The 144,179-nt window shown below is 42.0% G+C and overlaps 6 protein-coding genes across 12 annotated transcripts in view; 1 reads left to right on the top strand and 5 right to left on the bottom strand.

Moving 5' to 3' along the window:
- The window catches only part of LOC115572814 (adenylate cyclase type 1-like), a 41,882-nt gene extending 13,150 nt beyond the window's left edge, over positions 1–28,732 (bottom strand). For both annotated transcript variants that reach the window (XM_030403274.1, XM_030403275.1), the window contains exons 1-7: positions 28,124–28,732; positions 23,338–23,487; positions 22,897–23,015; positions 14,376–14,487; positions 3,618–3,745; positions 2,649–2,807; positions 1,126–1,267 (exon numbers count right to left, since the gene is read on the bottom strand). In XM_030403274.1, coding sequence (XP_030259134.1) covers positions 1,126–1,267; positions 2,649–2,807; positions 3,618–3,745; positions 14,376–14,487; positions 22,897–23,015; positions 23,338–23,487; positions 28,124–28,732 — 1,419 coding nt within the window. The remainder of the gene's footprint in view (positions 1–1,125; positions 1,268–2,648; positions 2,808–3,617; positions 3,746–14,375; positions 14,488–22,896; positions 23,016–23,337; positions 23,488–28,123) is intronic.
- A 12,797-nt stretch (positions 28,733–41,529) lies between these two features.
- Positions 41,530–48,843, bottom strand: LOC115573075 (NAD-dependent protein deacylase sirtuin-5, mitochondrial-like). 2 transcript variants are annotated; one of them, XM_030403696.1, is made up of 9 exons: positions 48,293–48,843; positions 46,474–46,578; positions 46,166–46,299; positions 45,499–45,724; positions 44,613–44,700; positions 44,433–44,486; positions 43,164–43,287; positions 42,889–43,004; positions 41,530–42,532 (listed from the first exon to the last, which is right to left on the bottom strand). In XM_030403696.1, the coding sequence occupies exons 1-9, from the start codon at positions 48,369–48,371 to the stop codon at positions 42,460–42,462; spliced, it is 999 nt and encodes a 332-aa protein (XP_030259556.1). In that variant the 5' UTR covers positions 48,372–48,843; the 3' UTR covers positions 41,530–42,459. The 2 variants fall into 2 exon arrangements, with proteins under 2 accessions (XP_030259556.1, XP_030259557.1); XM_030403697.1 differs by having other exon boundaries at positions 48,222–48,362.
- A 1,486-nt stretch (positions 48,844–50,329) lies between these two features.
- On the top strand, positions 50,330–141,848 carry LOC115573074 (phosphatase and actin regulator 1-like). Of its 2 annotated transcripts, none has more exons than XM_030403695.1 (12): positions 50,330–50,495; positions 112,961–113,125; positions 121,820–121,900; positions 123,518–123,721; positions 125,405–125,744; positions 127,831–128,033; positions 129,633–129,789; positions 133,756–133,811; positions 135,666–135,727; positions 136,617–136,757; positions 139,190–139,266; positions 139,452–141,848. In XM_030403695.1, exons 1-12 carry the CDS (start codon positions 50,384–50,386, stop codon positions 139,465–139,467), a joined length of 1,614 nt encoding a protein of 537 aa, XP_030259555.1. In that variant the 5' UTR covers positions 50,330–50,383; the 3' UTR covers positions 139,468–141,848. The 2 variants fall into 2 exon arrangements, with proteins under 2 accessions (XP_030259555.1, XP_030259554.1); XM_030403694.1 differs by lacking the exon at positions 50,330–50,495 and adding an exon at positions 107,754–108,392.
- On the bottom strand, positions 69,316–75,460 carry LOC115573073 (zinc finger protein 184-like). The gene is made up of 7 exons (XM_030403693.1): positions 75,105–75,460; positions 74,706–74,905; positions 73,922–74,023; positions 73,741–73,836; positions 73,446–73,556; positions 72,577–72,697; positions 69,316–72,468 (listed from the first exon to the last, which is right to left on the bottom strand). The coding sequence occupies exons 1-7, from the start codon at positions 75,127–75,129 to the stop codon at positions 70,748–70,750; spliced, it is 2,376 nt and encodes a 791-aa protein (XP_030259553.1). The 5' UTR covers positions 75,130–75,460; the 3' UTR covers positions 69,316–70,747.
- LOC115573071 (zinc finger protein 665-like) lies at positions 76,226–83,486 on the bottom strand. Of its 3 annotated transcripts, none has more exons than XM_030403687.1 (9): positions 83,283–83,486; positions 82,872–83,136; positions 82,209–82,442; positions 81,238–81,437; positions 80,018–80,119; positions 79,844–79,939; positions 79,552–79,662; positions 79,151–79,274; positions 76,226–79,046 (listed from the first exon to the last, which is right to left on the bottom strand). In XM_030403687.1, the coding sequence occupies exons 2-9, from the start codon at positions 82,981–82,983 to the stop codon at positions 76,810–76,812; spliced, it is 3,216 nt and encodes a 1,071-aa protein (XP_030259547.1). In that variant the 5' UTR covers positions 82,984–83,136; positions 83,283–83,486; the 3' UTR covers positions 76,226–76,809. The 3 variants fall into 3 exon arrangements, with proteins under 3 accessions (XP_030259547.1, XP_030259548.1, XP_030259549.1); XM_030403688.1 differs by having other exon boundaries at positions 82,884–83,136; positions 83,283–83,485; XM_030403689.1 differs by having other exon boundaries at positions 81,238–81,390; positions 82,884–83,136; positions 83,283–83,484.
- Positions 88,716–101,104, bottom strand: LOC115573072 (zinc finger protein 665-like). 2 transcript variants are annotated; one of them, XM_030403692.1, is made up of 7 exons: positions 100,820–101,104; positions 95,551–95,750; positions 92,818–92,919; positions 92,644–92,739; positions 92,352–92,462; positions 91,579–91,702; positions 88,716–91,489 (listed from the first exon to the last, which is right to left on the bottom strand). In XM_030403692.1, exons 1-7 carry the CDS (start codon positions 101,061–101,063, stop codon positions 89,259–89,261), a joined length of 3,108 nt encoding a protein of 1,035 aa, XP_030259552.1. In that variant the 5' UTR covers positions 101,064–101,104; the 3' UTR covers positions 88,716–89,258. The 2 variants fall into 2 exon arrangements, with proteins under 2 accessions (XP_030259552.1, XP_030259550.1); XM_030403690.1 differs by lacking the exon at positions 95,551–95,750 and having other exon boundaries at positions 100,820–101,085.
- Positions 141,849–144,179: the final 2,331 nt, after the last annotated feature.

Raw genomic sequence — 144,179 nt, 5'->3', positions numbered from 1 at the left:
TCACTATTACCAGGCTCAGGAATTTAACTGAAGTGGTTAAAATAAGGTCAATCCCTTAGGTGATTTTAATAGTTTCAGGACTTTGCTGCCCTCATTTCTCTTTCTTAAAACCATTTTAGAAAGACTGATGTAGATTAAGCAGAGAGTTTGGAGAAATGTAGGAAATATATGCTTTGTTCGATACACAAGGTTGGAGGTTGGTCCATAAGTAGGAGAAATAAATGGTACAATAGAGAAAATGGGTAAAAACCTATCCAACACAGCTTAGTTAGGGCACATCTTTCTATGAACCGTGTCTTTGATGAAGTCTAACCATCAGCTCCATTAAGAGGATTAGCAAAGTCTCCTGCATATCAAAGAAAAATTTTAAAACGCACGCAACCGGGATGTCACAGGTCACATAATGACTCATGTAACCTCTGTGGAAGTCTTAACTTGCATAACATGAAACCTACTGCTAGACATTATGAGGAGAGGGAGAGAGGAGAGGAGGGGAGAGGAGAGGAGAGGAAAGAAAAGGAAAGGAAAGGAAAGGAAAGGAAAGGCAAGGAGAGGAAAGGAACGGAAAGGAAAGGCAAGGAGAGGAAAGGAAAGGAAACAAGACTGAAATTCCCTCTCCAGCTGCTTGTGGCACATCTGTTGGAGATGTCCATGTTATTAATGTGTATGCACTGACATGCACACACACACACACATCTCTGTTAGTTTGTCAGACTGTGCAGATTTAAGATGCCACGGGCTGTTTTTCTTATATTTTATAGCTCCAGTCCAATCCATTACAGGTGGACATGAGTTTGGCTCAACAACAAATGTGTGACAGCTCCATCATATGATGGACGCTATATTTCTATTTAAAGGATGGTGTTATTGTAGATCTTGGCATACACTGGTCCAGATAAGCCTGCTTTGTCAACCTACGCTGACTTACCACGTGCAGTAGTTCAGGTTAATATGGATTAGCATACGACCTGCAGAAGCTTTGCTAATGTGTACAGTACACTGTCTAGCTGATAAAAAGTTCGGCTAAGGCCAACATCTAATAGGAAGGGTTACCTGAAGATAAAACTGTCTGCGAAAGGCTCATAGAAATAGACATTTTCTGAGCACAGAATTACAATACGATACCTTCCGTCGGTGAGATGGCACTATAAAGAAGGTTTCAATTTCATGTTTTTGGAGGAAGGCGTTCCTTTCGTGTCCGTTTCCAGGTTCCACCTCATAATCTCCATTTAGGCACTCCAGCGTGGATCTGGTGATGTGGACTTTCCTGCAGAGCACAGAGACAGGCAGGACAGGATAATATACACAAGAGAAGCAGACTCATAGCAACTGCAACTGCAGCTGCAGCGGTTAGGTGCATTTTGGCACAAACTGTCCAGGGCAGGTCATCTGCAAAAGAGTTATACAGGAGACATAAGGCCGACATCTTGCTCCTGTAGGCATTTTGCAAAAATTAAGACTTACTTTAGGATGGTGGTTTAAAGAGGGGTTTGTTCATACAGTACATCATTCAGAGCCTCATTGATTTAACATTTTATACTAAAAACATGGTGAAAAAGTTTTGTGATAAAAAGAGATTTTATAAGAGAAAACTTAATCTTGTCTTGTCTTTAATATCTATCATTAAAGCGAAACTCTCGCCAAAAAGCAACTGAGGCTTTATTTGGGATTGAATATGAGTCAAACCTTCGTGTGAAAGCATAATTACGACGAAAGAGGCACTTCTAAGATTTACCGTAGTTTCGGTTTTTGGCACGTTAATTTGGAACGGGAGTGCATGGGGCAAGACATGCTAGCATCAAAATCGCTATTTTTAGAACACTAAGAAGGCTCGACACAACATGAAACTTTGCTCGTAGCATCACTAGGGTCTCTACTCATGAACAAGAGCATTGAGAACATTGTTTGTGTACACAGAGTTTATGAAAACGAAGGTTTTTGAACTACTCACGTTAGCTGCTGCGCTCCTGCGCGTTGCCGTCATGCCAGACAAAAAGTGTTGATCCCCGAGTGCGACCTGACAGGCAGGAGAGTAATGGTGAACCGCTCCTCAAGCGTGCCTGTCAGGTCGCACTCGGGGATCGACACTTTTTGCCTGCCATGACAGCAAAGCGCAGGAGGTGCAGCAGCTAACGTGAGTAGTTCAAAAACCTTCTTTTTCATAAACTGTTTCATAAACAGAGACCCTAGTGATGCTACGAGCAAAGTTTCATGTTGTGTCGAGCCTTCTTAGTGTTCTAAAAATAGCTATTTTGATGCTAGCATGTCTTGCCCCATGCACTCCCGTTCAAAATTAACGTGCCAAAAACCGAAACTACGGTAAATCTTAAAAGTGCCTCTTTCGTCGTAATTATGCTTTCACACGAAGGTTTGACTCATATTCAATCCCAAATAAAGCCTCGGTTGCTTTTTGGCGAGAGTTTCGCTTTAAAGTTTTTACTCTATTTCACCTGTAGCGTCTCCCCGTACAAACATTAATACCTACACTTGACCGAAAATTAAACAGGCCAATATTAGTAGAAGTATTCACACTTCACTCTACAGATTTCTATAGTTGCTTCATAATCAGTTAAAATCCCTTTTTCCAGAGCACCACAAACAAAAATTATGTGGTCATCGGCGTAGAGGCATAGAAGTTCAGAACTTACCCAGGTAGTCCTCCAGCCTCCATCACATTGGCTAGGGTCACATCATTGGACCACACATCGTATTGCCATTTCCTGAGGCCCAGCACTCCACACAGCACCCGACCCGTATGCAAGCCCACGCGCATGTTTAGATTGACTTCAGTGGCCTCGGCTACTGACCTGCAGGGGGCAGAACACATGGAGGGTTGGAGTGAGGTTGTAGGATCAAATCTATATCTGTAATCAGGCAATTCAAATAAAGCAGTATATATGTATGACAGTTGAGGTCAGACACAGGTGACCAACACACAACCTGAACTAAGAATCTAATAAAATGGATTACTACAAGCTTTCTTTGTAAATGCTGTATGTCACTTTGTCAAAAACGAGAAAATCTTCAACATTTTCTCCACCTTGCTCTGACATCCCAAAATAGACTCGAAGAACAAAACAGACTGCTAAGTTGAGCATTTCTATTTAATCAGCGTTGTGGAAAAAGTCTAATCTTAATTAGCAGGCTTCCAGTCAAGTCATGAAAGTATCTGATATTATCTTCTGCTGCATCTCAATCTCTCACTTTCTTTTTGTTCCTTTTTTTTCACACTCCCAAACAACACAGGCTATGCAGAGAGAGAGCAGAAACACTTTCAAGCTCAGTAAAATTGCTTATTTTCTTCCTCCGGTAAAGCCTTTTTCTCCCACCCGACCGTGGTTCTGCTCGCTCAGATGTTCAGTGTTAGAATTCAATCGCAGCACACATGGCTGACCAGGCTGCAGTTTGCTCTACTTGAAGGAAAATCTCTCAACATGGACTCAGTTAAACAACTCAGTGTTTGGATAGAAAATAAAAAATGTTAGTGCAAAAACATATTCTATCAAACAGATGGACAGATAAAGATTCCAACAATAAAACAATTCTATATAATGTCACAGAACAAAAAAACCCAAAACATTATGAGTTGAAACACCCAAACAAATATGAACACTCACGTTATGGTGTCGATCATGTCCAAACCCATCTCGACGCAGCAGTGGGCGTGGTCAGTCTTGGGTTGGGTCAGTCCGGACACACAGTAGTAACAATCCCCCAGGATTTTAATCCTGCGACAGTGGTTCTCCTGCCAAACCAAACATAAATATATACATTGTGATTCCATGCAGGGCTGCACAGTAAATTGAAACATTATCAAAATCAAATTAAAGAAGGTGCAATTTTTTGATAAAGGTAAAACAGCGTTATGATGAAGTACTGTGGTGCTGCAGGGATGGCCTGGCCTCTAAATCCTGCAAGAAAACATGTTCTTTACATCAAATAAATGTTACATCATCATGATTTTGCCATTGTGATGCAAAAATGGTCATTCCGACTCATCTTTAAACATATCACAATAATAATCTCTACTTGCATTTCATTGATGCATGGGTGGCTTTGACACTTGTTTATATATGACTCTTCATTTGGTCAATGTGGTGCTGCAGCATACACCGTCAAAGTTATGCAGTTGACATTTCAGGGGTGGTATAGAACCCTGCACAAGCCTAAGACACCAAAAAACACACACAGATGCATTTTGGCCAGTAACTCTCACATGTACATCGCACATTTAAAGATCATACATGTGGTTTAATGTCTTCCTCAAGACAGTAATACGAGCCACTCAGTAACAAGATCAACTTCACAAAACAAGTCTTGGTACAGCACTTCTGGCCTTTCACATGACTCAAAATGAACCTTTAATCATCATAGTCAGCTCATTTATTGTTGAAAAACCTTTTTAACAGGACCAAAAGGCATCATTCTTCCAGCTCAATCAAAATTGCAGCCACAGTGTTGTTTGTGTTAAAGAATTCTGACATTTAATTATAGCTTATCCATTACAGTGATTCCCCGATCCATATCCATCAGTGTAATTAATAAAGTATCGCTTCAAGCTACCCAATGCTGCAAGTAACAAGGTCGATTGAGTTTGTGGTGCAGTGGAGTTATAGCCCTTCAAAATTAGAAGGTTTTTACCTTAAAGTGTAACATCATCATCATCATTAATACTGTGATGTTTATAATTTGTAAAAAAAAAAAAAAAAAAAAAAAAAAAGTGTCATCCCCAAACATTTCAAGCTAATTACGCTTGGAATGTAGGAATTTAGTGATCCATACTTTCTTAAAAGTTGCACAATTAATTCTACAGGCTACAACAGATATTTTGTAATGATAGCTTAACAATGATGGCAGGTTTCTGAACATATGTTTTTTACGGACAATAATGGCATCATTTTAGGGATTATGCATACTTTGAAACACTAGAATAAAGTGATATATTTCTAATACAAGGATCCACACGGAACGCATTGAAATGAGTTAAAACAAGGGTGTTCAGGTGACTGCAAAAATCCTCCATCACAAAAACCCTAATTTATACTCAGGGCAGCAACGGTTCAGCTAACTGTTCCAATAAACACAAATATCCCTGTTCATGAGTCTAGGCCATGTTGACCTGGATTGAACAACGAAACACCAACACAGCAATAAACTTATTAAAGGAGTAGTTCAGTATTTAGGGGAATACACTTTCATTCTCTTGCCGAGAGTTAGATCAATACCGCTCTCATGTCTTAATGCTAATTATGAAGCTACAACCATCAGGTTAGCTTAGCTTTGCTCAACGATTAGAGACGCAGATAGTTCCCTGGTCTTCATTTCATTTTTGGTCATTTTTCAACAGTGGGAGCACCACCATCCACCATATCAGAAATATTACTGGAATTTGATCGGAATACCTATGATGAATGATCCTTTTGCTCCTTCACATCTACATGTTGTGGATTATATAGGCTACAACATTGTACAGAGATGAGTATTGATAAGATACAGTTTAGAGCACATTAGAGATCCACAACAACGCTGACAGAAGGGCACGAAAAAAGCCTGGAACTCATAAATAACCTTGGAATAAATAAGTGTTTATGCCAGCACGGTAGTAGAAAGCATGCTGGCGACACCTGCTGTGTGGTCCAAAATGAGCAATCACAAAAAAATGTTGGTGGCAACAGAGTAACAGTACCCAACCAAAGACTCCATGTATGGATAAAATATAAATATAGATACATACATTTATAGGTATACATATTTGCACAAAATACTTAGAGACAGTGGCAGTCAAAGTAAAAGGCCCTTAGAACGCAACAGCCATGACGCACGGACTGATCACATGTTCATTATCCCATGCAAACTCTCGAGACGTTGAACTTGAACACACGACACTGAATTGGTTCCCACGCCCGCGGTGCCAAATCAACGGCTCAGCCTCACTTTGGGGAATAAGGTGAGTCACCCTCTCACTCTAAGCAGCGGCATGAAAAGGCGGCACACAAACGTAACCCATTATTAGAGGATATGAGCAACAGATGCTCATTTTACCAGGGAGACCAGGTTTACCGTGGACGCCTCCTCATAACCCTTTATTGTTTCCATGGAGGTAATGGGATCGCTGGCAATGCATGTGACGAGCACAAAGACTCATGATTATGCGCAATGATGGGCACAAGACGAGAAAGATGCTCTATTTTTAACACGCGAGCCATGTGAGTTTCAGGACAGAGAGACAGAGCGGGATCGGCGGCGCCGGTCATGCGTTTGGGGCATGGAGGCCCACCATGTGCTGGTCATATAAAATATATTGTTGGACACAAAGGCATAAAGTAAAAAAAGCACTCAGCAGCGGTATTGTAGACTGTTGAGCAGCTGTTTGTAGTTCTGCTCTGACAAAGGCAGCTTCTGTCAAAATATTTTAGGGAATATTGAATCCCAAAATTGAAAAATAACTACTGATCTCATTCACAAAGGATTCAACATGATTTGCGATATAATAATTGGACACTTAGATTAACATCATGCTGATTAAAGTTAAGGAACACATATTAAACATTAATCAGTTACCTATTGGCATGCGTATTAGAAGCATATTGGCCCTTTATCAGTCATTATAAAACACTTATGGATGACTTATCCTGCAGGACCATAATCTACAGCTACAAGGCCATCACCTCAGGGTTTTCTCTCAATGACCTTCTTATTACCGCGTATTGATCGTAAAATAAGGAAGTTGTTGTACATAAATAAAGATCTTAATATGCCTTGCTCAGTATGGGCCCTTAATAACATTTGATAAATATGTTCATGCAGAATTAGTGTTGTTAAGATAATGGAATGTCTAACTACAATATAATATCTTCAAAAATATCAATGTTTTATAGCATTTTTGAGAAATAAAACAATGCTGGGCATTGCAGATATGACACTTCTTTATTACTTATAATAGAAAATCCTTGTTTGAAGTCTTCCACATCTTTATTCGACCATATAAACTTTTTCAACCAAAGAGCCAAAGAGGTCTATATATCACGTCACTATTGATAATATTTTAACATAATGAAATGTGGATATCAGTGGGACATACCTGACTAGATAAATAAAGGTTACTCAGGTCTCTTCGTGGTAACTAACGTCACAGTGGAGCAGTAGCAGATGGCGCTACAGTGAGGCACGGTTGAAGCTACAGGAAGCAGGGAAAGCCCTGGTACTTATAGAGTCTCCTACTCTGTACTTTTCCTGTGCTAATCTGCACTGTGAGGGCTTAGGAGCTGATTCAGTCACAAGCTGGATTACCACCGTCATGTGACTGAAGCATTGTGGGCAATCTGGGTGGTCATCAGCGGAGAAGACAGATGAGTAGAGTGTATTAAGCCCAGGTAGAGTCCGACACCTACTTCCGCTAGAAAGGAAGCACAGAGGCAATATATTTTGGATGTTTTGTTTTCATTTTCACCGAGGTCAGACTATATTTAGAGTAGGTGTAGCTGCATTACCAGACACCTTGCATACAGTAAACCCATATCCTCGCAGAGATGCAAATAAGCAAACACTTCAGTGCTTGCATACAAAGGGAGGGAGACAAAGAGGGACGCAGAGACAGGGAAGTGGAATATTCATTGAATGATGATGAAGGAAGAGATGAGCCAGCTGAGAGAGGCAGCAGTTCATTTCCTATGAGGCCCCAAAGGAGAGAGCAGTACACACCGTGCTTTGTCTGTCATACAAAGACAAAGATCAGTGCTGTGTACACATTATTGATGAAGCCAAAGATTAGGGTTTCCACTCCTGTAGCTCCGGCTGTAGGACAGGCTGTCTGCCTCCAGCTGTTTGACAATGTAGTTTTTTTTTTAACACTGTTCTCACACAGTCACACTATTTTATGCATATTATATCAGAACATTACACAGATTTGATAGAGAAATGAGTCCGCCTCGGGTTTGTTGAATTATTTCAAGTCAACATTTCATCAATGTCGGCAGACGGTGATTCATTGCAAGGCGTCTCTTGTCGGGCAAAATCTTTAAAAAAAGAAAATTCTGATTGGATATTTTCCTTTTTGGCCACCAGCTCTCTTATTGATTTTAATTCATATGCGATCATTTATGTGCAACAACAAAATGAATAATATATCAACACTTCCTCCTCCCACCACAGCCTGGTGGGTTGGAGTGAGCAGCTGCTGGAGATCTGTGAAGTAAACCTACGAAGATATATTTAACAGATATGGCGGATATGACAAATAACGGCCACTCAGCGTTCAAATACTTGCTGTTCAAAGATAGCATTGAAAAGTAAGGAACACTGTTTTCTTGGAATGATATGAAAAAGACACAATTAAGCTTTGATATATATGAGAAATACTCTGCACACATAGTTTAATTAATTCTATGCAGCAGATATGACAATCTAACAATAACCGACACTATATGAAATACAAAGGTAAGTGAAAAGTGATAATTCTGCCGCGACTGCTTCAGTTTAGACCCCGGCTTATAGAAATGCAAGATGCTTTATGGTCACAGAAATGTCAGCCATCATCTTGATTCTTGAAAAACAGAAACATTTTTCCTCTCCTACTCCTCCCTCAAGAACTCGAGCTTGCTTGTTTGGTTTGGGTTTTGCTTCAGTCCACAGTTTTTCTCACTCGCAGGCGCCTGAGGGGGGAAACTGCAGGACTCGACAGTGATCCTTGCACCTGCTCGTGAGAGAAACCCAAACAGGGTTATTTGAGTTGTGTTTACACCCAGACTTTGGTTTTTCCAGCAGGCAGCTGTCACAGTGTGGGCAGTGAGCAGCCTATGTGCTCAATTTAAAAATATCACAAATTTTTATTAGCCTCCTAACCACTTGTATTTGTTCTATTTTTCTTGGCATAGGATTTTAAATTACATAAACCTGCAGATGTACAAATGATCACGTCTAGATTTGGAACAGGTTTCCTGAAGTTAACTTTTCTTTGAGGTACAGTTGAGTGTAGTTCAATTCCTTTGACAGTCTAAATCAATCTTAGCTCGGTCAGTTCTCACAGTAAATAAAGACACATAGTTTAATGTCTAAACAGGAAATGATAGTTCTCACTATCAAATGTCAGATATGCCTCTTGGGTTGAGTGTTTTTTGCTTGAAAATAGTTGTAAAGCGTGACTCACACTACAAAGAGCTCTGTATTTTCTTTGATTTAAAATAATGTTATTAATCATCTTGTTTTAAACATTATTTACTCATGTCTATCTTTGAACTCATGTATAGTCTTAAATAGATCATGAATATGTCTTTTAGGCCTCAAATTAGTCAGGAAACCTTTAAATTTAGTTAGCACTGGCTAAAGAGGCTACATATATACCATTCTTGCTAACTCGGTAGCACTTAGCATGCGGCCCCTGACCCAAAGAACAAGTGAGTGGCAGGGGCAGTGGCATTGCCGTTGTTAAGCTGCTAACAGGGAACCAGAAAGCACACAGACCCTGAGCCCAATAAAAAGTACCGCTGTGGCGGCAACACATGCCTGTAGATGCTAACATTAGCACAAAGCACACAGCCCCTGAGTCCAATAAACAGTGCCGCTGTGGCAGCAACACATGCCTGTAGATGCTAACATTAGCACAAAGCACACAGCCCCTGAGTCCAATAAACAGTAAAGCTGTGGCAGCAACACATGCCTGTAGATGCTAACATTAGCACAAAGCACACAGCCCCTGAGTCCAATAAACAGTACCGCTGTGGAAGCAAAACACGCCTGTAGTTTTTTATTGGACTATAGCTAGTCTTATAATTTGATTATTAGACTATTTCAAGATGTCTTGTCAAGTAAACTTCTCCCACCACATGGACAGACACTTTCACGAGTATTACGTCATTTTCTCCCCAAACTCAGTGTTTCTCTCTCGTGTTCAGCATTCATATTCTGCGGTGCAAGAATGCAAATATGGCACGTTTTGCGTAAACTGAAGCACGCATTCACGCACAGCACATGCGGCGCGGGCCTTTATCTGTAAGCTCTCGCAGTCATACATATATGTGAATGAAAGAGGGAACTCTGACTTGTCGAGGGAAGTAAGAGGCAGCGGATAGATACATCACTGAGCTGTCCTAAAAATGGAAACATGAGAGAGGAAGAGAGTGCAGAGAACCACGGGGCATAAAAGACACAGTTGAGGGAAGTAGGCTGCTGCATGTCAATCAAGGAGCCGAGAAACAAGGAGCGGAGGAGTCTTAGAGCTGTGATGCAGGGAGGTGTTGCGAGAGGAGAGAAAAGAAAGAAGAAGAGAGACAAGAATGAGAAAGCTTTGTGAAAGTCTGCCATGGAAACAGCGATGGCACACACACACATATACACACATGCTTACAGACACAGAAGCACATCCAGTCCAGAGCTATTAATGTTATATAGCATCACGGCAACCATAAATTAATCACAGAGTCCCTCTCGCAACAGAAACTGTGGGAAACTCAGCCAGGGAGAGGAAGTGTTTATCGCGTGATAAAAATATAAATTAACACGCCAACTGGGGGCGACCAGTTGGCGTGTTAATTTATATTTTCTTTATCACCCCTTAATAAATCCATTCCTTCTATTCCTAAAAAGCAAACAGTGTCACTAATATTGGGACGGCTGTGTTAATCTTTAACGCTACCTGTATTTAGCCTCACACAGAAAAGTTCCCATGCTATGTACGACATAAGAACGTGTCTATTCTGTGTGCCAGTCTTCAGCGTTACATTTTCCACTCCTTCAACACGGACCAAGTTTGGATAGTGATAAGGTTTCAAAGCTTCCCTGAGATGTTTGCGCCCCTTGTCTTGGATCTCAGCGGTAGCCGGCAGATTCTCAGCCCGGTGGTGAAGAGTTATAATTACTCCCAGCTTGTGTTCTTGTGGGTGGTGGGAATCAAACAGCAAATACTTATCAATGTGAGTGGGTTCCCTGTAAACTTCAATTTTCGAGCTACGCTCCCAACTGAATACGACAGAGTGCAAGCAAGAAATTGCGTTGTTTTTTGTTGTTTTTCTCCCTCCTGATGTGAAATGTCCACTTCGGAAAAGGCTCTTAAGTCTACATATCTCATCAGGCGTTTTAAATCGATAGCAAGATGAAATCGTTTCAAGCTCGACTCTCTACTACCGTATATACATTTGCAACAAAGGTTGATAAAGGAAAAGACCTCGCTCTGTCGTCTGGCCGCACATGTTCTCATTCTGGTAAAGGGAAAGAAAACACTTTAAACCAATCGCAGTTGTCTTGGGCAGCACTAAACCCAGGATGCAGTGAAAGTGTGTGATGGCGCCCCTGCCCACAATATAGCGTTGAGGGGGATCTTAAAATGGTAAAATTCCAGCAAAAGAAAAAGATAACATCTTCGAACTAGTTGAGATTCGCCTCGCTAAGAATATCTTATTAGAAATGGAGTAGAGAGTTTTGTTGCCTCAAAGATGGCTGCACAATTAACGATAAAGTTGGTGACTAGCTAGTGAACATAGTGGAATGGAACTGAAGAGCCCCGTGTTTCCCTCAGGAATCCATAGAGAATAGGAATATTTAACTTATATTTGCCAAGGGGCTAAGAACGCAACACTGAGTGAATACAAATGCAGTATGTATGTATTGGCAACATATATCATGTTTGTAGGGAGATAACATAGTCAGTGTTTTTGTTTTGTTTTTAGCTGCATTCAGCCCGGAAGAGAAAAAAATGAGTTTCAAATTCTCACCAGTACACTTCTGAAGTAAATCAAAGCCTCTTTGACACAGCCAAACAGAAATAGTGCATTAGTAATAATTGATATGGAGATGAGGCTGAAAACAAAGTGACAAACTGCTCCTAAATGCTCAATCACAAAAAATGTCTATTTTTATCTGATGCTTGTGAAATTAGTGCACGTGTTTGAAAAGCTACCTGGGGTTTAAAACGATATGAGACTGTGATATGATTGGAAGCTTTTCTGATAAAGCTTGGGTCATTTTTGCAGCCCGATCTTCGTTTATGTTAAAAAAGAGATTCCCGGAAGAGGAGAGGAGAGGAGAGGAGAGGAGAGGAGAGGAGAGGAGACTTGGTTTACTACACCAACAGCACTTTAGGAGAACACTGAGTTCCTGGCCCACTTCCCATGCTGCTTGACAAGTCCAAAGAGTGGACAGGTGGTGTGGGGATGGTGCTGGAATGGTATTATGAGACGATGCCCAGTGGCCATGTGGCATCGCCCGCTCTTCGTATGGAACAAGAAGCGTCTGAGTGCCCACAGTGACCACGGCTATGAGTCACTGGCACTGCCACTTCCTGCCAAAGTGGATCAGAATGAGTGGGGCTTTGGGTCAGGGCGAGGCCAGAACATTTGAAGACAGTTTTGGCGGCTGCGGACAGCCTTTCAGCGTAACACGAGGATCCCAACTAGGAGCCACTCAGGTCGATGTATTCAGTTGTAACCAAAGGAACGAGACGGGTCGAATCAAAACAGCCAGACGTAATGGACATGCCTCAAGATAGCCTTGTCATCTTTGAAGCTAAATTCATTGTACATGAATTTACATGCTTATGACCTGATTTTTATGCCTGGATGTGGAGGGGATGGTGTTGGGGTTACAGGAGACGAGGCTGGCAAAACAGTGAGCATAGTTCAAGACTGTGCATCAACATTTGTTCAACAAGTGTGAAACCATTGGATGCCGTATATTTGAAGAGGGACCGCCCCTTTTGTGGCGTCAAAACAGGTATTTTAAGCCAAAGCAAGTGCTTTCTGTGCCCAGACCTAACCACACTATAACTACAGCATTTATCACAAGATAGAATTGTCATGGTTTGAGTTTTTGGTGGAGTTATATCCTGTTTGATTCTGTAGTTCTCTCCTCATGTGCCATGTTTTGCTTTTTCCCCTGTCTATTTCAGCCTGTGTTTTTCTCTCACTCTTTGTCAGATTGTCTCTTCTGTTTCCTCGTGTCAGCCCTGTATTCTCCTCGAGTTCCCAGCGCTTCATCGGTTTGTACTCTAGCTAGTTTTACATCTTTTCTTACTGCATCCTGTGCCTTTGCCACATGCCTTTTGCTTCTTGCATTGTGGATTTTCAGGACTTTTTGGATTATAGCCCTCTCTGTTAAAGCTTGTCTTTTGTACTGTTACCTGCCTGACTTTGTGTTTTTGCAGGCACATTTTCAAATGAGCTTTTCGGACTTCATCAAGGCCCTCATGTGCATAAAGGGAGGAAGTACGAAGCAAAACATGACATACGAGGAGAGAATACAAAATAAAACAGGAAATAACTAAACCCACACACAAAGTAAAACAAATATAAAGTTTGAACACCTCGGCTGTCATACATCGCCAACATTTATTCTGGTGTCTGGTTTGCAACCTCTCTGGAAATGCAATGACAGTTATTTGACGAGTGACGAGCGCGGCCACTCTCTTTTTTAGTCAGTTCTAATTTTGTGCCTCTAAACAAAAAAAGCTAAAAATAGACGCTCCCGACAACAGCCAAACAAAACCTTCTATGAAAGCAAAAAAGGGTTAGTTGTAATCCTGTGGATTAATGGATTTGACAAGGACATGTGCCTAGTGTAAGTAATAGAGGCCAGATTACATGTAGATAAGGCTGTGGCAGGGTGATCTGCAGGGGCTCAACCTTCTCACCAAACAGAGATACTGTACGTGTCAGCCGAACTGAAAGTGTTGCAGGCAGAGGGATATCGTACCCCTGTCTGGAGATGTGCTCTGATTGTGATTAACTTAAGGCAGAAGCACGTCACAGTACCTGCTGTGTTTTGATTAAAAGTTTTTTTTTTTGGCGGGCGTGCCCACTGACGGCGTTGCATTTGGAAAGCGACTAGATTAACCGCCGGCGGTCGAATTCACTGGGAAAGTTGAGAGGACTTTCAGCAAACGAAATCACAAAGGGAGAAATATAGACAGATGGGAAGGCTGAAAATCGTTTACACATGCGAACCGAGAGAGAGAGAGAGAGAGAGAGAGAGCGGGAGATTGGGACTAGTACAACTCAGTGGCCCCCTTCGCCGAGTTCATTCACACCACCCGAGTGGACGCGAGGTTTTAGCCCTGGGTAAATCTGGCCTAGATTAAAAAGGTCTGTCAACTCCTCCTCAAATGAAGTACTGGATAATCATATTAAGCATCATATGGGCTTCCATTATTCAGTGTGACATCATGCTAAGCTGGTACGATAGTGGCATGTGCCAACAGCCTGTGGCCTGAGCAGTGCATGCACAGACACACACACACACACACACACACACACACACACACACACACAAACATCCTTACCGCGTCAAAGTTTGGACAAAACATAGACACTGAGAAAAAGAGCAGCTTTCCATGCCAACAGTGCGTCTAATTGAGGGATATGTGTTCAAGGAAGGGGAAACAGACTCACCGTGGCGAGCTCATCAAACTTTCCAAACAGCTCATTCAGCAGTTTTACCAGTTCCTGGGCTGTGCACTGGGAGGCCAGGCTGGTGAAACCGACTATATCTGCAAACAGGATGCTGCAACAGAGAGACAGAGAGAGAGAGAGAGAGAGAGAGAGAGAGAGAGAGAGAGAGAGAGAGAAAAGAAGGAGAATTACTGGAGGCCTGATCACATTAGCTCCTAGGAATTTGTTCAAGATGACATTAAGGAAGCCTGAGACAAAGTCAATTTTGAACACTCTCCTCGGATGATTAAAGAGAGACGAGTCAAACTTTCAAATTAACGACCTGCAGCAGCAAAAAAAAAATAAGAAATAAAAACAGAGAGAGATAGAGAGAGGGAGAGTCTGCTCCATTCTCCAGCTGACTGGCAGCGCAGTCAAGCAGAGCGACTCAAAATAGAAGCGAGAGCATTCTCATGGGGATCAAGGAGGGGAGACATGTCCTGTTTGGAGCCGGTGAGGAGCTGTTCTGGGATATAATGCAACCAACGAGGCTCTGTCACCGTCTCCAGGTGAACTTGTATTCCCTTCTGACAGCTGGTGTACCGGACTGAAAGTGCTTTAGGTTTAAAGATGAACTGAAAGTAAAATTATTTTCTTCTTTGTACAGAAGTAAACAATCAGGGCTTCCAGACTCTGAGTTGCAATGTTTGTGTTTTTTTTCCCAGGGTGCAAAGTCATGACCTGCCCTACTCTGCTTGCCTGTGATTGGCTTATGCTTGTTGCCTTTGTTGGTTAAGGTTTAGCCATGATGAGTGAGATTGGTTAAGCTGAAGGAAAGAATATCAGGGTAAGCCAATCAGAGGCCTGGGAAAAAAATTTAAAAATTGCACCAGAGTGGAAGCTAGTTAGCCTAGCATTTCGAACAGGAAAGTCCAAAAGCTGTCCGTCTGCTTTATCTCTTTTTTTCTATGGAAAAAACACATCTGCCAATCGCGTTTGTTAGACTGACAGTTGGGGTTTACAACAGTTTCAACTGACTCGGAGTGACTGCAGATGGACTTCTTATTGGCACGGGAGAGGAGGATGGCGTGCAAATACTCGGAGAAATACAAACACACCAAGAGAGGTGAGGTGAATCAAACATTCAGGTGCTGTGGTGGGAACAATTCTTTTCATACTGTGTGTCTGAGGTCTGGTGTGCCTGTAGTCGTTGACATGTAAAGTCTTAAACTGCTAAAAGTACAAATCCAGCGCCTTGTTGCAAAAAAGCGAGAGAAGACATCGTTGTATTCTAAGGCTTGGCCCTGATTATTTTCAGTATTACGCATTTTTGTGAGTTATTTTGTGATTTTTATGCTGCTAATCTCATTTGCCATGTTTCATTAAACGGGGCCTCGAAGGAAAGGTTACCTGTGCTGAAAACCTCCGGTGTCTTAATAAGGCCCCGCTGCCCCTGAGAGACGACTCACTATCAATCTACATCAGAGCGGGAGCAGGAACTTTCACCATGAGGGATTCGCCCTGAGTGCTAGGTGGCGACGGAGGGTGTGAAAGGGGATTAGTCATCAAACTCTAGCTTGTCCTGAACAACTCGCGTGTCTGCGGCACTGTCTGCATGTGGGCTGGAGTTGTTTTTTTTTTCGCAGTGTGACAGAGTGCTGGATCTCGAAGAAGGAGCCGCTAAATGTCATTTTGTTGTCTCGCAGATGTCACGGCAACGATGGGGGAACGGATTCAATTTGTGTGAATGTTTTAATTGGTGACCATCTGCGGCTGACAAATATTTGAAACGTTAAATACTGCGCCGGAGTAAACACTCAGAGTTCCAGTCCCTGAGACTCTGACAAGGACTGAAAAGATGCTGTAACATAATTCATATCGGTGGACAAAAGAAAAGATCTGATGTCTCTAATCTCTTTCTCTGATGCGATATTAAACACCGAGATGGTTGGCTTTCACACACACCCTCCTGCAAAGTGCCACATGTCTCAGTTGTGTGCTCTTGTTGTAAGATAAATTGTCTCCCATAATTTCACGTCCCTGTTTGCTCAGCCAACACTGGACCGGAAGCTGATACATTTGTTACTTATCAAGAGTTAAACGTTCGTACAACTACAGGCTGCATGAAGTTTCTGTAGGAAGATTTGGGCTGAAGTTTGAGGGTTTGCATTTGTTTTTTGTATTTTTCTGTAAAGAATGGAAGACTGAGACTCCTGCTGTATGTTGAACTGGTAACATGCTGCAGAGAGCCTCCCGTTGAGCGACACATGCTGTGTTGCTGCATGTTCAGCTCATAGAAATGTCCACGATTAAGTACCTTGAACATGAGCAGCTTGTCCTTAGCACAGTAAGGCTGAATCCCATTTCACCCCTTGGCCCTACCACTTGGCCCTACCCCTCCGTTTTGCGCGTTCACGTGTAGGGGTAGGGGTGTCCCAATTCCCATTAGGACGGAGGGTAAGGGGGAAGTGGTAGGGCTATATACCCCTTCAAACGGAGATATTCCAGAGGCACACTACGACAGATTTCCTAGAATGCACTGCGAATCACCGGCAAGATGGCTGCTACCGCGAAAGAAGTTCACAAATGTAAGTATTTTCTCCATTAATAAAGTTTTAAAATTTACGAAAACCGTTGTATTGTCTAGTTTAACATTGTTTCAATGTGTAATGGTCATTTTCTTCATAAAATGCACACGAAAAAAAAATCGCTAGTAGTTGAGGCTTCAGGTTAACGTTACCAGGTTGAACGCTACTAGCGGTGCTCTGTGGGCAGCCCTGATAATCTACAGTGATAACGTTATCAATAAAAACTTCGGCAACCTCGCTGCTGGTATTCCGTTACATTGATAGCGTTATGGGATACTCAGGAATGTCATGCACAAATCGGATGTAACGTTAACCCTAACCCCTATGCAGTGTATGCATGAATTTGAAGTTGTGAACGAATTGCGAGTGACTACTGATGACGTACGCGATTGTCGAAGGGGTGTCCCAATTCGGAGGGGTTGACTTTCAGCCCTACCCCTTGGCACTCCGTTTCAAGGGGCAAGGGGCAAGGGGTAAGGACAAGGGGTAGGGGTAGAAAAGAGAAATGGGATTGGGCCTAAATATACATTATACTTGGTAATTAGTAACCAGATCCCCGTGTGCTCCCTCAGGGGACATAAAATCAAAATAAGCGTGTATCGTGTATTGCAGGTTAAAATCACATACATCTGGGGTTTATTTTAATTTAGGATTATTATTTAAGATTTAGTGGCATTTAGCGGTGAGGTTGGAGATTGCAACCAACTAAATACCCCCTGTCTCACCCTCCCCTAAAGTGGGCACTGAAATCACGTAAAAAAAAACAAAAAGCCATTGTTTGGTGATACAACATGCTGCTCTCCATGGAGGCGGACCCCCTCTTGTCACAACCTCCGCCACCATCGGTTGTGTACAAGTGGGCATGGTTTTGCACAGCTTCAGATATAAAGGGCTCATTCTAAAGTAACGAAACACCAAGATTCTTATTTTCAGATGAATGAATACTATATTCTATTTTTCACAATCGATCCCCTCAATCCACAGTGGACCTTCAACATATGCCTGCATAACATGATTACAATCTTTTCTAAGACCTTTTTGCTAAACGCAGGGGTAAGTTGCATTTATAGCCAATAGACTAGTCGACTCGCTGTACGTTGCCAAAGATATTTGAGATAGACTCCGTTTTAATGAGTTGGAGCACTGAAAGGCGCGGAGAGCGCCGGCTGTGGACTCCTGTATCTGATGTTGAATATCCTCCAGCAAAAAACTTCAAAACAAACACCGCAGCACTCTTGGCAGCAGCAGCTATAAGTTTCGCCTTCGCCTCCCACCGAACCTACTGCACTGGGCCGTACCGCGTTCACTGCTCAAGGTCAAAACCACATCCCCAATGCAAGCGTCTGGCTCCGTAAAACTCTATCCCCTACAGCAGGCAAGGCACTGCAATTCAAATGATTAAGCCATGTAATACAAACACGATTTTCCCTGCGGTAACTTCTCTCGTGTCTAATATCGTCTAATTCGACCTCCCTCACACCCTCATCCATTATTTCCTCTCCACTGGCACGTATTTGAGCAACGTTATTCCCCTAATTATGTATGTTAATCTCCCTTTTCCCTGTGTGGAAGGCATTACTGGAGTTATTTTGGCTGACGTTATTTCAATTAGTGGAAGGCACGCCGCATGCCAACTCAAGGGTTAAGTTTGGAACGGCCCCTCCAGAGCCCCCAGTGTGTGCTGATGTCGGGCCAATAAAAGGGGGCCAGCACAGAATGAGTGTGGGAGAGATACTAACTACACACTTTAGAAGGGGAAACTGTAACTTGTCTGTGATAGTGATGTATGAGTGAGCTTCTGGAGAGGTCAGTGACCCAAGTAGGTCAGATTTAAAAATTGAATGACATACTTTAGATTTTTCTGATGTCTCTCACGGTGAACTTGTTTGTTTTCAGGCATTTTCGAGTGCTGCAAGGATTTTATTTTAGCATTTTTGCACTTCCTGGTCTCAAAGTAAGTGGTTTTTTGATAGAACTCAGATAAAACTTTATTTAGATGCTTGAAATAAGATCTAACAGATTTTCATGATTTGTCCTACGACATAAAATATGTCAGTAAATACCCCACATGTGAATTGTAAAGCTTGGAGAAGGCAGTTGCTAAAAAGTGGCTAAATGAGACTCATCTGCTTCATGTCTTCTGGCGGCTGCATTAACAGCCTTAAAAATAATCAGAGTGGCGCTTGTTTTCAAAGGTTATCTTGCTGAACAAACCATCTAAGTATCATTTTTTACGAGGGCGACGCTTACTCCCCGGTTCGCCTACAAAATACATCATCCCTGTGGCACTCTGTTTGATGCAAACTTGAAAAAGTGTTATATAAAGCTTCCTTCAATCTGAGCAACATTACATTTATTTTGTCATGTGAATATTTTCATCAGCAGGAATTTGTCTTGTAAAATCGTCATAAATACACATGCAGAAAGTGCTTGTTGATTCAGAGGGTTCTTCCATTGAAACAGTGGTGTGATATTAAACAGTGCATGCTCATAATTCATCACCATCATTAATTGTGTAAATCCTAAAATGCTATTTAGATTAATTAAGAAACAATTTAGAATGAATTACAGGTTCAAAAAGTGCTAATTTCATCTCAAGAGCATTTTTTGAAAAATATGAGTTCCTGTATTACCACCACTAATAATAATGACATTGTTGAGTCAATATTTCACATATCTTGTTTGTTACTTTGGAGTCATATTCTTTTTGCTGTTTAGTGAGTGATTACTACAATATCCCCCTGGCTGGATTTTTAATCAGATCAAACACTGCCCACGGTCTCAGAAAGTAATGAAGAAAACTCGCAGTACGTTGTGCTGCACACTGTTTACTTTCTAATTACAGTCTGCCCAAATCACATAAATCATGTCTGCATCCAGTCTAGATCGCTCTCAAAGGGTGGTGCTATCTGAAGGAGTTCAAGGCACGAAAGTAATCATCAGAGCTCCACTGAGATGTGTCCATATTTAACTGCCTTGTGCGCGCGCGCACACACGTGCACAACATGCACAGGCAAACACACGGCGTTATGCAACAAGAATTTAGTCTCCATTGCATTTAATCCCCTGTAGCAACTTAATCCTGAGGCTAAGCAAACCCTTCTCCTCAAGCCTCCCTGCTGCTCCGAGAATACAGAGGGAGAGGAGGAAGAGAAGATAAGGAAAGGAAATGAGGAAATGTTGTAGCATGATAAAGGAGCTCTAACAGTACAGTAAGAAGTGCAGATTAAAGTAGATGATGAAGAGAAGAGAATTCATAGATTGCAGGGATTGGAGTGGTGAGCGTTGCGCTTTCTGACATGCTGTTTACATGTGAAGAGTTAAAAGGTCATTCACAGCCACAGATGTCAGAAGAGTGAAGAGCAAGAGTCTGTGGATCTGCAGTTTTGGATTGTAACTAAGTGCATTTACTTAAGTACTTTACCAAGTAAGATTAGCAGCTACTTGTACTTTACTGCGAATGTATCTTACACAGTATTTACATGCAAAACCTATAATCAGTTTAGAAAATGTGATTTAAGGCTTACAGTTAAACCAAACTAAAGTAGTCAAATTAACACCAACATTGAAATGCTGCTTACATGTGAATGAATCATTAACAATTATACATAACAATAAAAATAATATAACACAAGACCAAAATGAATAAGCAATAATGAGACATCAAATGTGCTCAAACCAGCCCAATCAGGAGACTATCTGTTGGCAATACTTCCACAATACGTGTCTTATCGGGTTCAGATCACATCAATATGAGCTGAATTTCATGTCAGGAAGAGGAGGGGGTAGTGGCAGTGTGAGACATGAAGGAGACGGCAGCCAAGCCAGAGACCATTGTATGAGACGCACAATCTGATATGGCCGTGTTGTTCCTGGAATATCATAATTAATGTTGATCCAGGAGCATCTTTGAGGCCGACCAATCATAGGTTTGCAATTCATCACTTAGCGACCTGGTCAAAAAGACCAGAACATTTCAAACGTGGGAGAAGATATCCTTCCAGACACGTGTTTAATTATGTGAAAAGGTGAACTTTGACCCAAAGCATAGTTTCCTAAACTTAATGGAGTATTGAAGTTCCCTAAACCAAACCAAGTATTTAAGTTCCCTTAATTTAAGAAAGTATTTTAGTTCCCTAAACCCAACCAAGCATTCAAGTTCCCTAAATGTAACCAAACAGCGACAGAAAACTAAAAAGAAACCAAGAAGAAAATAACAGTAAACCACACAGCAACGACAGCTTGTTTCAGTTTCCTGGAGTGACATTAGTTGTGATGTTCCAGGAGCAACACCAACATGAGTCACAAAGCTACTGCGTGACATCACAACAGTGTGATTGGTCACTTGCAGTGGTGGCCATGGAACAACATTAATTATAATATTCTAGGAACAACGATAACACAACAATATCAGATACAGCTGTTTGAAAGAGCACTCAACAATAATAAGCGCCACTAGATATTTTTAACGACATGTGAGGAACTATTTCCAGCTGTGCTTGCGGTGTCACAACCAGGTACGCCAATACACAGTCTCCTCTTAACCCTGACCAAGTGGTTTTTGCAATCAAAGTTAAAAAAAACAAAAAAAAAACAGGCTGGGATGGAGGAACGATGATGAAGGCAAGAAGTTGGAGATTTACTGAGCAATCACTCAGTACGTCTACATGCACAGCTTAGTCGGATTGCAGCCATAGTTCGATTATGCTACTCAATCAGACAACTGCAATTGTCCAAGTATACGTGCCAGTGAGAAAATCAAATTATTGGCCGGAGCATGTCGGTACGATAGGTAGCGCTGTACCCATTTCAACTAGTGGTAATAGAGCCACCTCCAGCTGACCTCTTTACGTCACCAGCTACAACAAAATGCCTCAGCATTCAAGAAAGATGGCATACGAAGAGCGTGACGAAGCTACATCTTCGTACATTTCGTATATGGTGTACATGATAATTACCCAAACTAGATGCACAATGGCGCTCTTGCAGTGATTTCGGAGGAAACAGTCATTCGGTTTTCTTGAGTGCCATGTAAACGCACTCACTGGTTTTCCAACTAATTCTGCTAAAAGCCCAAATCGTGTCAGCTTTGTTTTGATACAGTACGATGGCCAGTGTCCTCCGAAAAAGCAGTTTCTGCAACTTCTCAAAGAGAGACACTGGATCCGAGAGACAGAGAGCATCCATCAGCTGGGGGTTGTGCTACAGCCACTGTGAGATAATTTATGTGCTGTAGCGATGAACCTTTAGCAAAGAGTAATCTTAAAACAGAACACATCGCTCCTAAACTGCTGGCAACTGTATGTGACATAACAAAATGCCAGAGGGAGCGTCTCCTCACTAAGCATCACTTAATCTGCCCTTCTATTTCCCCCAGTAGGATCCCTCACTCCAAAAGCCTTGTTTCCCCCAGGGGCTGCTGAGATATGACAGCCAGGGAGCTGGCATATGCACCACTGGCATGTTAGACTCAACGCAGGGAAATATGATCGGATTTAGCTTATTTCCTTTTCTTTTTTTTGCCCATATAGCATTTCTCTCCAAAATGTGCCACCCATATCAAACGAAAGGAAAGTGCAGCCTTATGTTCTCTGGACTTTTCAGGACGAGTCAGTGGCCAACCGTCGATATTCAACGAGAAGAATGAAATGTTTCAGTTTTTTCGCAGCCCGGGGCGCTGTTGATGTTTTAGGACACTGTTGGGTCAGATCACACTACACTGTGTAGCCCTCAGTGTTTTTTCCAAAGGACATGTTTGGTCAAGTTATTCGGTTCATTTTTAGCACGCGCCATGATGCATCGGGACAGTGTTTATGCCACTGCTTTCACCCATGTGGAGAATACAGTTTTGTACGAAAGATCACTGTGTGGCATTAGTTAAGACAATTCACAGCAAAGAGGGATTTGAATATCACTGGGATTGGACAGCAGTCGTGTTGGTGTGAGGATCCTACCTGACATTGTCATGGCGCTGGATGTAGATTTTGTGAAAGATCCTTTCTGGGGGCTTCAGGAAATCCTCTTTCATCTCCATAGCTACGTTCCTGGGCAACAGACTCATTAGCAGGCGCTCCTGAGTGTGTGTGTGTGTGTGTGTGTGTGTGTGTGTGTCAGAGGGAGAGAGAGAGAGAGAGAGAGAGAAAGAGAGAAAAAGAGCAAAGAAGTGAGTTGAAATATACATTCACGCAGTCAAAGTTATCACAGGACAAAGTGTTAGTAGCGATAAGAAAATGTGCGAGACATAAAGGCATGAAATCTAACAGAAATGAATAATGTGTCGAAATGACTCACGGCACAAGAAAGAGAGAGGGGGTGGGGGTAAAAAAAAACAAAAAAAAACAAAACACGGACACACATCTCATTTTGCCATCAGCTTGAGCTCAGGTGCCCCGTACCTGCTTCTCGTTCTCGTCCTCCATGCGGAGTCGCTCCTCGATGCAGTTGCGAGCCTGCAGGAAGGCCTTCCTCTGGGCTCGTTCTGTCAGGATGCGCACAAACAGCCCTGACAGGTTGACGCTGGTGAACAGCACTGTGTTGGCAACCAACTGCAGACAGGGGGAACCAAAAAAAATGTTGATTTCCTGACACATACAGTGCTAGGCAGTCATTAGAAGAGACGTTGTGAATGTACCCACTATCAGACAATTTGTGTGTTTGCATACACGCTTCACACTTTATCCACGAGCGTGCTTAATAACCTTAGATGTGAGAAGAGGATTTGTAGTTTCATGCATGTATAGTAAATGATAACATTTTCGACACGTTGTTTGATTGACGTTAAACCCCCATTTCTTTTCTTCAAATGTACTTTCCATAAAGTGTGTTTTCTTTTTCTTTTCCTGTCTATTGTGTCAGTGTATTTGTTGACCTGGCAAGTGGTGTCATTTATGCTGGGCACGCTGGGTACACATAGAGTTTGTTCCCATGCCTGAACCTTTGAAGAACCTGTGGCTTTATCCTTGGAATCAGTCATGGCTCTAAGGATCGCCCTTGCCCTCACAGGTATAAATAAAGTCTTGCTGAATTAAATGAAATCCCTATAAACTCACCCATCATTAACTCTAACCTGATCGATATATCGGGTTGCCGATATTATCGGTTGATATTGGCCTATCGTGGATATATCGTGTCGGTGGGTAAGATGTCCGATACTTGCTGATATGAAAACTTTCTTTTAGAGATGATAATGCAGAATATGATGACTGTAGACACACCGGTGTTTAAAATATCCTGCCCCCGTTACACATCTCTGTGACAAGTGCTTGATAACCACTCTTGAGAGATTATTACAAAAATCGTATATCGGCCGGGGCTCTTTAATTAACTACTTAGATTCATAGCAACCAGTGTATGGAGCTACTGTGTGGATCACTATTTCAAACACAGGTTTCACTTGTCTCACTTGGATTCTCTCATGTATGAAGCAAAATGACTGGAAACTAAATCCACAACGACAACAACAAACCTCCTCCCTCGTGAGAGATCGGGCGAGAGGGTGGCGGGGCCTAATATTTCTCTATTTTGGGGTCTGTGACATTAAAACATTTCGAGATCCGTGCCCTGCTTCATCCATCACAGAGGATGTACAGCAGCATGACTGCTTCAACCTTGTGCGGGACACAAAAGAAAAGAGTTTTTTTGTTTTTTTTTTCTACTTGATGGAGGTCTGCTGGCTGCGACTTTGTACACAAACCGAACAAGGTCCTATATTGACCTCTGGAGTGTACACAAGCGAGCTGTCAAACCCGGGCAGTAATTGTATGTTCGTAAAGAATAAAGGCATTTGTTCTCTTTATATCTCGGCTCGTTCATCATGGGGTTTTTTTTTTCTGAAGCTGGAGTCAACAGTGGAGGCTATTTGACCTCAGGAAAAGCTATTACAAATTCCACTGTGCTTCACTGGTAAAAAAAACAAAAAAAAACATATAGTGTCATTTCAGGGCATTGGTGTTTGAGGGAGCATCATAAATACACCGTCAAAGCTTTGTACAGTACACACACAACTTCGCAACTTCAACAAACTTCTATCACTGCAGACAGGCATGTTTCCCAGTCCGATGAATAATGCGCTGCCTTGAAAAGACTGTTTTTGGCAGCAGCGGTCTGTCTTTGTGCTTGGCAGGAGTGCTGGCGAGCGATCGGCATGTTCATACGACGCTCAAGTTACTCCACAAGCCGCGAGTAAGGAAACGCTGGCATCGGAGTTGAGTGGGTGTAAAAACACTCACACCTCTGCTTATCTGTGGCGATAACCCCGATTTGACTCCGGACGGCCATAAATGATCCTGGTGCATTGGGTTCAGTGACAGTGGGATACACTCCAGCCACCTGAGAAATCACAACCTTCATGTTGACTTGTGTTTTCTAGAGTAAATGTTTCCAGTCTGTGTTCACTCTGAAATATTATTTTTTTTCCATGACTGAATTAACAAGCTGTTCTCAGAGGAAGATGAAGTCTCCGGAACAGTGTTTGAAATTAGAGAGGTGGCAGGGTCCGCCAAATGTACACACAAAGTAAAACAGTCTGAAACTGTGTTGTCCTTTGAGAGTTTGATTATCTAGTTAGTTAAAGCTTTAAAAAATCTCTGTTTACTGATTTAATATTCTCCCCCAAAACTACATAGTGCACCTTTAAGCTGCGTGTCTAACATTTGAACACACAGTGCTTTAGCTTCCTGTTTTCATTGTTGTACTTAAATAAAAGACTCCTGGGCTTGGCTGACGTTTATTGCAGTCATTGTACTTTAAAAGTATGAATGTGCTTTGCGTTAGGATCCGCGTTGCTCTTCCTTCTTCTGTTTATCCAAGCCGGCTTCATCTAGATATGCGAGGCCGAAACCAACGCCGCATAACTCCAAACTTGTTAGTGTGTCAATAAAATGTGGCAGTGAGAAGAATGGACTGTGTTCTTGACAGCACATGACAACAACAACAACAACAACAACAACTCAATAACCAGTTTTCCCAAGTTCTATTCTCCACAGCAGTCGCTCCGGTAATAAGATATTTCAGGTAAAGCAGGCAGCACTGCAGGCTGAGTGCCTGGGACCTCGGTGGGTGGCTGGTGCGAAGCTGGCCTGCGCGGGGTCATGCCACGCAGCTCATCTCTAAGCTTAATGGATTAGCTATCTCTGGTAGTCCAGCTAACACTGTCCTTCACATGGCTACGCAGGTATCTCATAGCCTACGTACAGGGGGAAAACAATCTCCTCTGCAAATATGCTGTCATCATCCGAGGGCGTGATGAACTGAACGCGTCTCAATTTTCCCGTCGCCAAGAAATGCACAATCTTCGTGTCATACAGAGGCAGAAATGTTCCATTACCGCCGGAGGGTTTGACTGATGTGACATATCTTCTTTCCTCACACCTGATGACAGTCTGAAATGTGTGTGAGGGAGAGTGTGTGTGTGTGTGTGTGTGTGTGTGTGTGTGTGTGTGTGTGTGTGTGAGAGAGAGAGAGAGAGTGTGTTTCATTGTGACAGAAAAAGGTGCCAAGATATAAACGTACAGAGAGCAGTGTATCAATTTCTATTTCAGCTCGGGAAATGGCATGCATGACTCTGCCCTCTTTTTCATAACTGAGGCGTATAGTGTGGTGAAAGTGAAAGTGTGTGTGTGTGTGTGCCCCTCTGTTTGCCCTACTTCAGTATGTCAGTCTTGTTCTTCATTCCCAGCCAGCTCCTCTGGGACTGAATCACATCCCCGGGGGGAAAACCGCCACGAGCACGTACAGACTGCTTTGCTCCTTAATTTTTTTTTTTTCTCTTTGTTTTCTTTTTAGGAGCCTTCAGGTATGCGTGACCACCTGCTGCGTCCTACACAGTAGTCCGCCATTACCTCACTGTAGTAGACATCTCACCAGTCAAAAAAAAATCTCATTACACTTAAAGGGGCACTATGTAGTTTGGGAGAAGAGATTCACACTCTTTTTTAACATTCACAGTATTAGTGGGGTAGTAATGCAAACTCTGAAATATTCATTTTTTCCATGAATGAATAAACAAGCTGCTCTCAGAGGGAAATAAGGTCCGCAGAACAGAGTTTGAAACTAGATAGGTGGCAGGGTCTGCCACATATAAACAAAATAAAACAGTATGAAGTTGTGTTGTCTTTTAAGGTCAGTTTGTTTATTCTGTTCATTCACTCATGAAAACAAAGGGAGTTTGTTTATTCAGCTTTTTAGTCAGTGAATAAAAGCAACTTCCCCAAAACTACATACTGCACCTTTAAAGACGCAATCATCTAGAAAGGAGCTCGATAAATTAGATGTTTTTAGACAATTTAGAACGCGAATCAAGACACGTCCTTTGGACCATCGCTGAAAAACCCGACCCGAGTCTTTCACAAAGAAACCCACAGTCCTTCAGCATTACAAACAACCTCAACAAATCGTCCCCAGGCTTTTACAGACGACCGGGAGGGACAAGGGGACAGTCTCATTTTTCACAATCGGCTCACATAGGTCCAATAAAAACTGATCAATGCATGTAAATGACTAAGAATTTGTAACATAGAGACCCTATAAAGCCAGTGTCATCATGTGTTAATGATCACTGCTCTTAAAATATGACAGCGCTGAAGTTGTTCAGTTGCGAATTTAAGTTGTGATCGTTAAATCTACTGACATGAAATTGAAAATTAAATTGGGTTTTGTACACTTTTCCTTGGTGTCAGACTATTTTTAACATAATGGTGGGTTGGAGTGGGAACCTGGGATTTATTTTTTTTCCCCTCGGGCCCCAGCAGACTAGGATCGCCACTGCTTGTGTACATTGCTTGTTCACTTGTTTTTTTGTCAGTCCAGGGTCCAGTGTACATACAGAACTACATACAGGTGGGATGTTGTTGGGCTTTTTTTTTTGTATATCTGGGGAGAACTGCAGTCTCACACTTTGTGTTTTTCCCACCAGAAGTTGATACAAGGTAGTTTATTTTTTTTGTCACCAGAACAGAATTACACTTTTTTTTTTTTTTGGTCAAATTTGATCAAAGCCTGAGCAAATCCCATCAAGTCCCAAACCCCGGGTGCTGGGAGCTGTCCTCGGTGCTGATCTGAGCTCCTTGACAGTGTTTTCCATAATCATATGTCACTATACTGTCTGAACATGTAGAGGGAAGCTGGACTGACTGTTAAAATAAAAAAAGGCTTATTTCAAGGTGAAAAAGCAATCGCACGTACCGTTCTCCACATCTTCTGCGTCTTCGCCGTGACAGAAGTGGCGGTCACAATCAAATGCGAGATGGACACCATTATTCCCAGCACGACGGCCAGCAGCGTCCGCACGGGCAGGAGCGCGTAGGCGACGAAGGTGACCAGGATGAGCTGCCACATGCCCTGCTCCGGGGACGTCGGGGGCTCCATCCCCATCGCGCCGAGCGAGAAGGGGCAGCAGAGGAACGAGAAGGTGAAGCCGAAGAGCAGCGTCAGGTTGACGATCTGCTGCAGCTGAGTCACTTGCAGGTACTTGACATTAGTTACGATGAAGAGGGACACGAAGATGACACAGTGCACCGGGTGGGACCCCTTGGAGATGGTGAGGCTGGGGCCGGACAGCAACTCCACCACGGCCAGCGTCGAGGACATGAAGATGAGCACGGCCAGGGCTTTGAGGGTGGAGGTCTGCTCCAGCTTCAGGTTGTAGTTCTGGAAGAGGGACTCGAGCTCCTTGCAGTCGAACTCGTCCTCGCACACGATGGTGGTCAGGGGGACGCCCGGCGGACAGTGACTTCTCTTTCGCCTGGTTTTGACTTTCTGAAACGGTATTTCCTCCATGTCAGTGCCATTCATAAACTGAATACCTGCTCACGGGCTGAGGGGTCAAACGGAACACGCCGAGCACGCAGCGGGGGAGCCAGCTGGGGAGGAGGGGGAGGAGGAGGAGGAGGAGGAGGAGAGGGGGAGAAGAGGCGCACAAGCCCGGCTGGAGGGGGAGGCGAGAGCGTCCCAGATAGCCCGAGACCGGCCGGTGGCCACCAGACGCGCTCCCGCACTATCCACAGGTTGGAATGTGTCGTTCCGAGGGATCAGCTGTCACAGGAACCTTCATGCTGCGGCTGTGTTTGCATGCGATCTGCAAGGAAAAGAAAAAAAAAATCTCTCTCTTCCTTTCTCTCTCTCTCTCTCTCTCTCTCTATCTCTCTCTCTCTCTCTCTCTCAGATGTCTCCCGTTGAGGAGCAAGCGCGCACGACGTCTGGTTCAGATGGTGATGGGAAAAGCTTCTTCTTCTTCTTCTTCTCTTCTTTTTTTTTTTTTGTTGCGGGGCTCAGATAGGATCACGCCTGCGCATTATGAGGTGAAGATAAGACAGGTCTCAGCTACTCAACACACACGCGCACACACAAACACACAGTCAAGACGATCACATCCATCACAAACACACATACGCGTCCTCTCCGCGCTCCACCTACACATGACATGTTTCCATCATTAAAGCGCCGCAATCTAATTTCTCACATGTTGATTCATTTATGCTCAATGTCCCCTCCCTCTTTTCTTTTCTCCCCCCCCCCCCCCCCCCCCCCCCCCCCTTCCTCCTTCTTCACATGAGGAGAAATTAATAGATGCACTGTGTTTCGATGCTTTCAGACCGTGATTCATGAAAATCTTTCTCTGGCTTGGCAGCCGCACTGGATATTTGCCTGGCGCAGGACGCGCGGTATCATGCCTGCATACCATTCATCATATGATTTTCAGTGTTGCCACCCTCGCCACCAACCAGCCAGCCAGCAGCCAGCGGCACCCTCTTGGCATTCAGGGGGTGGTGTCTCATTCATTACCAGGGGAAGATTAGTCATCCGTCACAGGCTGCCGCTGCCATGACCCGTCAGTGCCACGGAAGAGTGTAAGAAAGTGACAGATGGATGCGAAAAAGTCCAGCACTCTGCCATGCTACCAGGGCACCAACATGCCTCCTGTGTGTCCCCTCCCCTCCATCCTCTGTGATAGCTGTTTGTGTTTCGAGCTCTCACTGAATTAACCCAGCTGTGGAGCGAGTGTATGTAGTGTGACAGGTAAACAAAGAGGGGGAGGACTGAAGATGGGACGTGGGGAATAGAAGCAGAGAAGTAAAGTGTTTGGCACCCTGTAGAAAGAGGCAGTTTGGTCCTGTAGGAGCCTCTAAGCAAGTCAGGGGAATTAGATCAATCCATCAGTCGAGGGACAGAGAGTAAACATGCATCATATTTTAAAGGATAAGTTCGCCAATGAATGAGAATGCAGTCAGTATCTGCTCACGCTCATGAAAGTCAGGTGAAGTTTTTCGTAGTCCAAGAAACATTTCCGGGGCTTTGCAGCAAAACAGCGTTGGAGTATAGACCGACGTAGATGGGGACTTGTTTGAAAATGACTTAAAATCGGGCATAAAGCTGAGTTGCTGGGGGCCCCTGTCACCCCGAATTGATTTGAAAAGACATTATTTATTGCACCTTCAGTGTGTAGTCGGCCTCGCGTGGCCACTTCAGACGGGGTGCATGCTAACTGTTTTAGCTTAGACGCTACGGTGAAGTTTCCGGCTTTAAAAAAGGAGCTAAGCGTGCCGTGATGCCGTTTTGCTGCGAAGCCCCAGAAATGTTTTGTAAACTACAAAACCTCACCTCACTTTCCGTCGGCATCAGGGTGAGTAGATAACGACTGAATTTTCATTTTGTGGTTGAACTGTTCCTTTAAGATGTCATCTTGGGCTTGAAATTGGACAAGACATTTTTATTTTATTTTTTTAAAACATTATTTTCTGACCAAACAATCAATCCAAAACAAATCTTATAATCCAACTTGATTTAAACTCTTAAATTTTAATCAAACCTGACAAAACCCCCTCGCTGTCACACTGAATGATTCGTCAGGAAACGGCTCCACTGTTGTGTCCACAGCTCTGCTCTGCCCGCCAGTCTCCCTCCTCTGTGCTATCTATCCCTGCTCCTCTGAGAGGAAGATATGGGACACAGGATGTAGGACACATGGCTTTTTAGGCTGATATCCCGTCTTATCTTCAAGGTTTTCTACTCTTGTCGCTTCTCACCGGACTTTATTAGTGAACACGAAACGCTGCTGTGTGACTGTAGCCTGCCTGTCACCCTTTCAAAGGTGATATGCAAATGAAACAAAACGCCTGTCGTCGAGTTTGATTAATCCCGCATTGATTTTCCGCCCTCATTCCAATCAATATTTCAATATTCCACGTGTGGGAGCTCTGAAATTGATCTCAATAATGAGCTCTGCTGTTTTGTTTTTTGTTTTTTTTGTTTTTTTTTCCTTCAATTTTTTTTGCAACACATCGCACATTCCTTTGATGCAAATGTCAAACTGTGCATTCGACCAAGATGAAAATCTGACATTCAGATTGCCATTTGTGTATCTACACATGCAGGTTTGGACTTTTGCACTTGAGTGACAGTTGGTTTTCTTTGCATCCGCGTGAAGGCGTGCAGTATTTTCCAGGACGGACCCTCTTGGCCTGTTTGTAGCAGGGAACATCAGGTGGGGGGGGGGGTTAAAAGTGTTATTCCCTCCGCTTCAGGTGTAAGTGCACGGTCACACTCTGCCAGCCCTCATCTTCTGAGAACAAAGAGAGGTCTTATGGGAGTTCACACCACAAAGCTGCACTCCAAGGGCGTCTCACAAGGAGACAGGAGCCTTCTCCCCGCTGCATGCCTCTCTGCTTAAAATCATCTTCCACTTCCTCCTCCGATGTCTGTCTTTCTTTTTCCGTCCTTTTAGCTCTTTCATCGCAAGGAGAAAGAAAAAAAAAAAAAAAAAAACCCTCTCAGACCGAAAGACACGAAATGACTTCTGCATCTGAAACGATGTAAAACAACTGATTATGTGTCTGACATATTTACATTGCAAAAATCGTTATTTGAATATCGGCTTGATGAATCGCAATTAAAACCTCCTCCGCCACATGTCACTTCTGTAGCTTATTGCCAAAAGCACATAAAAAGATCTGAGCGAATGTTTTATGTCGGGGCCCTTTGGTCATGTCTCGAATGTGTCCTGAAAAAACGTCTCTTTCCTTCTCAAAAATAAGATTCAATATTTACCAGCCCAGTCCCCAGGATAAAAAGTTGGTCATTTACGTTTCTGCAAAACACAAGTGTGAAATTACTGGATATTTTTTGAGGTGCGCTCAAGACATTTCCAGCCATGTTTGTGGCTACAAAAACCCAATATTTTGATGGAAAATCAGGAAATTTTGTCTGTGTTTGTGGCTACAAAAACGTGATATTTTGAGGGGAAATAAGGACATTTTCAGCTGTGATTGTGGTGACAGAAACATGATATTTTGACGTGAAGTTGAGACCTTTCCGGCCATGTCTGTGGCAACAAAAACCCAATGGTTTGTCAAGAAGTGTCACGACTAACAACTAACTCGTGTTAGTAGCAAAAAACAGGTATTTCAACACAAAACACAATGTTTTACTTACCCTAACCAAGTGACCTGTGTGCCTAAGCTCAGCCAGTTGGTGAGAACAGCTGTAACACAAGATTAAATTGAAAAATGAGCCCAAAGAAGTTGCATCGAGAAATGTGAAGCTTCAACAACCCATGTTTTTCAGTGATGTACATTTATTCAGGCAACAGGGTGTAAATATACAGTAATTTTTCTCCAACCATTAGGATGTTTGTTGAAAAATATACAGCTCTGACATCATTTGTTTGGTCCAGGAGGAAAAAAGCACAATAGGATATGAATGGAGACGAGCAGAGCACATGAAAAAAAAAGAACGCCGCCGCCTCTGTCTAAATAGCGCTTCACACTCGCTGTCATCAAGTGATCATCAGTAATGATAGCCCAGCAGCCGGCAAGTCCCACCAGTGTCCAGATGTGGTAGGAGCATTGCTGGTCTTATAATCACAGACACATTGGCTCAACACCAGCAAATGAAACAGCCAAGCCGGACCCAAGAGGCGCTCACGATGCATGTTGTGAATTAGCTAATGTCAGCTGTAATTAAAATGTGCTAAGAAAAAGAAAAGAAAAAAAAACACCTTTTTCTCACAGTTGTCAGGCAGGTGTGCTGCTCCTGGCTGCCATATCTGGGCAGGATAAGAAAACTGCGGAAGATGTGAGGATACGAGCATCATATGCATTATATTTTGTTACATGACCTCCATAATATGGTGATAAATCTTTTCTTTCTTTTCCTTTACTTATGAAAAAAGAATAGAGAGTATAAATCAAATATGGCCACGAGTCAGCTATTTTTCACTTGAACTTAAAAGAAATGAGTCCAAATCGCAGCCTTGAGCGGGAAACCTGCACAACTCCATTTGTCAAAGCTGAAAACATAATACACACATAATTACCAAATCAAAACTGGACTCGGGGAAAAAAATCCACAAGCTTATCCTTCATTCAGCAGAGAATGATTTGTCCCCCTCTGCAAAACACATCCACAGTCACAACAGATGAATGTAGAAGCTATGTTGCTCCATATGATTGGAACATAAGTCATGTGCTGATGCACTTGTCAGTTCAGCAACAACAAGGTCATTGGACTGTATTTTATAGAGCGCACAAGACTGAATCTAACGCAGTTTAGCTGCTTGACATATGACTGTTGGTGTTTGTTGTCCATTGAAAGAAACAAGGGTGACCACAATAACCGGACATGTGTCAACATCTGTGTCAGCGAATCGGAAATGTTGTAGAAGCACAAATATTTAAGAAACGTGATAAATAAAATATATTGTTTTTCACTCTTCAATCAAAAAATGCACTCATTCCCAACCAGTTCAATTTTGGGATGCTATATGAAATTAGGGAATACTTCTGGTGACAGATGCATCCTTCCATCCAGAAATACATCTGAGCGGTTAAATAGGGGTCTATGCCTGCAACCCAACAGCCAGAATAAATGATGGGATGTTGTGTTTAAATATTTGAATATTATGTTGCAACAACAAAAAGTCAGTTGGTCAGGGTTAGGAAAAAAAGGTGCTTTGGTTTAAAAAGCCTGGTTTTTGTCACGGCCACAAACATGAACATCAAGCAACGTTGCACAAAGAGCAATTTGGCCGACACAGGGAGGAGGTTGGTGATGATCGTCGGGCCAAACAAGCATGGCTGCCATGTAGGACACCTCTGTTCAAGTGTAGTGTGAACCAAAAGTTACCAACATAGCAAAGTTCCGTCACATACGTAGTTTTACTGAAGTTACATATGTAATGTGGTCATTTGAGACCAAACTGTGATGTTTTCCTAAACCTAACCAAGTAGATTTGGTGCCTAAACCTAACCAGATAATTTTGCATCCAAACCTAACCAAGTATTTTAGTGTCTAAACCTCACCAAACAGCGAGTGTACATCCAAAGTTCTGTCATTAAGGTTTGAGGATGTGTTGGGATTTTGTTGCCACAAAGACGGCTGCAAAATGTTCCCACTGTCCCTGAAAATACCCAGTTTTGTCAGCTGAAACAGGAGGCGAATGGTGGTTGCAGACTGGTTTCTAACATTGGTCTGTCACATAGCTGTCACAACGTATATGTAATGCCAAAACTCTATTCTGGTGACTGGGCTGGACGATGAGTAGGGTAAATCAAACTACATATTTAAAGCTAGCCTTGGTGAAAGTCGATATTTGGGGCAAAAGTTCACCATCCGGCATTTTACAACTTCAGCAAGAGTTTAATCTGGAACTGCAGCTTCATTTCTCACTTTGAAAAAGAAAGGGTTGATAACAACAAAGTTGAGTGACACCGACCAACGTTTCATATCTTGACTGAGAGGGAAATAAAAAATCAAACCCGGGTTGTGTAGAGTCCTGCTGCTGTTACCTTCCATCCCCTAAACAGTATACATGATTACCATCCCCTTTTTCTCGCATGACAGCTTGCTGATTGCAACCTTTTGCTTATCAACCTACACATCTCCATCTCCTCCATTACAGACACCACCCTCCTAATCTTCCACTCACATCAGCATTGCTAATAAGCCCGACAGCGCGAGCACACTGTTTATGGACACATTTTTCTCAATTGCAGACTGTGATGGAAAATCGTGCAAAGACAGTGACATTCACAGGATTTTCCTTTTTTTGTGTGTGTGTTTCTTCCAACTTCACAAAGTGTGGGTCACTGTTTGGATGCTTTCTGCCCGAAGACTCCATCGTGTGATGCAGACAGATCTGGGGCCACGCTATTTTAAAGTCTTGTGCTGCAGACCTGAATTCAAAGGAGCGCACTGCTACTGCAGGTTAGACCCTCCGACAACTCTTAACACTGGGGAAAATTAAGAAAGCAAGGTCACTGGCCTGTTTATAATGACAAGACGTGACGACTGCGCCTGTTTCGCATGTGTGTCTGCGCGCGAGCTTATAATGGATCAATAGCCATCAGGTGCATGAGATTCAAGTGCGGCACCCTCCCATTGTGAAATCCTCTTAGAGCTCCTGATAGTTCAAGTAATCTGGGAGAGGCGATGTGTGAGTGCGTTTGTGTGTTTGCGTCCAGTCCATGTGCCGTGTCCCCGCCCACAGAGGCTGTCGCTCCAAAGTATCACATGCTCGAAGTGCTCGCTGTGCAGCGCATGAGGCAGGTGAGAGAGACAGAAATAGAGACAGACAGACAGACAGACAGACAGACAGAGAGACAGACAGAGACAGAGAGATAGACATTACAGTGCTACCGTAGGCACTATAATCAGCCGTGCCATGACTTTAAACCTAGCCCTGAAGGAAAAAAGAGCACTAAGTAGAATCAAATGGTGATTTAAAAGGACATTTTAGGTTCAGGGTGAGGATGTATTACAACTAACAGTGGGCTATCATTATAGATATATAGATCAAATATCCATAATGGATCAAAAGACTGTGTGTAATTCGTCACTCGTAGAACCCACAGAGGAATATCGCTTGACCCAAAAGCCCCCCCTTAGTTTTAGCTTCTTTTAGCTTATTGTTTTGGTTTTCTAGTCTTTGCTTGAGTCTCATCGCTCTCACCAGAATCGTTTTTCAGCTTCAACAGGCAGCTGTTGTCAGTGAGAAAGCTCTGTTAAAGCAGAGCGACCTCATACCTACATAACCGATTAGAGTCACGTAATCTGTTTGTCCTAAAAGAAATTATTAGCATTTTTGCACATCCAGCACACTAGTCTAGGACTTTTTTTTAGAATTGTTTTTTCTGTTGAATGCCTGAAATAAGGTCTGAGACAAAGAAAGATTTAAATCCTGTTTTGTTTTTTAAACACAGCTGTTTGCAGGATGTATGAGGTGATGAGGTAATGTATTTATTTGTGGCTATGTTAGATTAATAACTGTAATATGATGATGGTGCACCAAAGGAGACTACGTTGCAGTTTCTGTCCTCGAGCGGTGAGACCCCTTATAATTCATTCGCAGCACTCCACCCTGAAAAACAGGTTTAATTTCACGACTTATATGTTGTGGATAAGTTGGAGTCTGACATTTCTAATGTACGTCATATGAAGGCATCCGTATTAAACTGAGACTGCTTGTCCTTCACACTAATATTCAATCAAAATCATTGAACTTTGGCGAAATGTGAATAAAGATGATCAAAAAATAAATTGGGTGTAAAGCCCCTTCGAAAGAATCCATAATCCTCTTGGACAGCTGGAGGCAACCCGCCTGTACAGAAAATACTGTATTGCTTCCGAAATAGTGCATCTCACAGCAAAGCCTTTTTAACGTTGCAGTGAAATGAGATCGAGAAAGAGAGCCGGCGGCAGAGATGTTAGAGCAGAGATAGCCGGGCATCCTGACGGTTAAGAGACACCTATACAGCAAATATTGAGCAGGTCAGATGAGGTCAGTTAAAGAGTACCGATCTAAGACACAGGAAATAAAACAGAGCCGGCCGAGCGGAGACATACCGGATGAGACTCAACAACACTTGGGGAGGACTGATGTTGAGCAGGGACTGGATATTGAATTTTAAAGACACAAACAAGATTCGACAGGCAGGAGGAGGAGATGCCTCTGTGCTGCTGCTCTCCCCCTATAGGAGGAAAATACTTCTCTGGGCCGAGGCAGGGCCACTGATCAATAACCAGGAGAAAGTGGCCGCTAGCCTTGATACTAATTAGTGCAGGGTTAGAGCAGATTAGCTGGCACCTGAGCCCCTATCTCAGCCTTTTTTTCTCAAAACAACAGCTCCCTCCCAGTGAGGCTACCTGGAAACACCGGCATCAGCATAATTCAGGGATAACATGGGCGGAGGATAGACACCTCAGTCAGTCTGTGAAATCAGTGGGAACGTTGAGCTTTCGTCATGCAGAGGCAACAAAAATGACGTTTCAGGGTGGGGGACTTGTGGGGGTTTTTTTGTAAAGAGGGGTGTGGGGCTCGGTGATAAGTGCCAGGGCTGGTTTTAAATAATGATGGTTCTCATGGTAACAGAGGGATTAACGGCACAGCTTTGTTATCACGGCCAAGTCAGTGAACAACACACAGAGTTCAGAGAAAGGTTAGTAAGAGGTGTGTGCGCGTGTGTGTGAGAGAGAGAGAGAGAGAGAGAGAGAGAGAGAGACTGTGCATGATTTTGCATGTATGTGAGACAAGCCCCAGTCTGCGCTCTAGTGCTGTGAATTGACAGTTGCTATAAATAGAAAATACCTAGACCTTCGAGAACCCCAGCAGCTCTGTTTTTCCTCAAAACCCACACAGCCGAGGTAAATACTGTTGACATACATTTTAGAATGCGATGTGTTTTGAAAGCTCGTCATTTGATTAAAGCAACCTCTTCAACATATATTTACGGTTCGGTTTTATTGTGTTATTTCCGTATGTATTATATTCTGTAGACAGATTCACCAAATATTAAACAAAACAGAGAAAACAGAGGACGATGACGACAACCCAATCCCCAGAACAAACCTCACAATGCACTTGGGTATGTTGAAACATTACTTTTCTTTATGTTGTAACCTAAGTTTTCTTTTAGGTTGACAACACTGCATGTTGTGGCGTGGCTTAAAATACATGTTTTTGTTCTCCACAAACTTTCCAGGAGATGTGAGACTTCTCATCAACAACCTGCAATTATGAACACGACTGGAAATTGTCCCTGGGCCTCCTTTACAAAATATTCAGTGCTTTGACACTTCTAAATGTTGAAACACAGTCTCTGACTACAGTCACTGTTTCAGCTGCCCTGTTGCTTTCCTTAACTCCTTAAATGTTTTCAAAAGGTGCAGCATGTAACAATTGGCCACCTGTCAAATTCATGTTTAAAACAAATAGGCGGCAGTGCATCACTGGAGTATCTGCTATATATGCTAGTATATGCTAATTGGGACTTCCACTTTGATACGATGCTCAGTTGAGGGCCTGAAAATTGTTTCTATTTTTAATTTTTTACTTTATCAATGGTGATATGTTGTGGCTTCTTTCTTGTGACAAATGTACTTATTGTAGGTCACTTTGGACAAAAGCGACTACTAAATGCCCTAAATGTAAATGTAATCCACTAGTTAGCTCAGTTAGCCATGCAGCTAGCGGTCCGAACTGAGAGCACGGCGCATCTGGGAAGTGTTTGCTTTCAACTGGGATGGGTTGGGTCCCGCTGGTTAGCAGCATGCTAGCTTTGTTCGATATCTCTGCAAAACAGCACACTTATGTCGTGACTGTTTTCACATTCTGTTGATTAATTTTGTTCATTTTTTAACATTTTCAGCTAAAATTCTTACATATTGCCCCTTTTAAAGAAAAAAAAGAAAAGTTAAAAAACGACCAAAGTCTTCTTAAATGTGTTTTCGGAGACACATTTTAATCTCACTAACAAAGTTGAATCATCAGCACACAGCAAAAGCTTACTATCTCCTGCATTTTCTTTACCTATATCAGGAAGAATAAGGGTCCTTAGACTAACACTTGTGGAACATCACATTTGCTATTGATACTGCATATACATAGACATGGTTAGGTGTGATTTAAACCAACTAACTAGAGGTTATCACATCCAGTAGCCTCCAAATTACTGTATAATGCTAAATAACTCACATAACAAATTAAAAATCTGTGTATTATTGGCGGTGACGTCAGAGCAGCCTTATTAAAATCTAGCTGCAATGCCATGCATCGCTGTCGCATAATACACAATGTGTTCTCCAGCCTTTGGAGTGTACCATTTCTTTCTTCCTCTGGTCATCATTTTCACACTATTTTAAAAATAGAGCAATAGTCCTCTGATTCGAAATGCAGATACAATACTCGTGAAGTGGTGGAAATTAGCCACACACGGTGCCTAATGGACATAAACATGCTCTGTGCAACTGTAAAGCTACAGTACGTAAATCTGTGTGATGTTCACGGCTGCTCACCCAGCCTGACCTGGTTTGGTCTGACACTTCTGCCAGTGTGCATACTGAAAGAAAAATCACACCACTACACACAGACAGCATAGACACAAACACACACATACACACACAGACACGTTCTTCCCCCTGGTACAAGCACAAGCACAAACACACACACATTCATCTAGCTGGCCAGCATACACCACTCTCAGCTTTTTCCAAACACGGAGACTCCAACAAAATAAGTCTCAGAGTCAATCACACCCACAGACACTCACATTGAAGGCACACACAGCTGCCATCTCCCGGTCAATCTACCTCCTCATTCAAAGAGACAGAGGGATATTTGTAGAGCTGCCACCAATCATGATGAGTCTATTAACCCCGAGGCTTTTGGGTCAGACAAGAACCTTTTCCACTTCTACTATTTCATCCCTCCCCGCTACATTCATGAATGAGCCGCAGGACTCCGGAGCGGAGTTGTCAGCCCTCTGGCAGCCTCGTTCACATCAGCTCCAAGAAATGACTGTATCAGGGCGCTGAGATTTCTTTTAAGTGCCTCTCCATGTACTTTTTTCTGCTGATGACAAATGGGGACCTGGCCTCACATCTCTTTGAAGGGAAGCGGCGGTAATAGAAGAGGAAATGAGGAAATCTAATCACGGCAATGATGATGATGATGACGATGATATACATGTGCAGGTGGAGATTCTAGATGGCCGACAGAAGGATCTGATTTGGATGCTAATTGTTGGGTCAGGAAAGCGAGTGATGAGGCGCCACAGTCGAGACGGTATAATAATGCGAGAGGAAATAATGTCCGGGCAGCGTGGTGCGTTTGTGGTGCTGCAATTTTAAGCGCTTAAACTAAAGTGGGCGTGAAATGAACCAACCCTGAGGGACTCCCCTGAGATCCAAACACAGAATATGTGTGTGTTCTTGTATTTCTCTCCCTACCCCTCTCTCGCTCACACACACACACACACACACACACACACACACACACACACACACACCTCCTATAGCTCTCTTGAGGTAATTCCTTTATGACTATATTACATTATCACAACACTGTGTAATGAACACAACGTTCCACAGCTAATCTAAATGACTCCTAGCCCTCCGTCTCTCTCAATTTCACTCAGGGACTTAACCATGTTAGTCCAGTCGGTCCATGAAGATAAACAATTTTAGCATATATATATATATTTATATATATATGTATATAGCCTTCAGGATGTTTCCAAATATAGGAGCTGGGACCCCCACATGGAGACGCAAGATGGACAGAGATTTAGATCGCACCATTGTACCTCCCGAGTCACAGCCACCCACTGATACACAGGGATTAGTCCTGTATCGATTAGTCAATATAATGAAAATGAATAGCCACCTATTCTGATTTATAATGGTTGCATGTAAATCGTTTTGATTAATGCATCTTCAAGAAAAAAAAATCTACAAACTTCCTGGTTCCAATTTTTTTTTATGCAAATTAAGAGTTTGGGGGTTTTTGACTATTGGTTGGACAAAAGTGGGAATTTGAATACGTCATTCTGGGCTCTGGGAAAGACTAACCGACTAAACAATTATTAATAAGTCATTAAAGTCATTGGCAGATTAATCAGAAATTAAATGTATTGTTAGTGGCAGTCAAAAAAGTATATAATTTAATTTAAGTACTACTATCATGTTGACTCAATAATAATGGGAATACCTTTAATAACTTAGTCATCTTAGATTTCATTTCTAATACTTTATACTTTATATATTTATTTAATTGCAGTAACTTAATTAAGAATAAGTGATTTAATTGATTCACATCAACTCAACATGATATAAATACTTGCATTACATGATATACTTTACGTGTAATTATGTAATAGAATTAGAAGTAAATTTTATGTGTGATTGAAACACAAAGTCAGTCTTATAGAGGACAACAGATGCCACCTTGTGTCACGCTTTCCACTTCAGACTGTGTCCATTTTCAGCAGCATTATGACTGAGGCCGATTATGTTTCCTCAGCTCGGCTCAGCCGTAACAATTCTGAGTTCGCCAATGGCCTCGGGGTACTTAAGTCTGCATTTTCTCTCACTAAGGCATACCAAGAGAATAATTCATGTAGACACAGGGTTGTTTTCTGTGTTCCTTTCAGAGCCGAGCTGTATGCCACTGTTTAATCTGTGGTCTGGATAGGAGGCTACATGCTGGCATCTACTGTTCATTGTGGGCACACACAGTGCAGCACACTCCACTCTGTCTCATGGAAAAAAAAGTCATGGGTGGGTTTCTCAATGCAGACAATAACACACAGACACAGCAATGTTCATTTAGTGTTTTAATAATCATTTTCTGTATAAATGCACTGGCAGTTTTAATAGAAAACAGGATAAGATATTGATTATCATTAGCATAAAAGTTACATAACAATCATCTTATTTAATGTGATTATTTTCATTTTCCATCTACAGTGGTTGAACATGTATATTGAAAAGACATTGAAAAAAAATCTATCAAATGTGTCATGATAACTTCATGACATGTAACTGCATGATGTCATAATAGACACAATCAAACCGCATGAGAGGGAGATAACGCTGATTCAGGCTAGGATTGAGAAGATTTCCGTCTCTTTCTCAAGTCGCTCTGTCCTCGTTCAAAAAAAACAAACTCTGGCTGAATCTCTGTAACATTGGTCGATTTTGCACTTGAGGTTTAAAGCGAGCATTTGGTCAAGGTTGTGTAAACAGGTTTTGAAAGGCACAAGATTAAGTTATGCTCCGTACATCTGTTCATTTGGTGGAGAGAAAGAACAGAAGAATATTCTGCAGTGATGCTGATCTACAGCATAATTTTAGAGCACAGAATATATAAAAAAAAGAATCTGACATTCTGCAACCAGCATCTAACAAGCAAGAAAAACAATACCCTCTGATATCCATGGAGATATTTTCCTATGCAAATAATGTACATAGTGCATAGTCTTTTCAAGCAGATGACACATAGAACATACAATATCCCATTTCCAGTTTAGCGCGTTATATATTCAAGTATTAAGAGGTCCATCTTAAAGTTCCTAAAAGGCTAAATTCTTTACAACTCTCTTTCTACTGCTGAGTATCAACAGCTCTGATTTTAAGGCAAACATTTGGAATTAAAAAAAGACGCTACAAAACCTCCCCACCAGCCTTTGATAGCATGGGTCTGTAGAAGAAGCCACTGCTTGCCGTCTGTAAAGTCGTTCCTGTGGCTCTTAAATCACCTCTGACTCGTGTCGCGCCAGAGCTGGAGGCAGCGTGGTTCCACATGGACCCTGGAAATGGTGCCTGTATCATATCACAAACACACGTCACACACACACACACACACACACACACACACACACACACACACACACACACACACAGAGATAAGCAAGGTTACACTGAAGGTCAGAATCTCGGTTACCAGGTGAAAGGTTGCTTGTTCAGTTGAAGGCTCGTTCAAGGTAGAAAAACATTGGCGTGTTGTCTACACTGCCAGCAGGTGGCACTAAACACCAGTGTCCACATGGGTCATTGCCCACTCATCTGTTTTCACTTTTAATTCACATATTTTCATGCTTACTACATTCATTTGAGAACTAGATGGCTGGTGGAGTTTTATCCTTTTCAACATGCACTCAGTTTCTTGTCTGACTTACGTGAAGTACTCAGTTTTTGGTGTTGTGTGCGTATTGAATTCAGCCACTGGGACGCCCCTGGATGCGATCTGGGGGCCAAACATGGCTGCTGGGTAAACAATCGAAGACGTGCCCACCTGCAGACGGGGACACCAGCGTCGACTTGAAACCCACTGTACTGCATTGTTTTCAATAGCCAGTCCCAGAAGGATTCTGACCCAATATTTGTTTTACATAGTAATATTACACAAGAGGAGAATATGACGTGTGTCCATGTAAACACAAGATTAACTCACCACAAGGCAGAGATCACAGGTCTCCATCTCTTTTTCCACCTTTGTCAGGATATGAGAGTCCAGAGTTTCTCCAAAGAACACAACGTTGGGCCTCAGCAGCCCACGGCAGTCTCTTTCGTTGCACCTTGATACAGCAGTTAGACGATTAATTGCGTCATTTTGTTTTTAGCACTGAATAATCAGCCATAACACGGATGCGTTAATCCACACTGACAGTTTTCACAGATTTTTTTTGGGCCCAGAGTTGCAACATGCTCAGGGCTGTAACTGACGATTATTTTCCTGATTAAATTGATTTGTGGTTTAGTCTTTAAAATATTAGAAAATGGTGAAAAGTGTTTTCAAAAGCTCAAGATGACGTCCTCAAATGTCGTGTTTTGTCACAATCCAAAAAAGATATTGTGATATAATGCTGATATAGAATTTAACAGTGAGACATAAGGCAACCAGATACAAATTAAAGCATAACCCCTTTACTGTAGACTTACAGTACGGGGGCTCAATAGTGCACCTCATGTGTGCTTTTGAATTAAATATAAAATCTGAATTAAACAATTTATCTGTGTGCAGCTATTTGGTCATATTTATTTGCAGCTAGGAGGAAAGTCATAGTTTTCATAGCACTTTACAGCCCATGGGTAGAAAATGCAATAGCCATTAAATGGAATTAAGAGATTCTGCAACAGGTGGTGAAGGAGCTCGGGGACAGAGAGCGCTGAGCAGGGAGGAGCAGCAGGTCCAATAGAAGCTCAAAGTAGAGCAGGTGGGGGGTGGAGACAGTGCTTTATCCAACTCGTGTCTCTAAAGCATGCAGACACAATGGCTCTCGTCTAAAGAGTGCAATTGGTGGTAAACAGAGATTCCACAGTTTATCTAACATTACTCTTAATTTGAGGTGAGCCAAAACAAACTCCCCATCATCGTCATTTTACTCTTAGTCAGATAATTTGTTCCTTTATCTGCTGCCGTTAGAATTTTCAGTACAGTTCAGGCTCTCGTTCATGTTTTCTCTCCTACCATAATGTGCTCTTTGTACGCAGAGTATTATAATATGAGACTGGAACAAAATTAAAGCGAATCCTCCTGGTATTTGCACAATTCTCCCACGGATGCATATAAACAAACAAGGGACACACGTCACTGCTGCTATGCAGAATGCACTAATGAAAGTGGGTTTTTTTTAGGCTGGTGTATCTGTTTAACCAAGGAAAACTGACTGACTGAAATCTGACCATCTAGGATATCAATAGTCTGAGAATTGAATCCCACCTTGGCAGCTTATCCACAGGAATCTGGGCATCAGCAACATCTGGGTCAGGTGCTCTGTACATTCAGAGAACAAACACAGAGGGTTAAGTAGCACGCGGGGTCAAACTGAAGGGACCAGGCTACAAATCCTGGTCATTATCAATGTTAGTGTGTGTGTACTCCAGATTTGCTGCCTTTTACCCTTTGTCCTTAAGGGCCGCACATATGGGGCTACGCTTGTTCACGGTCACTTCTCCACAGCTCACACAGCGCGTCTCCATCAGACTGCCTGCAGTTACACAGGACACACACAGCTGTTTGTCACTGAGGCCTGCCCTGCGCAGAATTTGTTGGTGATGAAAGTTCTGTGTCCTGACTTGTGCAAAGTTAAAGCAAGATTTCAGCAAAGAAATCTGGCAAATGCCTTGGCACTGTTTTTGACAAAGAGGCAGAACTGTCTCCTGAAGATTTCAACGAGAGAATCAGTAAAATATTTTGAGTGTGTCCACTGATATTAAATATCAACCCTGTGGGCACATGAGATGTTTTGTTTAAAAAAAAACCCAACAACAATAAATCCAAAATTGGTTCTATATCCCAGTAAAACCATGACATGTACTACATCACTTATAGTTACAGTCACAGTTTCCAGCAAACTGGCTTGAGGTTTTCCAACTAAACTTTGTCTTTTGTCATATTTCATGATGTCACCACTCAAAAAAACAAAAGTAATACTCAAACAAAATACATCAATTTAATCATTTTATAGCTGGGCAGATTTGTTGTTATTGTGGTTATATTAATGTAATTTATAGTGCTTTCATATCACTGCTAGACCCGCCCATTAATAGAAGTGCATAACTCCTTTTATGTGCAGCCAGCGATTGAGCAAACACAGTGAAAATGTTTTTGAAAGGCTAATGCCAACAAATAAGCATTGAGAGACACAGGAAAGGTCTTTTTTTTCACATGACAATACAATCTGCTCACATATAGCCAATAAAAAATGATTAATACATGTAAATCGCTAGAAACTGTTACAAAGATGCCTGTTAGTCTGTAGGTGCGGCCCATGTCAGCCTCTCACCATGAACCTTGAGCACATGTTTGGACCCGGCCTGATGGTGGAGGTCGTCTATGCACTGGGTGATGACAACCACGGAGCGCCCCTGCTTCTTCAGCCGGGCCTCACACTCTGCTATAGCCAGATGGGCGGCACTGGGCCTCTTTCTCAAAGCCAGCTCCCTCCTGTAATGATAGAACTCCCAGACCCGAGACGGGGTGCGAGAGAAGGCCTCTGGAGTCGCCAGATCCTGGGGAAGCATCAACATCGGCATGTTTTACGTTAACACTCATATACTGAGAAGTTATTGTAACATTCAGAGCAAGATTTAGAGTTTTAACACCTAAACTGAATTGGAAGATTATTTTATCTTATAGGAAAGACCATTTTTGATTCCTTCCTGAAAGTACATCCTGCTGCAGCCCACAACAAGACTCCAGATTATGCAACAAACATCGTTGCTGTCTTTACTGGCCGTTGCTGCTGAGATAAATCCACTGAGCTGTGAGGATGCATTATGTAAACATAAAATACACCCACTCCGCGGTAAAACAACCCTGAACCACAGCTGGATATGAGACCAAACACAAACCTTTGACCTCAATAAAAAGACAATAAACAGATAGATAAATAAATAATATAGCCACGTATACTTGTGTGTGTATGTGTGTTTTGCTTTTGAAAAAAGTACCTGAGATTGCCACTTCCTCCACTTCTCATTTTCTCCCCTGAAGGTCGGCACTCCGCTCTCTGCGCTCACACCTGCCCCCGTGATGATTGCTATGTGCTTGGCTTTGGAAAAGAGCTTGCGGAATTCAGACATATCTAGGAAAATGAAAACAGAAACCAACAAATAATCAAGCTTTTCAACATTTTGTGATGTACAGTCAGGAAAGGATGACCACCCTGGCAGATTTCCAGTGTTTAATGATGGACCAGTTATATCCTGACACAGCAGCAAACCAAAATAATATAAACCCTGAAAGGTTTATATTTTACCTGAGTTGGGTCTTGTTGTGTCCACTACAGGTCCTCTCATCGCATTAGTGGAGCACATCCGTAGACCGAGCGCAAACACAGCTCGATTTTGGAGAAGCATTGCCGCTATTGTTACAGGAGAGCAGACAAAACAAGACAGAAGGATAAAAATTAAAAAGAAAGTTACGTTAATTTCCACTTTCAACTCGTATTTATTCTCACAAATGTGGTGTTTTAATTTGTAGTATATGGTTAGGATGTAGAAAATAAGTGCCGTTTCTTACTGAATATGAAGACGACTAAATGTCCTTCAACATTAACTCTACGGGCGTCAAATGCATTTCCTCTTACAAACTCAAGTTGTGCAGCCAAGCATTGCTCAAGATACCACATATGTCACATGAAAATTGGGGCAAGTGTACAAAATAATGCAAAGTATGCTTTTTTGTCTTGTTAAGGTTATTTCTCTGCAATTAAATCGATTTGTGATGATGTTGTACAGTATGTGAAAAATTGTGACGCCTAGGGGTTATTTTCAGAGACGCGCCTCAAGTAATTTCGTCCAAGTCTCAAGCATCTACGATCTTTATAGAGAGAAAAGATAACGTATACCTGCTTCTCATATAATTACTTAATTGCTAATTTATCTAACTTCTTCAAAAGTATAATAATGGATTGAATGTGTTCAATAATTAACACTATTGGTGAAATAAAAACAATTAAACAAAAGACATGTAACATTATAAAAGCTTATTTAGCTCTACATTTCTTCCAAATCAAAAAATATTCCCTCCCTATCACGTTTGAACAGTGAAATACTGACATCAATGTCAAACTTTTTAATATTCTAGCTGCCTGTTTTCAGAAAATCCTGGTAATGCAGAGATTTGGCCCCAAAGTCAAGCTTAAGGTCATCAGAACAGCGACTTGAGTCGACTCGAAAGTGAAATCTCTGGTTACCCTAAGTGGGAAAACACAATACAAATTTTCCTGTGCATGTGCAACTGTATAAACACCTCAAATTGCAATTTGCATTGCATGTCTCAACATATAAAAACAAACACAAGATATAGCTGCAGGAATGCCTGTAATGTGATTGTGCAATCAGAGCACAAGCAGTGATACTCTTGTGTGCAATGAAGCCTGGCATTGCAACAAAACTGAGGCAGCCTGGACAAATAAAAATGTGCATGAAGGATATTTTTAAAAGAATGGGTGGAAGTAAAAAGGCCTACTTCAACAGGAACTGACAATTGGGTGCGTCCTGCAAGCCTGAACATACTTACAGCTAGATGTGTCCTAACAGGTTTAACAGGCTGTCCAGCCTCATGAACAATAGACTACAACTCACACCTGACTTGAATGTATGAAAGACCAGGACTCACTAGGCAAACGCATAAAAGACTGCAATGCACTACAGCTCCGAGTCAAGAAGTTTGGAGCCATTCTGCACAATTCATTCAAGTTTAACTCCATGCAATGACTTGTAATGTGTCCAAAGTAACCGAGCAGTCACTTTATATCTGACATGATAATATCTTGACAACGTTCGGTTCATTTTTAAGTCGCGTGCAAACTCCTAGCATGTACAAAGTTAGCATGTCGTCGCTCCTCACTAAGTTAGCTGAGGATGAGGTGTAGTCGTGCTCGCTGTCACATATGCAGGAACTAACGTGCCAAGCGAGCTTTTGCAGGGTAACAACACCTAAAAACAGGACAGAAACACGCGTGTTGAAATGAGTTTACCTCATTAACCTGACCGCACGTACCTCTCTTTGTGATAGCCACACCTTTGGAGCAGACAGACACAAACAAACACACGCCGAGGAACCTTGTTTACCTCTATCCCTGCAATTATCATGGGTGGCCGTAAACACGGCGCACACTGTCGTAAAGCGCGCCTTGGAAAAAATGCACATAAAGTGAAGAAAAGTGAAGAGGGGGGAAAAAAGTGCAGTTTAGGAGAGACATCTAGTGGTTGACTGCTGCAAGTGTGCTTCATTCAGGATGATTCATTCACCATCCTGCTGGAGGAGGCGTCACTGAAGTCTTACTGGTCAAAATGTGTGGAAGAACATGTTTTTTATGCTGAAATCTCACATAAAGTTTTACATATCTTCCTCTTTTCAGGTATATTTAAAGGTGCAGTATGTAGTTTTGGGAAGACATTTTAATCAGAAGGCAAGACAAGTTTATTTGTATAGCATAATTCAGACACAAGGCAACTCAAAGTACTTTACAGGGGCATAAAATGGCATAAATAATTGTATTTAAAATACAAGTTCAGAAATAGGGGAATATTTTGGCCCTGTGATGTCATCTACTTTTTTGAAGAGAAAGATCTTTATTGACTGATTTTTAAATGTTTATTTTTTTTGCCAAAACAAACTAAATAAATAAACTCTCCTTGTTTTCATGACTGAATAAAGTGAATAAAGCAAACTGACCTGGAAGGACAACACAATTTCTGTTAACTGACTGTTTTACTTTGTTTATATGTGGTGGACCCTGCCACCTTTCTAGCTTCAAAAAGAGTTCAGGGAACCATATTTCCCTTTGAAAACACCTTGTTTATTCACTAATACAAAATATTTGCATTATCACATTAATATTACAAGTGTTAAAAAATCTGTTAGTGCTCCAAAACTACATAGTGTCCCTTTAAGTTTATCATCCTTCAGGGTTCGGAGGGTTACTAATCAGGCTACTTGTTCAAATATGTTGCTAGAAACGTAATCCGAGTAGTGCAATATTCAAGTAATGTAACTTGATTACTTTCCATTCCTTCTGGATTACCTCAGTCCCAAACTTGGTACTGAGGTAAAGAGATTTTAAACTGAATGTGAACAATTTAACATGTATTTGATTTTAATATCGAGTGTGCATTTTGTAAGAATACACAAGTGTGCATTTGGTCTTGCAGGCCAATATATCATTCTTTATTTAAAAAATTGTAACCAGTAATCCCCTTTTAAACTGAATGTGATTACAACTTTATTTTTTCTTCTTATTTTACCTGAACAGCTAAATTTTTTGTATCCCAAATAAGTAATCCTGTTACATGTATTCTGTTACTTATAGTATAATATAAGAGTATAATATATTCATAAGTCTATTATGTAGGGTGGTCTAGGGTATATTTTATGATGTTTATAGTGCGGAAATCAGCAAAGTGTTGCCAAATCATTGTACACAACTCAAAATTACCCTATTTTAGTGTTTTTATTCTATTCTGTGCTATCTTCATATATTTGAGGACCAAAAACAACGCAACATATTTAATTTGACTTTTACTGCACACGCATATATGCGCCCACACCCCAACTAATTCTGAGTAGTGTCAATTATATGTAATTAGACTTATTGATCATTTTAATTATCGTGAATTATAAGGCAATAAGAAATGCAGCTAAACGTTGGAAAACAATACTGGCAACACTGTGCTTAAGATGATTAAAGCCAATGTTGTATTTGAAAAAATAAATATAAAAATAAAATGAAAATATAAACGTGTGTGTACTTTACCTGAATGTAACGTGTTAAATAGAGTGTTCACAGGATCTACAACTGATTGAACACCAAAGTGTTCCCTGTTATCACATATTTCACCATCTTTAACCTAAATGTTGTTCCTCCTCACACTGCACCCCTGCCAATTTCCCACCGACGCCTCTCTCTCTCTCTCTCTCTCATTCAGTCTCTCTCTCTCTCCCTGTGTCTGTATATGTGTGTGTGTTTGAGGTGTGTGCATGTGTGTGAACTCTCTCTCTCTCTCTCTCTCTCCCTCCTCCTCTCCCATCGATAGCTACCTTTCTCCCTCAGTGTGTGAGTGAGTGGCCGTGGTTCTGCTGCGTCTGCCTCCCCCCCCCCTCCCGCCCTCCCCCCGCCCCAGTCGGCCGGCACTCATCCCCCGGACACTGGTTCCAAATTGATGGCGACCACTCCGGACAGCAGCACAGACCGCAGACCGATCCGGAGACTCCGCTCCAAAAGCGACACCCCGTATCTTGTTGAAGCCCGTCTCTCCTTCAACCTGCGGACAGGTAGGACGCAAACACATCCATCCATCCATCCATCCAGCCGTCCCTCCATCCTGCTGCCTCCCAAAATGTTGTGGCTGGATGTTTGCGCGCCCCCCCCCCCCCCCCCCCCCAGATGTGCGTGGACTAGAGAGAGGGGGGGAAGATTTCAGCTTTAAATACGCGTCTAGTTTACGCGACAGTCCTCGGAGGGTGTTATCCATGCTGGTGTGTGATGGGTGTGTGAGATCCATAACCCTTTCACAAAAATATAAATTAATAAATATACATAAATATTCTCGTAAGGCGGCGAGAAAAATGTGACTGAAATGTTACGCAACTTTGTGGAGCGACGCCGCCGCTGCTGCTGCTGGTCACTGGCGCGTCTGGCGCAAGAGAAAACACTGAATTGTCAGATACTAAACATTTTTTTTTAAAACAGATATTTACAGCTTTAAAATGTCGCCCATGTGTGAATTCGGATTCGGCTTTGGTAATTGCAACCACTCTTAATTCATAACGCGGTTACATAATATGAAGGAGCATCAACGTGACCTGTAGTAGCCCTGGCTCTGAGCCCTGAGCCGCGAGCTGTGCTGGTGTGCACACAATCTGACGGGACATCCGGCTTGTTCAGCATTGTGTTGCAGATTTTAATCACCTCATCTTTTTATTTATTCTATTTTCTTTTCTTTTTTTAAAAAAAAACTGTTGTAATAGATCCCGTGATGATGCTCCTGGTGAACAGTCCTCTGTCTCCATCAGCCTCTACACAGCGTGCTGCATCCCCTTGTTACCATGGTGACTTGGCATTTTATGCTGACTGAGTCAACAGATCTTTTTTTTTTTGCACACCAGTGTAATCAAGACACACACACACACACACACACACACACTCCCCTCATCCAGCAGACTGTTTTACCACACACACGGCTCTCTCGTGTCATTTATTAATCTCTGAGGGGCGTCTGATGTTTGTAGCCGTCTCATTACTCACTTATCATTCACTGGGGGAAAAAAAAGGATTTTAAAGTGTGGCCTCGTGTGTAATGACCACAATTGACATCACAAGTCCCACGCTGTTTTTTTCTTTTTTTAGTTCCCTTGATGCTAATGTTCTGACATACAGGATGCAAAATAGAAAAAAAAACATATCAGTACCCGAGAGCCCACGCAAGTACAAAGACATATCCTGGCCCCGGCAGCTCGGCTCGCTTTGGAGTCACACCCAGTCCATCCACTCAGCGAAATGTGTGAGAGCACCAGCCCTTCTGGTCTGCTGTGGTGCTTGGATGGTGGCCAATTCAATAAGGGGGTTTTAGAGATGATGTATTGTGGGCTTTGAGAGGTGGTTTAAGACGGTCGCTTTGAGCCTTAGATAGCCGTGGGGTTTTTGCATGATCGAATGCATCGATGTGAGGAACGTGATTTGGTGTTTTTAGAGGAATTGATTACTGTCATGTGGAGACCTGACAAAACTGAAGGTTAGAACAGAGATGCGACGTGCAAACATGTTCTGATGTAACGAAGGATAAACATGTTGGCAGTCAACGTTTCTGCAAACCACTGATATGTGTACGTGTTGCATGAACCACACTGACATTTTTAACAAAACGTGCCATATCACATTCACATGACATGTTTGTATATATAACCTGACTGCCAAGGGGACAATTCCCTGCCGTGTTTGTGGCGACCAAAGCAGGAATTCTAAACCAAAGCATGATCTTTCCTTCACCCTGACTAGCGGGGGACTGGTTTTATGCGTAAACCTAACCTTAAAAATGTAATGTTTCATAATATCTGTTGTTTGCAGAAACGTACACTGCCCGAATGTATTCCGGCGACTGGTTTGCGTAGTGACTGTGTCTGTGCGTGTGGGATGAAATTACAGATTATTCTCATTTACGACTAATCCACACGTGTTTTGTTTTTTTGTCACATCTAAAATCGAATAATTCAGTCTAGAGCTGCAATGGTAAGCCAATTAACGGCTAGGTCAACCAGCAGAAAATTAGCTTCCAACTGTTTTGATGATCAACTAAATGCTTCAGTCGTTTTTCAAGCGACGATATCAACAACGCATGCTGGTTCCAGCTTTGTAAATGTCAGGATTTGTTGCTTCTCTTTGTCTTTGGGGTTTTGGATTGTCGTGTTTTTAAATCCTGGTGCAGGAGCCCCACACCTGCCCTGCTTGTTTCCCTGCTCCGACACACCTGATTCAAAGGATCAGCTCGTCATCGAGCTCTGCGTAGGCCTGTTAACTATCCATTCATTTGAATCAGGCGTGCCGGGGTAGGGAAACGCAGGGCCAGGATGGAAAAAAACACTGGACTAAACAAGTGACTGATTAATTGCGGAGAGTAGAACGACACTCAAACACCTTCGCCATGGCTCAGTGGTGCGCTTTAATTCAATCAAGCCCGACCCAGTATCAAACTCCGTAGCCCTTAAACTACCCATAACTGCTCAACCATAGGTAACGCTCACCAGACCAGTGATCAGAATCAAATTGTACTCCATCTATCTAAATATGGCTGATTTCTCTCTTTCTTTCTATCCTGCAATGTTGAAGAAAGTGAGATCAAATTCCTGTATCTGACCCTTTATCCAAATCCACACCTAAAGTTATTGGGGTCTATCCTGGACCGAGCCTCCATTCAAGTTCCGTGTAAATCCAATCAGTAGATATCTGAGTTACCCTGCCGACAAACCAGCCAAGGTAATTATCGCCAGATGGATCGATGATGAAAACAGTGGTTAGTTGAAGCCCTAATTCAGTCTATAAAATGCCACGAAAAAGTCCACCACAGTCAACCTACAAGTCCCGATGGCAAACAGCTTACACGAGACACAGAGAGAGAAAAAGCTTCATCCCGATTGAAAAGCTGCCAGCGAATCGATGAATCAACTAATCATCTCAACACTGATGTGTTTCAGTGCAGAAGGTCACCGAGCAGAGTGTGTGTTCTCGGGAGAGTAGCAGTCCCAGCTCTAGAGGTTGCGATCAAAGGGTCATCGGTTTAATCGTGAAGTGAGTGCAGCTGCTCTCGTGTGCCTGCACCGACAGCTCCCAGGTGTGTGTGTGTGTGTGTGTGTGTGTGTGGCGCTAACCGGGGGAAAAAAAAAAAGAGCAAGAGTTATCTGTTTTTGTTTACCTGCATGAGTGAACGTTGAATTAAACCAAAAAAAAAAAGAAAAATGCTCCCAGCATGTTTATCTCAGATAAAGCCTCTGTAGTTCGAGGCTGCTCTTGTTGCCAATGAGTGTTTGGCCTGTGGAGACGAGCTTGTTGTGGATGGCAGGACACTGTCATTTGTCTCCGTGGTCCTTCTTCTTTCCTTTTTTTTTTCTTTTTTTCTTTTCCTATTCTACGAGGAGCTCATACAAAGCAAGAGGATGGTACGGGGGCGATTTGTACAATGGCGCTGTTGACTCACTTCCACCTGGAGAAGTGGAGCAGGATTTAGCTTGCTTATTGCCAAGGAAACCAAAAAAAGTGTGGTGGTTGTGTGCCCAGGTGCTTAATAATGATAAATGACCAGAGCTGCCAAGGATGTGAAACAAGAAACTAAGCAATTATCTCAGTGGAGTTCTGGCTTTGGTTTCTATCTGTCATGTTCTTTCTTCGGGGTCATTATAATGGTTATAAACACAGCTTAATGTTCTATAAAGATAATAAAAAAGACACAAGGGGGAGGAGGGGAGGGGGGGGGGAGAGATTGATATCCTGTGAGTAGGCGAATCCATTGTGGAAAATCCGATGACTGTATTTGTGTTTTTCATCAATGAGCTGCTTGCTTCACAGAGGAGCGGGAAACACACTTTTAATATCAAACACGGCCGCGCTGCAATCAAGACACCGGTGCCAGTCTGTCGTTCGCTTCAATGAGTCGCGTGGTTCGTTTTGATGTGCGATGGGGTTTGTGTTGGCCCCGGTGACGAGTTGGAGGTTTTTTTGTTTTTTTTTCAAGCCAACTCGGCTGTTTGGTGTTTAAACAGCAGAGGGTTTGCTTTGCATCCCCGATGCTGAAGCCGAGCCTAGTTAGTCCCGTACATGGATCAGTGGTGTCAGCGGGGATTCGGTTTGGCTTAAGCAGAAACAAGGCTCGTACTGTGGCATACAAATGACAGACACTCTATGGGCTTTTAATGGAATCAGAGCGCATGTATGACACATTGCTTTATTGCATTGGCCTGTTTAGCGTCTGCGCTAATCTAATTTGCCCCACAGTTTAATGGCCCCTGCGCACAGTCACAAAGATATAACAACATGATGGCATCGGTTACCGTGCGGCTATCAACGGCTGTCACCGGTCATAAAACATTAGAGGATGTACTGTGGGTGGTTGACCTACTTCACAGGTTTGATTTCAGTCAAGCGCACACACATACACACACACACACACACACACACACACACACACAAACACTGTATATTTGCACTGACAGCTGAGAGATTACAGCATTTTTGCAACCAGAATCACCGTTGTTCTACCTGAGAATCTCGTTTATTTGGAGCCGAAAGGCAGAGACACGTGTACTTGTGTGTGCACGTCAGCGTGCACGGCCCCTTGTTATTGTGACGTGTGTGTGTGGCCCGCTGACACAGCATCCGTCTCACCAGAGGAGGTTGTCTGCTTGTTTTTATTCTCCCATCACTCAGCGGCTCGACAACAGCCCCATCTGCTTTCTGTCTGAACGCTCACACTACACGCAACAAACTCTCCCAATTACAGGAGCTGGCTGTTCAGATTTTCCGCTAACGTCCTGCTGCCGAAGATAACAGACACCTTTGGGGTTTTTCTTATGTCTTTGCTCACGCACTCAACCTAACCTTTTTCACTCTGTCTCCATCCTTTCTTTGTCTACATTCTGCTCCTTTTGATGAGAATATAACACACTGATTGACTGTCTGGTGCAACTGCAGGTGTTTGACAGTACAGTTGTGTTTTGAAATGCTGCACAATGGTAAACCACATGGCTAGGGTTCGGAAAACATCATGTTTTGGCTTAAAATACCTGTTTTGGCGTCACAAACACAGCTCGCCTTCACGTCAACATTTTCCATTTTTTGTTGCCACAAACATGGCAGGAAATTGTCTTAAGGTCTTGAGTCTTAAAAAATACCCAGCCGTGTCCCGTTTACGAATGTCAGATCGCAGTGAGCCCTTGTTCAAAGTATGCGGCGGTTTCACAACACATTCGCACATCCGACTAACTCAGACGCAGGTGCGTTGGAAAGTGTCACTTCACTCTTGAAGAAGAATAAGATCCCGCACCAGCACCACAATGCACTCATTTTACTGATGTTTCGGCCCTTTCAGACCAGAGGGATCATAACTTCCAAGACTGAAGCGACAGAAATGTTGAAATGCTGTCATGAGCTGCCGTCACTGGCTTTATGTCTTGCAACTTCACTGCCATCCTGTCTAGCTACTGACGTGAAAGTCAGGCAAACACAATACATTTTTTGGAACCCTATACCAACATGGTTCATATCCTAGCTCAAATTTTAATGTATCAGGGGTCTGCAGGAACATTTTATCCTGCCGACTCCGTTGATGTTTAAATTGTGTTTTAATTGTGCTTAAAATGAGTGATAATAATTTAGCTCTGCTTCCTTGACTTCTAGCGAGATCTTAGAGAGTGTGTACCATGTATTAAGGCTGAGTCCTTGATTCTTTTGCTGCATGTCACCCCACCTCCTCCTATCTATATCTTTACCTTTCCTGTCTCTCTCACTATTTACACGAATGAAAAATGTCAATAAAAGACGATGCTGTCCAAACAGACCTGGCTTCTAACCATGGCATGATCTGGGCACAGCTCGTGAATACTATGGTTGCGGATCATGTAGCATATTGCAGTTAAGGAAGGTGGCATATGGAACATTAAAGCGAGCACACCTACTGTACAGATGGTAATTGTGCTGAACAGCTGGATGCTGTGTGCGGTGGGAGAGGGGTGGGGGACGCTGAGGGCTGGAGCTCACAGTACCATACCTGGCTGGAATGCAAACAGACAGAGCCGAAGCCCAGACGCGGCTGCATTGCAGTTGTCGGGGGATTGATAACATGGTGTGGTTTTTTTTTTGGCATCCCTACACGTAAACAACACACGTACCCTGTATTAAAATCCAAACACGTCTACGAATTGGGATGCAAGCACACGAGTAACACACGCCATTTGGATATGTACGGGCACTCTCTGTCTCACAATCCCAATGTTCAAATCTGGCTGTGTGTTGCAGCCACATTGCGCTAAAAAAAGCTAAACTGAACTCATTCACCACCCACCACTCCCTGCATCTCTCTCTCTCTCACTCTCACACTCTCTGCTGCTGCTCTGTGTTGCAATCCCTGTACAGTAAGCACCGCTGTCCCAAAGAGTACAATCAATACACACCAGATGCGTGGTGGGACGGGACACATTTCTGCTGCAGAGCTCTGTGTTCCAGCAGGGTTTAACCAGAGGGATTGTCTCAGAAACACTTCACAACAGGCACGGGGATGGATTTAACTGTAGCCTCTCTTAGCAGGACGTGTACGCAGACAATTCTGTATTATCGCTCACTACCCTGTTAATAATTTAGAGATGATTTTCATAACCGGCGCGCATGGGGGAAAGTCTGGTCGGATGATCGAGCTTTCGTCGGAATTCAAAAAAAGCAGCTGAATGTGACTGCAAGGTCAAAGAACAAGCAGAATTTGAGATCACTAATTCGAGCTGTCAGTCCTTTTTTTTTTTTCTCAAAGGGAGAGTGAATTTCAGATTAACTAGTTGGGCCGGCGCCAGTGCAGAGGCTGCTGAATCTGTAATGTTTTTCAGCTGTTTGCAGCAACACTGGAGGCTATTAGCACAAGTGTTTAACAAAGTGATGATAATTAGTGGCGGGGGATTTTTCTGTTCTGTGTGTCCCAAACACAGGCGCAAAGCACATCACTGATGTTTCACACCATCTGATGAGGGACTAACAGCCCTGCATCGCAAAAAGAAAAACAAGCACTCATCTTCCCTACTTGGTTACACACATGGGCCTTCTCCTGCTAAAGCATCCAGGGTCTGAATAAAACATGAGTGGGAAAATCAGAGCAGAAAATAGCAATGCTATATGCAGGAATCTTACTGGATGCGCCCGCTGCATAAAAATTTCAATCAACCGTCAGTGTCACCGGTCCAGAACACCTGCCTACCTCAGTAGCAAGGCGGTTCAAAGCAAACGACAGGCAAGTGTCTTCTATGAGTGGTTTCAGGAAGCTGCGTCTTCCCAGAATCCCTCTCTCTCCCCCCCTCGCTCTCTCCATTCTTTTCATCTCTCTCTGCCTCAATTGGAAGCGTGGGGAAAAAGGCTCCTGGCTGTGATGTGCTTTTCCACACGCCAGCTGAGAAATGACGCCTATTTCAAAAGCCTTCCAAGCTGAAGAAAAGCGGCATGACGATGTGCTTACGGGTCATATTTATAGTAAGTGTGGCGGCACATTGGGAAGAGAGGGGTAAAGATACCACTGCAATCTGAAAAGGCGGCACTGCCAAGGAGCAATTACGCTGGAGCTGGAGAGCCCCTCCTGAATCACTGATGCTGGTTTCACTGAATTTAAAGCCACACGCAATAAATTCTGTTGGATGCGAGGAAGTAAAACAAAGGTAGGGATGGGTGGATGGGTGATACCCCTGATATCTACAGCGACAACAAAATATATATTCTCAGAGAAGATAATGTCGGGCAGGTGGGGGACAAACGATGGGCATCCATTACGAGTGGATATGATGAATGTGGACAGAATGGCATCTTGTTGCTGGCGTCACCGGTGCAGCTCCCATAGTGCACCAGCTCTTCAAGACATTTCTGCTGAGTAAGAGACTTCACAGAGTCAGAATCCCGTCAACGCTGCTGCAAATCCAGGACTCAATTCAATCAAAGCTGCACTGCACCACTCAGCAGTCCTTCACAACTATATCTTATTTCTATATGATGGAAGTCGGGATACATTTCAACTGTTATCCTTCCAGGCGCAGGCAATACTTCCATTGTTTGAATGAGAATAAAGAGATAATTTACATTAACAGAAGATGTGCGACCAAATTTCATTAGCTACACCGCCCGATGTTTGTTAATCCTCAAATGTTTTGTCGCATAGAGCTCAAATTAATAATAATAAAACTTTTGTCACAGTGAATCTCTCCAAATATTAATCTTTATGTTGCAGTATAAACCTGTAGCTCTTCACCTCTGTGTCTACGCGGAACACTGTGGTAAATTATGCCTGCACGTCTCAGACAGTTATGTAAGCCCGTGTATAAACAGGCTAATAGCCCACAGGATAAATGACTTCCATCTGAAGTGAATAATTCTGTGGAATTAAGTTATTGAACCAGAGGGGACAGCGTGCTCCTCCTCCCTCCACATATCTGACGTAGAATTGATTTTTGTAATCACATCACATAATAACTGCAGTGATAATATATTGACTTTTAATAAAGACAGAAAACAATCCCACCAATGGGATCAAAACCAAACAGCATTCTCTGAGGGTGTCATCAGTTAAAGGTTGAATATGTAATATGCTTATTAAAAGCTATATTTTTTCAAAAATAATACATCCACGGGGCGTTTAGAGGGGCGCAGATTAAAAGTAATTATATTATAATTAAATTATATTTAGTCTGAAATAAATAATTTAAGAAATTTTGACGGGTTCGACAATGACTTCCTGTTTACATCCTACCAGCCAAATAGCGGCCAGCATTGCGGGTTGCCAATTTCGCAACCTTGGCAATGCTTGGCAAAGCTCGGCACAGCTAGGCTGACACTGGGTAAAATGGCAGAGTCTGCAAGCTCTTCAGAGCCCCAGTGAACGGTGCGTTATCTGTCCCAGCAGCTGAGTGACCGGAGAAGAGCAAAAACCAGAGTAAATATCGGTGAAGCGTACGCTCGATGGACTCAGGTAAAGGATTTCCACGGCATCAAAACATACGCGGAAATGGCGAACTTTCTCCTGGATCGGTAAGCTAACTCGCTTGCTAACTTAGCTAACATTACCTGTTGGTCAAACTCCTCTGCTATACTTATTTTCATTATATCACGTTGATCTTAGATATGAGAAAACTGATCGTGACCCATCGACCTCCACACCCAGTAAACGGAGGAAACGGAGGCGGCTCAATCCTCCTGCCCTGTCCAGTATTGCTGGTTCACTTTCACCATTGTGGTCAGTGGGTATAATAAAGAATATTCTAGCTAGCTATCTGTACTTACATAGGTCTCAAAATAGAGACAAACCTGGCAACCCGAACGCTGGAATTACTTTTTTGTTGTCGCGACTACGATCTTGAGACACTAGATGGCGGCATTGAGCTCATATTCCATATTTCGCCTTCAAGGTCATTTTGTGGCAACGTCTGCAAATATTTATTACCAGAAGATCTCGATCTTCTTGTTGGCAACAGTAAGCATTAGATATATTGTTGTTATTTTGCATTAAAATTCAGAAATGATTAGGATCTGCAGCCATTAATATAATTCGGCACTTTAAAACTAAGGAAACAAATATATAAGCCAATGATCAGTCATCAATGTCAACATGATACATTTTTTTCTTTTTAATGCCTGTAGAAGGTAGTCACAGACGTTTCTTGGCTGGCACCTGAACCCCTAAGACACCAAGTTGCCCCAAAACAGATATATATATTGAGCAAAAGGTTACACTAACTTTGAACGTCTGAAAGTTTTCAATTTCTCATCGAGACCTAACTAATTTAGCAGATCTTAATAGTAGGGTAAAACACAACAGTGAGGTTTCTCTCCATGAAATTATTACTCTGACTTTAGCGAGAGTATGGGGTCACATCGAAAGCCATTACTGCATCGATACCGCCTACAGATTTAAAACGACCCTTGTGCATCGTTGTACCATGGTTGCTGGGTAATTATTCTGTAGTAATTATGACAACGATCACAGCAGTCATGACTCATAGGTAAAAAAGAAAACTCCTTGATGTGACTTGTTATATAAATGCTGAACTACCTGTGCCTGAAACCACGAGATATTTGTCTTAACTTCAGCAGAGCCAGAAGAGGCCAGAGGGGACCTAAGCTCTTTGGCTGATAGTCCACTTCATACTGTGGTGTTCATCAAAAGCAGGCAGGACAGATGGAGGTTTCAGATGGAGAGAAAAATCTGAGTGTCTCTGCAGACAGAGACAGCCAGAACATCCCAGAGGAGTGGCACAGTCTGCCCACCACCAAGTGCTGCAGGATCCAGTGAAGATTGCTTTCATTTCCTGCGACTTCTTCTCTATGCATTTTCATGAGGTTGTCTATCAAGCAGTGTGATTTTGTAAGCGTGTAACCAAACGTTATTACCTCAAAATATGTGACACATCCTGTCCACATCCCTCTCAACAAGCTTGAAATATTAAAGTATGCAGTGTTCCCTTTCCCCTATCGCATCTTTGATTAAACGGGACTCACAAATGTCCTTGAATTTCTATTTTGCCTATTTTGCAGTTATTACAGAGACCCCCCCCCCCCCCCCCCCCCAAAAAAGCTGCTGTCTGTCAAACCCCCATCCCCCTCCCAACACTGTTTCTCAATTAGTAGACAACATGGAAAATCCCAAACTGAGGATTCTTCTGTTCTCTGTGGAGACAAGGCTCAGTCGGTGTAGAAAAACAGATCTAAAGCTTGAAACAACAGATCGGATGAAAGATGTAACACATGTCGCATCTTAATCCTCATTTTCCAACATCAAGATGTTCTGTAGTCCAAAAGCCATTTTTATTTTGACAGCTGGACACTCAGGGAGATTTGTTGCATGTTACCATTTCAAAGGATGCAGTGTGTGAAATTAGGTTTCATTTATAGCTCCTGCACATAAAATACAGTTTGACTGGCTGATGGAATGGAGGCAGTCTCTGGAGCGCCACTGCTCCCTGGTGGAGCAAAGCCTTTTCTGCAGCAGCAGGCTCCCGCACAAGGTTAAATGTGTAGCTATACATACACCGATCGAACACCAACACGTGAAGTGACTAACACCTATCACCTCGTTACAACGCAATGTTCTGCTGGGAAATCCGCGGCTCTTAGCATTCATGTGGATGTGCCAACTGACACGCTTCACCCAGCCAAACATTGTTGCAGTGCCAGACACCAGAAAACAACCCCAGAGGTCCTGTGTCAATGCCTCAATGAGTCAGAGCCAAGTCCAATCCATACAGGGGCCTCCAAACATTAGAAATGTTCAGGGACGTCACATGGGTGCTTGATCAGAACTCAATATATACTTATAATGAGCACATTTTGCTCATTTCAGTTCCATATCTCCATATATAAAGGCGACGACATCTTCAAACATTTACCAAGAAAGGCACTCACTGTGTGTCCTTCGTTTTTTTAAGTATGCATATCACAAGAAGTTACATCATTATTATATAGCCTAGTGAGTGTTTCGCCAGTTGTTCCTAAATGGTCTCTGCTATTTCTGTTGGACTCGATTCACCCAAAGCTAAATTGAGTCTGCCTTTTCCTACTTCTATCAGACAGCCTTGAGCTCCTTGTAGGCCTCAGGGAAACCTTGTAGACATCAGCACACTTTAGAAAAAGGCTTTGATTTGACACACTCTCTGATTACCATTTTTTATTCGGAGTGAATGAAAATCATTCACAATATTGAACAAAACGTAGCCTATTTATAGGATATGGAGCATTAACACATGGTAGCTGACAGAACTTTTGATGTATGCATGACGTGGTAGAATGTAGAATGCGCATGATTCATAAACAGTTTTCGCACTTGAAGTTACCGACATGCCTTTTCGCCGTGTTGCCTAAGGTGACATTTTTTCTTAAACTTTTTGCCACACCTCGGACACGGGAATGGCCGCTCCCCTGTGTGAACGATCATGTGCTGTTTCAGCTCGCTGTTTAATCGAAAGGCTTTGCTGCAAAACCTCGCACAAGAATGGACGCTACCGGATATGTACAGCTCTACAGTGAGGCATCAGATGTGATTCCCTCTTGTAACAAAGACCACAGCCTTCACACTTGAACGGCCTTCCCTCTGTGTGTTGACTCATGTGAAGCTTGAGCAGGTGTGCAGTCGGCCAGCCTTTCCCACAGGTGTCACAGAGGTATGGTTCTTGCCCTGTGTGTTTATACAGATGCCATTTCAGGTATAATTTGCGATAGAATTTCTTCCCGCACACTGTGCATGTGAAACCATCTGTGTGCCTCACCATGTGTGCTTTCAAGGCAGTCTTTTAAACTGAACTGTTTCCACAATGTAAACAAACATTAGGCCGCTCGTCTCTGTGCTTTCTCTGGTGCAGAACCAGATGAGCAAGAAATCTGAAGCTTTGCCTGCATGTTTCACAAACGCGCGGTGTTGCAATCGCAGTGTGTATTTTGTCATGGTCCTTCCGTCCTGATTTTGAGAAACATTTTTTGCAGGCGGCGCACTGATACAACTTTTTGTTTTGCTGATGCCGAACCAATTCGTACAACCTCACAAAAGTTCTCCTGCATAAAGAGCAGGGGTATGAGTCTATAACTTTATGTGACATATTAAGTAATGTTTGCTCATGAGGGGGATTTTTGAAAAGTTCTTCTCACACGCATTCTCACACACATCTCACACAATTAAAGGTGTGAGATTTAACCTGGGATGCATCTGCATCATCTCCAGAGATTGGATTTTTTGCAGTTTCAGAACTCATCACAGCTCCCATTGGTATTGTCAGCTGATTGGAAATGACACCCTTTGATAATGAAATACTTCAGATATTTTTGCTTTTTCCTTTTAGAAACTCTTTCAGAACATTTACTCTGGTGCTTCTCAACATTTTTGCAGTAGGTAAAAACCTGGTCACATTTCTGTTATTTTTATGGGTAATTTATGCGGCTGCACAGCCTGAGAGATGGCAGGTCCACCTGTGATAGTTGGGATCTGACTTGTACCACTTGAAACAACTGGATTCTCCCGTTTGCTTTTCTTTGCGTTGCTGAGGGGATTGTCCTGTGAATGTTGCTGTGAAACTCTGTATTTATCTTTCTGATGTGTCTCATAGTCTTTGAAGTTGTCATAGTCTTTCCCACAACATTAACAAAGGACTCTGTTCAATGTGGCATCTCATGTGAATCATCAAGTCAGTAGAACAGCTAAAGACTTCTCGACATACGGAGCATTGTTTGACACGACTGCTCCTTTTACATATTTGCTCTTGCACAGCCCCCGAAGATTCCCGGGGTACAACATTTGAAGGCCCAGTGAAAGTTTCACTGGGGAGGGACTTCTGATCTTATCAGCAGGGTTTGGTTTGGACTGAATCATTTGGTTTTTGAAGCTACCACGATGTGTGGTCTCGTGCTTCTTTAGTTTGTTAAGGGAACCAAAATCTTTGCCACAGACAAGACACTTGAAGGTTTTTGAGGATCTACGAATGCCCGTTTTCAAATGGCAAAGCCATTTTTTGTCCATGTGGTCTTCATTCATCATCATTCGATTCACTTTCATCAAAAGGTTGAAGTATTACTTCAATAGAGGCCCCCTGGTCTTCAGTCAGTTCATCAACATGCTGTTGTCCATTTATGTCTACGTTCCACATCAATTCTGATTTCATCTGCATAAAATTATCTACCTTAACCTCTTCTGATTCACTGTCAAGTGAATTATCTCTCTGCCAGTCCTGTGTGACACACATGGATCCAGATTTGACAAGTGTGTCTCCTTTGCTGTCCTCTGCATTTGGTAGCCGAAAGGACATGCTGGAAAGGATGCGATCAGCAGAAGAAGAAGAGGAAACTAGGAAAAAATGGCAAAACAGAAAATATTTTAATTAACGTCAAACACACAAGTTAATAAATTATTGTGTTAAAAGTCCTTCAAGTTCTACCTTGTGGAACATTATACCCATGGTGTTTGTGATGCTGAATGAGTGGTTTTAGGGGCTCAGGTTAGATAGAAGGGGATTGACTGAGCCAGAGTGAAGTCTTGAAATGAAACAGAACAATGATTATTTTACTTAGTTTGTGTCCTACAAACACACAGTTAACATACTGAACATTTTAAATGTGCAGTATTATACCTGAAACGGATAAAAAAAAATGTTACATATCTATAGTTCTACAGTTTAAAGTTCATGTACGAACTTGTTCTAGGATTGGAACAGGCAGAAGCTTCTGCAGATTGACGAGGAATTTTCTCATCAGAGCCTGTAGGGCTGAGTCGTATTCTGTGCCGAACACTGTTGGGAAGATTTTCTAAATAAGAAAAATGAAAAGTCTTCATTACATTTCACAAAATACTGCAAGGCCCCTTTGATACCAATAAACCAATAGACCTTAAGTGTCACAGAAGGCTAGTGGCAAAACAATAAAAAGACATTAAACAAACAATAAATAAATCAAAAACACCATGTAATTATAATATATGAAGTAGTGCCAACCTGATAAAAGATATCCCTCTTGCATTGATCATCCAATAGAGTGTTAACAAGCTTCAGGAAGTTTGCCACTGATGCTTTTACCTCAGAACTGGAAGTCTTAAAAAAGCAGAAATAAAAATAAGAAGGCACATAAATAAATGAAAATGTCACAAAAAGCAAGAAAAATTCAACAAGAGCACATACCTCGTATCTGACGGTAATATTCCAAGCTGTCAGGATGCGTTCCCCCTGTTTAAATGGTCAAATTTAATGATATCAGCCTGAAAATCACAGGACTTATCTGTTGTGGGGAAAAAAGTCAGGAGTATGAATTTGAAAGATGTGCGAGCCTCCTTTTATACTGAACAGAGGGGGAACAGTATCTGACAGTAATATTCCAAGCTGTCAGGATGCGTTCCCCTTGTTTAAATGGTCAAATTTAATGATATCAGCCTGAAAATCACAGGAGTTATCTGTTGTGGGGAAAGAAGTCAGGAGTATGAATTTGAAAGATGTCTGAGCCTCCTTTCATACTGAACAGAGGGGGAACAGTATCTGACGGTAATATTCCAAGCTGTCAGGATGCGTTCCCCCTGTTTAAATGGTCAAATGTAATGATATCAGCCTGAAAATCACAGGACTTATCTGTTGTGGGGAAAAAAGTCAGGAGTATGAATTTGAAAGATGTGTGAGCCTCCTTTCATACTCAACAGAGGGGGAACAGTATCTGACAGTAATATTCCAAGCTGTCAGGATGCGTTCCCCTTGTTTAAATGGTCAAATTTAATGATATCAGCCTGAAAATCACAGGACTTATCTGTTGTGGGGAAAGAAGTCAGGAGTATGAATTTGAAAGATGTGTGAGCCTCCTTTCATACTGAACAGAGTGGGAACAGTATCTGACAGTAATATTCCAAGGTGTCAGGATGTGCTTTACCTGCTATAATGGAACTAGATTTAAGACAAATATGATAAAATAGCGATTTATATTCGCCTATAAATGAATGAGCACATTTTGTTCCAAAAGTTCATAATATTCGAAATAAAAAGTCTCTCACAAATATAATATGTTTTATTAATAGAAATAACAGTAGTTGGTTGTGGTAATAAAGACATAAAAACACACACATATATGCTGTTGTCCCAGTTTAAAAATATAACTTGACAGTCATGAAATTTGGATTTCACGTCTACAATACAACATCCTCAGATAAAACTCGCTAAAAAAAAGTCTGTTTTGAACCTTAGCTCTCTCCACAGTGCCTCCGTGGTAGGAGCGCAACAGCTCGGGGCGAGCTTTTTGTGAACGCGCGCTTCCTTCGCCCTTTGGGGCATTTCGGATGGGGGCGGGACCAGGGGAAACAAACCTCGACGAGGAAACAGAGCTCGATACAACACCGAGGCCCTCCGGAACAGACACGCAGGACTTCTATTATCTGAATCTTGCACCGAGCAGACAGGAAGTCAAGCGCCGAAGTAACAATATAACATCCGGTTACTTTTCAAAATAAAACATTCCGTGTTGACACCTCTAAAAAGAGACAAGCAGCTCTTCTGCTAATCCTTCGGTCGGTAACTATGCAGCAGGAAACATGACGATGCCTACATAGACCTTGACCGTGAACACGGTCGGAAATGAGGAAAGACCTGTGTTTTATGCCTAAAACCTCTGGCAGGACAGCATGAAACCATTTTGATAATCAGGTGTATGCAGAATGCTGCAACTCATACAGGGGTTTATACAGATAAATAAATAAATATTATCAGGTTCTCAATAGTATTTCAATTTGGGGGGGCGCGAAAAAATGTCTGTCCTCTAGGGGGGGCATGACAAAAAACAATTGAGAACCACTGCCTTAGAGTAAACTCAGACTGAGTGACGGTAAGTTTAGTTGAGTGTTAAACACTCACCATAGTCCCCTTATATCGTGCTAATTTTTCCGTTTCGGACATCAACTTGTCAATTAGCATGAGGCTGTCTGCTAACATCGCACCCAAACAAAAACACTGGAACATGGAAGCGAACGTAACGTCCAAGAATCTGGCCTCTGTTTGGGAAGCATTACGTCATTACGTAATAAAACGTACGAGACAGAGACACATTTCATGAGGGTTTATTTAGTAACATGCACTTCTCTTCATATTTAGCCTGTTCCTAGCATTTAGAACCCACAGAAGGCATTAACCCACATTCGGTTTGGTGATGACAGAAGCTTATCTCCCCTCTCTCTGTTTAGTGTGCTATGAAGTCATTTGACACTGGATTACCAAATCAACCCACAAGATGGCGGCACAGTAACATGGGATAAGATTTGCAGCTCTGCAGCAGTACAGACAACATATTGAGACATACCCTCAAAATTATAACTTATTTCTAATGAGAAATGTCAAGACATATTTCAGCTCTTACTTTTTCAAACCTGCTCAATATTCCTATCATTTAAATTAAGTAAAATAAACTATTTTCTTGTACAGCTTTTGTGTATTATTATACTATACTAGTGCATTGCCCGTAGGAAATATGTATTCCTATAGAAAAGTGGGAGGTTAAGTAGATTTGATGGATCAGATCAGATGGATGGCCAAATGAGGCTGTGTTTTAAGATGGGAATTCAGGGATATTTAGGTTTGTTGTTAAATCTGATATTCCAGGGTATAATTGGCCGTTTTTGACTATTTTTTATTTTTCCATTATATTTCACCTTAAAAACTATTCACTGGGTGTCATTATTTTCAGCACAACCTCACGTGTGACTGTACAGTTATTTTTTTATTTTGACATACTGTTTTAACACAATGGACCTAAAATCACAAAAAAACACACAATCCGAGTAGAAAAAGTTAGATTTTTTTACTGTAAAAACCACAAATATGTTTAACAAACCATTTTTTATTACTTATAATGCAAATATAAATAGTTGTTTGCTAAATATGTGCATAAATTTGAAAAATTTACAAAGTTATATGTAACTATTTACATTTAAATGCAGGCTCATTCAGCAGTCTCCTCATTGTTTTGACTCATTAAACAAAAAACCGACTCCACTACACACTAAACACACTACACCAAACACTACATAACACACTAACTATACACTCCAAACACGCTAAATGTCACAAATCTCTCAACTCTCAATATCGCTGTCTCTACACCGACTGTCGTTGCCTGTCATTCATCTGCCTCCGTCCCTTCCACAACTTCCTGTGCAACTTCCTTCCAAATGTGGGTGAGCTAGCAGCTAGCTACACACGAACATCCACAGATTCAGATTCCACTTTCTTGTCCGCGCATCTCCGGATCTCCTCAGACCGGAACAGACTCAGTCCAGACTCGTTTAGTCTCATTAATCCACAACAGTCAGTTTAGATGTACAGAACAGAACGGGACCGAACCGCCGGCAAAATCCCGGTCCAGCTCGCGCTGCTGCAGGTATAAATCTGCTTGTTTCTTAAGGTATGTGGTGGGCTTGAGCTCTGCAGTGATTGGCTCTGGTGTGCACGTGACTGTGGTGGCTCCGGTGGACAGTGCTCATGGAATTTGTAAAGCATTTCTGAAATAATTTATTAACGGTATAATTGCAGTCCAAACAAATCCGACATCGCACACCCTTGAACCAAGCAGCAGCCATGTTGAAACTCTCAGGTCAGTCTGATCCTGATCCGCAGAGATATTTGAGGAACACACACATACACAGACAGAGATTCCTTGCTTTTATAGAGAGATGATTAGCTGTGAGCTGCACCATCATCAGGCTGCGATTCTAAGATATTATAGATACGGAACTTAAAGGGACAGTGTGTAATATATCAAGTATTTAGCGCCATCTAGCTGTGAGGTTCTACATTGCAACACTCCTTTGCTCACCCCTCCCGTTCTGAAGACGTTGGAGACGTTCCAGAAGCTACGGTGGCCCTGACGGACAAGAAACTGATTTTCAAAATATGGACTCTTTCCCAACAGCGTCGAGTATTTCTACTGATTCAAGTAATGTGGTAAAGATGTAGTTAGTTATTGTTATTGTTAGTGACAAGCGCTTTCGCTGAGCTCCCTCTCAGTTCCACAGTCAAGCTGGCTCTGAGCGAAAACGTGTTTAGCCTTACTACGTAGTACCACGTACTGCTTTGTGTCCCTCTCGGCAGTCCATAGTTTTTTTAAAACTGGAAAGACATGGCGGCCTCCATAGAGCTTGCCTGTGCTATGTATATTTAGATAGGTAATTCTTCGCTCAGGAGGATAAGTCAGATTGTTGGCAGAGGTAATTGTACACCAATGAGGACTTACTTATGAACAAAGACGTTGATTTGAATTAATAAATAACTTAAATCGTTACACACTGTCCCTTTAAGATATACCCCGGTCAGTAGAAACATTTCAAAAGACTATCAGAATTGTAGAAAAAGTCTGAAGCACATAAGAGGGTAATAAGTTAAAAAGCCTTTAATTAATCATGGCTGTGGGATCACCACAACAGTAAAAATATGTCAACATGTTTCAGCCATTAGGGCCGCCATCGGGGCAGCACAAAAGGGCTACCTTTGGCATCTTCTAGTTATATGTTAGCAGACAGTCACATGATCAGTATTAGCCAGGTAAACAGTGACATGATTTATCTAGAGAGTTAAGTCACAGTATCAATGAAGACAGGTGAGCCGTAACATAATTTGTCTAGAAAAACCACATGACATGACTATGCAGTAGGTAAATTATCACATAAACAGTATGAGTAACACTAAGCAAGATAACAGAAAAATATGCATACACAAATTGTTCAAACTTCTAAATATTTCAATACACTCAGAAAAGCATCAACTAATAATTTCAACAATGCCTAAAATAATGTTTTCAGACATTTAAGGTCTCAGATGCTTTAGTAGAAAAAAGATTTAAAAAAGAAAAGTCTAGTTCTACAAACCACATTTTGAGGTATAGCGCTTTATAAAATTCTTTATGCTATACTTAAGGCCTAATGTTGTCATATTAACACAATGATTGCGATTTCCACCCTTGTAGCAGCCTGCTCTGCTGTTTAACCAAGTTTTTGGTTGTACAGGGGGAAGATGATGCTCAAAAGTTCACAACTGATCTAAGCTTGGCTAAAGGACTAACAGGTGGAGCCTTCTGGAAGTCTCATTGCCATAAGGGATAGTTCTTGGTTCTGCAATGGTGTTTGGGTCGGTGGTGCATGTCAAGTGGCATCCACATGAATGCAGCGATACAAGGTTTCCCAGCAGAATATTGCACTGAAACTAGGTAATTAATGTTGTTCACTTTAACTGTTGGTCCTTTTCCTCTTATGGCTGATCAATGTATTACGTTTATCGTGGCAGAATGTGGAGTGTCACATGCGCAGACAGCCTGAAGTTACCGACATGCCTTTTTTGGTGTGTTGCGTGATGCAAGTTTTTTGTTTGAACTTTTTGCCACACCTTGGACACATGAATGGCCGCTCCCCTGTGTGAACCCTCATGTGTTCTTTTAAGAGGCTGATTATGCCGAAGGCTTTGTTACAAACCTTGCACAAGAATGGCCGCAATCCCATGCAAGTGTCCCTATGATGAGCAATCAAATTGGATTCCCTCTTCTAACAAACGCCACAGTCTCCACACTTGAACGGCCTTTCCTCTGTGTGTTGAATCTTGTGAAGCTTGAGCAGACGTGCATTCGGCCACAGGTGTCGCAGTGGTACGGATGTTGTCCAGTGTGTTTATCCAGATGCCACTGTAGGGACAATTTTCAACAGAATTTCTTCGCAGACTGTGGGCATGGGAAACCATCTGTGTGCTTCACCAGGTGTGATTTCAGGCTGTCTTTTGGACTGAAGTCTTTCCCACTGCTCTTCTCCATGCTCTTTCTATGCTCTCTCTGGTGCAGAATCAGAAAGACATTTGAAGCTTTTCCTGCATGGTGCACAAACACGTGGCATTACACACACATTAAGTTTTACATCATGAGTCTTTCGTCCTGTTGTCGAGAAACATTTCATGCAGGTGGCGCACTGATACAACTTTTTGTTTTGCTGATGTCGAACCAATTCAGACATCCTCACAAAAGTTCTCTTACACAAACTGCAGGGGTATAAGTCGGTAACGTCATATGACGTGGTAAAAAATTCATTAATGGGGGGGATTTTTGAAAGGTTCTTTTGACACATTGTGCACTTCAAGGTGCAAGATTCAGCCTCGGAGACTTCTGCAAGGTCAGCAGAAATGCGAGTTTGAGAAGTTGTCTCATCACAGCTCTCATTGGTTTTGTCACCTGATTTGAAATTACACCCATTGATGATAAAATATTTTGTTTGCATTTTCCCTTGAGAAGCTCCTTTGGGACATATGCTCTGGTGCTTTTCAAGATTCTTGTAGTAAATGAAAAGCTGCTCACATTCCTGACACTTCAGAGGGGATTTAAACAGCTGCACAGCCTGAGAGATGGCATGTCCATCTGTGATAGTTGGGACCTGACTTGTACCACTTGAAACAACTGGATTCTCCACTTTGCTTTTCTTTGCGTTGCTGAGGGGATTGTCCTGTGAATGTTGCTGTGAAACTCTGTATTTATCTTCCTGATGTGTCTCATAGTCTTTGAATTTATCATAGTCATTCTGTTCAATGTGGCATCTCATGTGACTCATCAAGTCAGCAGAACAGGTAAAGACTTCTCGACATACGGAGCATTGTTTGACGCGACCGCTTCTTTTACATGTTTGCTGTTGAGGTGATTCTAAAGATTCCTGGCGTACAACATTTGAAGGTCCAGTGTCAGTTTCACCGGGGGGAGACTCTTTGGTTGTATCAGCAGGGTTTAGTTTGGAGTGATGAGCTGAGCTTGTGGAACACTGTTGGTCCGTCTCTGCTTGTTGTTCACTACTGACCACGCAAATCATCTGGTGTTTGTCAAAGTTCTTTTGATAAGTGTAAACCTTGCCACAAACATGACAAACAAGATCACAGTTATCATCAGACTGCTCAAAGTCTAGAAGTCTATTCAAATTTGGTGGGCTACTTGTTGTGGCACTTGCCAGTGGTTCACGCTCAGCTTCACTTCTAGAAGCATTATCATCAATACAAGTCTCTTGTTTAACATGTACATGTATCTTGTTGGTCGCAGAATTTGACTCGACATTTTTTGACATTTGACTCCTCTTGTTTGTCAAGCCATCATGATGGGTAGTCTTGTGCTTTTTTAGTTTCTTAAGGGAACCAAAATCTTTGCCACAGAGAAGACACTTGAAGGTTTTGGAGGATTTCCAACTGCCAGTTTTCACATGGTTGTGCGATTCACTTTCATCGAAAGGTTGAAGTATTACTTCAATAGAAGCCCCCTGGTCTTCAGCCAGATCATTAGCTTGTTGTTGTCCATTTATTTCTATGTTCCACATTAATTCTGATTTAATCTCCACTAAGTTTTCTTTTTTAATATTTTCTGACTCACTGGCAAGCAAGTCATCTATCTGCGAGTCTTGTGAGACACACGACGATTCAGATTTGACCAGTGTGTTTTCTTGGTCATTGTGCACATTTGGTAAGTGATAGGACAGGCTGGAAAGGATGCTATCATCAGTGGAAGAAGGCGAAGCTAAAAAAAAAAAACAAATAAGAAGAAATTATAGACAAAACACAAATGATTAAAGTCACTACAGAAATATAAATACAAAAGTTTATTAGATCTTCCTCAGAGTTGTACCTTGAACTTTGTGCCCACGATGTTTGTGATGCTGAATGAGTGTATTCAGGGGCTCTGGTTGATTCATGAAGTCAGCCCACTCTTTCAAGATAGTAGGGGATTGACTGAGCCACAGTGAAGTCTTGAAATGAAACAGAACAGTTCGTATCAACATCAGATATTACAATATACAAACTCTATCCTTGCATTTCAGGAGGTATGTAGGTGTTCATTTTGCTAATTTGCCTACTTTTGCGCCCGTTAATACAACCCTACATTTCCCAGAATCTCTATTAACACCTCAAAGAGAAGGGAGGTTTTAAATTGTTCTTTCTCTTCCAGTAACCACAGATTAAGCAAATGTCTCACCCACATATCTTTTTTCCACCTAATTGTAGAGAACATCCAGTCTCTCCTGTAGTGGCATTAAGATTTTTTTTATATTTTACCATATTGTTTATATTGATGTTTCTTCTTATTTCAAATTGTTATATCCTGTTCTAACTTTTTATTTCTCTACAGTGTTTTCACTGTAAAGCACCTTGTGACTCTGGTATTGGTGTATAAGAAAGAGTTACACATTTACTTCATATGCCTACTCTCATCACGATGGCCCTCTTTTTTTACACTTCTGCATTACTGAATTTTCTACTTATGAGCGGAGCCTATCACAGGTATAAAGGTAGGTATAAATTGACAATTAACAAGCTCTGTAGAGTAGGAGCATTGAAAGCGATTATAAATATTTAGTTTCTGTCCTACACACACACACACACACACACACACAGTTAACATACTGAACATTTTAAATGTGCAGTATTATACCTGAAATGGTTAAAAAAAAATCTTACATATCTATAGTTTCTATAGTTTAAAGTTCATGTACGCACTTGTTTTAGGTTTGGAACAGGCAGCAACTTCTGCAGATTGAGGAGAAATTTTCTCATCAGAGCTTGTAGGGCTGCGTCGTATTCAGTGCCGAACACTGCTGGGAAGATTTTCTAAGGAATAAAGAGAAAAGTTTTCATTACAATTCACAAAATACTGCAAGGCCTCTTTGACAACATCACAGAACTAAAGTGTTACTGAAGGCTATCGTCCAATCAATAAAAACACATTTAACCTACAAGAAAAAGAACAAACAGCAAGCAATGATAAAATGTGGAATAGTACCAACCAACTCACCTGATAAAAGATATCCCTCTGGCATTGATCATCCATTAGAGTGTTAACAAGCTTCAGGAAGTTTGTCACTGCTGCTTTTACCTCAGAACTTGAAGTCTTAAAGAAGCAGAAATAAAAATAAGCAGGCACATAATTGAATTAAAATGAAACAAAAAGCAAGAATCATTCACCTACAACATACCTCTTCATCCTGGTTTTTTATATAGGTGTTTATTCTGTTCAAATGAGGTTGGATGGCCTGTTGGCTGGCGAAATCCCCATTGCAGACCAAGTCTAGCACCACCTGGTGGTACATCAAGAGAAAGGATAATGAACTGGAGGCTTTATTTGTCAATTTAGCATTTACATGGTCCTGGGATAGTCCCATTTCCTGCGTTGGGAAGCAGTTCTTCTGACTAGTGTGTTGATCAGCTACTAAGATATAATATCATATATGGCTTTGAATGTTCATGTTGTAATCTTGCTCAGTCTGTGTGTACAGAAACGCTAAAGAACATATTACAAAGTACGTGTGAGAGGTGCAAAGACGCAGTATAAGAAAACTGTCATGTAGAGTACCTCAAAGTTATACAAATACTGGAGAAAATGCACTAAGTTAGATTCCACACTGCAGACAAGGGCCAAATATCTCATCTCTGTAGCATACATACTACAGCATGGACTATTTGGTTAGAATTGTTCAGTGGTGGAGGAATTCATGAGAAAAGTACTAATACTACATTACAGAAATATGTCACAAGAACATCTCTGGTAACAAGTTCATGTGGTGCACTGAAAATGTTACTCGGTAGTAGAGTACAAAATTTGGACAATAACAATAATAATACAAGTACATGGACCAATTTGTGGAAAGGTTGGTCATGAGTAAATATACTTAAAGTTAGTTACATTCCACCACTGGTGTTTCTGGTATCTAGCACAAGTAAACAGCAGAATTTTTGAGACATCTTGTGTCTTCTTCTAACCTTTGCACGTAGACCCATAAGTAGCTGGACTCTCTCTGTGTCGGTGAGCAGTTCAGGGACCATCTCCAGCATTGTGCTGATGAACTCCTCCAGCAGACCATAGTACACCACAGCTCCCTGCTTCACTATCTCCCACAGAGCCGCAGACACAAGCTGCAGAGGAGGGACGATGAGACGGAGGGAGGAAAGGGGGAGAAAGCCTGAAGGAAACACATTTTAAATCTGTCATTTCAGTTTCTATCAAGTGTGTAAATAAAACCATACATTTCTTTCCGTTAACGATAGCCCGTCAGCTAACGTTATCCTAAAACATCACTTTCTGACGCTATTTGCTTATGAACCGGTTAGAGCAAATATAGACTGCGTTAAGGTAAGTTTAGTTGAGTATTAAACACTCACCATAGTCCCCTAATATCGTGCTCATTTTTGCGTTACGGACATAAAATCTTCAGTAAGCGCGTGGCTGTCTGCTAACTTCGGAGCCATACAAAAACACCGAAACATGGAAGCGAACGTAACGTCAGGAGAATCTGGCCTCTCTTCGGGAAGTTTACGCATTACGTCATTACGTACCAACGTGAAAGGCAGAGGCACATTTCAAGAGGGTTTATTTCAGTTGCATACACTTCTCGTCATATTCAGCCTGTTCTTAGCATTTAGGAATCACAGAAGGCATTAACCCACATTCGGTTTGGCCAAGAAAGAAGCTTCTATCCTCTCTCTCTCTGTTTAGTGTGCTAAAGTAGATCACATCACTCAATTTCTTTAATCTTTACACAGACTTCCTGTCGGTCAAAGAATAGATTTCAAAACACTGTAAACGTTTGTTTTTTACTTTGTATTAGGAAATAAAAATACTTGAACAGATTCTTCAGTTATACTGTTTTTTTCCATATTATACAAAATCAATGGTGCGTCACCATCTGTTAACTTGGCATTCAAAACTTGTACAGTACCCAGCACCACAGACAGCAAATTAAGACATGTATTTCAGCTCTTCCTCTTATAAACATGGTCAATATTTATATTATGATATGGACTATAAATAAACTGAAGAAAGATAAACCCTTAACAGTTACATCTGCTGTGTATTATCATAGAGTACCATTAGGTACACCAGTCATGATTATTGATCCTTAGGCATTGAGGAATTCTTAAATGTTTTGTTCAAATATAAACAACAAATAAATGATGTTGTGCTGCTTCCATTTTTTATGAAGCATTTCTGTTGTGTATTTCTGGAAAATAGATTTCAAGGCAAGTTGCCTTGTTGTCCTACCCTGTCTAACTTTAAACTTTTTTTTTTTTTTTTGATAAAAATTGTTTTTTTAAACTTTGCCCTAATTGGCTTTCATCTACGCTGACGTATATGACCTGTTTCGATGAATTTCAGTGTCCATAAGCGCTCAAATATACTATAATATCACATACTTTCATTTAATTAGTAGCCTTGTAGTCACACCTATGGGATAGTCAACATGATAAACCTATAAAATCCTTCATGTAATGCAACAACCCTGTAAGATCAGAATCAGAATCCTTTTATTGTCATTGCAGTGTACAAAGAAAATTTTAGCAGCATTTGGTTATTCACACAACACAAATAGAGTAAGAAGAAGTAAAAAGTACAAGGCATTAGTGCAATGTAAGTATATATAAAAAAAATTTAGTGTTACAATTATGTAATGATGATGTCGTCAACAAATTGCTCAGTTCTGTCACCTTACTTGTGGTGATGATAGAGAAGTGGTTAACTGCTGTCTTGCATGCAGACAACACAGGTTCAACTCAAGTGTTATCTGTACCATCAACTCTTATTAGTCCTTTCTGTTCCCCTCACGGAGAGAATGTCCAACTTCATAGCAGCGTCTGTAGCCCCGCCCCTTCAGTCGCCAGCAGACCTCGCTGTTGCAGGTCGTCAGCTGGAGTTCAACTTGAACGCGCCTACTGTTTGGGTGGATTGTGCTCGTCAAGTGGCATTCGCATTAATGCAAGGAAAATTTCCAAGCAGAACACTGCATTGTAAAGAGAGGTCCAATGTTACTCACTTTCAATCAAATACCTGTTGGTCCTTTTTCATCTTCATGCCGCAAAAAGCATGAAGTTACCGACATGCCGTTTTGCCGTGTTGCTGAAGGTGAACTTTTCTCTTGAACTTTTTTCCACATCTTGTACACGTGAATGGCCGCTCCCCTGTATGAACCCTCATGTGTTGTTTAAGATCCTTGTTTAATCTAAAGCCTTTGTTGCAAACCTCGCACAACAATGGACGCAGACGGATATGTACAGCTCTACGGTGAGAAATCATATTGGATTGCCTCTTGTAACAAAGACCACAGTCTTCACACTTGAACGGCCTTTCCTCTTGATGGTGAACCATATGACACTTGAGCTGGGCTGCAGTCGGCCAGCCTTTCCCACAGGTTTCACAGAGGTACGGCTCTTTCCCTGTGTGTTTATACAGATGCCATTTCAGATATATTTTTTGATAGAATTTCTTTCCGCACACTGGGCATGGATAACCACCACCTGTGTGCCTCACCATGTGTGTTTTCAGGCCATATTTTGTACTATAGTGTTTTCCACAGTGGGAACAAACATTAGGCGGCTTGTCCCTGTGTTTTTTCATGTGCAGAGTCAGATAGGCAAGTAATCTGAAGCTTTGCCCGCATGTTTCACAAACATGTGGTGTTATACATGCATTGTGTTTTTCTTCATGCTCTTTTAGTCGTGAATTTGAGAAACATTTCTTGCAGGTGGCGCACTGGTACAAATTCATATTATGCTGATGTCTAACCAATTCAGACAACCTCACAAACGTTCTCTTGCACAACATGCAGGGGTATGAGTTGGTAACTTTATGAGACTTGGAATAATGTTCTTTCATATGGACAATTTTTGGAAAGTTCTTCTCACACATGTTGCATTTAAAGGTGTGCGTTTTTGCCTGGGAAGCATTTGCATCATCTGCAGAGCTTGGAGTTTTTGTAGTTTCAGAACTGGTCTCATCATGGATCCTATCGGTATTGTCAGCTGATTGGAAATCGCACCCATTGATGACAGAGAAATTTGGTTTTCTTTGCTTTGTCTTTGGTGGAGTTCTGTTGGAACATTTACTCTGGTGCTTCTCAAAGTTCTTATGGTAGGTAAAAACCTGGTCACATTTCTGACACTTCACTGTTGATTCACACGCCTGCACAGCCTGAGAGTTGGCAGGTCCATCTGTGATAGCTGGGACCTGACTTGTACCACTTGAAACAACTGGATTCTCCTGTTTACTTTTCTTTGCGTTGCTGAGGGGATTGTCCTGTGAATGTTGCTGTGAAACTCTGTATTTATCTTCTTGACGTGTCTCACAGTCTTTGAAGTTGTCAAAGTCTTTTTGTTCAATGTGGCTTCTCATGTGACTCATCAAGTCAGCAGAACAGCTAAAGACTTCCCGACATACGGAGCATTGTTTGACGCGACTGCTCCTTTTATATGTTTGCTGTTGAGGTAGTTCTAAAGATTCCTGGGGTACAACATTTGAAGGTCCAGTGTCAGTTTCACCGGGGGGAGACTCTTTGGTTGTATCAGCAGGGTTTAGTTTGGAGTGATGAGCTAATCTTGTGGAACACTTTTGGTCCTTCTCTGCTTGTTGTTCACCACTGACCACGCAAATCTTCTGGTGTTTGTCAAAGTTCTTTTGATAAGTGTAAACCTTGCCACAAACATGACAAACAAGATCACAGTTATCATCAGACTGCTCAAAGTCTAGAAGTCTACTCAAATTCGGTGGGCTACGTGTTGTGGCACTTGTCAGTGGTGGAAGCTCAGCTTCACTTCTAGAATCATTATTATCATCAATACAAGTCTCTTGTTTAACATGTACATGTATCTTGTTGGTCGCAGAATTTGACCGACTCATTTTGTTTGTCAAGCCATCATGATGGGTAGTCTTGTGCTTCTTTAGTTTGTTACGGGAACCAAAATCTTTGCCACAGTCAAGACACTTGAAGGTTTTGGAGGATTTCCGACTGCCAGTTTTCACATGGTTGTACGACTCACTTTCATCAAAAGGTTGAAGTATTACTTCAATAGAAGCCCCCTGGTCTTCAGCCAGATCATTAGCTTGTTGTTGTCCATTTATTTCTATGTTCCACATTACTTCTGATTTAATCTCCATTAAGTTTTCTTTTTTAATATTTTCTGACTCACTGGCAAGCAAGTCATCTATCTGCGAGTCTTGTGAGATACACAACGATTCAGATTTGACCAGTGTGTCTCCTTCATCTTTGTCCACCTTTGGTAGGCGACAAGACAGGCTGGAAAGGATGCAATCGTCAGCTGAGAAAGGTGAAGCTGAAGACAAATTAAAGACAAAACACAAATTATTTTCAGTCACTTAAAGTTAATAATATTAAAATTATAATCAGTTAATGTGTGAAAAGTCATTAAAGTTGTACCTTGTAGAACTTTGTGCCCCTGGTCTTTGTGATGCTGAATGAGGGTATTCAGGGGCTCAGGTTGATTCATGAATTCAACACACTCTTTCAAGACAGAAGGGGACTGACTGAGCCACAGTGAAGTCTTGAAATGAAACGGAACAGTTTGAATCAACATCAGACATTATAATAAGCAAACCCTGTCCGTGCATTTCAGGAGTTTTGTTGTCATAAATATTGTTTTCCTTGTGTACTTTTACATCAGTTAAATTTTTTTTTTTTTTTTATCTTTCCCAGAATGTAACCGCAAACATATGCACCAATATAAATTAATTAACTAACTTGAGTTTAGAAATGCAGCAAAACTGCAACTGCTTTTTTTTATTCATTTGTTTTAGGATTACCGTTTGTAATTTACATACTTGTTCTAGGTTTGGAACAGGCAGCAACGTCTGTAGATTGAGGAGGAATTTCCTCATCAGAGCCTGTAGGGCTGAGTCGTATTCAGTGCCGAACACTGTTGGGAAGATTTTCTAAAGAATAAAGAGAAAAGTATTCATTACATTTCACAAAATAATGCAAGCTCCCTTTAACACCAGTACAGAACTAAATCAACGCATTAAGGCCGTCATCCAATCAATCAAATGACATTTAACCAACAAAAATTGAATCAGCATGTAGTAATAATCAATTATATTGTTCCTACAAACCAACCTGATAAAAGATATCCCTCTGGCATTGATCATCCATTAGAGTGTCAACAAGCTCCAGGAAGTTCATAACGGAGGCTTCCACCTCAGTGCTAGTATTCTAAAAAATGCAGATAAAAAGGTCATTAACAAATGAAAATGACACAAAGAGCAATGGAAGATCAACAAGAGCACGTACCTTGTTGTCCTGGTTTTTAATGTAGGTGTTTATTCTGCTCAAATGACACTGGATGGCCTGAAGGTTCCCAAGATCATCACTGTGGCATAACTCTAGCACCACCTGTGCATCAACAGACAGAACAAGGCTTTATTTAACAACTAAAAGTCAGTTTGGCATCATCTGAAAACCTCCCCCAGTAGTAACATGTCAGAGAATGGGATGAGTCGAGATGTTCAGTTATTCTCATCATCATTTTGTAATCATTTTGTACGAAGTAAACAATTAGCCAAAAGTACAAGAAATCTGATGCAGTTTGATTTACTCATTGATTTTTTTTTTTTCACTATTTTGTGTAGACTAACTGCAAATTATTATTTTCATTATAAATTAATCTGCAGAGATTTGTCTTGATTGTTTACCCAGAGATACACAGAGCCCCAAAATGACACATTGTCACTACTTATAATATATTTTTCATAGTCCCAAATTCTAAATTATTATTTCAATAGATTAATTATAGATGGTTCCCTGCTCCAACATACCTGATCCATATAATCAGCTTGTCATCAATTCTGCAATAGCCTGATAACAATTCATTTGAGACTGGTGTGTCTGGAAGTTTAAAACATGAAGGGCAGGGGGCCAACGGGACCAGAAGCCTAATTTATAAAAAAGATATGTGATTAAGTTTTATCTAAAGTAAAACCACATTTGAGTAGTTATCCATCAATGTTTACTTTGAGGATTGTATATCTAAGTAAATTCTAGACTAGATTGAAGGGATTTTCCTGCTGGTTATGTAGAGGTATTGCAGTTTGGGAAACATACAACTTGTGTCCAAGCGTGTGGTGAGCTTTCAATGAGCTTATGGAAAATATGCAGCAGAGACAGACTCCCACTATGTAGTCTACTTGACAATAATTTGTTGCCTGGCTTCAATCCCCTCTACCATCGTCGAGATCTTCCAAAAAGTTTGATTTTGTCTTTTGTTCTCTTTTCCTGACTATTTTAAAAACATATAAGGGGAAATCACACGGCAGGTGAGGTCATTATTTTTTGTTGATTTGATATTTAGAGATCACAGGTTCGCAGGTTACAGATTCGATTATATTTAACCCTGCATCTTTTATGAATCAAACTCGAGCACACTTTCACACTCAAGCTCCTCTATTTGTATTTCTGGTATCTAGCACAAGTAAATAGCAGCATTATTAAGACATCTTGTATCTTCTTCTAACCTTTGCACGTAGACCCATAACTAGCTGGACTCTCTCTGTGTCGGTGAGAAGTTCAGGGACCGTCTCCAGCACTGTGCTGATGAACTCCTCCAGCAGACCATAGTGTACCACATCTCCCCGCTTCACTATCTCCCACAGAGCCGTAGACACAAGCTGCAGAGGTGGGACGATGAGACGGAGGGAGGAGAGAGGGTTGAGTCCTGAAGGAAACACATTTTAAAACTGTCATTTCAGTTTCTATCAAGGGTAAAAATAACACCATACATTTTTTCATTGACATTAGCCTGTCAGTTACCCTAACACATCACTCTGACGCTATTTTCTTATCTTTCCTGAGGGCAATTACGAGCTGAACTGAGGTAAAGTCAGCTGAGTGTTAAACTCTCACCATGGTCTGTTATTATCATGCTCAATTTGGCGTTCTTGACACATCATTTAAGCCTTGAATATGGCTTTTCGCTAACACCGCAGCCTGCCCGCCCCACGAAAATCACCGGAACATGGAAGCTACGTTACGTCCTACCGTTGAAAGTGTACACAGCGTGTCAAATCGTCATTACGTACAAACACGCAACGCTGATGCATGTACATAACTCCCTATATGTTCTGTATCCATCAATTTTTCAACCATTTTAGATTTTAATATAATTACTGTACTATTTCATTTGGTGGTCCTGCATAATGTTCTTGATAGCCCTGTAAATATCTTGTTGATCACACGCTAAATTAGTTTGAATCACGAATTAGATCCGCCCTTAAATTGACAAGAGCAGCACATATTCTTAGAACCTTGTCTATTTTAGGAGCCGTGGTAACCTAGCCATGCTCTGTGATATATGGAACTGTCTGCTCAGATCACCTATTGCATGGTTGGTCTTTCATTTCATAAGTGTCATGAGAACTTGATCTTGCAGAGAAATTGTGAATGAATTACTAGCATATCCTTCCAGTGTTGACACAAGGGCGTCTACCTGTGTAGAGCAAAGCATCCGCGTCGTTTTGAAGCATGAAGTAGCCAATCTCATCACACTGAGTGACCTTATCCTGCACATCTTTTCCGCTGGCCGTCTGGCAATAACTATGATCCTGTTGTGCAGGGTCCTCCCACTGTGTATGGACTGAGCGCATCTGTTGATCAGAGGGATGTGCAGAGCTTGAGATGCTGGTCTGGTCTGAGACACGCGAAGTTAAGTCCGCCGAGCAGTCTGACAAACACAAAAGCATGGCCAAAGTTACACACTAGGAGATTAAACACTTGTAGACAAGAACAGATACTGTACATCTGAATCACTTGTATGTAAATAGGTATAGAAAATAAACAGATAACTCAGTGTATGCCTAGGTAGATAAATTGAATGGTTATTCAATTTCAGACATGTATTGATTATTAGACGACCTACATCCATGATTACCTTCTGTCTCAGACTACGTAGCATACCCTTTTTACAATGACGGTATACTATGTTATATGCAATATAACATAACAGATTTGTAATTTCAGAGATAATATTCAACTTGCTCGTAGGCAACTTATCAATGCAACATATTAATACTGTAGCCAAATAGCTAACGTTAATGCTAATCAGCACATATGCTACCAGCTGGGAAAAACAACAGGAAATAACTGCAATTACAGTTAAACTTACGAGGTCCATCTTCAACGTCTTGGTTCATGTTAACGCTGCTGCTGCTGCTGGAAGTAGTCGTCTGAGTCACAGTCGCACGGACTAGCTTTCGCCTCTTCATTGGAGGAGGTCGGTCGTAGCCCAGATAGAGCTCCGGATCAGGGTGCAGATCCGTTGGCTCCGAGCAAACACACACTCTCTTCGGGGGATATTTTAGTCTCAAAGCCGCGAGCCACGCTAGTCTTCGTTTCTCCTTCCACTCTTTTTCTTCCAACTGTGTAAAATAATAAGTATGTAGATGTACTGAAACTGAAAATCAAGGCTAAACATAATGTTAAAGTTAGCTTATGACCATTGTTAGCTGCTAGCTGAGTAGCAGCTAAGTTATCTTTGCTAAATTAGCATACACATATCTCTTACCTGATCAGTCTGAGGCAGCGATTCCTAGTCTTAACATCAGGCGGGAAACGAAAGAAAGAACAGCCGTTCCTGCTGGAATGGGGACATACAACAGAAAACACACCGGCATCTTGATCTGATCTGGTCTGGTCGGCACTGTATCTGAATCTAGAAGCGGAGGGAAAGGGTGATGACGTGACGTCACATACGCGACATGTAGTCTTTCTCATTGTGTTTTCTCTCCATCCTTTAACTGAACAGTTGCACAGTAAACTGTTAAACTCTTGACATGAAAAAATATCATTTAAACCCACAAACAACATTTGTGTAATCCAAGGCATATAACCATAGACATATATACATGTCTATGCATATAACGACTGGGACCAGAAAATAATGTAAGAGTGGGGCACACAAGTGTGACGTCGTCAAAATGCGACATTGTTATTGTGTCGGAGTTCGCGGATGAGAGAAGTGAATTAACAGAATGTGTTGCTCAACTCCAAAGATTACCTGTTCATGAGTTTTTGTCAGCAAGAAAGACTGATTTTAGAAGCCCTCAACACCTCGGAACGTTACAATAATAACTTTCTGTCCATGATCCCAAAGGTCCCATGGGGTCCACCGGAAGGGGCGGGACTTCGCGACATGTTTGTCGAAGTTGTTGATGTTCTAAACAAGATGTTTCAATCTGAAAAAACCTTCAGTTTTCTTGAATTGTTGTGGCAACCAACAACGGCACATGTTGTACCTGAGCTCATTTTAAAAACAATTTAGCATTTATGACATAACACTAGTTGCTTTGGGCTAGCTTGGCGGCGGCGGTCTTCTTCTTTTTCTTTATTTTAGATTTGATTGGCGGCTATATATATATAAAAAACCCATTAACCCTGTTTCCCTTAAGTACTTACTCAGATACCTCCTAATGCTATCTGATCTTTGCAAACATGTTTCCTACCGTGAAGCTCACTTTTTCCCTTTGCAGTGCTGCTTTTAGTTCTCTCCTCTCTCTCTCACATCCCTTGCATTCCATAAGAACATGCTGCACAGATTCAGGTTGATCACACAATCTACATTTACCAGTAGGATGTTTACCAATTCTGTGTAGCACGCTATTAAACTCTGTGTGTCCTAATCTGAGGTGGGTAATGTGCGCCTCATCCTTTCTGCTCCCGCCCACCACTCCTCCTTTCCCCACCTGTTTTTGTATACTGTAAAAGTGTCTTCCTGTCTCATTTATATCCCAATATTCCTGCCAAACCTTTTGCATTTGTGTTTTAATGATTGTCTTTCCTTCTGCTTTCCCTAGTGGGATATTGTTCACTGTTGGTGACCTGAGTGCTTGTTTTGCTCGTATAGCATTTGGTGGATCTCCATGATTAGATCTTGCCTGCATGCATGGTCTTAATACTACTGAGGGCTGCCCATCTGATGCAATGAGTGCATCTATTTGCATAATTCAGTTAAATATACTTTTGCACTATGACTCCAGTATCTCCCTGCCTTGTCTTCTTTTTGACCTACTGCTGAATATTAAATCTACTGACGGCATCTGGAACAACCAGGGAGGAATTTCTGGTAGAGGAACATTCGAGATATACTGCACGGCACATAAACCAATACTTTCAGCCTTTACATTTCCAACCCAGTCTAAGCTCCAGAAGTTTGACTCGTCATGCTCTGAGCAGCATCTCTAGTATGGCCTTTGCTGGATGAGCCCTTGTATGGCCCTGCAGATACACCCAGTATGCCAACATGAGCTTGGTCCGTCTTACTCTCAGAGGTTCTTCCCCCATTGCAACTGGAGAGGTCTTAAACGCCCCACAACATATCCTGAGTCCTTTAGCCTGCTCCACATCCAGCTTCTTAAGGTGACTTTCTGCTGCTGACATATATGCAACAGTCCCATAATCTAATCTGGCTCTCATCATGGTTTTATATACATTTAATAGAGACTTCCTGGTTGCACCCCAATCACGACCTGATAAGCATCTCAGGAGGTTTATAACATCTTTACACTTATCTTTTGTCCTCTCAATGTGCTGCCTCCAGGTAAGCTTTTCATCAAACAGCACTCCCAAAAAACAAATGATTTTTAACTTGCTCCAGCTCCATATATCTTCATTGATACTTCTTTGTGGCATTTTGCAAAACATATCACTTGAGTTTTTGCAACTGATAGCTTAAACCCCCACCTATCTGCCCACTCCTCCACTGTGTCAACTGCTGCCTGCAGCTTCTTCTGCAGATATTTCTGATTCCGCCCCTTACCCATAATGCCCCATCATCAGCAAATAATGATTTACGTATTCCTCCCCCCACCTCCTCAAAGGTGTCATTAATCATCCAGTTAAATAATATTGGACTGTGGCATTTCATTTTCAACCATATATAATGGCGAGTACTCTTTCCCTATTCTGACCTCTATCGTCCCCCCAAACAGGAAGCCCAGCACCCAGTTATATATCTTCCCTCCCACTCCAATTTATCCAGTTTGATTAGCAGGCCTTCTTTCCACAACATGTCATACTCTTTCTCTATGTTAAAAAACACTTTAAACCACTATCTCTTTATATGTCTGTGCTTTCCTGATTTTTGATTCTAAGCACAATACTGAGTCCATTGTATTTCTCCCTTTACGAAACCCATTCTGATACCAAGATAATAAATCTCTACTTTCTATGAAATACATCAACCTCTCTGTTACCATCTTTTCCATAATTTTCCCTAATTGAGATGTGAGAGCATTTGGTCTGTAGTTTGACGGGTCTAATGCAACTTTACCTGGTTTTAAAACTGGCACTATAACCAAGTGCTTCCATGCAGCAGGAATCTCCCCTAACTCCCATACTTTAATTAATTTCAATATTACCTCTAGTAACCTGTCATCCACGTTATCTAACATACAGTAGCAAATGTCATCTTTCCCTGGCACTGACTGCCGGGTGCTGGGAATGGCCCTCCTTAACTCATACATACTGAATGGAAGATCCAGATTCTCTTCCGTTGTTGTTTTTTTCTTGTTAACCCATGTATTTTGTGCCAGCACAGTACTCCTTTGCTGCTTAGCCTCTGCTGATAGATTTTCTGAACTATGAACTTTAATTAGTGTTTTCAGCCAATAGCAAATCTGTTTCTACTCAGTTCTTGAAAGAGTCCCCAATTAGCTTTATCAATTTTCCATCTTGGCAATCTCATGTCTTCCTCCCGTTGCAACTCTACCCCAATCTTAATAATGATTGGATAGTGGTCACTACCCAATAATGTTTCATTTAGCATCTCCCAAGCAGTGATACCTGCTATTTAATTTGACATGATCGTTAAATCAGTCATACTCTCCTTATTTTGCATACAGTCATACCTTGTTCCCCTCCCATCATTTACACATACTAATCCTTTATCTTCTATAAATTCTTGTACTATTGAGCCATTTGCATCAGTCCTCTCACTCCCCCATAGAGTGCTATGTGCATTAAAATCTCCGCACCACACTACTTTCCCCTGCACTTCCCCCATCACCATGTTCAATATATCTACACTTAATTTGTTGCATGGATTATAGTAATTAATCATTGCTAGCTCATATTTGCCTTTCCAAATCTTTATCGTTAAGGACTCACATTCTCTCCCTAATTGAACAGTACTGAACCTTGTTCCATTTCTAACAAAAATGGCCACCCCACCACCTTTCCCCATCTTCCTGTCATTCCTTATAGCCGTATATCCTTGTATTATGAAATCCCATTGCGCTCTCAGCCATGTTTCTTGAACACAAATTATAATGGGTTTATCCTGCAGACCTGAGGCAAACTTCTTAAGCTCTTGCCCATTAGCTTCAAGACCTCTTGCATTCCACTGCAATATACTTATGACCATGATGATCCACCACCCCATAAAGTTGATTGTGACGGTGTCTGCTAACTGGGTGAGCCTCCTTTCAATACATCCTCCCCTTCCTCCTACCCAATGGCCTCAACTCCCAGATATTTCTCTGCTGCTTTCACTGTTATTTAGATTTTTGTTGTTGTTGTTTTTGTTTGCGCAGTACAATTAATAACATCAAACATGAACAGTATAAACTGCCTTTTCTCCACAATCAGCCTGTCCTCTTTAACTCTTCTACATCCCTCACATGCTCTCATTTCACGCCTGTCTGCCATCTTAACACTACTGCCGTTTGGCTGCATTCCCACCTTTCTGACCGCTTCCGTGTATGTGACCCCTTGGGATGTTTTCACTGGCTGCACCTCTTCTGCTCTCTTACTGACTTCACACCCTCTATATGCAGAAGTATGCCCCCTTCGCAGTTGCAGCACTTGAGTTTAGCTCCTCTCTCACATTTCCCATACTCACGCTCCCCTGCACACCTCCCACACCTCTGTTTACCCTTGCATACTGCCGCTACATGCCCAATTTCTGACATTTGAAGCACCTCAGCGGCGGAGGAACATAGAGTCTAACATCATAGCCCATATATCCGATAAACACTTTATCAGGGATTCGATCCTCATCAAACATAACCAACGCAGACAGACTGTCACATTTTTGGCCCTCACAAGTAGTTTTCAGGCGTCTGACTTCCCCCACTCTTGCACCTTTCACATTTCCATATCTGTTCAGTAGACACACTAAGGGGACTCCCAAAAATCCCCACTCCTCGAGTGAGACCCCCACCCTTAGCTATCGTTGCTTTAACTCTCTACCCCTCAATCTTATTCAGTCTAATCGCTTTCCCTAGTTGTGCGCTGTTTCTGCAAAGAATCAATAGTGCTCCACTGCGCAGAACTTTTGCACACTTTACCTCTCCCACTAGACCATTTATCCCCTTGGTAAGGAGAACCGGGTTCCAATCACCGAACAAAGCACCTTCTTGTTCCAGTCTGATGATTACCTTATGCTCTTCCTCATCCCCTCTCGCTTGCTCATTATCTTTCGTTTCTTCCGACATTGAGCTCCTTCCTTTCTGCCCCACTTAATTGTGTTTTCGCCTGGCTTTCCCCATTTTCACTTGCCTCCAACTTTCATTTCTCCCACCACCTAGCTCTATTCCCAACTCATTTCCTGATCTGTCACCTCCGTCTGCCACATCCTGTCCATTCACTGTCCAGTCGTGCCTACTCTGCCAATCTCCTCCCTTGACATCAGAAGATTCTGGCTTCTCTTTGGGAAGTGTACGCATTACGTCATTATGTACCAACGTGCAAGGCAGAGGCACATTTCATGAGGGTTTATCTCAGTAGCCTACACTTTTCGTCGTATTCAGCCTGTTCTTAACATTTAGGAATCACAGAAGGCATTAACCCACATTCGGTTTGGCCATGAAAGAAGCTGCTTTCCTCTCTCTCTCTGTTTGGTGTGCTAAAGTAGATCACATCACTCCAGTTGTTATATCTGTACACAGGCTTCCTGTCGGTCAAAGAACAAACTTCAAAACTCTAAGCTTTTTTTTTTTACTTTTTATTAGGAAATAAAAAGATGAACAGATTCTCTCTCTCTCTCTCTCTCTATAAATATATATATGAATAGATATTATACATAATCAGTGGTGCGTCACCATCTGTCACCAAAACTTGTACAGTACCCAGCACCACAGACAACAAATTGAGACATGTATTTCAGCTCTTCCTCTTACAAACCTGGTCAATATCTATATTATGGTCTATTAATAAACTCAAGTAAGACAGACCCTTTACATTTACATCTGCTGTGTATTACATATCATACAGTATGAATAGGTACATCAATCATGATTATTGATCCTTAGGCATTTTAAAACATTGCTGTTGTGTATTTCTGGAACATAAAAGATTTTAGATTACTTCTCGGTCTGCAATACTGTTTGGGTCGGTTGTGCTCGTCAAGTGGCATTTGCATTTATGCAAGGACTCAAACATTTTCAAGCAGAACACTGCATTGTAAAGAGAGGTTCAATGTTACTCACTTTCAATCAAATACCTGTTGGTCCTTTTTCATCTTCATGTCACAAAAAGCATGAAGTTACCGACATGCCTTTTTGCCGTGTTGCTGAAGGTGAACTTTTCTCTTAAACTTTTTGCCACACCTTGTACACATGAATGGCCGCTCCCCTGTATGAACCCTCATGTGTTGTTTAAGATCGTTGGTTAATCTAAAGCCTTTGTTGCAAACCTCGCACAAGAATGGACGCAGCCGGATATGTACAGTTCTACGATGAGATATCAAATTGGATTGCCTCTTGTAACAAACACCACAGTCTTCACACTTGAACGGCCTTTCCTCTTGATGGTGAACCATGTGACACTTGAGCTGAGCTGCAGTCGGCCAGCCTTTCCCACAGGTTTCACAGAGGTACGGCTCTTCTCCTGTGTGTTTATACAGATGCCATTTCAGATATATTTTTTGATAGAATTTCTTTCCGCACACTGGGCATGGATAACCACCTGTGTGCCTCACCATGTGTGCTTTCAGGCCTTGTTTTGCACTGAACTGTTTTCCACAGTGGAAACAAACATTGGGGCGCTCGTCTCTGTGCTTTTTCATGTGCAGAGTCAGATAAACACGTAATCTGAAGCTTTGCCCGCATGTTTCACAAACATGTGGTGTTATACATGCGCGTTTTTTTTCATGAACTTTTAGTCTTTGTTTCGAGAAACATTTCTTGCAGTTGGCGCACTGGTACAACTTCCTATTTTGCTGATGTCGAACCAATTCAGACAACCTCACAAACGTTCTCTTGCACAACGTGCAGGGGTATGAGTCGGTAACTTTATGAGACTTGGAATAATGTTCTTTCATATGGACAATTTTTGAAAAGTTCTTCTCACACATGCTGCATTTCAAGTTGCAAGTTTTTGCCTGGGAAGCATTTGCATCATCTGCAGAGCTTGGAGTTTTTGTAGTTTCAGAACTTGTCTCGTCACAGCTCCCACTGGTATTGTCAGCTGATTGGAAATCACACCCATTGATAACAGAGGAATTTGGTTTTGTTTGCTTTGTCCTTTGCAAAGCTCTGTTGGAACATTTACTCTGGTGCTTCTCAAAGCTCTTATGGTAGGTAAAAACCTGGTCACAATTCTGACACTTCACTGTTGATTTACACGCCTGCACAGCCTGAGAGTTGGCAGGTCCACCTGTGATAGCTGGGACCTGACTTGTACCACTTGAAACAACTGGATTCTCCAGTTTGCTTTTCTTTGCGTTGCTGAGGGGATTGTCCTGTGAATGTTGCTGTGAAACTCTGTATTTATCTTCTTGATGTGTCTCACAGTCTTTGAAGTTGTCAAAGTCTTTTTGTTCAATGTGGCATCTCATGTGACTCATCAAGTCAGCAGAACAGCTAAAGACTTCCCGACATACGGAGCATTGTTTGACGCGACTGCTCCTTTTATATGTTTGCTGTTGAGGTGACTCTAAAGATTCCTGGGGTACAACATTTGAAGGTCCAGTGTCAGTTTCACCGGGGGGAGACTCTTTGGTTGTATCAGCAGGGTTTAGTTTGGAGTGATGAGCTGAGCTTGTGGAACACTGTTGGTCCTTCTCTGCTTGTTGTTCACTACTGACCACGCAAATCTTCTGGTGTTTGTCAAAGTTCTTTTGATAAGTGTAAACCTTGCCACAAACTTGACAAACAAGATCACAGTTATCATCAGACTGCTCAAAGTCTAGAAGTCTACTCAAATTCGGTGGGCTACGTGTTGTGGCACTTGTCAGTGGTGGAAGCTCAGCTTCACTTCTAGAATCATTATTATCATCAATACAAGTCTCTTGTTTAACATGTACATGTATCTTGTTGGTCGCAGAATTTGACCGACTCATTTTGTTTGTCAAGCCATCATGATGGGTAGTCTTGTGCTTTTTTAGTTTCTTAAGGGTACCAAAATCTTTGCCACAGTCAAGACACTTGAAGGTTTTGGAGGATTTCCGACTGCCAGTTTTCACATGGTTGTACGACTCACTTTCATCAAAAGGTTGAAGTATTACTTCAATAGAAGCCCCCTGGTCTTCAGCCAGATCATTAGCTTGTTGTTGTCCATTTATTTCTATGTTCCACATTAATTCTGATTTAATCTCCACTAAGTTTTCTTTTTTAATATTTTCTGACTCACTGGCAAGCAAGTTATCCATCTGCGAGTCTTGTGATACACATGACGATTCAGATTTGACCCGTGTGTCTCCTTCATCATTGTCCACCTTTGGTAGGCGACAAGACAGGCTGGAAAGGATGCAATCGTCAGCTGAGAAAGGTGAAGCTGAAGACAAAGCAAATTATTTTTATTTACTTAAAGTTAATAATATGAAAGTCAATCAGGTAATGTGTGAAAAGTCATTAAAGTTGTACCTTGTAGAACTTTGTGCCCATGGTCTTTGTGATGCTGAATGAGGGTATTCAGGGGCTCAGGTTGATTCATTAATTCAAAACACTCTTTCAAGACAGAAGGGGACTGACTGAGCCACAGTGAAGTCTTGAAATGAAACAGAACAGTTCGAATCAACGTCAGACATTATAATAAACAAAACCTGTCCGTGCATTTCAGGAGTTTTGTCGTCATAAATAATGTTTTCGTTGAGTACTTTTACACCAGTTAATGATTAATTTTTTTTTTATCTTTCCGCGAATCTAACCGCAAATATATGCACCAATGTAAATTACTTAACTAACTTGAGTTTACAAATGCGGGCGGCTGTAGCTCAGTGGGTAGAGCTGAGGACTAGTGAGCGGAAGGTCGCTGGTTCGAATCCCTGGCTCCCCAGGGCGGGACTGAGTTACAAGCCGAAGCATCCTTGAGCAAGATGCTGAACCCCAACCCCAACACTGCTCCTGATGTGCAGTTGGCACCTTCGTGGCAGCCACTGCCATCAGTAAGGGCCCTGCGATGAGCTGGCGACTCATCCAGGGAGTACCCTGGCCTTCGCCCATAGAGTCACTGGATTTGGCCCCAGTACCCCCGCTCCACCTTGAAAAAAGGTGGTATAAAAGCGGTAACATCACCCGCAACCCGCATGGATAAAGCGGAAGAAAACGGAACGGAACGGAGTTTATAAATGCACAAAAACTGCAACTGCTTTTTTTTTATTCATTTGTTTTAGGATTACTGTTTGTAATTTACATACTTGTTCTAGGTTTGGAACAGGCAGCAACGTCTGTAGATTGAGGAGGAATTTCTTCATCAGAGCCTGTAGGGCTGAGTCATATTCAGTGCCGAACACTGTCGGGAAGATTTTCTAAAGAATAAAGAGAAAAGTATTCATTACATTTCACAAAATACTGCAACCCCCCTTTGACACCAGTACAGAAGTAAATCATCGCATTAAGGCCGTCATCCAATCAATCAAATGACATTTAACCAACAAAAATTGAATCAGCATGTAGTAATAATCAATTATATTGTTCCTACAAACCAACCTGATAAAAGATATCCTTCTGGCATTGATCATCCATTAGAGTGTCAACAAGCTCCAGGAAGTTCATCACTGAGGCTTCCACCTCAGTGCTAGTATTCTAAAAAATGCAGATAAAAAGGTCATTAACAAATGAAAATGACACAAAGAGCAATGGTAGATCAACAAGAGCACGTACCTTGTTGTCCTGGTTTTTAATGTAGGTGTTTATTCTGCTCAAATGACACTGGATGGCCTGAAGGTTTGCAAGATCATCACTGTGGCATAACTCTAGCACCACCTGTGCATCAACAGACAGAACAAGGCTTTATTTAACAACTACAAGTCAGTTTGGCATCATCTGAAAACCTCCCCAAGTAGTAACATGTCAGAGAATGGGATGAGTTGAGTTGTTCAGTTATTCTAAAAAGAAAATCATTCTTTTTGTACGAAGTTAGCAATTAGCCCAAAGTAAAAGCTGGCTTACTCAATGTAGTGTTGATGATGTTTGATTTACTCATGCCATATACTAAATCTTACATTACAATATATCGTTATGCCTCTTGAATTTCAGGATTTTATAGTTGTAGTGGGTTAAGGTGGATGTTTTGTTTTTACTATTTTGTCTAGGCTAACTGCACAAAAATTATTATTGCATTATAAATTAATTTGCAGAGATCTGTCTTGATTGTTTACCCAGAGATACCCAGAGCCCCAAAATGACACGTTGTCACTGCTTATAATATATTTTTCATCGTCCAAAATTCAAAATGAATTTCAGTAGATTAATTTCAATAGATTAATTTTAGATGGTTCCCTGCTCCAACATACCTGATTCATATAATCAGACAGGTGTGTTTGGAAGTTCAAAACATGAAGGGCAGAGGGCCAACAGGACTAGAAGCCCAAGGGCGTTTTCACACCTGCCTTGTTTAGTTCGGTTGAATCGAACACTGGAGCGTTTACCCCCTTTGTTCAGTTCGTTTGGGAAGGTGCGAACACATCAATCGCACTTGGGTGCAGACCAAAAACAACCGAACCGAGACCCTGTTGAAGAGGTGGTCTCAGAAGAGCTTGTGTTTGTCTCTTTTTTGAGATTTGTGTGCTGGTGTCAACACGTAGTGTTTTATTCTGAAAAGTAACCAGATGTTATATTGTTGTTGTTTCAGTGCTTGACTTCCTGTCTGCTCGGTGCTAAATTCAGCTGAATTGCTGCGCCGTTTTCGAAATTCAGAGAGCAGTTTCGGTCTGCTTGTAAATGCTGCCGTGTGAACACAAACCAAACTCGAGGCAACATGCAACATTGCAACAAGTTGGTCCCTGATTCGGACCAGAGCAAACAAACTGAAACTGTGAAAACGCCCTAATTTATAAAAAAAGACGTGATTAATTTCGATCTAAAGTACAACCACAATTGAGTAGTTATTCATCAATGTTTACTTTGAGGATCGTATATCTAGTATACATTAAAGTAAATTCTAGACCAGCGGTCCTCAATAGGCGGCCCCCGGGCCGCATCCGTCCCGCCGGCCTCCTGTTTGTGGCCCCCGTACTGTTATTCCTTCACCATGTGTTTTGTTTGGGTCAGCACGTGTACACCGGGACTTGTCTCCATGCCAACGATACAAAGACAACTGGGTCACTCACCGCTGCGATCGCAACTTTTAACTTTCACTTTCGTTTTCGGAGCAGTCTCCGGTGGCAAGAGATTGAAATGGCGTGTTCCAAGTAAACTGCTATAATAAAGTGGACAGTGAGAATCGGCAACTTATAGAAGTAGGAACTTAAAACTTCTATTCATTCTCCCTCAAACCAGGACAGAAGTCACGGATCTGACAGTGCAGCAGTGACACACACTTACGATGTTTAACATGTTTTAGCAAGTCTCATCATACTTTATCACCTGTAGCGTAACGGACGGGGAGTTCCTCCCGGCGAATACCCAAGAGTCATTGCGCCACAGTCCACAAGGGGCGTTACAATATGCCAGGACAAGCTGTGATGAAGATTTCCAGTTTGAAACGGCTTTATGAGACGAAGCATAGGAATTTTGAAGAGACATTTCCTCAAAGTTCAGAGATAAGCACAACACAAATAAATGCACTGAAATCGTCATATCAAGCTGCAAGCAGGATTCTTGTCACATCTATGTCACAATGAAATAAAATAATGCATGATGAAGTGATGGACACAATGTCTGAAGGCAAACAAAAAGAGGAAATATTCAACTATGTATTTTGATTTATGTTAAAATGGAAATTACATTTTATTTTTGTTCGTATTTTGTTGTTTAGAATGAAAAGGACATTTTGTTTTGAATATTACAGTATTATTGCATGTGGCCTGGCCGACCTCAATACATGGACCTTTGAGTCATTGAAAAAAATCTTTGTGGCCCTTTAAGATTTGTATTTGAGTACCCCTGTTCTAGACTAGATTGAAGGGATTTTCCTGCTGGTTATGTAGAGGTATTGCAGTTTGGGACACATACAACTTGTGTCCAAGCGTGTGGTGAGCTTTCAATGAGCTTATGGAAAATATGCAGCAGAGACAGACTCCCATTGAGTGTTTTGGTTTTATGTGTCAGCCCACTATCTAGTATACTTGACAATAATGTGTTGCCTGGCTTCAATCCCCTCTACCATCGTTGAGATCTTCCAAAAAGTTTGATTTTGTCTTTTGTTCCATCTCTTTTCCTGACTATTTGCTAATTTGTAAAAACATATAAGGGGAAATCACACGACAGGGTGAGGTCATTATTTTTTGTTGATTTAAGATTTAGTGATCGCAGGTGCGCAGTTTCCAGATTCGATTATTTTTAACCCAGCATTTTTTATGAATCCAACTCAAGCACACTTTCACACTCAAGCTCCATTATTTGTATTTTTGGTATCTAGCAGCATTATTAAGACATCTTGTATCTTTTTCTAACCTTTGCATGTAGACCCACAACTAGCTGTACTTTCTCTGTGTCGGTGAGCAGTTCAGGGACCGTCTCCAGCACTGTGCTGATGAACTCCTCCAGCAGACCATAGTGCACCACATCTCCCTGCTTCACTATCTCCCACAGAGCCGTAGACACAAGCTGCAGAGGAGGGACGATGAGACGGAGGGAGGAAAGGGGGAGGAAGCCTGAAGGAAACACATTTTAAAACTGTCATTTCAGTTTTTATCACGTGTGTAAATAAAACCATACATTTTCCGTTAACGGGGGCGGCTGTGGCTCAGTGGGTAGAGCTGAGGACTAGTGACCAGAAGGTCACTGGTTCAAATCCCTGGCTCCCCTGGGCGGGACTGAGCTACAAGCCGAAGCATCCTTGAGCAAGATGCTGAACCCCAACACTGCTCCTGATGTGCAGTTGGCACCTTCGTGGCAGCCACTGCCATCAGTAAGGGCCCTGCGATGAGCTGGCGTCTCATCCAGGGAGTACCCTGGCCTTCGCCCATAGAGCCACTGGATTTGGCCCCAGTATCCCCGCTCCACCTTGAAAAAGGTGGTATAAAAGCGGTAACATCACCCGCGACCCGCATGGATAAAGCGGAAGAAAACGAACGAACGAACGAACGAATTTTCCGTTAACATTAGCCTGTCACTTACCCTAAAACATCACTCTCTGACGCCATTTTCTTATCTTCCCTGAGGGCAAATACGAGCTGAACTAAGGTAAAGTCAGCTGAGTGTTAAACACTCACCATGGTCTGTTATTATCGTGCTTAATTTGGCGTTCTAGACACATCATTTAAGCCTTGAATGTGGTTTTTCGCCAACACCGCAGCCTGCCCGCCCCACAAAAATCACTGGAACATGGAAGCTACGTTACGTCCTACTGTTGGAAGTGTACGCAGCGTGTCAATTACGTACAAACACACAATGCTGATGCATGTACGCAACTCCCTAAATATTCTGTATCCATCAATTTTTTAACCATTTTAGATTTTAATATCATTACTGTACTATTTCATTTGATGGTCCTGTATAATGTTCTTGATAGCCCTGTAAATGTCTCATGTCTACTCATGTTGTTCTCATGCTAACTTAGTTTGAATCACGAATGACATCCGCCCTTAAATCTTAGAATCTTGGCTATTTTAGGAATGTTAATAATACATCAATAAATAATAGTAATCAGAACAACCTGTGATAGTATTTTGTAAACTTTTAAACGTCCGATTGCTCTTTCAACATGAATTCTTACATGTGCAATCCGTCTAGTGCATGTCACCTGTAGGGCGGGAATTGGTTTTATCAATCCAATTCCTTATCAATTCTCATATCGATTCCTGAGTAGTTCATTGAGTGGCAAAAAAAGGAGTTCTACACAGTCTTCTGCACCAAAAGCAAGTTTGGTAAAGTTGGAAATATATATCCAACGTGCTTCCACACGGTTGCCTTGAACCCTGGTGGCGAGAGAATCGGCCGCTCTGCTGTTGCCATTTTGCAAAGAAACTAACATTACTGCTCCGTTTGTTGTGGTCCCACTCACTAAACAGTCCGGGCGATGTGCGCTAAGGTTCCGGTAACGTGTTTTTTTGTTCCGGTCTTGCGGCAAAGCATCAACATTAATTAATTGATGCCAAATCATCACGTGACGCATCGCGATGCATTGCCACATCGATGAATTGCACCCACCTCTAATTCAGTGTAGTGTCACCAAAATCACTCCACACATCAATGGTCTCCTGCTGGTTATTCTACAACTGTTTGTTTGGAAAATGTGCTTTGCCATTATTTCGAGTAATTTCTATTGGGAAAAAAGTCCAATAACTTCACTATTATTCAGTGTAGTGTGCCCAAAATTAGTTCAACCACCATAACTGTTTTGTTTATACTACAACTGCTAGTTTGAGAAAGAAGGTTTTTCTATCATTTTGAGGAGTTTCTATTGGGAGAAATATTCAATAACTTCACTATTATTCAATGTAGTGTCATCAAAATCACTCCACACATCAATGGTCTCCTGCTGGTTATTCTACAACTGAAAAATGAGCACTGCAGGTAGAGCTTAATTAAAAGTTGCTCCTGATTGGCTGGTGAGTTAGTCACGTAATGCATCCTTCATTTGATTGGTTCAAAGGAAGTGGCCATCAGGCAGCCATGACATTATACAGTTGTAGTATAACCAACAGGAGATCATTGATGTGTGGAACGTTTTTGGTGACACTACACTGAATAATAGTGAAGTTATTGAATATTTCTCCCAATAGAAATTCCTCCTTCCTTCCTTCCTTTCTGATAGAAAAACCTTCTTTATCAAACTAGCAGTTGTAGTATAACCAACAGGGAGACCCCTGGTGGTTGAACTAATTTTGGGCACACTACACTGAGTAACAGTGAAGTTATTGGACATTTTCCCAATAGAAATTCCTCAAAATTACAGCAAAGCACATTTTTCCAAACAAACAATTGTAGTATAACGAGCAGGAGACCATCGATGTGTGCGGTGATTTTGGTGACACTACACTGAATAATAGTCAAGTTATTGAATATTTTTTGGTGTTGCACTTTGTAGACAGTCCCTGCGCCCTCGTCTCACAGACGGCTGACTGTCCAGCCCGGAGGAGCGCTCGTTTTGATGAAAATACGGTTGTAGCTCGTTGTCTACCTTACTACGGTAGTAAAGAGTCGTCGTTTAAGTTTTATCAGTGTTTCGCTCATGAGTTATTGATCCGGGAAGTTCGAATCTGTGAATATATTTCCAAAACTACCGAAGTTCGGTAAAGTTGGAAAGATATTCACAGATTCGAACTTCCGGGATCAATAAATCTGAAGTGAAACGTTTTTCAAACACAAGCGATGCCTCTGTCCCTCCGAAATAGCATAGACTACGAGCTACAAGGACCAAAACCATGATTTTTTTTTAAATAAGCCGTCCTCCGAGCTCGACGGACAACATTGATCTCTATGCGCAGCCGGCAGCCGGGCGAGTGCGCAGGGACCGTCTGCAAATTGCAAGACAAGGGCAAGACCCTGCAAACAAAAATCAATAACTCCACTGTTATACAGTACAGACACTCCAAAATCACTAAACACACCAAGGGTCTCCTCATGGTCATACTACAACAGCTGTTTTGTGAAAATGTGCCTTTTTAGAATTTTTGTGATTTTTTTGTTGGTATTAATCATTAATATCTACCAATATTAATCAATAACTCCACTGTTATACAGTACAGACACTCCAAAATCACTGCACACACCAAGGGTCTCCTAGTGGTTATACTACAACAGCTGTTTTGTGAAAATGTGCCTTTTTAGAATTTTAGTGATTTTTTGTTGGTATTAATCATTCATATCTACCAATATTAATCAATAACTCCACTGTTATACAGTACAGACACTCCAAAATCACTAAACACACCAAGGGTCTCCTCATGGTCATACTACAACAGCTGTTTTGTGAAAATGTGCCTTTTTAGAATTTTGGAGATTTTTTTTATAGTATAAATCATTAATATCCACCAATATCAATCAATAGCTTCACTGTTATACAGTATGGAGACTCCAAAGTCACTACACACACCAAGGGTCTCCTCATGGTCATACTACACCTGTTAGTTTGGACTAATGTAGTTTGACATAATTTTGACGAATTTCTATTGGGAAAAATGTCCAGTAGGTTCACTGTTATTCAGGGCAGTGTCACCAAAATCACTCCAAACATCCACGGTTTGGACAAATGTGCTCCTGCATAATTTGGGGGAATTTTCATTGAGAATAATAGTCAATAACTTGACTCAGATTCACTATAGTGTCCTCAAAATCACTCCACGCATCCATGGTCTCCTGTTGGTTATACTACACCTCGAAGTTTGGAAGACATGTGCATCCTTCATCTGACTGGTTCAAAGGCAGTGGCCATGAGGTGGCCATGACATTACACAGTTGTAGTACAACCAACAGGGAGCCTAATTGGTGGTTGAACTAATTGTTGGGTCACCACACTGATAACAGTGAACTTATTGGACCTTTTTCCCGATAGAAATTCCTCAAAATTATGGCAAAGCACATCAGTCAAAACTAACAGGTGTAGTATAACCAGCAGGAGACCATGGATGCGTGGAGTGATTTTGAGAACATTACACTGAATAACAGTGAAGTTATTGAATATTTCTTCCAATAGAAATTCCTCAAAATGATAGAAACCCCTTATTTCTCAAACTATCAGTTGTAGTATAACCAACAGGAGACCATTAATGTGTGGAGTGATTTTGAGGACACTATAGTGAATCTGAGTCAAGTTATTGACTATTATTCTCAATGAAAATTCCCCCAAATTATGCAGGAGCACATTTGTCCAAACCGTGGATGTTTGGAGTGATTTTGGTGACACTGCCCTGAATAACAGTGAACCTATTGGACATTTTTCTCAATAGAAATTCGTCAAAATTATGTCAAAGTACATTAGTCCAAACTAACAGGTGTAGTATGACCATGAGGAGACCCTTGGTGTGTGTAGTGGCTTTGGAGTCTCCATACTGTATAACAGTGAAGCTATTGATTGATATTGGTGGATATTAATAATTTATACTATTAAAAAAATCACCAAAATGATAAAAAGGCACATATTGACAAAACAGCTGTTGTAGTATGACCAGGAGGAGACCCTTGGTGTGTGCAGTGACTTTGGAGTGTCTGTACTGTATAACAGTGGAGTTATTGATTTTTGTTTGCAGGGTCTTGCCCTTGTCTTGCAATTTGCAGACGGTCCCTGCGCACTCGCCCGGCTGCCGGCTGCGCATAGAGATTAATGTTGTCCGTCGAGCTCGGAGGACGGCTTATTTTTTTTAAAAATCGGGGTTTTGGTCCTTGTAGCTCGTAGTCTATGCTATTTCGGAGGGACAGAGGCATCGCTTGTGTTTGAAAAACGTTTCACTTCAGATTTATTGATCCCGGAAGTTCGAATCTGTGAATATCTTTCCAACTTTACCGAACTCTTTAAGTTACTCAAAAAGTCACCATGTTATTTTTTTCCCCCAATTGTATGTCTGCACAAGACTGTGAACATGAACATATTCAACTCAAACATACTGAGCAACTCCTTGACAAGATATAGTAATATATATAGTATATAGAAAATATAGTCTAAATAAATTAGACTGATACAATAAGCAATAAAAAAAAAAACAAAAAAAAAACTTTTAACACTTGAACATGCTAAATTACGGCTTAACACTCCTTTTCTTTATTTTAATGTCAACGTTACCATCGTCAGCGGAGGTACCAGTGGAGCTTGTTTGGCCAGCAGCAACGTTAGCACTCGTACGCAGGCGGTCGAAAACATGACATCCTTGGTACTTAATTCCATGCTGGGTGGACAAATGTTTTAGCATGTTGCTGGTAACTGCACCCTTACACGATATTACAGCATTGCACTGATTGCACACTGCAGAAATCGCATCTTGTTTGGTGAAATGCAGCCAGGCTATAGATCGTTTCCTCCTCTTCATGATGCTGCCTCGCGGATGAAGTTCTAAGTTGTCGCAGAGCGTGTGACGCAAATGTCCCGCGACGCAAAATTTCAGGAAAACCGGAAAACCTCGTGCAGGCAAGGGAAATGAGAGAATCGTTAATAAGAATCGATAACGTTGGAGGTTTACAATCGAGTCTCTTTAGGAAACTTGGAGCAGATGGGGAAACTGTTTTTAATATGCGCACGCTTCTATATCTGTATTCTTGGGTTAAAACAAAGACATTGGTGGACTATCTTCACAAAACAGGGTTGCAGGTTTTTGGGCTTGTTGTTAAAGTGTTCCTCTTCGTATTGTATTGCATGTCATATTGTTTTGAAGTCCTGGAACTAGACGAAAAAGGATCATAACATATAAAAACAACCTGCCGCACAATACTTTACCTCTGCCTTGGATAGATTTATGTTGACATCTGTGGTTTCCTTTTGAGCAGCTTCCTTGGCCAACTTATCAACCTTTTCATTTGTTGCAATACCTACATGAGCTGGGACCCATACAAATGATATGTCTTCCGCTCTCCTTTTCACATCTCTAATTGCCAGAAGAATATCATATACAAGGTCTTGTCGACTCTTTGATGACCCTTTCCCAATACTATTGATAGGTGACACAGAGTCACAACATATCAACACTTTATGGTTCTGAATCAGCTCAGTCCACTGAATAATCTGATCCGATATTCAGATCAATCTGAATAATTGTATATACTTTGTTTATCTTTACTCTTAATTGTTTTTATTTTTATTATATGTTCTATTCAAATTGATATTTTATTCTTCCAATATCTCTTTATTATTGTCTCCATTGTTTTGAGACTTACTCTTGCGCTGCTATTTCCCTCTGTACTGCTGCAAATTTCTCCCAAGTGGTGTCAATAAAGGAACATCTTACCATACTATCTTATATAATTAATCAAATTAAATGAAAATATATATTTTTTAATTGTTCTTCTCTGTCTCTGACGCTACATGCAATCTGCAAAGCAACTAGTAACTTAAGATATCAAATAAGTACAGTGTTTGTCTCCAAATTATATTAGAGTGGAAGTACAAAGCAGCGAAAAATGGAAATACTGGAGTAAAGTACTTCAAAGCTGGATTTGAGTATAGAAGTTGGGTAAATGTACTCAGTTATGTTCCATCACTGCACAGGTATGCTGTTAGTTAATTTGTAACTAAATTACCATATTACGCCACAAGATGGAGGCATTGTTTCATGGGAGGTGGTTGGCCTCTTTCAACTGGCACTGAACAGCACCAGTACATAGTGTGCTTTGGGGGACTTATGTTGCAACGCATAATTTGAAGAACCCGCAGAATGGGATGGCTGCGTATAATGTCGTGAAGTTTTTATTTCTAGTCCATAGCCCCTCATGTAAACATTTCAAACGAGGACTCCAAGTTGCTATATTTGTACTTTCACACAGAACAAGTTGGAAATATTGGCCTTCATATATCGAAAAACAAGCACAGCAAAGCTAGAACGGCAAAATAAGAATACTATGTGGGCCTTCACACAAGGTGGTAATATATAAAGCAGCAATGACCAACAATATGTAATGCCTGTATACAAGTCGAGTGCTCTGAGATTACAGGGTTTTATATGCTCTTCTTTGTCACGAGTAGCCCAGTCAATTGTGTTCATATATAATGAGACTCTACTTTCTTACTTAAATGCAAAAACAGTAGGGCTGTGCCCTGATAGTTTTACCTGGTTCCAGATTTACATTAAAAGAATAGACTTGGAAAAAATAGTGTTGCAACAGTGCTGCCTGGAAGAAAAGCTGATACTGGTTGTACACTATAAGAATATTTATTTATTATTAGAAAATCACATAACTCCTTAACGCAGCTTTAAGTGTAATGCATGTAAAATAGTTCTATATTCAAACAGTAATCACTGTTATAGATTGTCAAAATTACACAAATTGTCAGGTAGCACCTGATGTAGCACCTGCAATTGTGCTCTGTGCTCATTAGTTTATGCTAGCGGGCTCCATTTTTGATATTAGCTTCTGTTGCCCTCTTTTAGTGGAGCGCAGAGAGTTATTGAGACTAGGCAGTCGCGAAGGTGCAAATGTCACATCCGTTGGACTGTCATGGAAAATCAAATCCCAGTCCACAGACTTGTACGGACGACCGAGAGAGGCATCCCATCACAATCTGCTCGCATATTGCCAATAAAAAAGTGATTAATACGTGTAAACTGCACAGATCTGTTGAATGGAGCTCCTTTAGCTTTGCATTCAAAACTTGTATCCAGCAGTACATAAAACATACTGAGACGGGGTAAAGACGGACATGAGTGAATTATAACAGAGATGAAAAGTGAGCAGCCATCCGTTTAATGGTTTTCTGGATCTGTAGTCACAAGGATCTTTTCCCACTATCCCTGACAGTCTGTGACAGCACTCGGTGAACATTTCTGTTGGCCTCAGTGGCTGAGCAGAATGATATTCACAGTGACTATTAATGTCAACAGAGAAAGTCGTCGGCTGTTTGTGAAAACAAGTGGATACATCTCCGTCTCAGCCTGACATTTGTCTGTCTCTTGCTCTGTGTCCATTTTTTTCTCCAAATGAGAACATCACCGCTTCACTCCTGACATGTTGCACTCTGTGGACTTTACATAATCGCGTCACATTACTCTGCTGCCTGTCAGGAAGAAGACTGATCTTTAGTGCTGAAGGTGGAGCCAAGAACTGCATAAAGGATTTTTTTTTTTTTTTGGCAAGGAATTATTCTCCTCACAGATTACAATTGCGTAACTATCGTTCACGTTTCCCTGCAGCAAATAAGAAAAGTGGTGGTGAGTGGAAAATGAGGCGAGGCAACGCACTTTTTACCATCTAATTCTCTTTTAGATTGTGTCAAGGAAATGTGATGGCGTGAGAGAGAGTGAGACAGATGATAATGCAGAGAGAGAATGACAGATGGGAAGGGACAGAGAGATACAGGGAGAAACGGGAACAGCAGATTTGTAGTGACAGCCTGTTCAGTCGGAAGTTGTAAGATTGTTTAGCCTTAAACCTGCGCAGCATCCACAGAAACCAGTTCGAACTAGAAATCCAAAATGTCTAAGGAAGTACAAAATGCGTCCCGTTTTTACTGTTTATACACTGTGTGCTTTCCCTTCTTCTGAGTGGTACACAACTAACATTTACAGAGGCTTCATGGCAACAACACTACGAGCCAACATTTCCATCAGATGTGAGTCAGAGAGGCTTGGCAAGTACTTCTCAGCAGCTTTGGGCGAGCTTACAGTGTCAGCTTAAGTTTATTGTGACAGTTTGTGACACGTGTCAGGTACGTTGTCAACCACGGAAAAAAATACCTTTTTTTTAAGGCAGGCGCAGATCCCAGGATTTAATGCTGACTTAGTCAAAGTTTTATACAAAAAAGGCAATAGAAGCACCTCTAAAACAAACTCGGGACAACACTCAAACTCTATTATTAGTCTATTTTTTTATATAGCAAAGGTATATAAAAAGTATGAAGTGTTTTGTGGCTCCAGAGGAAGCTGCATGTAATAGGATAAATTGCCTCCGGTGCGAAGATGCATTGTGGGTAATGTAGGCGACAGGTTTGGAACTAGAGGAAGAATGCGTGGAATAAAAAAAGGGAAATCTCTGGTTTGCAAGGCCCATGGACTCACAACCTGCTACCTACATTACCCACAATGCACCTTAGCCACTGGGTAACATCACTGGAGGCAATTTATCAGATTACATGCAGCTTCCTCTGGAGCCACAAAATGCTTTCTACTACTTATTTCACATATGCAGTTGTAATACCCAAGATTTGTAATCTCACATTAATGTGGAAAATCGGGGGATTTATGCAAAGCTTTAAAATTAAAAGGTTAACGGCAGCAATTTCAGGGTGCTGGTGACCCACTGCATGCAGCTGGTGACCCACTGCATGCAGCTGGTGACCCACTGCATGCAGGTGGTGACCCACTACATGCAGCTGGTGACCTGTTAATTTCTATTCGCCCCTTCAAACAACCTAAAACTACCACTTGGTGTAAGGACAGAGGGTGTGATGCACTGTGCAAATTGTGAGGCAATCGTGTGATTTGTGGTTTTGGGCTATATTATAACAAACTGCGAAAACTGAAATAAGGCAACCAAATGACGACATCCACAAAAGGTGATGGGCCTGACTAAAAGTCTAAGGTCTAGTGTCGGCTGTTTTGAAGTGTGTTGATGTAGATTAAGGTTTTCAGTCTTGATTTAAAGATTTCAGCTGATAATCACCACTTCTATGCTTTCTGTTATGCATGCTTCCTTTTCTTCCAAAGCACCGATCGGCTCTGCCTGACACAGCAGTTACATAACCACAGTGCCACATGTGACCATCCCTCCTTGCAGCCAGCAAATGACCTGTCTTGTGAGCTTTCATTATGCGATATCTCGTAAGAATGATCTAATAGGAAGCTGAGGCCGGAGAGGGCCCAAAGTGGAACAAGAAGTAAGCCTGTAAAAGTCAACACACTTTTGAAGCAAGCATTGAGTCTTTTCCACGAAAACAGTTGTGAAGTACATTTTTAGATCATTCAAGGTCTATAGGCAGAATGATGTGGATGAGAGTCACACTTTGCTGCAGTATCACCTACCTCGAGCATGCTATAAACCTCCTCTCCCTTATCCATTAACCTCTGACTGCTTGTTGCAAGCTTTTTTCCACCCATGAAAAAAAAAAGAAGCTTTTTCCTGCCAGTTCCTGAACTTTTAGCGCATAGGAATGCAAGGGAGTGAAACTTTGCAGCAAAGAGAAGCAAAGCGAGGGCAGCAGCTGCATTGCACCGTGATGGGGAGTAAATCAAGTTCCTCTGTCCCTCATTTCAGAGAGGGCTTTGATGTCACTGGAATAAGCTGCGGCTCACTGAAGGAACATCAAAGATGCTCACCCCCAGTCCACAACGATTCACTCCTCCGGAGGAAAACATTATGGGAAATGCCGTGGGGGTTCCAATAACTTTTCCGTGATTAACGCCTAATTAACTGGCTGTTAATGTTATCAATTACCCCAAAGTGTACTCAGCAGCTCAAGGGATCAAGCGAGTGGCTATTTGGACTTTGTGATGTAAAGAAAGAATATTTAATGCTTTGTTATTACTTTAGGCAGCGCTCTCTCATTTGAAGTATTGAGCTTTCTGATTGCTGATTATAGTCCTGTAGCTGTTTCTTTTCTTTGATTTTAATTCTCCAAGCTCTTGTCTGTTTTTATGCCAGAACTAGATAGAAATTTAGCGTTCACCTTAGATGTCCCTTGCACTTGAAACTGGCTTTCTAAATATCTGTAACGTAATATGTCAGCTTTTGTAGTTTTGCATCACTGAGTTGGATGGATAAATGTAGAAGACATACGCCAGATTTTGCAAAACACAGCGATGCAATTCGTGGATAATGTTGAATTAAATGAGGAGCATGTGCATGTGTCCTTTTGCACCAACCTTTTACCAGGGTCATCGTTTTTTAACCGGTAACTGGGTCACACACTCGCATTTCACACAAAAGTAAAGTGAATTTAAACACAAATCCAGGTCACTCAGCGCTCTGGCAAGTCCTCCAACCGTATCTCAACAAATCTTTCTCCTTACCTAAGAAACCAAAAAAAGTAGTTTTTATCGACTTTTTATACAGCCATGTTTGAAGGCTTTAAAAAGGCACATTCACCATTTCAGGAGTCGCTAAAGTTGTTTAAACATGAATCTCCTGAAGATAACTGTAAGATTTTAAAAAAGCAGACCTCATTTTAGCTTTTTACAATATACTGTTTTTGAAGACATTTTGAATGGGAAATTCTCTCTTTCTCTCACATGTAGGATCTGCAAAGTGAAAAAGCCCAAAGTGCACAGCAAAGGTAGTTACTCTCTCTCACAGAAAACACTGCTCCTGCACTGCCTGAAACGGCTGGTTTGGATCGAGCTTTTACTTCTGTAACCTATGTGTATCACAAAAAAAAAGCGGCTATATTAATATAGATTTGGTGATATTTATTATAAAATATATACACTCCAGTCAGTCTGCAGACATACAGTTGCTACTGACATAGGTGTTATTTTAGATCACACTACCTTGCTCCTCCGGACGGTCTATGCTGCCTCTGATTGGCTACATCCTGCCCCTTAAGTAATGCATCTGCAACTCTCACCAAAGATTGAACAGAGGGGAGATGTCTGACTCTGTAGCTAAAACGGAGCCTTCAAGAAACGATGTGAAAAGGGGTGCTGGGGCAATGCACCAGGTGAGTAATATAATGTGTTTCTTGAAAATGTAAGCATTTACACCTGATCTACAAGGACCCTAAAATATAAGTATGAACATGAATATGAGCATAACATGGCCTCTTTAAATCTAACCCTCTTGAACTAATACAGTGACATCAAATGTTTGCCAATATCATGCTCATGTCATGGTGGTTTCAGTTGTTATTGCAGCTGTTTTTTAAACTCCATCATGTAATATGACTTGCCAAAAACATATTTACAAAAAAAAAAAAAAAAAAGAAAAACACAGAAAAAAACAAAACACTTACTGGAATCCTGTAATGAGACGAGCAACTTTTCCTCCCATCCACACTGGCCTATGGAGGAGCGCGGCGCTCAGCCAATCACAGGCGCTCGCTGCTCAGCTCCACTAATCGTGGATTAGCTACAACCGACTGCAGTCTTCAGCTCGGGGAGGGAGAGGTAGTCGCTGCCATTCACTTCTCACCCTCTCTTTTATTATTAGCTTGCTTGGATCGGGCAGCAGGGCTTTGCTTTCCTTCAGCAGCAGCTTTCCCTCATTACGCAACCGACAGCCTGCTCACACACACACACAGGGATCTCAGGTAAAGGTGTGCGGGATCCAGGCAGGGAGAAGCGGCTGCTTTGGCGCTGATGGAAGATGCCACAGTAGGTCAGGTTGGACTCAATTGATGGGCCCTTTAAATCGGAGTCCACACCGTCGTATCGCCGCGCACTGAGGCGCTCCATCCCCGTTTTTTTCCTTCTTTTTTTCTTCTCTCCGCGTCCCGATAATGTTCAAGACGGCCAATTACCCGACGGTGGACCCCGCGCCCACCATCATGCACGGCGCCTGGCTTACCACGGGGTGCCGAGAAAACGCGCCCGTGGCGGTGGAGAAGCCCAAGAAAAAGGCGTTCAGCCTGGTCAAAATCATGTCTCTGAGCAACAAGAAGGGGCACGGCCAGTATCCGCAGCACAACAACAACATGCCCTTTACGATCCACTGTCACATCGGGAAGGAGATCAAGCACATTTGCAGCAACTGCAGCCGCGGGAACGACACGCAGGACGGTGAGTGGAGGAGCCTGGTTTGCGCGGCGGCTTCGCCCACAGTAGCCCTGCGGTACTGGCACATTATACCAGCCATGCCTCAGGGCTCCTTGTGCACAAACACCAGACTCCATCATTGAATGTGTCCATCCTTTCCCGTGCTTCATATTCTGTAGTTTCAAGTGGGTCAGCGTTAAACTGTTGCTGGTTGTGGAAGCTGGGTCAGAACTTCTCCTCCTCCTCCTCCTCACAGGGCCGGGCTCTGACTCAAATTGCTATTTTGCACATGTGTGAATTAGTGTAATTACGTGGGAGGCGTAAGTGTAAGTTCAGCTGACCTATTTAGCCTATAGATGTCATTAAAATGGCATGAGTGTGTGTGTGTGGGTGTGTGTGTGAGAGAAAGACAGTGAGTGTGTGAGTGTGCAGGGCTGCTTTGTATTAACAAAAAAAAAAAAACAAGTCAATTTCCCAGTTCAGCGTCATTACATCATCACTCAGCCATCTTGGTATGCAAACAAGTGTTTTTAATTAAGAGGCAGCAACATCAGTGTGTTGTGTTACAGTAGTGGAGAATCTAGGTTACATGTGGGATAGAAATGCTGCCGTGTGTGTGTGTGTGTGTGTGTGTGTGTATAAAGGGCACCCACCTTGAAAGCGGCTCCATTAAATCACTCTCTTTGGATACTTGGAAGAAGGTTTCCCATTTTTGCCCCCCCCCCCCCACAGATTGAGCCCCTTCTCTGCTGTGCCAGGATTTAGTCAAGATTGGAATACATTGCGTCATTGAGACATTCTGGTTCTGTGTTTTTTGCCTTGAAATGATTCAGTGGTCGTATTAAAACATGGCGCTTGAGGTTCATCTTTGTTTTCGAACCACTGTAAAAACAAACATGACCCCTTTCGACTTAATGAGTTAATCAGTTTACATGGCTGTCTTTCCTTGCCCCGAAACTGAAAAATTCAGTAACTGTCTGTCTGTCATTATCAGATGGAAAGTCAGGGGAATTATTTCATATTCCAGGAAACATCTCCTGAGCGTCGCGGCAAAAACAGCCCTGCAGCATTCTCCTAAACAACCGAAGTAAATGGGGACGAACAACTAAACTCAAAATAAAACAAAAATGGCTCCGTACAGCTTGTTAAGTGTAGTCAAAGTCTCAGAAAGCGCTGAGATGCCAAATCGTTTTGAAAATAAGTTTTTTTTACAGCCTCGACGCACGTTCGATCTCAAGCTCCCGCTTCAGACGGGATGTGTGCTTTTAGCTGAGCAACGACAGTGAAGATATTTGCTTAAGAAGTGTATAAATAACGTGTTTTCAATTAAATTTGGTATCTCGAGACTTCTGGATACTTGGATAACGGCGGATGAGCCGTTGTATGTTTTTTTTTTTTTGTTTAATTTTCTCCATTTTAAAAGAAATCCCCATCTGCTTTAATTGCGAATGCTGCAACACTGTTTTACTGTGACGCTCCAGAAATGTTTAGTGCACTACAGATCTTAACGAAACTTTCCAACAGCCTTGGGGTGAGTAGATAATGATTGAATTTTCATTTTTGGGTGAACCTCTCCTTTAAGTTACTAAATGTGTGTGTGTGTGTGTGTGTGGTGTATATAAAGCTTTTTGAATGTTACTCAGGTTACATGAGGTCCTTTGTCTCCCTGTCTCTATCTCGCTTTTAGGACTTCTAATGAAGTCATTTGAATCACTGCTGTATTCGATTAGCATCGACTGTCGAGTTATTTATAGAGCTGTGTGGTTGCTGGATTGCTAAGATGGTTGGCTGTGAGGCATCGGGAGCATTTCCAGCGATGGTCCGTGCGACTGATCTCCACTGCATTACTGTCACATTATGTCTCATGCCGTCCCGGGGGGGGGGGGCCTGGCCCTTGTGAAGTGATACGTCTACCCTGGCAGACCTCTTGGATGTGATGTCATTATTTAAACACAAGCAAAACCAGCACATTCCCTGACAGCATTTCATGGGTGATGATCTGATGCAATGTGGTGACACTGACGAGTGACTGCACGTCCACACTACAGTAGGGTTTAGTCATGAACACTCGTCCTTTTCAGTGTTTCTGTCGCTTTTCAGCGCTGCAATGCTCACATTTAAAGGACCATACATGTTTGTTTTTTTCTATACTTTGAAACAAATTACATATGCCTTTTTAGAGCTCCAATGATTAATCGATTACCAGTCAACTATAAAGGTAATCACCAATTGTTTTGATAAGAGTAAAGGCCAAAATTCTTAGATTAAAGCTTCTTCTGTGTGATTATATTCTGGTTTTCTTCACTCTAACAATAAACTAAATATCTTTTGGTTGTGAGAGTACATTTGAGGATGTCGTCTTTGGCTTTTGGAATAACACTGATATTTTTCCCCATTTTCAAACAATTTACTTGAGTAATCAACAGTGAATGTAATCCTTAGTTGCATCCCCATACGTGTTGAATACCTTCCCGATGTTACAGCCAGCCGTCGGCGTCCAGAGACTTGAACCTGTCTCAGTGAAGCGATGTGTCGGCTCTCGTTGTTGTCGGTGCGGCGCTATCGTCAATCCCACGAGGGCCTTGACGTCTGGCAATGCAAGACTGTGCAACTCGAGGAAATGGTGATGCAAGGTTGACAAAAATAAAAGCAGACGTGAAGGATTACTCATCTCGAGCGAGTTTTAAGTCTCTGCAAGTTTTCAAACTGCACGGCGGTGAAGGAAAAAAAAACAGCGGCTGCCTGAAACATTTGTGTTGAGGCTGCACAAATCATCTACACGTTACTGTAATCTCAGCATGGCCAGGTTGTAATATCCAGATGAGATGCCCTTACCCACAATCCTTTGTTTTTGCGAAATGGTTGGGTTCAGCTGTTTGAGTCGGACCATGTCTCTTAAATGTCTGTTCCATCAGTTTTGTGGTGAGGAGACGGAGGAAGTCACATCTAAGTTGCTCCACTGTCGGCGTCCAGAGACTTGAACCTGTCTCAGTGAAGCGATGTGTCGGCTCTCGTTGTTGTCGGTGCGGCGCTATCGTCAATCCCACGAGGGCCTTGACGTCTGGCAATGCAAGACTGTGCAACTCGAGGAAATGGTGATGCAAGGTTGACAAAAATAAAAGCAGACGTGAAGGATTACTCATCTCGAGCGAGTTTTAAGTCTCTGCAAGTTTTCAAACTGCACGGCGGTGAAGGAAAAAAAACCAGCGGCTGCCTGAAACATTTGTGTTGAGGCTGCACAAATCATCTACACGTTACTGTAATCTCAGCATGGCCAGGTTGTAATATCCAGATGAGATGCCCTTACCCACAATCCTTTGTTTTTGCGAAATGGTTGGGTTCAGCTGTTTGAGTCGGACCATGTCTCTTAAATGTCTGTTCCATCAGTTTTGTGGTGAGGAGACGGAGGAAGTCACATCTAAGTTGCTCCACTGTCGGCGTCCAGAGACTTGAACCTGTCTCAGTGAAGCGATGTGTCGGCTCTCGTTGTTGTCGGTGCGGCGCTATCGTCAATCCCACGAGGGCGTTGACGTCTGGCAATGCAAGACTGTGCAACTCGAGGAAATGGTGATGCAAGGTTGACAAAAATAAAAGCAGACGTGAAGGATTACTCATCTCGAGCGAGTTTTAAGTCTCTGCAAGTTTTCAAACTGCACGGCGGTGAAGGAAAAAAAACCAGCGGCTGCCTGAAACATTTGTGTTGAGGCTGCACAAATCATCTACACGTTACTGTAATCTCAGCATGGCCAAGTTGTAATATCCAGATGAGATGCCCTTACCCACAATCCTTTGTTTTTGCAAAATGGTTGGGTTCAGCTGTTTGAGTCGGACCATGTCTCTTAAATGTCTGTTCCATCAGTTTTGTGGTGAGGAGACGGAGGAAGTCACATCTAAGTTGCTCCACTGCTAGCATCGCTCACAGCTTTTAGATCTGTTTGACAAGTCGGTGAGTGTTTTTTGAATCAGTGATTTCCGTTAAAATGCGTCTTTATCATCATGCATCTATCATCTCCTTAGTTTTTCTTTTTTTTCTTTTTGCTAATCACATGGGCACATTTTGCCGGCTAGTTTATGTAAGTGGGGCTGTTTGTAGCCCTGGATTACAGCATCTTTCAGACATACTTGCGCTATTGCTGTAATTGATTGTGTTGGAGTAAAAATGCTTTGCTTTTGATACCCAGCGGCACGTAGAGGACTAAAAAGGGCCGGGCCTCATGAATATTTGATGAGGAGTAGAAAGATTCCTCCTTAATGAGGTGCTTATCAGTCTGTTTAGTGTGTTTTGGCAAGCTAATGCCAAGCGCTCAGTGTGATGCAGCTTCAAACTGTTAAGACTCGGGGAGCGTATCCTCCGTAATGCTATCTGATGTGCAGGTTTGTTTATCCTCTCCCAACCTCCGTCCAGTTACGAGGGAATTCAGGAGGCCACTTGGCACGGAGCCTCGCTTGCTTGGATCTGTGTGAGCAAGAGCGTCTGCTGCATTCACTGCAAGCTCTCCTGTCCGATAACCAAAATATCACCACCTCTGCATCCTCACCCAAACTAGACCCTGTTTTTATTCATTTATTTATTTATTTCTGTTCCCTTGCAGCCGAGGAAGTAGAGAGGCTGGCCGCCATGCGCTCTGAATCCCTGCTCTCCGGCACCCACACTCCACCCATCCGCCGTCGGAGCAAATTCGCCACTCTGGGACGCCTCCTCAAGCCGTGGAAATGGAGGAAGAAGAAGAGCGAGAAGTTCAAGCAGACCTCTGCAGGTACATTTTTCTCTTAATTCTGCAGTATGTTAATATTTTTGAAAAACAAAAAACACATACAGGCGCCACGGGTATCATAAACAACCATGGCTCTTGTCATTTTTATACCTCATCTGGTTGTGGAAAGAAATTCAGTATGTATCCTTTAGCCAAAAGAGGAAGGGGAAAAAAAAGAATTTCAGTCTCCAGGGTGATTGAAATTGCAGCAAATTGATTCAGCAAAAGTGCAGCGTCTGAGTTTCATGTTTTGAGGTCTCTTTAGAGTTGCTTTGATCCTGCAGCTCAGCGTTGTCAGGGGCGAGTGAAGGACATGCTCTCTTCAGATGTGGCTGTTTTTATTTCTCCTCGGCTGACACATCCTGAATTCTGCTGTCAGCCCGGCTGACGGGAGGAGGCACGTTGTCAGACTTTGCGTGGTTGGAAGCAGAATTCTCGCTTTTGTAGAGAACAAACAAATGGCGACGACCTGTAACCGGTCCGAGCAGGATGTTCTGACTTTGCGGCCTTGTCGAAATTACATGTTTCAGGTGTCGGCTTGCTGAGTTAATCAGTCTCTGTCTGATTCGATCGTGTGACGCTGTGACTGCCATGTGATCACGGGCGCTGATGTGATGTCTTCATCACTTTACACAAGCACAAAACATTTGACTTTTAGGTCTCTCAGCTACAGGCTTTGACTGTTATTCTTCCCAGAGTGCTGTTTGGTTTGTTTTTCTATCCCAACATGGTCCCAATGGCTCTTCAGCAGTCTCTCTGGACTAAGTGGTTTTTTGTTTTTTTTTCAGTAAGGCACAAAAGTGCTGATGAAATCTGTGTTTCATCTTAAATGCTTGATTTATAGTGAGTGCATACTTGATGAAACAACTCTTTGTCACATTCATACATGCTCTATGATAACACCATCTCCCCTGATGTGGGGAAGGACAACAATCAAGTGCTGAACAACAAAAGGCCTTTTTTTTTTAGTTTTTTTCTCGCACTTACAATGGTGTTAATGCACAGTGGAGTTGACTGAAAACGCTCTCTTCATCGCTTTTGTTTGGGATGCATAATGCCGCCGTCACCAAATAATTCTGCCACTACTATTGTTCTATTCAATCCCTTTTGATAGCAGCATGATGGCGGATTGCGACCGACCGGCACACTGTATGTCATCGTGTAAGCGGAATTTCTGCGTCGTTTCGAGCTGTATGTAGGTGTTGCGCGATCTTGCGAGTAGCACAGATGTTCAGGCAGGTTCTCTGAGCTGCAGTGACGCCACGACAGCTGCACACACACTGTCACATCAATTTCTGCCAGAGGGTTGAACCTCATGTCTCGAATAAAGCCAGCAGGGGAAGAGTGGAGGGCACGCAAGTGTGATCCAGTGCAGTAAATTCGAGTGACAGGAAGTGGCTCAGGGATTTTTGAAGCGTAGCGGTCAGCACATGGAGCACTGCAGATTTAAAGCCGCTCTAAAAAACACTTTAATGTAAACAGTGGCTCAAATGACAAGAAATGTGTTTGTGCGAATAATGATATCACTTAATTATTTGGTTTTATGGGCTGTTTTGCTCTACTCCTTCATCAATGTCTTTTCCAGCCGGCAGTTTGTGTTCTCAACGAAGCTCTCGCAATTGGTTATCATCATGCCAAGTATTTCCCTTAGAATATGGTGAAGACAAAAAATGAGCATGAAGAAAAACTACTGGAGTTTTTGTCAGGTCAGAAATGAATGCCAAAGCTCTGCAATACCTGGATGTGTAAATTGGCGACAGTAAGCATTTTAACATTAGCCCCTTTAGCTTCATAAGACCATAACATGTCATTTGTGCATGAAGCTAATCTTTTGGACTTCCAAGTGGCCTGAAAACAGATTAACATTGCTCTAACGATGGTATAGATGCGTTTGAAACATTCGAAACTTCACTAAAATCAACAGAATTGATCAGTTTTGATGGTTTGTCTTCTATGTATGGTGTTGCAAAGCATGTCTAGCATGCTAACCAACTCATTCCCCGTCAAAACCTCCTTTACTAGCGGTGTAAACACCAACACTTGCTCCAAGTTCCAGGTCTGGACTGCTAGCTGCACGGCTAACTGAGCTGACTAGCTAACAGCAGCTAAAGTTGGCAGCAGTTAATGGCTGCTCTGGTGATATGCTGCTCCATATTTGTTTTGAGTATGAATTCAACAGGTGGCCAATACTTATATACTACGCCTTTTTTTTTTTTTTAATCAAAACACGTGAAACCATATTTTATGACTCGGTAGTCCAGGACCTTCAGTGCGACTAGCCAGTCATGTTTTCATTATGTCATAGCTTGGCGACTTGGGGCAAAAGAAACAGAAAAATACGCACGTGGGAGAAGTTAGTCTTTCAAACATGTGTTTAATGTAGAGAAATGGTCTATTTGTGCCACTCCGAGGAAGGCTTGGAGACGCATCCATGTGTTTCTAATGGGCTCCCTCAAATAGACATAAACATAACCAGGTATTTTTGTTCCCTTAACCTAATCAACCGGCAACAGAAAACCAAAAATAATGAGTGAACTTTGAGTGAACATATTATTATCCTCATTATGATTAATAACATGTTCCTATTCGTAACTCATTCAGCCAGAACAGCTTGCCCCAGGGGTGGACTGGAGACAATCCTGGAGTGACATTAATCATGACGTTCCAGGAACAACGCCAGCATGACTCGCAAGAAGCTACGGCATCACCACAGCAGATCGGTCGGGCTGAAACAACGGTCCTGGGACAGCGTTTAATTATGATGTTTTAGGAACAACACCAACATGTGAAGATCACCTGCTAGAGTGCCTAATTTACCCTATTGTAGGCCTGAGAAGCTAACAACAGTGAAGTTTGGAGTGGATTAATCCTAAATCGGAATGCAAAAATCCAGGTCTTAATGAGTAAAGCTGTTCATTTTGAGAGTGTTTCATCGTCGTTGTTAACTCACTTTCAGAATAGTTTCCCAGAAATAAAGCTCACTGTAAACATTCACGTAATTTTAGTCCTCTTGTAACTTGCAGGCTGTTGCGATGGCGGCTCAGTTCACCTAATCTAGGAAACCGTATCGACTTTGGCTGACCTGTAGCCTCACTATTGATTTGTTGTTTGTCAGATAAATTGAACATCTGCGCGCTCTTGTGCATTTGTCCTCATTTACATTCGTCGGCGCTAAGATGGCGGCCTGTTTATCCTAAAGCCTGGAATGGGGTGACCTCGTTTGAGCTGATATAAGAGAACCGCCGCCACATAATTAAAACCCGTACTTGACTTGATTTATCGTGCTTGTGCTTTGACAGCTGGCGGCTTGAGAGCTCATTGGCTGTTTGTCGACCTGTTGCTTACACATGTGAGACAAAGTTGAGGGGTTGTTGTGCGGTCGTTGCTCCTGCCGCACTGCTACAATCCTGAACTTTTTTCTGCCTCTGCGTTTTCCGGTCTTCTCGTCTCTGCAGTTGTCTCACTGTTGATTATGTTTCCAGTGTCAGCAGGGAGCAGACCAGCCACTGGGCATGCAGATGTTGTCGTAGATAATTAGACACTGAGCACAGTGGAGGATTATGAATGTGTCGTGATATTAAGCAGATGAAGGCCAGCTCAGGGGGACTGTACCTCAGGAAGGAAGGAAGGAAGGAGGGAGGGTAGAGGGCCATGACAGATGGATGTCTTATCGTGCTGCCTTATCGTGCCCGGTACATTCTCCCAGCGAGCTCGTATCGCAAAGAGATCTCACTAGGCGGCGATTCATCAAAAGACAACACGCATGTGTTAGTCTGATGTTATCTCCATTTTTATTTCTAATCCAATTAGTTGGAGTTCCTTACGAACAGCAGTCGTCTAATGCTCCGTTCTCACTGTTCACACAGAACATGGTGCGATTTCATTCAAATTAACTGTGATGAAGAGTGAAAAACGCGCTCACATCACAAACCTGCCGAATTCTTTTGAATGCGTCAAGGTCTCGTTTAGCCTAATCCGAGTTTCTGACGGCCGAGTCTTAAGGCTTGAGCCGCTCGTTGATAAAAGGCTCCCTGAAAGTTTTAATGTAGTTTTTTTTTTTTTTGTGAGGTGCCGGCTGAGAGACTTGCCTCGGTAAAAGCCTCCACTTTGAGCTACTGAGCCTCGGGGTTGGTAGGATGTGTTCTGACTATCTGGGTCACTTCGCAGTGGAATATATTCTCTCTAAAAAAACTAAGCGTAGTGTTCTCAGATCAATACAGGCTGTGCTCAGATATGCCAGTTTCATTTAATATGCTCTCAGCTGCGTCTCCCCGATGATCGTCTAATCTTCTCATCTCGGAGCAGACAGAGCGGCTGGACTGTTGGACACCGCTCGGGCCGCGGCGGACTGTCCAAAATAGAACCTTCGTTGGTATTTTAGGCGATTTGAAGGACGGTGTGTGCCTTTCATACTCCTGCATGAAAGATTGCATTTCGTTTCCTCGATATTGATGGACCGACAATAAAGTTTGTTTGATGGTTCAATTGATGTGTCTCAGCTGTATGCGTCTATATCGGCTCAAAATGTTTGTTCCAAGTCCAGAAATGTTTTTTCGGGCACTGACATTGAGAGATCAAAACCTGCGCTTTCTTGCATGCATCCGCAGAAAAACACTCTATAAACAATAATCTGGTTGGATGTGTTGGATTTATTTTCTTTTTCAGAGATCCCTTATTGATTTGTTTGAGAAGAGGGGGTCACTCGGGACAGATTTGAGAAACCAAATTTAGTGGCAAACTTAATTTCTCTCTTTTTTTATTTTGTATTTATTCAACTTAACTATACCTAATATGCAAAAGGCCACAAGGATGAACTCAAGTTGTTGTGAAAACAAAAGAAGAAATAAAAAAAAAAATCTAAATTACAGAACATAAAATGTTTAGATCACAAACTGAATCCATTTGTGATCAAATATAAAGTGACTTTGAATCATTTATTTGGAGAATGGTGACATGTCTCTTGTATCATTTGAATGCTTATAAGTTGGTTTCTAAACTAGACATGAGACGATATAAACATTTATCCTGTCCGACATTGTTGCAACTCACAATATTGTCCCGAAAATGACCAAAATATACGTAAAACTTTACAAGTCATTCCAGTTTGTTTTAGCGCAATTTGAGTTTTGATGGCAAAGAAACAGTTATCATTAATGCATCCCAGAGAGGACACACATTATTTTATACTGACAGACAAAGAATGTTAAATAAGTAATCATAAATCACAAGGTCAATAAAGGACGAATACAAGGTGGTGTCCTTATTTAGTGTGGACTCTTTCACATTTACTCACATCTGATTACTTTTTGGTTTTTGTGGCGGATCAAAATAAATCAGAAAACAATATAGAACTGTATGTCAGCGAGCTTGGCGGTCATCCAATCAAATGGACACAAATAAAAAGTCACAGTACAAACTCACCGCTCATTTTGAGTTTGGTATGAAATATTTGCTGTGCTGAGCGGCTGTTTTTTTTTTTTAAACTATCTTCACAGAAACATCCTGATAAAAAATTCCACTGCAATTCTCACTGCACACTATTAATGTGTTCATTAAATATTAAACAAAATATTTTTTTTTGCAAGACCAGCAAGTGATTTAACTCCTGGCTCGATGCTCGGCCAGTGCGGCGACTTCTCTCTCCAGTTCTAGCGGTTTCCCTCTTCCTCTTTTGTTTTACGAGTCAAATCTGAATACATATCTTCGCAGAGGCCTTTGAGTTAATGGTATTACGTAACTGAGCACATCCCGTGGCATAGCAGTTATGTCATAAAGCTTTGAGTAATTACTTTTCATTTTGGATGAAACAGCAGTATAATCCCTGAACATATTAGAGCAATGCCGGCCCAGCATCAACCTTAAGCCCTGGGCTTTCCCTCTCTGGCGAAGGGTTGGTGCTGATGACATTTGTCATTTTGGTGAACATTGTGTCAAGCAAAGGACTGACGGGGCTTTTTTTTTTTTTTTTAATAACCTGTAACTGAGGTTGACTATATAGAGGATTTTTGGTGCCAGAATGAAGTTTTCATTGAAAAATAGGTTGATAGAGACAGATACAGACAGAGAATATAAGAGTTATTGATGTGAGATGAGTTCAAGTGTTTTTCTTTCACAGACGATGATTAAGCCAAATTCTCAGATATGAAAATTAGACATGGCCTCTTATTTAAAAGCGCAGGATGTAAATTTCTAAGGCAAGGCCTCTCTAACAATGAAAACAAGGAACAAAAGTTTGATGACGTCTTGAAAAGGTGTGGTGATCATGGGTGTTTTTGTATTCTTTATTATCCAACAAATCTGATGTGGCTCAAGGCAGAACTGTTCTCAGACAAGGCGATGTTTTAAAGCTTTATTCACATAATTTTTAGTCCCAGGAGGGTGGAGCAACCAGCGGGAGGTGAAGGGGATATGACGCCATTGACGGGCCAAATTTAACGCACCATCGCCTTGAAAAACTAATTTGGATTTCTCCGGGTTTCAACACTGTTGTTTACTTTGTTGTGTTGTGTTCTTGTATTCTAAACATTTCCAACAAAGGTCTAGTCAGTGTTGGACATTTTAACATATTATACCTTTTTTGAAAGGGGGTTGTGTGACTTTTATTAAAGTTGACGGAGCGCTGCATGCTTTATTTTTTTCTCACCTTGCAGGAATTATTAATAGAGACCTCTCCAGTTTCTGAACTGTTGTAAATATTAATGAAGTTTGAACATGCACAGGTACAGATAAGTGAAGCGTGCGACGAGGCCTGCAGTGCTTTGGGAAAAACAAATTTGGTGAACAGGCTGCAGAAATTCCTCTATATTCCAGGTCAACTCTTTGATGAGTCTGTTTATTATCCCCCTGATATGCCTGACCTCATGTTGAATTTTACTGCCTCCGTGGGGAAAAAGTCACTTTTTACGACGGGAGCTGCTAGGATTAGCATCCCAAGTAGCATCTTGCAGACAGCACAGTTTTCTTTTCATTTCTCCCTCTGCAATTTGCCACGTCGCTGAGCTCCGGTGGGGAGGATTCGTTGTGTGACACATTGATGATATTTTGGTCACGTCTTTTCCAAAAATAAATGTTTTCGCTGCCTAACTAATTCTGGCCTGGAGCTGATCTTAAACGGGCCTCTCCTCCAAAAAACTTTTGAAGTGTGGAGTGATATTGAACATCTGGTATCCTGGAGGAGCTCATAACGGAGCGTACTGTTGACGATAACGTGCTCTGCTCGGGTATTTCTTCGAACACTGAAGCACGGAGTGCCCAAATTCCTGCCCCGGAGGCCTCGCCGTCTGACATTTGTGTGACTCTCATTTGTGTTTTTTAATTTTGGATTCTCAGCAGTCGGTTTTTTGAAATCCACTGTGCTGTGACTAAGGGAAAGGAAAATGGAGGTCAAGCCGTCCAGTATTTTCATGAATCCGCAGTGGGGATGTATTAACATTGGGCACAGCGCCTTCTGATGGAGCTGGGACAGGACTCCTGGGTCATATGTAAAGCACACATGGCACAATCTGTGATCTTAAGCAGGAGCTACGGAGGCCTGCAGGGACATTCCTGCGCTCGAGTGTTTCGCTGCCGATCCTCATTTCACATTCTTAATTGGTTTCCATGCAGGGGTGGATTTTGAAATCGCTAACATGGTTTTGGACCGCCTTTGTGCAGCCCTCTGATAGGAGATGTTAAGTGCCTCAACTTTCCGAAGCTAAAAATAGAAGCAAGCAGTAGCTATGGGACATAGTTTTCTTGTGCATAATGCAGTACTATGAGAAGTGTTGTTGTTTGAATATCTCCTCTGTCCTTTTTATGTCTTTGGTTAATCAAGACCCTGTTGTTTAGCTTTAGGTGTTCAGAGGAGAAGTCACAGATTATCTTTACAATAAAATCCTGGATCATAACACTGCTGTTCTGTCAACTGAAGTAGCTTTGTTCTGATTTTATACAATATATAAAAGGCCTAAAACATTTACCCCTCACTGTACATATATGTATACAGCATGACTAATGTTATACCTCATGCACAGGTGAATCAGTAGGGAAAAAAACTGCATTTGTTTAAAGGATACATTTGGGACTGGTCTCGAAGAAAATGCGACTAAATGGTCACAGTGCTGCATACTTTCACTGTTGTCCAAAAACACATCAGTGAGCCACACTGTTGCCCCGGGCGACGTGGTCCATCATTGCAGTAAACATGGACCCTGTAGTTTTATTTTGAAGTCGGCGCCGCATGCACCATCCCGCTGTCGTAAACACCGACTGAGTAGACCAACAATTGTGTATCGATTCGCAGCTCAAAATAGTTTCTCACCAAATGCAACATTTATTTCGGTTCTGGGCTTGAACTACAGTTCCCAGCTGTTTTTAAACAATGTATTTTAAAAATGGTAAAATGGCTCCTTAAACAGGTTTGTCTCTTATTTGGAACAAGAAATGTTTGGGGCTGAGCGCTGCAGACAGCAAAGGAAAGGATAGGCAGTCAGTGGTTAGTTTTGGTCTTTGTCATGAATAATGCCTGCTTCAGTTTCACCAGCCAGCTCTTGTGTTTTCAACAAGAAACTAATGTTAGAATTACCAGAAAAGTGGGATTTTTCTTTCTTCTGACCTGCTATCTGCAATCTAAAGCCTTGAATAGACTACTAGATTAGGACGATCCTTTTCAGTTAATATTTTGTGCGTTGCTAACAATTCTTCTTCCCCCCCCCTCAGCTTTGGAGAGGAAGATGTCCATGCGACAGAGCAGAGACGAGTTGATCAAGAGAGGGGTGCTGAAGGAAATCTTTGAAAAAGGTGAGCTGATGACACACGGTTACATTCTGAATCGAATGGAGCTGGAAACTGTCTGGGCTTTAAATAGAAACTGCGAGAAGAGGGGAGGGGAGGGGAGGGGGCAGATGTGGTGCACTGAATTGGAAGGTCTTCAGTCATTCATCTCCTCATTAATCAGTAGTCTCTGAAGTGCACTCTTCAAGATTTGGCACGGGGCATCTCGAGATATAATCTTTCATTATAGAAATTTTGTAGGGTTTTATAAAGTCTTTGATCTTGATTTGATGTGCCTTACTCAAAGCTAGTGAGTGTATTTGAGTCGGACAGCAGGGTGCCCGATGCCTCGGGACATGAAACACAAAGTTGCTGAAGCCGAGAAAGTCCATCGACTCTCGCTGAGATGTGAACAGGTCAAATGAGGAGATATGAGACCTTTTTTTTCATAATTTATTGTTTTAAAAAATTTAGCCTTCTGGTCAGTGGTCTCTTTGGAGTCAGAGCTGAAAACAAACTGACCTAAATCAAGTACGAGCCACTTCTCCGTGGCTTATTATGTGAACCTTGAGCTCACGGTAATGGTAAGAACTGATGTTTTTACGCGAAAGCTGTGCCACTCCAGGAAGGCATATTAATAGGGAGAGGTGTGTTCTCAATTCTCCTGCCCAGTGACAACCTAGTTTCTGTAATCAAAAAAGAAAGCGTGTGTGCACAGCTCGATAGATGAGCGGTGGATATTTTTACATAAACTACATCAGTGAAAACTGTGCTGTTTTATCACTGACGTCCCTCTGATGGATAGATATACAATGAAGCTTGTTCTGCTCCAGGATGCTATAAATGGAAATGGATAAGTGCGGACAAAAATAGAAATGCATTTAAAAGAAAAGAAAAGAAAAAACGTGCCAACCTTTCATCTGATTGGCTGCTTTATTGTAATTGGCTTAAAACTGGACGCTGTCTTTGACTGGCACTCGGTGTGCCTGGATTTAATGTCTCACACACCAGCCAAACCCTCATACGAGTGTGCTAGTCACCGTCTCTTTAAATGAATTTAAAGATACGATCAGATCTTTTCTCTTGGAGATGCTTCAAAATGACCATCTGATTACAATAGAGACATTTTACTTTAATATCTTCGACAACAGCGCAAGAAACACCGAAGGAATCCTTTGAAAGACCTCCTGAATGTTAAAAATCAAGAGACTAACCTTGCTCGTGAAGTTGTAAAGTCAAAATGACAGTTGGGAACGGGGGAGAGTGGCCAAAAAAAAAAAAAAAACCATTGTTTGTCAGAATATGTGAGCAGCATTGTGAATTGCACTGTCAGCCTGAAAATGTGATCATGTAAAAACCATCAAATGGCTCAGCGCGCTGAAAGAATTAAAAAAGCAAAAGTTCTGTCACACGGCACGGCTGACACTGTTCCTCGGTCTGGTTTGTGCTGATAAAAGACTCCTGGGTAGTTAAACAGTCTTAGCCTCCTGAATCCCCAACCACCCTTTGTCACAAAGACTCAACACCCCGAGTTCATTTCAAACTTTGTTTGAACAGTCTTCTTGGAAGTGTCTTTGTCGTGCAGCCATTTTCAATATTGATTGTTACTCTTTTTTTGTGTGTGTGTGTGTGTGTGTTTTTTAGCGACAGTTGAGTTCCGCTCCTCGATGGACGGCGGAGTCGGCACTCAGGAGCACTCTATCAAATCATCGATGGTCCTGTCCACCAAGAAATCTGTCACCTACCCAGGTGACCTTCAGGATACCCCCGCCAAGCCGCCGCTGTACCACAAACAGCCTCCTGCGCTCCCTCCAAAGCCTTTCTCTAGGATCCCAAACCATAGCACAGGTCAGTTGTCTTAGTTGATGCTGGATCGCAACATTTTTCCCAAGCATCCATGGAAGTGCCTAAAGCGGGGACTCCACTGGTTGCAAAAATAAGCCTACGAGAAAATGGTCCTACCTCTTGCTTGATTTGTTGCCTCAGTAAACAGCTTCCTAATGACTCTATGGTCTCAAATGCTAGTTTCAAGTCTTCTTCAATAGAGCATCATTTTGTAAATTTTGTACATTTTAGATGAAAAAATAGACAACAAATGCTTGTATGCTTTAAGGCTTAACTACCTTGTGATTGACAAGAAGCTGCCACAGCGTGTCCTCGGCTTTGCAATCACATCCTGCCAGGATATCATCCCCGCACCCACCTTCTCATCCAAATATGATACTATTGGGTCCGAAACAAAACAAAATGGCGACTGCCTTTAATGCCAAACCCCAGGCTTGAAAACACAGTCCACAATCCAGTGGGTGAAGTCACACCTTACACTTGATTTTCCCTTTTTCCGAAACCAATGTACCCTACTGCTATTCATTTCACCACCTCAGTGAATCTCACACAGTTAATACAGAGAGCTTGTTTCGGTAAATGAGTCATGACGGCTGTTGCTTTAAACCCTACCTGCGTTGCCACACATGTGCAAAGGATTAGAGTAGTCTCATTAAATTCTCCCGAGGAGAGGTCAGCTGAGCGCTCTCTGTCATTGTCAATCTGTCAGTCAGAGGGGAAGTGGCATTACCCTGGCCTAATTCCCGCCACTCTGCACTGATGTCTGAGCCATGTGTCATCGTCCACGAGCGTTGTTTATCTGTCTGCACCAGCAAAGTGTAGAATATGGCCCACACCACAAGTTGAAAATGTTCAGTAGTCCGTCATTCTGTCCAGTTATACTTGGTTATTATTATTTTTTTAAGTCTTTTTATTGAGTTCTGTCAACACATATGCACATTTCCGTTATACATACTCGGAACCCCCTTTTCCTTTTTTTTAATCATTTTATCGTTTCAACTGAACTACGTTAACAACAAGAACACACAACTACAGCAGGACCAACAAACAGACAGACAAGACAAAGAAAGACAAGGAAAAAAAAAAAAATAGATATAAATAAATTTAAAAAAAAGCATATATACCCACACACCACCGGGATAATACCTCTACATTCTTAATACTATAATATGCTGTGGCCAGCTTCATTGTCATTAAACAGATAGCGCAAAGTTCAAATTAGAGGGGTCCACCGTGTCCAGTACTGGTTGCCAGATCTTAATAAATCCGTCCACATTGTCATGGATGGTGTAGGTCAGTCTTTCCAGAGGGAGTATTCTCAGTACCTCCTTATACCAATCGTCCAGTGAAGGGGTGTCCTTAGAAATCCAGAGCTTGAGAATGGTCTTTCTCGCTGCATACAAGAGTATCCCAATCAGTTTAGCATTAGAGTTGTTTCGTGCACTGTCCACCCTAGCTGCCAGAACACACTGAAGAGGTGACAGCTGCCAGTCATACCCAATCAGGGAAGCCACTTTGTCCCTCACTTCTTTCCAAAAAACTTGTATCTTTGTACATGTCCAGAACATATGAACATACGTACCTGTTTCAGAGTTGCATTTAATACATGTAGAGGAATTTAGACCCAGTCGGCCCCTCAACCATGGTGTACAATGAAGCCTTATACTTGATTTTATTTCTCCCTAGATTCTTGCCAGCCAATGAAGTTGCCCTGTATGCCCGGGGGAAAGCACTCTCCACCTCTGCCTCCCAAGAAAGTTATGATTTGCGTGCCTCAGGGGGGGCTGGACTCATCCCCCTCTCCGTCCCCCAATCCCCTCAGTGGGCTCTCCCAAAAGTGTGCCCCTTCCCAGGGCATGTCCCTCCACCACGGCACCCTGCTGCCCTCCCAGCTCGCCGGTCTATCCAGTCTCCACCAGAGCCACGGTCACCCGCTGCAGCTCCAGTACGGCAGTTTGCACGCTCCCAGCCGCATCATCGAGGAGCTCAATAAAACCCTGGCGCTCTCCATGCAGAGGTTTGAAAGGTCAGTATCCGTCGGTGCTCTGGTCATTAAATTTGATTGTCCTCCAGTGACAGCGCGGAGGGATTATAGATCAGCCTCCATTTTTCTGTCTGTCTTAACACCACACATTATATCTTGGATCGGTTTGGGGAATGAAATGTGTTAGGGTAGCTGTAATTATCAGAACGCGAGGATATAACAATTTTGCCAGTGTGCCGAAGACATGTCTGGATCATGTTGCAATGATATCTACTGAAGTTGGCATATAAACCAGCAAGCCCTGGCCCATCGGGGCACCTAATTCCTCTTTTTGCCTCAGAGGCGATAGTCTGATGGTGTATGTCAGGCCTCCGGCGGGTTGGTGCTGACTGATGCTTCAAATCTTCTCCTGTCCCCTCCTGAACACATCCCTGGACTCACAGTCTTGGTTGAAGGCATTGTGAATCACCTCAGTAATGTATTTCCTGTCTTCAAACTGGCCTCCAATGCTGTTGGAGCTTGCGTTCCGGCTAGAGCGTTCACGATACCAGATTTGTTTTCGGTTAAATTCACATTCATTCATGTGTCTTTATCTAATGAATAACATTTGTTGAACGCGTGTAGGGTGGTGGGGAGGGACTCACAATAATGTCTCTCGTTTGGACGTGATTTTGCACAGCAGGAGTGAATAAATGAGTAGCAGCCACGCAACAGATCCACGCCACACACTAAGCAAGGTATCAGTTATCTGTCACAGCAGCTTTTTACTTCTTCCTTTTACATTGCGTGGCGATGCACAACCAGTGTAAAGGTGCATTACCGACATCTACTATAACAAAGCAGAACAGAAGGTAAACAAAATAGATTTAAGAGGCGCTGGATTATCAGCGTCACCCCTACTGGATAAACCAACACCTTCCCATAAAATCCATCTGTTTTGCTAACAGTCATTACAAAATGTGCCTATACCTGATAAACACAGCCTTTTTTTATACCGATTGGCCCGTAGTGTGCCGATGACAACTTTCCTTTTAAAAAAAACTAACTTTCCTTCATCTGATGAGGCTCTGATTATTAGCATGAAATTCTACCATCAAAACAGCACTAATCCGAGTAATTACAGGAAAAAAAAACCCATTATAATTGGCTTAGGGTGTCCTGTTTATTAGGTTGTATTTTCATGTCGACTCTCAAACACATCCCGGTGTTATTGAGGTCGCATCCTGCCACGTAGCGCTGGTGTACAGGTCTAAATCGGCACACTGCCTCACAGGCCAACATGGCCTAATTTTTTTGAAGTAACTGTGTGTATGTGTGGGCACAGGCACGCGGAGTAGGCGTCCCTCCAGCAGTTGGCCTGACATAACATGACCAGCTGCTCTTTACAAGAGCTGCGTTTTCTTCGTGTTTTGGAGGAGAAAAAAAGGGACAGGATAGCGGCGGATTGGACATTATGTAAGCGCTTACATTAGGATCTCTTTTCCACCAGAGTCATTTGGGCACGGATAAGGAAGTAATGGTACCGACATCTCTCACAATTAGTCTGAAAGCTTGATAATGGTTACGTAACAGTGGCTCATCATAAGAGGCTCCAACTAGACTGTGATTAATCAAATCTATCAAATATGTCTCCGGTTTTGCTCTTGCGTGTGATTTCTGCGCTCCTGAGAGTTTTGTTTTTTTTTTTTTTTTTTTTTTCCGTCACCTTATTTTTGAATTATAGACCTTGTATAATCTGTTACTCCTCTTCCTCCGTGTAGTTCAGAGGATTGCATGGCATTGCGTAGGACTGCACAAAATTGTAGTTGGTGTGTATTCTTTGTGCTCCACTTTTGTTTCGCTGGAGTTATACATCTCCTCTCCCTCTATACATGGATTAAAATCCCACTGAGCTATCATTGTACTGTGCACCAGAATCCCCCTTTATTGTTTTAAATCCCTCTTCTAGATTGAGGTTTATTGTTTCAGAGACATTGCCATGGTATAGAGCCGGACCTGAAAAATGTTAATGTGATTTCTTATGTCCCTTCACTGTTAGGGGGAAGGGCAGGCTCAGCCTCTTATATAGGCCAAATGGTATGTGGCCATAAGTATTGACCCATGATTTTGTCCCCTTTCAATCCGCCAGCTCTGCACTGCACGGTGTTGGTCAGTGCGCTCCCCTGGACAGAAGAGAAGTGCCGTCCGTGATCATCGACTATGAGGATGACAAGGAGAACATGCCCAACGAGTCCGATTACGAAGACCTGCCCAGCATGTATAAGGACGAGGACGACGACGTGGACGATGACGACGACGAGGACGACGAAGATGACGACTCGATATTTACAAGTGGGTGACCTTGAGGAATCCGTTTTGCACGAGTAAAGAGAAAGTTTCGTACAAAATTGTTAAAGCAAAAGATGCATTAATGTATCAACAGAGACTGTAAGATTTCTCTGATCTACTTGTCTACATGTAAAAGAAAAAGGTAGGTTGAGGAGAGTGCCAAAAAAAGTAATAGTGTGCTTTGGCAGGAGAACTGTCTTCGCCTGCTTAATCGGTCAGGGTAGCTCATGTTTACAGATGTGTCAACACATTTGCTTGACTAATCCTGATCGACAGTACTGCTGGCTCCACCCGAAGGCTCTTTGAACTGAGATGTAGCTTGACCTTCAAAGCGGGGGGGGAACAATGTTCACAGAAGTGTATCCAGCTTCACGCTGTCAGCCGCGGAAACGGCTCTTCACTTGTGACTCCCTTTGCATAACTGCTGAACTGTGCAAAGACATCCGCGTCTTTGACACCGTCCCCTTTGTTTCCACCTGGGAGCGCGTCGGAGGGTTTTAAAAGGTTGGGATTGGCCATGCGTGATGGGGTTATTTTAATATGCCACAGCGTGACTCTTAGGGGCGTTGAAAGAGTGTGAGGAGTGCTTAAAGGTACAGGAAACATTACGGGTAAACATTTAAAATGTTTTGCAGAACATCAAATCAGATTCAGATCATCATAGTTTGGATGATGAGGGTTGTGTCGTATTTAATATTTGGACCTTCTTCAATTTTTTTCCAACTATTAACATCTCGGCATCAAACACATGTGAAATAAAGATGACAATTGTAACACTTTATATTGGTGTAACCATATAAACCATTAACTATTTGCTTTCAATTAAGCAGTATTAGTTCTGTGTTAGCGCTCACTAACTTACTGGAAGTTTGACAGTTAAAAGGGAATTCTGGTATTTTGAAGGATCTGTTCATATCAAAAGTTTTGGATTGCCTCAGTTAGAAGACACAGCACAGCTGCAATGGCTTCGACAAAATCCATCGGGCGACTACATCCACCGAGGTTTTTACCCCTGGCGTCTGACAACATTACAGGAAGGATTCCTTAAGAGATGAGACTTTTGTTAAAGAGCAGGATCCTCTTCTTCTTGCTCGTCTCTCTCTTAAGTCCTGGTTGAGGGGAGTTGTTGCAGTGAGACTTTAGTGGAAAGAGGAGTCGGAGGTGGAGAGAGGAGTGTGGGGTTTACCTGTTGGAACCGCCTGCAAGAATGTATTTCCAAAGCCTTCGCTGACTAACGGATTTTGGCAATCAGGTCGGGCCAACAACAGCTCACCTCATGAGATTTCAAAGCGAGATTTCTCCTCGAGCGAGACGCGTGTTTCCGGTTAAAAAAAGGATTTATGCTACTAATGTGTGCAAATAGCGACTATTTGATGGTGATGTTAATGGTACCGTGACATCATTTAAGTAAGAATTGATGATTTTCTTTTAAAATGTCATCTTTGTTTATTTCTTTGTCTGTGTGGTCTAGATCCAAGGTATAATCTAATTTAACCCGTTGAGACATACAGTAGACTGAAGACATTCCTGTAAATGAGGCCCTGGGCCTGTGCTTCATGCCTGCGGCTCCTCTCATGTTTTGACGTGATGTTTAACGTTCAGGTTCCCTGGCCCAGAAGGTGCTGAGGAAAGACTCCCTGGCCATCAAGCTGAGCAATCGTCCATCCAAAAGAGAGCTGGAGGAGAAGAACATCCTGCCCATGCAGACGGATGAGGAGAGACTGGAGTCGAGGCAGCAGATTGGCACCAAACTCACAAGGTGAGACAGGTTGCGCGCCATAAATTTTTAAACCTTCGAATACATTAACTGGCATGCAACATTCATGGTGCCCCCAATGTTTTCAATAAACCTGCTTGATGATGCTGTGGCAAACTTGACAGCAGCTGCAGAGAAAACGACACCGACGCCCCTCAGTCGAGCGTCTTGACTTACTTTGGGCCGACGATGGCCCAATATCCTGGCTGATAGGGACTGTGACTCAATCCAAAGCCGAAAGCAAATATGAGCCTTTTTTTTTCTCTATCAAAACACTTTTACATCCTTTCATTTCTTCCTTCTCAACATGCGATAAGGATAAACGCTTTATCTCGTTAAAATGAGGGCTCTGAAAATGGAGCTGACCTAATTTCAACGATGCATCAGCCCCCCCTTCTCTCTTCTCTTGTCTTCTCTCACTCTCTCTCTCTGTCTCTGTTTCTGTCTCTCTCGCTCTCTCTCTCTCTCGCTCTCTCGCTCTCTCGCTCTCTCCTCTTTCTTCCTCCTGCCTGACTTCCTCCCTCGCTGACTGAATCACCACGGTGATGCATGTGCCAAACTATCTCCACCCGACTCCTCCACACAGCAGCACCACGCAAGCAAGCAATCCACTTCATACCAGCAGTTTACACACACACGCTGTACACTGGTGCAGTGCGTATACAAATCGCAGGAATTTGTATACATGCGTTGAGATCATGAATGCGAGTTCTAGTAATTGAACAGATCAAACAACGTAATGTTTTCTCTCCCGCAGGCCTCATTCGCTTTCGTCCACGTCTTTTCAAACACGACTCGCCCGTCTGAATGAAGGGGGGGGGGGTGTAATGATGTGTCGACAGAGGAAGCGACCGTCAAGCATATGGGTAAAAGAGAAAAACCCAGATAGGATGATAAGATGCGAGGCGTGGGAAATATGGTTGCAAGGGGAAGGGATGGAGTATTATCTAGAGACATTGGCAAACAAGTCACCGTTCCCCACTGTGATTGGAACACAGCGCGTGTTCCCAGAAGGCCTGCCTGCTTAGTCGTCATGTTCCCGAACAGCGTCCTTTGCACAGTGTCATCTGATGCACAGTTCCTAATTCCATGCTTTTTTTTTTTTTTTTGCCAGCAGCATTGTGTCCTGTAATGTTGTTGTTGCGAGGCCAATCAGAATTGATTATGGTAATGCCACTCGAGGACAGGCCGACCTCAACTTTCTTCCGTTGACCTGATTCACTGGGAAAAACCTCCGGAGAGCCCTTATCTCAAGGTTGGAAACTGAACGGAAGAGTTTTCAGCTTTCACCCTTGAGAAAGTTGACAAACACTGCTGCGTCTTTGGCTTAGTGTTTGTGATCCTTGCTCGCTTCAATATGTTTTCACTTGTTATGCGGTTATATCTCTTAAAGGAATAGTTTGACATGTGCTTTTTTGCATTCTAGCTTTAGAGTTTGACAAGAAGATGGATACCTCTCTCGTGTCAGCCAGTTAGATTTGAAGCTGCAGCTAGGAGGGGGTTAGCTTAGCATGCCATAACCTCTCAAAGAAGGCGGGGATGGCTAGGAAAAATGCAAACTACTTACAAAACTCATTACCTCATAACAACGTTATGTGTTGAAAACTTGTATCTTGAAGTAAGCATGTATGTAAAACTGTGATCCTAGTGATGGGGGGGGGCAGAGTGGCTGAGACAGAGACACAATTCATACGATTACAAGACATTGTAGCATCAAAATGATTTTGAAGATATTATTTTAACCTAATGTTGCTTTAAGTTGTTGACCACTTGCACATCGGGCAAAGACAGATTCAAAAAGGGTGTTGATTTAGATGCCTGTCGAATAGACTCCAAACTTCCCTCTCCTTTAAGCTTTGTTTTGGTCTCCACCAGTCTCAGATAAAACTATCTGACTCCTTCGATGTAAAAGGTTCCGTTATGTTTTCTAGCTAGTCTCTTAATTCTGTCTTGTCTGTTAGCTGCTGAGAACAGCTGCTTGCTGCTGCTGAAAATGAGGTTGATGAGAGCAGTGCATTGTGGGCCATAAAACCAAACCAAAGAGCTGAAAGACACTAAACTGCTAACATTAAAATTGTACTGTTTTGATCATTCTTTGTAAGTTTTGTTTTAGTTTCGTCCTCAAAAGGGACACCTTTTCACGTTACACAGGCTGTTTGCAATGCTTTCCAGGCAATTCAGGCCCACAATCCACTGCGCAGCGGAAGTTACGTCACATTTAACGAGCCGCCAAGAGCGCCCAGACGGATGACAGCTCGTTAGCTGCATTCCAAACTGTATTCTTTTTCTCTTTACTTCAATGTTGACTTGGGATGTAGGAGCAGGGGGGGGGCGCCGTAAAAGCTTAAGGCGCAATGTCACGACGAAGTAGTATTTTTACTTTGTACGCATACTGCATGTAAGAGTATGTACTGTGTGAGCGCAGCAGTAGTATGCACTAAGGATAAAAGGCATGCAATTTGGAACGCAGCTAAAGTTATTTGATTCTTATGTTAATATATCTTGATTAGTGCAGCTACAAACAAATCTTTCCTCACATTAGCCACATCATTAAACCTTGTGTAACTCCTTTATATAATCTCATTACTCTCAAGTCTCTCGTCGTCATATTGCACAAACCAGGCAGACAAGCACTTAGCCGATAATGAGAACGCTTTAAATAAACCTGGCTGTGACAGAAATTATTGGGGAAGGAGCGTCCGTATGGATGTTTTGCAGCCTAGTCTGAGCGTGTTTACTTACAGCAGCTGCGTTTTGGCTGGCGCGATGCTGATAAAATGCTCGGGCCACACTGAGAGGCGTGGGGCTCCAGTCTGAGATCCGGTGTCTTGACTTTTTTTTCCCTCCGGTGGGAAAAGAAAATGACACGAGAGGAGAAGAGACAAGGCACTCTGAGCACAGGCCTAGGCCTGCGTACAGTAGCTCACAGGGCTGAGCGGCTTCAGATGGCTGTCACGTCTAACGAGATGGAGACAATCATTGATCCAGCGCCTACAGTTAGGTCCACCGCCGCAGGGTCCTGACACAGTGCTATAATAAGAGTCCCCTAGTTGAAAGCACTTAGAGTGACCTTTCACAGATTGCCTTTGGGTGCTTTAGTCATTTCAGCCACTCATACATTGAGGAAATTGGAGATAATCTGTGCAAAATGTATCTCTTGAAATGGTGTGACAGTGTCTGTCTGTCTTGTTCCATGTGTCTTTTGTGTGTGCACGGTTTATTTTAGCTGTCTTGGCTGCTGAAACCTTTCAGTTGCCGCGTGATGGTGTCATAATCTCCTTTGCCTTATTCCGCATCGGATGAAAGCTGAGTCTTCAGGAAATATGTCTTTTTTTACTGGCCTTCTCCCCCTGCATTGCACCAACGTATTATCATGCAGGCTTTCAATTAGAAGAGAGGGATTGTGATCACGGCTAAGCAAAATTTGTTGTGAAGTTCACCTGTCAAGCTATCAAAAGGAGAAGGGCTTATATAAGATGCAGTGGGGGAAAAAAAAAAACATAAGTATGTTGCTCATAAATAAGTTGTACTCGAGCCAAAGTAAGGAAACGTTGAGTTTATGTTTATTTAATTCGGTTTGGGACTAACGTGTTGCAGTTTACTCTTAAGTCGAGAGTTGTCAGTTGTGATGGTGCCCATGCTGTGAGACAAAATGTCAATAACCTTGCTGGCAGTTGCTGTCAAAGCTGCAGAGTGAAAACTGGGCAAAATGTAGAAACTGTGCAGCTTTTTTTTTCCTCTCAGCTGCTCATCACTACATGTATCACCGAAGAAGAACACCAAGCTTGCACAGATATTCCCCTGAACTGTGACAGCTGATGATTACATGCTATTACATGTAAAGTAGGTTGATTTGCATGATGAACTTCAGCTTTTATTCTCCCCCCCCCCATCATATTGATTCAGTGTTGCCATGCCGACCTAGCTCCTGTGATTATGTGCTGACCACGGATGCATGTTTTCTTCCAGGCGCTTGAGTCAGAGACCCACAGCAGAGGAGCTGGAGCAGAGGAACATCCTCAAACGTGAGTGTCTCAAACTTGTATATGTAACATCATTTATCAGCTGGACGGTTCACACCAAAATCAAAAATGGCTATTTTTCATCTTACGTGTCATCCATCTAGATTGTTTGTTCGACTTTTGGAGATATCAGCTGCAGAGTGATCTGCCTTCTCTCGGATCTAATGGAGCCAGATGGCACACGGCTTGTGGTGGTCAGAGCGCCCAAAAGAATACATTTTCAAAAAACTCAACAACAACATCTCTTTTATAGAAATCATGACCTAGTTACTCAAGACATTCCACAGACCTTTGTTGTGGGCGGTTTCACGTAGGAACTGTTGTCTCTCTACCGAACTACAACCACCAACGTATCACCTTGCAGAAGGGACGCGAGCTCATGACAGGGCGGGATGTAAACATTAATGGCGTCCTCCTCGGCTGTGCTGTAGCTGTTAGCCAGCTTAGTTAGGTTAGTTGGCAAGCGTCCCGTCCATGAGTGGATGCACACGCGGTGATATGTCAAGAAAATCGTTCCTACATGAGACTGCTCGCAACCAGATCTGTGGATCATCCTGAGTAAATGCGCCATCATTTCTGGAAGGAGACATTACTGTCTATTTATTCATCGTGAACCTTTGAACCCTGCAAGCCATCTAGTTCCATTATATCCGAGGGAAGGTCGGCATGTCCATGGCTGATCCCCAAAAAAATCCGCAGCTCCAGAAAAATCTAGAAACATAAACGGCGCCACAGGCAAGAGGAAACCCATGTATTTTTGACTTTGTGGTGAACTGTCCCTTTTAAAAAACATATGGCACAGTGATAAAACAACTCAAAGGCCCTCTCTAACTGTAAATTAAATACACTGCAGCAAAGCATGACTCCATATTTACAGCAGCCGTCATTGCATGCAGGCTTCACATAGTGCAGCCTGGTGCTTTGTGGGGGCCCAGTTTTGTGAGAGCTAGTAGTGAGCGCCTCTCCCCTTTTTTTATTCGTCCTCGGTCTGCCGTTTCATCCGAGGCATGCAGGCAGGCAGCAGGGCTCCCCGAGGAGTCACGTCGAGGGAGACTGGTTCCTCAGCTCAAAACACATGCAGTATCAGAGAGAAGCAGTTCTGCTGCCTGGGACTCTGCGGCTCTCTCACATCAAAGGCTGATTTGCCAGCGGTCCCCTGCGCTCCTAGAGGCTTCCTGCGTGATTGGCAGAGAAAAACACAAAGGCGACGAATTCACGAGTGGCAAGTCATGTCCTCACCGTCGGTCTCGCACATACAGTGGCAAGGTTAAACAAACAGGCTCCATGTTCAGGAGAGTTAACCGTCTAGAAACCTAAAATGGGAACAGTACCATAGACGCAGTCAATGTTCAGCACGAGCACAAATTCAGTTTGACTTCTGAAGCCCTTGCAAACAGGAGCAGGGTCCCAGCATGCATCTTGTTTGCTCTCGTCTCGCCTTTTAACTTGCTCCTCTGAGGCTCGGTGTCGCTGTTAAATGACTTATAGAACAAGACGTGGATGATTTTTAAAAAATGTTTTTAAAGAGGTGTAAGACCTCAACGTGATCAGCATTTTTTCCTTGTAAAATCCTTAAATAGGCCAATCACTTGATCGTAAACACGGACTAACAAGCCCCGGGACAACTTGAAAGGAACAAAGCGATCATTCTCCCCCGATACGCATCCCTAACAGTATTAAACAGCCAACGATGGAAAATGTTTTAGGATATAAGAAAACTTATCCAATTTAGTGCGAACCTAATGAGCCATATTATGCAAATGGTGTGTTTGTTACCCTTTAAGTGATTTCCAAACATTTTTCTATTTGCATGTGCCTGAACTGGCGGCGTAACACTCAACTTCTCGTTCTCTGCAGCTCGCAATGAGCAAGAGGAGATGGAGGAGAAGCGGGAGATCAAGCGGAGGCTAACACGAAAGGTGAGTCCGAAATAGCGCCAAAGGTGCAAAACCCACATTTGGTATGTGATCTTCGGAGGGGGTGAATTGTTGGCCAGGCATAAACAAACACTGTGACAGTGACTCATCTGTAGTGAGAAGTCAAGAGTCTCGTCTGTTATGGACGTGTTGCTGTAGTTCTCAGGTCTCCCCCAGGAGACGACGACGCCCTCGTTGCCCTTGGTCCCTCAGCATTTTGGCTGCCAAAATCCTTGGACCCCATAGGGAGGTGTTGAGCATGTTCCCATCACTTTCAATTAGATTATAGCACTTCCTGCTCACCTGCAGACATGCTGCTCAAAGCAAAAAAAATCTCACAGCTGTTGAAGTATTTTATTTCATGCATCACATGCCTTATGGTACACAGTGTAGGAAGTTCACTGTTGACGTATTTGTGTTTTTAAGATACATATACTGTATATACATAAAGGTTAACGTAGTATAGAATAAAAATGTAGTATAGAGTGTCGCATGACTAATACTGGATTTTAGGAGGTGGATACAGATTTTTAGAGTTAAAAAAATGAAATATGTGCTGTATATTTCCAACTTCACACCTGACCAGAGCCTAAAGATGAAACTTGGACACAACTCATGATCTGAATAAATAAAAATAAGGAGGCTGAGTGTAAACCGTGCTGCCAGCTTTACACTTACCAGTTAACTCAGTTGTGCAAATGAGGAGCGCACTGCTTCAGTGAACTTCCTGCATGCAGTGCGATATTAAACTCTCTGATGAACCTACATGAGAAATACTGACTGTTCAAGTTTGTATAAGGAGTTGGAATATATGTGGTTCACCAAGATGGAGAATAGCAGTGCGTTCCCTGGTTGTCTTTTCTTTAACGCTGTTTTTCTGCTTTTGTTCCAGCTGAGCCAGAGGCCCACTGTAGAGGAGCTGAGACAGGCCAAAATTCTCATCCGATTCAGTGACTACGTGGAGGTGTCAGATGCCCAGGATTATGACAGGCGGGCAGATAAACCTTGGACCCGGCTGACAGCAGCTGACAAGGCCAGTATCACTTACACTAATCTTACAGTTAAATTGAGATAATCTTGAAATAATCCCAGGATCCCTCCTTGCCTGCCTTCAAATTTCTCCAAACACCATCATGCACCCCTTCCCCCATCCCGAGCCTCATGTGATGCAACCCGTAAGGCAGGAGAGTAATGGCCGGAGGATGTGTTCCTCCTCTCTAGTTACAGCAAGTTCCACCTCAGCTGTTTGGTTCCCTGATGTGAGTAAACACCCTGGAGCAGTCCTGCTGCTCGCTGCCCAGCGGTCCACGCTTCTAACTTTTAATGAGTCCTAGATTTTTTGGCGGAGCAGCAATGCTGCCTCCTTTGCTTTGATGCTGCGCAGCTCTGAGCACGCCAGGTCGCACCTGAGGACCACTCGTGGAAATCACGGGGATTCAGCGTTTTGATTATGCAACAAACTCCCCTTACATAAGAGCATAATCGGACGAGCAGTGCCTCAGGACCCCTCAGCCGCAGCACTTCTCTGCTGACATTTTTTTCCTGCTTCTACCGTCTAAGCACAGATTTGAATATTGTTTGCTCTCCCGTCTCTGAAGCATCCTCCCCAAGGCCGGAGACGTCCCCCTTGAGTCATAGTGAAAAGCAACAGCAATGACATCACCTGGCTGGGCTGCTATCACACAAATACTATCAGAGGAGACGTATGATTTTAATAAAGGCACAGCACACCATTTTATTGCCTGGAATTTTGACTCATACTCACTTTTGGAATCTCTTCGCAATCTTTGCGCCCTTGGGAAAGGCACTTGGTCCTCCACTGCTCTTGTGGTGTTACTTGAAAGGCCATGGTTCACTGGGTATTGTCCCAAATGAGTGTGTGTCTAACCACATGAATGGGAAACCGCTTTGGGTTGTGCTCTAATACCTTCCTGGAAAAGGGAAAAAGATACTGCTGGTAAACACTTACCTCTGCTCTTTGGTGACTTGGGACTCTATTACACGCCGTCTAATTCATTCATCTGATCTCAGCTCCCTTGTATTCATAAAACTATTTGTTTTGAACAATGTTCTTGTGTCAAAACCTCAAAAATGAGAGAAAGCATCACTTCTCTAATGTTTTTTTCTCTCAGTAGTTTATAGTGTCACTAGAGATCTGAGGTATACACGAATGTTAGGTTCTTTTATTCACGCTGTGCTGAATGCCAGTGATAGCAGGGTAATGTTGTGTTTTGAGCTAGTTCAAGAGGTAAGTGGGAAGTATTTTGCATTTTTCCTGACAGAAGATACTTGAAATACCAAAAATACATTATTTAATGTTTTATTTTATACACAAATAAGACACATTTTAATGTCCAGGTTTAAATTCTATATTAACTGTACAACAATTACCCTAATCATTATCTTTGTATACTGTGGATAATCATTTGCACCATTTCCTAGAAATGAATTTACTCCACTGCATTTATATTTATTGCTCTTGAACAAGACATCTGCTAGGGGCCCGGTCTTATGGTTGCCTGAAAGAACTGGTGGTTCACCTACGTACCAACTGTTCAGCTCCCCACGCTGGATTTCAGTTGGCCGTTCACTCTGTCAGTCAACGGTTGTTCTGACTGCCTAAACTCAAATTATGTGGAGAAAGTGGCAGAGCTCACCCGTAGGGTCAGATCAGTCCAATATTTCTGGGCTCTTATTTTAAGTCTTCTTAAGGGAGGACTGCTTGGAGTGAGTGACAAAATAAAATATCACAACACAAATCAAGTACCGCTGTCAATATTAAGACTGTTTGTACTATCACAAAATATTAACACAGAGCTTTCTGATAACTATTCATTGGCAATGTGAATATAATGACTAATTGGATAAAGGCTAGTATTGGAACAAGTAGAACAGTTTGGTAAGTTCAGAAAATTACATTGCTTTACCGTTTAGCCAGGAAGAGACACTTATACCATATAAAGACATAACAAAATCCAAAATCTAAGATGATATATATAGTCTCATATCACAATAACACTCATGTACTTCAGGAGAAAATGGAGTACGGCTTGATTTATTTCCTTTTTGATCCAAGAACTGACGACTGCTGCGCCTTACATTTACTCTACAGCCTTGGCGTTCTAAAAATACCATTACGTCTATAGATTTGATGTGTTTTTAACATATGTAAATCCATGGCATCATCTATTCATCGTGGTTGAACTACCCGAGCAGACCAGCAACAGATTGCATATTATTGTTCGCACTCTTAATGTCTCAAGAGGAGGGAAATTGAGGGCTCTTGTGATGTGAGAAAGAGAATTCAGCGGAATCATTCATGGCCCCGAGATAAGCCTAAATGATGCATGAAGCATGCTAAAAGGAGGTAGAGTCGGAGCTTAGAAGCTGCAGTTTGTGTACTAAGCCCTTCTGCAGCTTTTTTTTTCTTCTTCTCAAATTCCCTTCTTGTTTTGTCCCCCGCAGGCAGCTATACGGAAGGAGCTCAACGACTTCAAGAGCAATGAGATGGAAGTGCATGAGTCGAGTCGCCATTTAACCAGGTGAATGTGCAGGGATTCACGTGTGACCGTTGCATGCCTCAATATCAACTTCAGTGGTGCAGCCGGAGTGATTCGTATGCTGGGGGAGGGGTTATTGGCTGTACAGTGCAGCGAGCTCCGGCTGAAGTGATGAAATGTGATGCAATGTTTGAAAACAATACTTTTTTTGTGTGTTCGTCTTCCAGGTTTCACAGACCATAGTAGACTACCACTCACTGTCTCGAGCAGTGCCAGACCCGGCGCTCTCCTCCACTGAGAACCTTAAGTGCTGGACAGTAAAAATGGTGCCCGTTTCTACAATAAGGCCATGTCTTCTGAAATGCCTTTTTCAAGACCCACACAACTGAGTCGGTACTACGCTCCAAGATGCAGACACACCCACTACTCCATCCATTGTAGTAGCACATAATGACTCCAGTTGATTCACATCGCCCCCCCCTCTGTGGAATTTCGCTCGACTGTCTCCGCCGAGCTCTCAGGCAGGCGCTCAGGTCTGCGGGAGAGCTTTCGTTCGCAATTGATTGACACCTTTCGACGACCGGCCGAGGAGCGACCGCACCTCGGCTCATCAATAAACACCCGGTGGACGTGTCTCAGTGGACATGTTTTTATCCCTCTTCTCTACTCCGGACTCCTCTACGGACAGCTCTGTGCAGGGATGACTGTTCTTGGCTCACTCACTCAGCAGGAGATTCCATCTTAACTCAACCTGCTGGGACTTAACAAAAAAAAGGAAAAAAAAACCCAAAACAGCTTAGAACGACACACAGGAGGGGAGGGAGGGGGTCCAACATTAGAATCTTGTGCAATATTTTTTTTCTTTTGCTTTTCCTAGGCTATAGCACCCCCTGGAGTCCCCTCTGTGTCATTACTCTGTAGTCCTGACTTTTTCTTCCTCTTCCTCTTCCTCCCCCATACGTGCAATTCTCACTGTACCGACGTCATCTAATTGCTAACTGTGAATTCGAGAGTTTCACTCTCTCCAAATGTACATTTTGTTTATACCGAGGAAGGCAAATTACATTTTAAAGAAGAATCATGCTTGACCAAGTTTCATTCACGTCACAATCTTACGAAATTTATTGTAAAAAAAAAAAAAAAAAAAAAATGCAGCTGGCAGATCTATTCTGGTTCCAGTGTGTCGCAACTATTATCTGTTTTATATTTTTGTTTTTGTTTTTGATATAGGCACTCGGATCATAAACGACTCATTCTCACGTTTTTTTTACGTCTCAGCTCGACCACGTTGTCGTCCGACATTTTTTTGTGTGTGTTTTGCAGCGGTGTGTTTTAATGATCTTTGCTCATAATGTGCATTGTATTATACACTTTACTTTTATACTCATAAGCTTTTGACCAAGCAATATCTGTTGTTTGTAGAGAAGAGGTTAAACTACAGGTGTACTACCCAATTTTTTATTATTTTTTGTTTTTTAATGTGCTCATACACGACACCTCACTTCAGGGTTTTAATTTTCTTTTATACTTTTACAAAGGCTTTATTCAGGAGGAACTATTTTCGGTATTTTTCTCAACTGAGCCACCCAAAAAAAAAAAACATCGTCAACAGCTTAACCACACATTAGGTCAAAATTTGAGTCTCAAGTCTGTAATTGAACATGACGCATTCTCAATTTTGGAAAAACTGAATTTTACTGAATTCACTGAGTCAGGATTTTTAAATTTTTATTGCTAAAAATTCTTTGCACTGTTAAGAGTTTGGCTTTACAAACGGTCACTGTTTTGAGGTCAGGGCCCAAGTGTGTAAAATATTGTTGAATCTCTGATCTATGACCATCTCGTATTTTTTTTTCACTTTGACGGTCTTGTTGTCACCGATCCTTCGCCACACTGTTCCAATGCTCATGAGCTTTAAAGTGCACAGAATATTTTTATTATTTTTTACTGTTTTACTTTTAAAGTTGCAATATGAAATTCCACGTTTTGTCGGATGAAGAAAAGCAAGTAGATATGATGCATCTGTCTGCGATGGAAAAACGTGTTCGCCCTCATTTTCAAGGTCTCGATCAGTGACTCCAATAAACCTGGGAACCGAGAATATAAAAACTTGTTTTGCACTTTATGATTTTTATGTAAATTAATAAGGGTTTTGTTAGAGTTCGGAGCACACGTCACAATGCTCCTTTTTAAAATCAAAAATATTCACTTGGTCATCTAATCTCCGAGACTTTGAAATGTGAGGTATTTTTTGTGTGTGTGTGTTAGAACAAGCTTCTGTATGATTCCAGCATCATGCCATTGTTTGAAATTTTTCCGTCCATAGGTTCAGTACAATTAGAGCATAAATAGGAATGAATTTATACAAAAATACGCTCCAGATCTCATTTCAGCTCTAAAAAACAAACCTGAGCCGCTGGGCAGAGCATGAGGCGTCTTTTTTTTTTTCTTCCATTTTGCTGGAATCAAGGAACATGAATTCAGCAATAATCTGTTTCCTTTTTACATGTTGGTGAAGCAACTGAACGAATCTGAAAGTGTTCCTTTTTTTTTTTTTCATTTTTGAAATACAGAATACCATGTAAAGGATACGTCATGCCAATTAAATCCCATTTCTGAATGCATTCGAATTGTTTGAATCATTATTTTTGAGATAGAATATTAACACAGTTCATGTCGTGCAATGACAAGAATATTTCAATGATACCAGGACATTCTTGTGATTTTTAACTATTGTGACATTTATGACAGAAGACTCTTTTGCTAACGTTTGCAAGAGCTGCATCCAAATTTATTGCAAAAGGACCCTTTTTTAAGTACGGGGGATCTGACGCCGACTACAAAGAAGTGACGCATTAAAAAAAATATGTGATCCTAAGAAAATAAATTAAAAAAAATATATGTAAATATGACACTAACAAATGGACCCTGCATTGTTGAATGTATCCAGTTGGGCCGGACGTCATCTGCACCTGCTTGATGTTTGACGTGCTCTATCGTTTTAAGTTTTTCAGGCTTGTCTTAAAATAATAGTCACATGTCCGTACAGTGTGTTGAAACGGTGTTTGCTGACATACCTTGGAAGTGCATTTGGAAGGGATCTTATGATATCCACTATGAACAGGGGGGATTGTTAGAATAGCCTTTGTCATTGTACTGTGGGGGTACAACGAAATTAGGGATGCTCTCACAGAGCCACCGTGCATCACAAAAAGAGGACAAAAAACAGTGCAAAACAGCATACCACAAAAAACAAACAACATACAACAAGACAGATAAAAAAAAAAAATGGCTAAAACCATTTGAAATATGTAAAATATGTACAGAGCAGCATGTAGAAAAAATATATATGTGTATGTACATAAAACTTTTAACAAAGTTAAAAATTAAAGTGACTGCAGTTTCATTGCAGGAGTGCAGACGTGCTGAGAGGTAGTGCTGAAATGTTTGTTCTTTAGGGCCTCCACTAATTAAAACACCACCTTGATAATCGTCTGCTGATTTCACATATAAAACTGCAGACAGGCAGAGATGTAGTTAACAGTTCATATTCTTTAAATGTGTTGGATGTCCAATCTGCATCTTTTGTGTTTCTCAACCAATCGAAGATAAAAATGACAAGTTCTTTTATTATTTAATGGCTGTGTTTATAAGCATTAGAGATATGAACAAACTCCACAGGATGTGTCAGAAAACAACATTTGCTTCCAGTTTTAGGTAAGTTTGTAAATCAGTTTAAAAGACTCATCTTTGCTAGTTATCGTGGGACAAAACTTAACTTTGCATCACATTAACAGTACCAAGAATTAAGATCCTTTACTTACCTGAAAGTAGAGGTAACATGGAGTATAAGGTAAAAGTGCTCATTGTGTAGAAAAAATGTCTGTCAATGTTTTACTATTATATATGATGTTTTATGATATAACTTTAGCATAAGTGTAGCGACATGCTGCACTTGACTCCTGCAAATGTTTACGGTTGAACTACCAGCTACTTTATACCGTTGAGTAGTTTAATCTACGGCAAGTATAAAAAGTCAGCTTTTCACAAACCTGGAAAAACAGCGATGATGGATTTTCCTGCCAATCGAATGTTTTTTAAAAGATAACTTTACCCAAAAATGAAAACCTGACATCTGCTCACCCTCCTGCTGATGGAAAGTCGGGTTAAGTTCTTCAGGTCACAGGAAAACAGTGTTGCAGCATTCTCCTTAACAACTGAAGTTAAAACACCAAAGAATAAACATGTAATGGCTCCATACAGCTCATTCGGCATAATCCAAGTCTCCAGATGCAGAGATCCTTAACTAATTTGAATAGGATTTTTTGGGGGGGGTTAACTTGTCCTTTAAATAGTCGAAGTCGGAGTATCTTTTTAACCAAGAAAAAAAAAAATCATCTTTGAGTTTCAGATCATTTCAAAATCACCAAATTAATTTTTTTTTCTCTGTAGGGTAATGTCATGAAAAAGCGAAATTTGAAAAAAAAAAACAAGGTTGTCAGACAAAGTATAAAATCTGCCTCTGAAATGTAGTGAAGTATACACATAAAGTTGCTTAAAATGAGAATACTCAAGTAGCCCTACATTGAGTTTGTAGTAGTATATATACACTACTAAAAATTTGTTGGGGATATTGTGTGCATATTGCACCGGATATGCAAAACAAGTCAAATTGAATGTGTAGCTTTATATTTGGGGGCCTAACGCAAATAAAAAATAGAATACGTCAAAGAATAATAAATAAATCTGAGTCGCATGTAGTTAGCTATAAGCTTATTCCACGACTCGGAAAAGTCCTAATTTAAATTATGCAACTTGACAATAATACTGGTCCACGTACAGTACTGGTCCACGTACAGTAAAAACCCATTTGGCTGCAACAAATGTAGAAAAAAAGGGGAATGACCTGATTAAAGAGTGAAACCACCGGGCTTTCTCTTGCCCAGGGGTCGCTG

Source organism: Sparus aurata, chromosome 21 (genome assembly GCF_900880675.1).
Source record: "Sparus aurata chromosome 21, fSpaAur1.1, whole genome shotgun sequence".
In the NCBI taxonomy this organism is placed as follows: Eukaryota; Metazoa; Chordata; class Actinopteri; order Spariformes; family Sparidae; genus Sparus; species Sparus aurata.
Note: the sequence above shows the minus strand (reverse complement) of the source record. Positions and strands in the feature narration are given on the sequence as shown.

Excerpts from the sequence above, each read along its gene's own strand:
- LOC115573075 (XM_030403696.1), bottom strand. The coding sequence starts at position 48,371 with ATGTGCATTTTTTCCAAGGCGCGCTTTACGACAGTGTGCGCCGTGTTT. Across the intron at positions 44,701-45,498 it reads ACATGTGCTCAAGGTTCATG|GCAGTCTGATGGAGACGCGC; the intron begins GTGAGAGGCTGA and ends GTGTAACTGCAG. Across the intron at positions 42,533-42,888 it reads CCAAAAACTGAGTACTTCAC|GCACCATTTCCAGGGTCCAT; the intron begins GTAAGTCAGACA and ends GATATGATACAG.
- LOC115573073 (XM_030403693.1), bottom strand. The coding sequence starts at position 75,129 with ATGAGCACGATATTAGGGGACTATG. Across the intron at positions 73,837-73,921 it reads TAAAAAACCAGGATGAAGAG|ACTTCAAGTTCTGAGGTAAA; the intron begins GTATGTTGTAGG and ends TGCTTCTTTAAG. Across the intron at positions 72,469-72,576 it reads TCGTGGGCACAAAGTTCAAG|CTTCGCCTTCTTCCACTGAT; the intron begins GTACAACTCTGA and ends TTTTTTTTTTAG.
- LOC115573071 (XM_030403687.1), bottom strand. The coding sequence starts at position 82,983 with ATGAAGAGGCGAAAGCTAGTCCGTGCGACTGTGACTCAGACGACTACT. Across the intron at positions 81,438-82,208 it reads GGATGCTTTGCTCTACACAG|GACTCAACCCTCTCTCCTCC; the intron begins GTAGACGCCCTT and ends TGTTTCCTTCAG. Across the intron at positions 79,940-80,017 it reads TTAAAAACCAGGACAACAAG|AATACTAGCACTGAGGTGGA; the intron begins GTACGTGCTCTT and ends TGCATTTTTTAG.
- LOC115573072 (XM_030403692.1), bottom strand. The coding sequence starts at position 101,063 with ATGAAGAGGAGGAAACGATCTATAGCCTGGCTGCATTTCACCAAACAA. Across the intron at positions 92,740-92,817 it reads TTAAAAACCAGGACAACAAG|AATACTAGCACTGAGGTGGA; the intron begins GTACGTGCTCTT and ends TGCATTTTTTAG. Across the intron at positions 91,490-91,578 it reads TGGGCACAAAGTTCTACAAG|CTTCACCTTTCTCAGCTGAC; the intron begins GTACAACTTTAA and ends CTTTGTCTTCAG.
- LOC115573074 (XM_030403694.1), top strand. The coding sequence starts at position 108,113 with ATGTTCAAGACGGCCAATTACCCGACGGTGGACCCCGCGCCCACCATC. Across the intron at positions 113,126-121,819 it reads GTTCAAGCAGACCTCTGCAG|CTTTGGAGAGGAAGATGTCC; the intron begins GTACATTTTTCT and ends CCCCCCCCTCAG. Across the intron at positions 133,812-135,665 it reads GCAGAGGAACATCCTCAAAC|CTCGCAATGAGCAAGAGGAG; the intron begins GTGAGTGTCTCA and ends CGTTCTCTGCAG.